The sequence below is a fragment of the Gallinula chloropus genome (assembly GCF_964237585.1).
Source record: "Gallinula chloropus genome assembly, chromosome: 24".
Taxonomy (NCBI): Eukaryota; Metazoa; Chordata; class Aves; order Gruiformes; family Rallidae; genus Gallinula; species Gallinula chloropus.
In genome coordinates, this window is record NC_140109.1 from 6,512,478 (window position 1) to 6,618,928 (window position 106,451).

Sequence of the window (106,451 nt, forward strand, 5' to 3'; positions counted from 1 at the left end):
GGAGAATAATACCGGAGCCATCTTGGTGTGTTTCGTGTGTGTGTCCCCCCCCCCCCCTCTTCCAGCACCGTGGGCGCCTCAGCTTCCCCCCCGCCGTTATTCGGGCGGCTCGCTCCCCTCGCCCCACGGTTAGAGCAGCTTCCCCAGCCCTCGCCTGACAGGGTGTCCCCTTCGCTCTTTCCTCGGCCTCCGGCCGCCGAACCCCCGTTCCCCCCCCCCCCCCCCAGGGCCGGAGTGGTTGGTGCTAACTGCCCGTGGGGCGCCCTGGCGGGGGGGCTGTTGGCGCCTCTCGCGGGGGGGGGGGGGGGATCGTGTGAGGCGGCGGGTTTCCACGCTGGGGAGCGGTGGCGGGAAGCGGGTGCGGGGGGGTGTGAGTGGGTGGGGGGACGGGCGGGCACCTGCGCCTCATGATTGGCCGCGTGCCTCGCGCCCCTGGTTGCTATTGGCCTAGTTAGGGGAGGGGGGCGTCATACCCCCTCCCCGGATTGGCTACTGCCGATGGCAGCGATGGGCGCGGGGGTATATAAAGGGGTGCGGGTGGGGCAGGCGCTCGCAGTCAGGCCTGAGAGGGGTCAGGGGGTTGATCTCTGCTGGCGGCTTCACCTACCCGAAAATGGCGCCTTGGCCCCCAGCAGGGAAAGGCTGCAGTTTGGGTGGTCCCGGGGGTCTGTGTCGAGGGCGGTCAGCCCTTTCCCCACCGCCTTGGGCTGCCGGGATGGCCCTTGGTGCAGATCAGTTCGTCCCAGGGCCCAGCGGGTGGGTTTGGGCCTTGTGCTGCCTCACGGGGTGTGAGGTGGTCCCGTCTGCTGAGCACCTGGAGGAATGGCCAAGGCCCACCCCTGAGCAGGAGCAGCTTGTGCAGGTGGAGAGCGCTGCCCTGGCTCTGCTGGGGTAGCGGGTTGCTGAAGGAACCCACTTGTCTTGAGAGATGGTTGTTTGGGAGTTCATGGGCCTGTTGCTATCTAGGTTTTGGGTTGGGTTGCTGTGCCCCACCTCCTGTGCCATGGCTCTGTTAGGAGGACACTAAATGGGAGCTTGTTAAATTGGGACACTGGAATGGAAAAAAAATGAGCTCCCAGTGCTCTCTCTTTCGTGCTTGTTCACCCTTCATAGGCTCTGTCTGCCTGTACAAGATACTCCATGGTAGTTTCTTACTTCAGTAGAGCTCTTGCCAGGGCTCTGTAGATCAGTTAAAAACTCAGCTTTAACCTGCTGAGCTTTGTAGTTCTGAGAGTAAAACGCTCAGTACTTGCTTTTTGGTATCTTATGCACCGGCCTGTCCAGTGTATTACTGTCCTGTGCTCCTTACAGGGCTTTGAAGAATGAACAAGCACAATGCTGTCTGTCATGGACTCACAGAACCATAAGGGTTGGAAGGGACCTCCAGAGATGATCGAGTCCAACTCCCTGCCAAAGTGGGTGTCTCTAAGATGCATATCAGTGTTTCCCTTCCAGAGTTTCAGTAGGGATAGAGACTGTATTGAACTTTGTCATTCTTCTGGTATTTGATGGCTAAAATTCTTCCCCCCCCCCCCCCCCCCCCCCCCCCCTGTTGGTTAAGTTAGAAGATGAAATGCTAATGAATCATCAGTTAATTTTTCAAGAGAGATGTTCTTGCTTTACTTTGTGGAAATAAAATAATTGACAGTCTGGAGCTTTGTCATGCCTTCGTTTCTGGGGAAGAAGATAAAATACAAGACGGTGTATTTCTTGAGTCAGTTCTTAAAGGGAGGACTTCTCTCCTGAATTGTTGAGTTTCTTGGCCCTTTGCTGGTGTGTTAAGCGTTTGAAATTAAGCCAGCTTAATTACCTTGGTTATAGGATGACATAGCCATGTAACCTGTTCTTATGTGATGGAATAAACTGACTGTGTTGCTGCTGGCTGTCCTAGCACCCTTACTAACCTGCTGAGAAAATCCCTGGGTGAGCTCTCTCTGGGTAATTCCCTCTGCAGTCAGCAGCTACTTCCAGTGTGTTTCTCACCACCTGCAGCTGCTGTCAGCTGTGTAAACTGAGTTTTAATTGACTTTCAAGCCTAGCTGATTGAGGGGGCTGGTTTAGTATTGTGAATTTCGTTTTGACTCAAACATGGGATCAGCCCTACTTGTCACTTTTATTTTGTGCTAGTAAAACACTCCAGAAATGGAAGCTGTGTTGTAGCTCTGAACTGGCTTTGTCTGTGGAGTCCCCAGCTGTTTTAATGTAAAAATAGCCATTTTTAATCTCCATTGTCTGGAATACATCAGAAGTGGCTGTTCTGGAAGACACAAGTTGGTTTTGGTTTGGTTTTTAACGTGCAGAAAGCAGATAGCTTTGTCTTTGGAATTTGAGGAGTAGAGGGGTGACTTGATTCAGATGAGAGATGCAAAGGTGTGGGAGCCCACAGGAAGGGGAGCAGCCTTGGCTTTGCTGAAGGAAGGGACAAGAGACCAAAAAAACCCAAAAGGCAAAATGAAACTGGAGGGGAACTGGGTGATGTGGTGGTTTTGGTCCAGTTCTGTGTTCTTCCAGTACAACCTGAGTGTGCTTTCTGGAAGGCTGCATACCCAGCAGTGCAGCACAGGTTTTGATACAGACCTTTTGAGTTTCCTTCTGTGTTGGGTTGTACTTTAAATGCCTGTTCTCCCCATTGTCTTGCTCAATTGTTCTTCTCCATCAACTATAAGCCAAATCAATCAAGTAGACAAGGGTCACTGCCTCAAGCAGCTGGAGCCTGAGCATTGTGGTGTGTGATAGTGACAGAGGATGGTACTGCAGGGACCTCTGAGAACGAGCCATGTGGAAGAAGATGCCATGAAGAACAAGGTGGCACGTTCAGGAAGGTGAGGATTGGGGGACAGACAGACAGATATTGGTTGCTGGAGTGGGGAGGTAGATGTTGACCAAGTGGGAAGAGAGGTGATTTAAGAAGAGCATGTGCAGGAGTGTAGAGAACCAGTCTTGTTGCCCATGTGGAGGGTGAAGGAGAGACCATGAGGAGCTCAGGACTAAACAGAGATGCCCTTAGAGCAGGAACTGCACCTCTGAGTAGGTGGCTGTCCAGCCCATGGCAGCATCATGTCAAGCTCTCCTTTTGGAGTGCTGGCTTATCTCCTGTGTTTTGTGGTAGAAACAGCTATACTTTCAACCCCTTCTCTGATACTTTGTGAGAGAATAGGTGCAACAGGCTGTCATGCTCTCCCTTTTAGTGCTTGGATGCTGTCCCTTTAGGAAAAGGGACACTGTGACACGGTGGACACGGTAGCAGAGGACCTACCAGCCTTGAAGATCTAAAAGAGCTCTTCCAGTTCCTTGTTGCTTTGATGGATATACCATAAGAATATAGATAGATCGATTCATTATGCATCATTTGAGTAAAGAGTGAGTTTGGATTTGGCTGAGCTGCTCTATTTATTATACACCTAAAGAAACTGAAGCCCATTTTCCTTTTGTGGAAGTAAATCATCTTTGCTGTCCCAGCCCTGTGTGTGACTTCCATTTCGAACTCACCAGTAAAACACCAATATTGTGGTTATATATTACCTGATTAGTAACATTCAGCCAAAAAATAAAAAGCCCTAGAGCCAGGGTTCCTTGAAACAATGTGTGCTTTTGATGGATGAGGATGCAGAGGAGGAGCCAGCAGTGGTGACTCAGTCCTCAGTGAGGTTAGAAACCTTCTTGCCGCAGTGAAAGCCTGTTCTTGCCAAGGGGTCTCAGGGAATGCACCGGCTCTGCCTTCTAGGCAAGCTGGGGTAATTAACTCCAGTGTGGGATAGAGCTTTTTTGCAGGTACATGCGATGTTCCTTTTGAGCATAATAAATCATCTTCGTCTTAAAAGCCGGAGGAAGAGCCCTAGCTGTAAAAAAAACAACCCACCCCTTTTGTAACACTTCTTGCTGGCCTTGTGTGTGGGGTTAGTGGCGCAGGAGTGGGTGGTGAGCTGGGTACTTAAAGGATTAAGCTAATAGCCCCTGCTGTTGCTGCAGGGAACCCCTACCTATATGCAAGCCTCTCTTACACTAGGGAGTAAATCACATTAGCTGTTTTATGCACCATTATAGTAAAGTGGATTCTCATTTGAGATACCGCAGTGGCTTTCTGGCTCCCTGAGCAGGGAGGTGGCCTTTCCTCCTCACCCAGCTCGAATGTTCCCCTGTTCCCGTTGTCTCAGAGAAGGGACAAAGAGGAATGTTTGGCAGCCCGGGTGCTTCCTCAGCACAATTGTCCTTAATTAGACTTGGAGAGGTGGCTGCAGATGAAGTCCCTGGAGTTTTTGTCTGTGTATCTTGTGTAGTCCCAGCATGGAAAGAAATTTCCATTCCTTGTTAGCAGGTATGCCAAGAAAATACTGTTCATTATCTTTTGTGGTGGTGTTTTCCTGTGAATTTCAGAGTGGAGCTTTCCTTTGAAGCACTCTGTGTGTCTTCACACTGGAGGCTCTCTCAAAGCACCCTTTGCTCCCACTCCCTGGGTGTTAGAGGTGACAGGCACACCTCCAAGGCAGTGTGGTGTGGGTGCTGCCATAGCTGAGGGTAGGATGTCTTCTACTGAGGTCAGCAAGGCCAACAAGCATGTTGCTGTAGGGTGCTGAGTGAGGCTTTTTGGCCCTGAGGGATGCTTTCTCATCCTCCAGAGCTGAACCCAGTGGCTGGGGAGAGCTGCTGATCTAATAATGTGGCTTCAGAAGGAACCACGTGCTGCTGGAACAGGAGAGAGGTGGCCAAAAGGAGCTTTCAAAACCCAGGAGCTGTTCAGACAGTGACACAAAGATGCTTTCCAGGCATCAGGGGCTGCACAGGAGAGCTTTGCCCTTAATGAGATTTTTTTGGATTGGATGTAAAGGGCAAGAACTAAAGAGGAAGGCTGTGGGTCTCTGCCTCCAGCAGGTCCCCAGAGGGTGTTGAGGAAAGGAAGGTAAATGCCAACAGCAAACTGAAACACACCTGGTAGGGCTTGAAGAGGTGGTGGATACACCTGATGAGGAGGACAGCTGGGTGTTATGGGTGTACAGACACCCTGCCCTGCACGTCTGCTGCCCGTGCTCCAGCTCTGAGTTGGCTGTTCCCTAGTTGTGACGAGCACCAGGTTGTTCTGGCACTGAGAAGCTTCCTACCTGTGCCAAACATGGGCACGTCACAGGGAGCTCCAGGGCAGCACCCATGGGTGCTGTTTCAGCCAGAGCTCTGGCAGGCACAGGTCAGAATGAGCTTATCTTCTTCTGGAGCCTGTATTTTGTGTGTCAGGATGTGCACTAGAATTTGGGTATGTCCAGGCTTTTATCAGTAGTATCTTTTAAAGCAGTGGGAGTTTGTTGCAGGCCCCTGATCCATGTTGCATAGCATGAGGGAAGGTATAAAATCATTGACATGCTGCATCCTGCCACTGATGTACTGGTGTGATACTGGGTTATTACCAGTGTGCACTGAGAGAAGCATGCCTTGCTGTTTTGGGGAGCAAAGGGCTGCCTTCCCAGTCTCTGTACCTGCCTTAGCATCCCCTGTGTGGGCACCGCTTCTTGCTCTTGTGTATACCCCTCATCAGGTTGTATGTGAACAGCAGGTTGGTGACAACTGAGGTTGTATATTAGGTGTTAGGCCTTAAAACACACGTGTGTGTGTGTGTGTGTGTGTGTGTGTGTGTGTGTGTCCCTCTCAGACATAGCAGGACCTCCCCCTGAGGGCCTTGCCTTGGTATTTAGCTTGCCTGATGTGCATGAGATAAAGCAACAATAGCAAAGGATAATCCCTTGTGTGGGGAGCAAGCAGAGAGCCTTCCCTTGCATGCCAGCTGTTTGGCAACCATTCTGCTCAAAGTTGTGCATTTCTTCCTGCTGGAAGAACTCCCACAGCTTCCATCTAGGCTCTCTGAGAAAATACTTGTCTTCTTTACCTCCATCTCCCCAGCTGCTGTTGCCAGCAGCCTTAGCATTGAGGCCTCGTGCCCTGGTGTACTCCTTGTGATCCTCCTGCAGCTCATTCATGAAGATACCAAGCTGGACCTCTGCTGCTTCCTTTGGAGTTATAGACATCTCTGCTGAGAGGAGACCACAGGGAAATCATGACAGTCTCCAGGAAGCCACGGCTGTTGGTGTCACAGCTGTGATGGATGGTGAGGAGGGGATTTGAAGAGGAAAGTTAAGATGATGCAGGGTTAATGAGGGGCAGCATCCTGCAGAGGACAAGTGAGCAAAACTATTTTGGTCTTTTCTGTGGTCAGGGTTGGAAAATTTACTCGGGTGTTTGTGTTTCCTGGCAGTTTTGTTGTTGGTGACTTTGGAGCAGCTCTTCCTTTCTAGTACCTGACCTTAACTGTGGGTCTGGTTTGGCTGTTCTTTCAGAGCAGCTCTTAGGAAGATGATGAAGGGCCTGGAGCATCTCCCCTGTGAGGAAAGGCTGAGTGAGCTGGGGCTGTTCAGCCTGGAGAGAAGACTAAGGGGGGATCTTATTAATGTTTATAGATACCTTAAGTATGGGATGCAGGGGGAAATGGGCAGCCCCTTTTCAGTGGCTGTGGGGACAGGACAAGGGGCAATAGCTGCAAGTTAGAGTATAGGAAGTTCTGCACCAAGATGTGGAAGAACTTTTACCCAGTGAGGGAGCCCTGGGACAGGCTGTCCAGGGGGTGTGGAGTCTCCTTCTCTGGAGAGATTCCAGCCCCGTCTGGACACCGCCCTGTGTGCCCTGTCCTAGGGACCCTGCTTTGGCAGGGGGTTGGACCCCATGGGCTCTGGAGGTCCCAACCCTTGTGATTCTGTGATTCTTGCTCCTGCCTGGGGCTCTCTTTGTTGCCTGGCCTTGAGACCTCTGTGGGACGTGGCCTGTCTGCTCTGGCACTGACTTCTCACATCCATGTTTCCAGGGATGTGCTTTTCTATGTGGTGTGGTGAGCAGTGCTGATTATTCAGAGAGCCCAAACACATTCCAGAGAGGCAGATCCAAGGATGTATTTTAAAGTACAGGAGTTGAAAACATCAGCAAATCCTGCAGCTCCTAACATTATCTGATTGTTATTGTCAAACAATTGGCTGGGCTGAGCAGTGTATTTTCTTTCATTTCTGTGAAGAGCAGCAATAACAGCACCATTTATAGAAACCAAATCACTGAGCTGCTGGATTTGGCTCAGCCTTGCTTTTTTTTTTCCCCCATGAGATTAGTGCTGACCTTTAGAACCATGGCAAAACTTGACATCACTGGCTTCTACCTCCTTTCACAACTTTTGGGTGCTTTGGGGTTTGTTTTTTGTCTTGCAGGTATGATTATTAATGCTCAGATTTGTCTGGTAAAGACCTCTCTGAACCCTTTAGTCTCCTTTCCACTCAAACTCTTAAGTTATTTGTGCCAAAATGAGTCTGCAGCAGTGAGTCAGGATCTTCCTTCAGTCCTTCAGGATCTGCTTGTAGGGAAGGGCAGCCAAAAATTCTGCCATTGGTTGTACTGTGTGGAATTAGCCAGAGCCATGCCTTTCTCTTAATTCAATCACTTGTTAATTTAATTGCATTATTGCTAACAGGGTGATTATTTCTAAAAAAAAGCAAAACCAAACCCCAAAACACCCAAACTTGAAACCTCTAGCATTTATTTTTATTTTTCTAAGCAATTAGGTAATTGATTAAACAACTGGCTGTTGTTAGTGCAATTACCTGAATTGGCTTGTGATGGATAATGACAGGCAAGAGAGAGGCATTTGGGGTAAACCAGCCAGAGAGCATCAGCTGGATAGGGATTTAATTTGATGTAAAACTTCTTGTTGTGCTTAGGTTACTGACACAGATGCTGTTGAGTTTCACACAAGCAGTTGTAGACCCCAAAGCAGGGTCCCTAGGACAGGGCACACAGGTTGGTGTCCAGACAGGGCTGGAATCTCTCCAGAGAAGGAGACTCCACACCCCCTGGGCAGCCTGTCCCAGGGCTCCCTCACCCTCACTGGGAAGAAGTTCTTCCCCACATTGGGGTGGAACTCCCTGTGCTCCAACTTGAGCCCATCGCCCCTTGTCCTGTCCCCACAGACACTGAGCAGAGGCTGCCCATGTCCCCCTGTGTCCCACCCTTCAGATCTTTATACCCATTGATCAGATCCCCTCTCAGGCTGCTTCTCTCCAGGCTGAACAGCCCCAGCTCCCTCAGCCTTTCCTCACAGGGGAGATGCTCCAGGCCCTTCATCCCCTTCGCAGCCTCCTCTGGACTCTCTCCAGGAGATCCCTGGCTGTTTGATCCCAGGGAGCCCAGAACTGGACACAATGCTCCAGGTGGAGCCTGACCAGGGCAGAGCAGAGGGGGAGGATCCCCTCCTGTCACCTGCTGGCCACACTCCTCTTGATGCCCCCAGGATCCCATTGTCCTTCTTGGCCCTGGGGCACACTGCTGGCTCATGGCCACCCTGTCACCCACCAGTACCCCCAGGTCCTTCTCCACAGAGCTCCTCTCCAGCAGGTCACCCCCAGCCTGTCCTGATTCCAGCAGTTATTCCTTCCCAGGTGCCAGACTCTCCACTTGCTTCTGTTAAAACCCATCTGGTTTCTTAAAAGACAGCTGAGTATAGGGGGCTATGTAGGGATGGATGGTCTGTATTTATATATTGGAGCTTGTGTGTGCTGTGAGATACCTGTGTGTGTGTATATATATCTATATCTATATATATATATAGATATATATAATATTTGTTAGTCAATGACCTGGCTGTCAACTCTTGGAGAACAAGGCTGGTGTTTATTGATCCAATCATTGTTTGCCTCACTTCATGTTTTCATAGCAGTGAAACCCCTTAGCTGAAACACTGTGTGCAGGTACACGTTTATTTGTTGGTTTTTTTCCTCCTCTGTGTTCTGTGGATGTTCTGTACCTCTCAGCATTCATACAGGTAGGATTCCTGTTCCTTTATCCCAGCCCCTCAGGATGTACATGGGACTGTGTGGCACACACGTGCTTTGTTGCTCAGCGTGAGACAGCAAGTGTTAGCCTCTAGTCACCAATAATAGCAGTGCTTAGTGTCTAGCAATGCCCCAAAATCTCTTGCCCAAAGTTTTTCTCCATACATGTGGAATTAATATGATTACATTTCTTTCCCCCATGCAGCTCAGGAGACATTTCCATACAGTTAATCATAGACTCACAGCCTGGTCTGGGTTGGAAGGAACTACAAGGATCACAGAGCTCCAACTCCCTGCCACAGACAGGGACACCAACCTCCAGGCCTGGAGCTACACAAGGTTGCCCAGGGCCTCATCCAACCTGGCCTGGAACACCCCCAGGGATGGGGCACCCACCCCCTCTCTGGGCAGCCCGTTCCAGGTTCCCAGTGGTGCAGTGGGTGCTTGGCTCTGCAGAGCTTATTCAGCGCTGGCAAAATCAGCAGAAGGCAGAAAGGACTTGCTGCTTCTTTTTCTTCCTGCCTTATCTTTTTTTAGGTTGGCAATGACAAGCCAACTGCTAGCATTTATGGGAATAAATTATGACTCAAATAATTTGCATTTTAAATGCAAATGAATGAAAGCATCAGCAAGGAGCCTTCTGCTTTCTTCCTGGTGCACAGACGGGGTCCTGGCGTTGGAGCAGCCCAGCGAGACACCCTGGTAGAAAATAAAGTTAATTGGACTGGCTGATAAATGAAATGGGCTCAGCCTCATGCTAATTCCCAGGCTATGTGATTTAATGTGACATTAGAGACGAAGGATTGGGAAGGTGCTGAACCACTGGCTAAACCAATCACCAGAGCTGTAAATTACACTGCTGAGCTTCCCAATGGCAGCTTGAGAGGCACCGATAAAATTGTGAGAGGTGACTAAAACCTGGCTCGGCAGCAGCGTGTCAGGATCTTTGGACTCACATGAATTAAGAGTTTAAGTTTCACTGTTCTTGTTTTAGGAGTTGTCTGTTGTAATGCTGCCTGGATCCCAACTGGGGCTGTGGTTTTGTCCGAGGTGAAAGCTGCCTGTAGATGTCAAACCAGGTAGTTCTCCAACCAAATGTATTTTGAATGAAATGAGTGGCAATGCTTCTCTGAACATAGAGTTTTCTCATTGGAATCATAGAATCACAGCCTGGGCTGGGTTGGAAGGGACCCCAAGGATCACAGAGCTCCAACCTCCCTGCCACAGGCAGGGACACCAACCTCCAGGCCTGGAGCTACACAAGGTTGCCCAGAGCCCCATCCAACCTGGCCTTGAACACCCCCAGGGATGGGGCACCCACCCCCTCTCTGGGCAGCCTGTTCCAACCCCTCACCACTCTCTGTAAAAAAGCTAAAAGTCAATTTTCTGCATCATTTATTGATTTCTGGGCCTGTAGGTGCCACAAGGACAATGTGAAGAATGTTTAGTGGACTGTCTGTGGCCAAGGAAAGAAGAGCAGGAGGAGTCCAGCATGATCTTTGAGGCATTCAGTACGGTCCTTTGATGCAATTGTAGCAATAGCTGACTAATACCTCATACCTCAGTACCATGTGTTGTGCTTGTTTTAATACCTCCATCCTCTTGTTGTTTTTTCTTTTATAGCCATGCCCCTGAAGATCACCTTCTCTTCTGGAGGTAGAGGCACAGTGAACAGGTGAACCTATTCAGCCAGACACTCCTCCAGTTGATCTCTCTCAGCATGGAGCACCACGGCAGGGAGGAGATGGACTCAAAAGAGGAAAGTCCTCGGGTGTGGGCTGACTCTGCTGAGCAGGAGCAGAACACTGCTCAGGTGACTAGTGCCTTCCAGAGCTCTGGGTTTCTGTGCAGACTGAACTGGGCTCCCTGTGGTGGCTCAGCAAGCAGGCATTCCCACTCGACTGGTTTTGATAGTCAGGGAACTCAGCTTTCATTTGAGGAGAAATACAAAAGTATCCTGGGTGATTTGGGATGAAAGCTTCACAAAGTGAGCTGTGAAAACCTGAAATGAGCTGAGTGGAGGCAGCTGGTGGCTGTAGATGTTGCAGGGTCCATATGTATGTGTATAACCATGGGGGAAAGTGAAAGGCTATTCAGATTAATGAATGTTAACAAAATCTGTGGAGGCCTATTTGATGGCATCAGTCAAATGGGTTGGAACTGTGGGTGAATAATGTCTTTCCAGTCAGATATTGGGAGGGGAGAAATGTTAATTGTTAGTGACTACCTCAGCTTCTGATGTACATGGCTAAGCCCTCTGTCTCTGAGACAATGCAGCTGAGAATTTCTAGAAGACTGTAAATTGATTTATTCTTTTGAATATATTACCACCGGGGTGCTGCCTGTCACCTGACCTGCAAGCTGAGAATTTCTCACTGTCTGGGTAATTTCCAGCTTTGAAATTTGCAGAGAAAGGCACTTCTCAGTGGCCTGTGCTGCATTATCTGTACGAGGGGATAACCGTGCTCTCCACAGCACGTGGCAGTTCTAAGGCTTAATTAGTATTTGCAGAGAGCTCTCCAAATGGGAAGCGCTGTGTGCATCCTTACTGGAGTGTGTGCAGGAGGATTTATTGTACAGAGTCAGCACTTAGCACCCCCAGGGGAAGTGTCTGCTGAAACACAAGCTAAAAGGTGAAACAAATATGTAACTGTGGCATTGGTTTATGGGAAAGGATTTGATGGGGATATGAATACAGATGCTAAAACTAGTTTTCATGTTAACTGCCTTGTTTTTCTCATGGGCTGAAAATGGTTTTCAGCTTGTAAAGGTTGTCAAAAGCTGTTCCTATTGCCACTGGAATTAAATGTTCTCACTTGTTTAAGGAAGGCTGCTAATCATCATTTCTCACAGCATCACCAGGTTGGAAAAGACCTTTAAGATCAAGTCCAGTCATTCCCATCCTAAGCTAAACCAGCTCCCTGAGCACCTCATCTCCCCTCTGTTAAACACACCCAGGGGCAGGGACTCAGCCCCCTCCCTGGGCAGCCTGGGCCAGGCCCTGACAACTCTGCCAGGGAAGAATTCTCTCCTCACAGCTGCTCTGACCCTGCCCTGGAGCAGCTTGAGCCCATTGCCCCTTGTCCCATCTCCTGGCCCCTGGCTGGAGAGACCAGCGCCCACCTCTCTGCACCCACCTCATTGATTGTAATGTCCTGTCAAAATCAGCTTGTTTGGATTTAAACTGCTGCCTTAGTCAGAACTTGTTCCAGTAGCCCTTGAAGTCATTGCTTAATGCTTTCAGTTATATGTTTCTCTGTTTAAGTAGTTGAATTTTTACTGATACCCCATGCAGGAAGTACAGAGAAGCAATCTAAGAGCTGATGTTGCTGCCTCATGGTCGGTGCGATTCTATTACTCGACGCAGTGTTGAAGGGAATAGATTCCCTTAGCTGTTTGGCTCACTGCAGAATGAGCTGGATGAAGTAATTATCATAAATCCAGAAAGGAATATGAGAATAAAGGGAAATGTATACCAATAAATCCCACAGATACACCAGTTCAAGTCTGACCTTCTCTTTCTCTTAGGAATTTTCAGAGCCACATGTAAGAGCTGAGTATGGGAAGGTGCCCTTTACACCGGATAGATCTTGAATTAAAACCCATTAAAACTTGAGTAAACCCATTTTATTTTAGTCCAGATTTCTCTGTTGCTGCCACAATTCAGGTGAGATTTTGGAATGTGTGCTAAACAACGAGTGTTTTACTGTTTTCAAAACAATTGGTGAGGTAGTTGGGACTCTGCTTTCCAAGACACCTGTGCCTTGTGTTGTTTCCCATAGGCAAAGGTTTCAATGCATGATCTGCTTTCCTTTCAGGTTCACTTTGTCCCAGAGGGGGGGACAGTGGCACAGATTGTGTACAGTGATGAGCAGGACCGTCCCTCCCAGCAGGTTGTCTACACAGCGGATGGCACCTCCTACACCTCCGTGGACACCTCGGAGCACACGCTCGTGTACATCCATCCCGTGGAAGCTACGCAGGCATGTGTGGTTCTGCACCCACCCCATTTTGGCACCTAGAAAACAGAACAGCCTTGTTTGAGATGAAAGCCAGCTACCAGCCAAGTGGTACGACTGGAAAATAGCAGGCAGTGTCTCTTAACGCATTTATCTGCCCATGGCTGAGCAGGGACTTCATGCTGCTCGTTTGTCTGGTGTGCAGACCTGGTAATCAAAGGATGTTGAGGCTGTGAATTATGGAATGCTGGTGGTTATGCTGAAGGTGGATGAGATTATAATTAAATCCAAGGTGTTTTCCAAAACACAGATAATCTCTCCAGAAATTCTGCCTCTGTTCTGTTCAGTAAAATGCAAAGAACAATCTCTCTGTTCTTGTTTTTTGCATCGTACAGTTCTCATAATTGATAGTTACAGTAACAGTCATGCCTGTTTTACAGAAGGATCTCAGTGTATTCAATCTAACTTTGTAGTCTCTCTTCAGAGGAGCTTTTGAATTTACAGACCTAGGTTCTTTCCCTTCATAATTCTATCCCATAGCTTTTATTCCCTGGCAGCCTGCGTTTCTGGAGAGCTAATACTGAATGCATCTGCACCTCTGTGTGGACAGATAAAAAGAGGAGCAGGCAGGCTTTGTGGAGAATATTTTGTGCTGTCTTTGCTGACAGGACAGATTAGTGATGCTACAAGAGTGCGTGGACGTGACACCCACGGCAACGCTGGCATAGCCTCACGCAGTGTGGTCTCTCTTAGGCAGCTCTTAGCTGTTACATAAAAGCAGTTCCTGCATGGTGGGATGCTCTGGAGGGGATTTTGAGAGACTGTTGGGAAGTTACTAATAGAGTCACTCCATACTGTCATTTTGTCAAGAGAGGTGTAGTATTAACACACGACCACAGGAGTGAGATGAAGTTAGCCAAGCACTAATGGAATTTGGGTTATGCCATGCTTTATTTGTTGGAGCCAGGCTGCTACAGGCAGCATATATATATTTCAAGTTTTTGGCAAAGTAAGCAGGGCCAACCTCAGTTGGTACTTAGTTTTTATCTTAGTCTTGCTTTTCCAGGAGGGAAAAGCTGTCCAGTTGGGACTGTTCTTGCTGGCTACTCTAAGAACAATGGAGTTGGCATGTATTCTGTGAAATGGGGGAGCAAAAACCCACCCCAGCAGCCTTGGCCATACCAGATTCACATGTAGGATAGGCCTGACATCTGCCTGCTTTCTTTTGAGGAACACTCTTGTGACTGTGCAGAAGGATGAATAGTTGTCTTCTGTCCTGCCCTCAGGTGTCACTTCGCCTTCCTACAGCTACTGAATTTCATTCTCTAGAAATTTGATCTAGAGAATGAAATGGAGCAGTTGACAGTGTTTTCTGTATTTAAAAAATACAGATCAGCAGTTGACAGTGGTTTTGTATTTAAATAAAATCCCATGAAGTGCTTTTAAGTATGTAGATAAGTGCCATGTGGACATATACACAATAATACCCTCTTTGGAGCAGCACATACCTTCAGTTCCATCTCTATGCATGTAGGTTCACGTGGGTAAGTCTGCTGTGGTACTAAGTACATTAGGAGTTAGCAAAGGCCTGACTGAGGATCACTTCTTGGTGGCAGGGTGACTTTTGTGTGTGTCAGGAGGACTCGACCCCGAGGCCGGTTTGATAAGCCTTTTTCACTTTGTCTAGACTCTGTTTACAGATCCGTCCCAAGTGGCTTACGTCCAACAGGATGCCACCACCCAGCAGGTAAGGAAGAAAATGTTCTTTTTCTTGGGCTTAAAACTGTAAGGAAACTGTTACTGAAGGGAAAGGAATGTTGTGGTGCTAGGGTGTAATAACCAACCTCAGCCTCTCTCCGTAGGGGAGCTGCTCCAGCCCTCTGATCATCTTTGTGGCCCTCAAGCAAGAAGGAAGTTTCTTTTCAGTGCACGTTCAACCCTCCCCTCTGCTCCAAGACTGTCAATAAACAGGCACTTTAATGATGGCATTAGTAATGATTCAGGTCCAACGTGTCAATTCCCACATGCCATTAAAGACTCACCCAGCATCAATGATTTTAAGTCTTGATGATAAGCAGAGAATTGAGAGAAGGAGATCTGAAAGCACCTATACCTGATTACCACAGCACAGTCCCTAAAGATACTGATAAAAACTTATGAACAGAATCTTCACATCCCAGATAGATGAAAAAAGGAAAGAATTATCAAAAGTTTGTATACATCATTTTGTTCTGTTCCTTGCCCACCTCATTGTGGCAGGCACATCAGACCTGGGATGCCCTGGTAGGGTAAGGGAGCCAGGAAATGAACTTCTTCAGATTTTTGCAGTTCATTTCCTGTGAAATTTCTGTTAAATCTGCAATTTGACCCAAAAAATTCTATCCCTTGAGAATCTTTTCTGAATTTAAAAGCATTTGGATCACAACCTGTACAAAGACCCAGTATTTTGGAATGACATTAGAAGAAAAGTCAGCCACATCAGCTTGCTGACTTACAGGGACACTGCTGAAAGATCTTCCATTGTACCTGGGGCAGGAAATTAGTATTTCTGTTGAATATGAACTAAAACCCAAAAGAAAACCTCACACTTTTAACTTGTTGTTGTCATTCATACACTAGCTTGACAAGATAATAGTGGCTTGCTGTGATAAGCTGGGGTGACACTACATGATGGGACTGCCATTTAACAAATTCATTGCAGCCTTCCAGTACATTCCAGACCCTGAAGGGAGCAGAGGAACAGGGGGGGAATCAACTTTTTAAAAGGGAAGACAATGGCAGGACAAGGGGGCTGGAGTGAAGCTGAAGGAGGGAAGGGTGAGAGGAGATATTAGGGGGAAGTTCTTTGCAGAGAGAGTGGTGAGGGGCTGGAAGGGGCTGCCCAGAGAGGGGGTGGGTGCCCCATCCCTGGGGGTGTTCAAGGCCAGGTTGGCTGGGGCCCTGGGCAACCTTGTGTAGCTCCAGGCCTGGAGGTTGGTGTCCCTGCCTGTGGCAGGGGGTTGAAACTCTCTGATCCTTGGGGTCCCTCCATCCCAGACCATTCTATGATTCTATAAAAGAAGACCTCAAAACTCTTGAGCTACAGGCAGGAAACAATGATTGACACAGTAAAGGTGTTACCTGTGTTCTTCCCGTTCTCTGGAGGCAGTCAGGGTGTCAGTTCTGAAAATCCTGTGTAATTGTCCTAATGAATACATGATGTAATTAAAAAGCAGAGAACACTTATATGTGCAGTGCAGGTGACACTTTGACAGCAGAGATGGTGTGCTGGAACTCTCCCACATGATCAAGGGCATCAGCACTTGTCTGTGTGTCCTCAGTCCATCCTCCCAACGCTGTCTGACAGCAGTCCCAGCAGAGATGTCTGCCTGTGAATAGTTAGTCCCTCAGTGGTACAGCTCCAGCTCCTGCAGGTGTTTCTGCATCAACATTTCACATGGGACATCCCTGAGCTGATAACAAATGTTGGAAATAATAATCAGAGCTCCTCTTGTCATTCAAAGGAAACTTTAATTTAAAAAGGAATTGGAAGGGTTTTTTAAATAACAATGCCTATATTCCTTGTGGGTGCCAAGTGAGGATATGCTTAAAGTGTGATTAGTGGTAGGAGATGCTAATATGAGGTGCAAATAGACACAAGCTTGTGTGAGCCTCTCCTTGCTGGCAGACCTAGAGGTGTGCCATTGAATAATGAGACCTTTTCTCTTGCCACTTGGCATCAGGAATGTCAATACCAGACAGCTCAGTTCAGCTGTCTCCTGGCTGTCACACAGTTCCCCAAAGTCTTTTTGCTGTGGTTTTTAAGCAGTTTCCTAAATTGCTCTTAATACTTCTTTAAAGAAAACAACTAGATTTGGAGCTTTAAGACTGTCTTATCTGCTTGTGTTATGGATTTCCTTGTCTGCTCCCTCACCATTGGTACAACTCACTGTTCCCAGCTTTATCTGCTGTTTATTAAACACTGTAGAGGAGCAGGGGATTTCATTCTGGTGTAAAAGCTGTTCAACAGGCAGAGGCACAAACCAGAAGCTGCAGGATATCATCTGTAAAGAAGGATGACAAAATGATGTGGGATATTGGTGCAAATCCCTGCCTAAATGAGCAAGAATCAAAGACAGGAAAGGTGATGCCTAGGATCTTAATTCTGCTTTGTTTTATTGCTGAGTGGTGGGAGCAGGATGGTAATAGGCATTTGTTTTCTTGTTACTACACCAAAAAATGAGCATGAAAATAACCAAAAATGTGTATTATGACCAACTGATGTAAAAGAAAAATAATAAGCATTGGAATCCTCTCATTTGAGTACAAGACTTTCAACAAGGTCAATAAAACCTCTTGTTTTTATAATTGATCTTGGTTGGCTTAAAGACAGGTGAAAAAGAGATGCTGCTTTTTCCTTCTTTATAGTTTCCCTTAAAAGAAAAGTAAGTTTGGAGATAGATGAGAAAAAGACCCCAAATCACTGTTTTTACCAAGAATTAGAGCTCCTTGTGGCTGTTCTTAGTGCAGGTTGAACCCTGACTTGTGAGAACTTTAAAGTGGGAGATGGGAACTTCAAAGGCTGCAACGTCTAGACTGAGTTTTGAAGCCTTCCCCTTTGTCCCTTGATCTGCAAGCCTTGTCCCAGTTCATCATCCCTACTAACAAAACAAAAACCAAACCCAAAAATGGTTGAAATGCTGCAGGTTTTGACCTGAGTGTAGGACTCCAGGGAGTTTTGCTTGCAGGGCACTGCCCGTGTGGAAGGTGACTGATGGAAAGATGATCAGAGGGCTGGAGCAGCTCCCCTACAGAGAGAGGCTGAGGGAGCTGGGCTGGCTCAGCCTGGAGAAGAGAAGGCTGTGGGGGGACCTCATTGCAGCCTCCCAGTCCCTGAAGGGAGCAGAGGAACAGGAGGGGAATCAGCTTGTTCAAGGGCAGAGACTGGCAGGACAAGGGGGCTGGAGTGAAGCTGGAGGAGGGAAGGGTGAGACAAGAGTTTAGGGGGAAGTTCTTTGCAGAGAGAGTGGTGAGGGGCTGGAAGGGGCTGCCCAGAGAGGGGGTGGGTGCCCCATCCCTGGGGGTGTTCAAGGCCAGGTTGGCTGGGGCCCTGGGCAACCTTGTGTAGCTCCAGGCCTGGAGGTTGGTGTCCCTGCCTGTGGCAGGGGGTTGGAGCTCTGTGACCCTTGGGGTCCCTTCCAACCCAGACCATCCTCTGATTCTATGATTCTGTGATTCTATGGAAATGACTTGGTGCTAAAATAAGTGCCTATGATTTTAGGTAACTGTGCTCTTGCCTGCTGCTGCTCAGACCATGAATCCCACCAACCTGTCCGTGCTCGGCAACGTTGCCGAATCCCCCCAGCAAATGGCTCTGGAGCAGGGTCCACAAGCAGATAGAGTAAGTTGCCAGACACCCTTGTCTTTTAACCATATGAGTACACTGATTTCATTGCTCCATTGTCTCAGGTGGTGGAATGTGTCTGGGTGATCTGGGAGGAGATGGGGGGAGAGCTGCAGCACAGATTTGTTCTGTCATTCATAGTCTCACCATTGAATGTGTGTGTGTGTGTGGGGTTCTTTCAGGGAGACATCATGTATTTAATGTACAGAGAAACCTCTTCTACAGATCAGTCTGTCTTGAGCAACCACCTTAAAATACTCTCCTCAGCGTTGCAAAGCAGAGTTACCAGAAGGTGTAATGCTGGCTGTCACATAGGACTAACATCCACTCAGTCTCTTTGCCAGACTTTAAAGACAGCTTTACTGTGTGGAGTTTTTCTTCTTCTCTACCTGAAAAGCTGGTGTGGGTGATGGAATATCCTGCACTGTGCACTTCAGTTAATTTTTGCCTTTTTTTCTTTCCCCTAGGGAAAGGAAGGGATAAACTTTGAAATTAGTGAGAGAATACGATGCCCTCGACTGTCTTCCATGTCCTGTAGTTTGTATTTAGTCCCTGTGTTGTCTCATTCTACATTGATCTCTACATGTGTGCTCTGAGGATTGTTTTTGTTTGATTGTACTATAGAGAGAAAAGATCATGTGCCAAAGTGTGGGGTTCTCTCTCCTGCACAGAAGAAGTTAAAATCCAGCCATAAGCTCTAGATAATTTCCACAGAGCCTGGACTTTGTTTCAGTCTTCCTGTGAGAGCCCAGAACTCTGATTTCAGCTTCCCCCCTGGAGAAGTCAGTCCCTGGCAGGGTATAGAGCCAGGTAGTGACACAGAGCTGTTGTCCTGAGTGAGGCTGGTGGCTGCAGCGATGTGCACCATCCCTCAGCAATTGTTTATCATGTCACTTCACTTCCCCTTGTCCTCCTTTCCCTCAGGAAGGAAGCAGGAAGGTTAGACTGGGAGGAACCTTTGTTGCTCATCTTTGTCAGAGTGTTTTACTTGGTGAACCCATTTTGATGTTGTGAATTCTCTCCTCAGGCATCATTACCGGTGCACAACCAGGTGTTACCTCCTATGGAGGCAGTGGATGGTTCTGACCCTTTAGCACCTCTGCAGAATCAAATGGAAACGAAAGAGGAAGACGACGAAGATGAAGATGAGGATGAAGAAGGGGAAGACACTGACATGGATGAATGGGATCCGGATCCACCTCGACCTTTTGATCCCAATGATTTGTGTAAGCATGTGATGTGGTATGGAGAGTATTAGCTGCCCTCCCTTTTTCTCTTTGCCCTCCATCATCCCTCTAGTAAATGGAGCTGAAAACCATTCAGATTTTAGCAGAGTCATAAGTAACCCCTTTATACCCAGAAACATCACAGAATCACGGGGTTGGAAAAGCCCTTTAAGCTCATTGAGTCCAACCATTCCCATCCTGAGCTAAACCAGCTCCCTGAGCACCTCATCTCCCCTCTGTTAAACACACCCAGGGGCAGGGACTCAGCCCCCTCCCTGGGCAGCCTGGGCCAGGCCCTGACAACTCTGCCAGGGAAGAATTCTCTCCTCACAGCTGCTCTGACCCTGCCCTGGCGCAGCTTGAGCCCATTGCCCCTTGTCCCAGCTCCTGGCCCATGGCTGAAGAGACCATTGCCCACCTCTCTACATAGACTCACATTGAGCTACTGTACTGAACAGACAAGGTTCTGTCTTAGCTGGAGTCTCCAAACACCTTTGTTCTTGATTTTGCAGGAGGTTGTGTGCTCTGATGCTTTAAAATGGAGTCAGATATGATTGGAATGAATGTCCCACCGAGGTGAAGATGTGTAGAGAGAGATCAGGCTGTCTCTTCTGAGCTGGTGTGTGAGTGTCTGCCTGACAGTCATGTCCTCTCCAACATTGTGTTGTAGGGTGTGAAGAGTGTAACAACGCTCATCCCTCGGTGTGTCCAAAACATGGGCCTCTGCATCCCATCCCCAACCGGCCTGTGCTGACCAGGGCCAGAGCCAGCCTCCCCTTGGTGCTCTATATAGACAGGTTTTTGGGAGGTGTGTTCTCCAAAAGGCGGATCCCCAAACGCACGCAGTTCGGACCTGTGGAGGGACCCCTGGTGAGACAAACTGAGCTCAAAGACTGCTACATCCATTTGAAGGTAAGGAGGTGTGTACCTGTGAGGGAAGAGGGATCAGTTGGTGCTAAAGCTCTTCATTTGCATGATGAGTTTGTCACTCCACCCTCATCAGTTACTTCACCAGCGAAGTTCTTTTGTTACTTCCATCTCTGAATATAACTCAGAAATGCCCAGATTGCTTTGGTTTGAAGCCTAGCCTGTTACTCAGGGAGACACAGTAACTGTGGTGAATATTCTGGCATTAGGATGTTATGATATATAAGACTTGTAACGTGGAACTCTGTGAGTCACTCTCACATGGGCTGAAGCAGCATCTGGACATAAAAATAGCAGCCCCATCTGAGGGTGTTTTGCAGGGATTATTCTGTGTCATGCTGTAACTTAAACTAAAAATATATTTCTTCCCCCACAAGATATAGGGGAAAGGAGAGATGATTTTTCTTCCTTTTCCCATGCCAAGTTGTTGATGTGAGGTACGATTTGACTCTTTCATCTGTTTATTTACTGGTTTTGTTACCAGAGTCGGTCCTTTATTGGCTGGAGATCAGACCCACAGTCTTAAGAGTGCTGATCTCTGAGGGAGAGTGTCTGTTAAGGAAGACTCACTAAGTCAGCAGAAGTTCTGCTTGATGTGGTGTCACGAGTTAGGAAACGAAAGGGGAAGTGGTTCTGCTAGTTAGAAACATCTGAGACCTTATGAAACATCTGACACCTCTAGCTCATGGACTACCAAAGCTGGAGCCTCCTTTGTAGCCCCACAGCAAGTACTGTGCCTGCCTGACCCTCTGAACAAATGCTTCTTGCCCTTGAAACCCACAGAAGGCTCTATTGTGTCCCCCTACTTAAATCTCTACCTGGTTTTAAGTGTTTTTCAAAGTATTGGCTGTTTCTGGGTCGCTGTGAGCAAACAAGGCTCCTGTTTCATTGCTTTCCAGGTGGGGAAAAATTGTTATGGGTGCAGCAATCCTTGATTTTAATCATTTCTCCTAGAAACTTCAGCTCATTTGAACCTGCTGCCGGGCACTTTCCAGTCACATGTAATTGGATTTTGCTACAGGTGTCTCTTGATAAGGGTGACAGAAAAGACAGAGATCTGCAAGAGGATCTGTGGTTTGAACTTTCTAGCGAGGCTCTTTGTAACTGGATGATGTTTGTGCGTCCAGCCCAGAACCATTTGGAGCAGAACCTGGTCGCGTATCAGTACGGCCACCACATTTATTACACAACCATCAAAAACGTGGAGCCCAAGCAGGAGCTCAAGGTATGGTATTGCTGGTGGTTTGGGGCAGGGTTTTCTCCTGAAGAAATCAAATCTGAAGGGTTGTGACCCAAGGAGTCCCATCTCCCAAGTGCCAGGAATGATGGCTGGAGAAATAGTTTTAGGGCTTCTCTTTTTGTTTTCTTCTCTCTGATAAAACACACCATGGCCTGGATTGAATGGCACTGAAGTCAGGAAGTAGTTAGCCACTGACTTGGGGATTTTCAATGAGCTTTGGCTCAGATCTAAAATGAGGAAGTTTAAAAGAGGAGTATGTAAATGCTGTGTCTGTCGCTGTCATGCTTTCCACTGCATGTATTTTGCTGATGCAATCTGACTTTTATTGCAGCAGCCTTATTCTTTTTAGTTCTGGATGCCCTTTCCAGTTAGCCCTGTGTGCCCTTGACTTGTTTTCTGGTGCCTTAAGTGAATCTGGTCTCTCACTTTACCTGGCTTTCCTGGAACTGTTGAAACTTTGCATGTGGAAAATGATAAAGGATATTGTGACTTCCCTGTGAGTTCCTTTTTGTTCCCTCTCAAAACATACTGATTACTTTGAGCTCAAAGCAGCCTGCCTGGTTGAGATGGCCTTCGTTTTCAACATCTTTTTGGGGATCTGGGGGTAACCAAAACACTTTGCTAGCAGGAAATGGGTTGTACTTCAAATTTTCTCCTGTAAATGTCAACAGTTTAACAAACCCCAGTTTAAATGCTCTTAACTAAACCAGGGTGTAAGTGCTGACGTGCTGTTGCTGATTAAGAGTAGGATTCTTTTTGGTGTCTCTGAAATCAGTCCTTAATTTGTTTAAGTTGAATCGCTAGAAACCTCGTTACTCCATTTTAAGAGGATCCAAACATCATTTTCTCAATCAATTTGAAATCAGACTTTAATTAAATCTGCACAGATCTGCCTGGAGAAGAACAAGTTTTCTTGCTTCATGTGTTAGGTCTTTTGGGGGGGGAATTGGTTTGATAATTGCAAGCTAATTACCTAGACCCCATGATGTGTTTTCCTCCCCAAATGGGGCATTTCTATCAATTTTGTCCAAAGCTCCAATCTAGGAGGATCAGGCAGTTAAAGCTGAGAAGTTCTCTTGCTTGACAGGTGAGTAGTAGTAGCCCAGGAGCTCCTGGCTTTGTTCTCTGTCCAGCCAGTGAGATGCCTGCAGAGTAACACCACCCACTAGTGAGTCTGATGGGGCTGGACGTGCCACTCGCTGCTGTGACAACACCCGACGGCCCGCTGCAAGTTCCAGCTTGCCCAGGTTTTTCATGCTGGAAGTCTCTTTGCACCTTCTTCCCCAAAAATCTCTCCTAAAATCGAAGCATTTGAACTTAAATAGTAAAATGAACTGGGGAAACGATGCAAGAATCGTTGGCTAAATGGGAGCATCTGATTTTAGGCTCTAATAAACTTTGTCTTTCTGCCTTCTGTGGTTCTCACTGCTGAAGGCTTCCTAAATGCCTCTTGTAAAGGGTCCAGCATGCTGCAGCCCTGGCAGTTCTTTGTCTTGGGCAGCAGGACCATACTGCTCCAGTCCTTGAGAGGTTCAGAAACGTCTTTAAATGATTCTCTGGACAGTGCTGCCTATTTTTCTATGTAAAGCAAGTGGGAAAGAACCAGGAAATCCCTCTGAGTCAAAAACTTCTCTTGGTACAAGTAACAGTGCTCTGCTGACATCCATCCTTTATAATCATACAAAGAGAGTAATCTTATTTCCTTCAGAGCTACTGGTAGCCATGTGTGAGATTAACATGTGTATTCAGAGGCTATACCTTAAAATTAAATGGATATGCTTTCTGAGCAAAGCTCTTTTATTCCTCAGTGGGGGCATATTGATCTCATGGGCTTTATTATTGAGGATGAAAGCAGCAATCACAGTTAGTGGTTGAGGCAAGTGAAGTAAATGTATTGCTTAACCATTTCCAAATGAATCCCCCCCTCCCCCTTCCTCCTTAGTTCTGGCTGCCATCTAAGGAAGTGTCCTGTTGCTTTGCATCCCTGCTGCAGGTGTGGTACGCTGCCTCTTACGCAGAGTTTGTCAACCAGAAGATCCATGACATATCTGAGGAGGAAAGGAAGGGTAACGTGGGCACAGCTTCTACAGCGTGGTGGTGGCTGGGTGTTGTACTTAGTGTCAGGTGTACAGCCTGTGTAGCGCTCCCAAGTTCCAGCTACGTTAGTATTTGACCCCAACAATCTAGATTGGATTATCAGGATTTATTTCTGCTGAGTTTTCTCACGCTGATGCTGCAGTAATTTCACCTTCTGCCTCAGTTTCTTGGGAAGCAGTAGGTTGCTGCTGGAAGGAGGTATGTCTCTGCCCTTGATGTCTAATGTTGAGTCTGTGTCATAAACCCCTTTAGATTGAGACATTTCTCTTGGCCTCCCCAAACTCCTGCCAGGGTTACAATCCTGTAGGTGCTTTTCCATACAGGGGGATATTTCCAAATCTCCCTGAATCTCACACAGCATGAACTGTCCCCAGCGACCTTGTTGTCTTTCTGCAGCGAGCTGTAGTCATGCCACTGTGCAGAGGGGATAAAAGCCAAGCTAAATGGAGCAGTGCTGGATATTCTGCAGTCTGCCTAACCTTCAGGGGAGAAATATGGCCCACAGAGGACAGAAAAGCTCAGGGGGGAAAAAAAAATGAGGCATTTAATTGATGGAGACTGAAATGCTGTTATTGACATTTCCAATTGAATGTAGTTCTCAGAGAGCAGGAGAAGAACTGGCCGTGTTACGAGTGCAGTCGTCGCTTCATGAGCTCAGAGCAGCTCCAGCAGCACCTCAACTCCCATGATGAGAAGCTGGACTTCTTCACCAGGTACTGAAAGCTTGAGTTTTGTCTTTGTATCGCTGTGGGGCTTCCCTAAGCTTTGCAGAAAGGAGGGGCTTTGCCCTCCAGCTCTTACTGACCCAACTTGGGTGCCCCTGAGAGAACAGCTCGGCACCAGGAAGCTGGTGGGTGTTAAGAAGCTTTGAGAAGGGAGTGACTTGAGGGAAACAAATCCCTTATTGAGACCAGGTGAGATTATTTGGGTTTGCTTTTGCTTTTTCACCAGTGACTTGAAAAATGGCAGCATTTCAGTACCCCAATACTGAAATACACCTCTCAGATATGTGCAGCTTGGAGAACAAAGCTTGTAGTGCTTTGGCTCCTCAGTGGGCTGGCAAGATATTTCATCCTGGCATAGTAAAAGCTGAACCTGCAAGCATCAGTCCAGGAGCAGAAGTCATCAGTGCCACCTTTCTCCAGCAATGGAGCAAGTGGCTGCATTTTTGTTGCCTTTACTTTTGACACAGAAAATGATTCCCTTCAGTTCAGTGCCTGACATCAATGGCTAACTGCCTTTTTGGGGAGGGATGTCATGGCTTTGGGGTTTAAATTGGTTTTCTTGTGTGCTCATTCCATCTAGCACACCATACACTGGGCTGTTGATGATAGGGGAGTTGCCATGGCAGAGGACTTGTTAGAATCTGGTAGTCCTCTCTCTCCCACCATTAGTGGAATAAATTTTAAAGTTTTCTGGACTTTGATTTCTCACAGAACACACTAAAAAAGAGGGTACCAACTAATGCCCTGGTTTTGTTCCTGGCAGAATTTCTTCAGGTTTTATTATTTACCATGGGGCATTGTTACATGAACTGTAACACCAAGAGAAGGTATAAAATCAGTAGAGATTCCAAATCCATCTCTTTTTTGTCTCTAACTTGGAGCACTGTGTAATCTGCAGAGCCAGAGGCCGAGGTCGTGGGCGAGGGAAGAGGAGGTTTGGACCAGGCAGGCGCCCGGGGCGCCCTCCCAAATTCATGAGGATGGAAGTAACCAGTGAAAACGGGGAGAAGTGTGAAGAAGGGACACAGGTATCATTCTGGGGGGATGGGGAGGAGGGAAAACAATAAATTACATGGGATGGAAACTCTTCACTAAAAGAATTCGGAGCATCAGTGCAAACTGAGGGTGTGCTTTAGGTTTATACCCAGGTAACTCTTGGGTTTCCAGCTGTGAGTCTCTGCTAGGGGAGCACAGTACTTTCCTTCTGTAAAAAACATCAAGCTACTTGCATTTCACAGAATCACAAGGTTGGAAAAGACCTTTAAGATCATCAAGTCCAACCATTCCTGGCCTGTGCTAAACCAGATCCCTGAGCACCTCATCTCCCCTCTGTTAAACACACATGGGCTGGGGACTTGGCCCTATTCTACTTGTGTTGGTTGTGTTCTGTAGGGATCTAATGTGATGCATTTATCTAGGTAAAATGGCAAATCCTCTGTGATGCTGACTATACTTACACAGAGTCATAGAATCACAGAAGGCTTTGGGTTGGAAGGGACCTCAAAGATCATCTAGTCCCACCCCCCTGCCATAGGCCACCAGACCAGGTTGCCCAAAGCCCCATCCAGCCTGGCCTTGAACACCTCCAGGGATCCAGGGGCTTCCACAGCCTCTCTGGGCACCCTGTGCCAGGGCCTCCCAACCCTCAGAGTGCAGAACTCCTTCCTAACGTCTCACCTAACCCTGCCCTCGTTCAGCTTGAAGCCATCGCCCCTTGTCCTGTCCCTGCCCTGCCTGGTGACAGCCCCTCTCCCACGTTCCTGTAGGACCCCTTTAAGTGTTGGAAGGCTGCAATGAGGTCCCCCCGAACCTTCTCTTCTCCAGGCTGAACCAGCCCAACTCGCAGCCTGGCTTCACAGGAGAGGTGCTCCAGCCCCTGATCATCTTTGTGGCCTCCTCTGGACATCTTTCCTGTCCTGGGGACCCCAGAGCTGGACACATCACTGCAGTTGGGGTCTTGGGAGAGCAGAGGGGCAGAATCCACCTGCTGGCCACACTGTTCTTGATGCAGCCCAGGACACAGTTGGCCTTTAGAGCTACTAACACACATTGTCAGCTCATGTTGAGCTTGTCATCGATCAGCACCCTGAGTCCTTCTCCTCAGGGCTGCTCTCCTTCCATTCTCCACCCAGCCTGTAGTTGTGCTTGGGATGGTGCTGACCCACATGCAGGACCTTGACTTGGCATGGTTGAACTTGGTTCTCTTCTGAAAGGTGCAGCTGGGGATCTGGGACTCTGGTCTGGGACTCTGCTGATAGCCAGAGTGGGAATTTCTCTGTGGCATCTCCCTGGGTCGTGGCTCAGAGCAACATATACATTGCTCATGGATTCTTGCCACTCATTTTCTGAGTGTGCTGCCCTGCCCTATATGTCACATGAAGGATGGACAGTGGTGAGATCACCCTCTCTGCAAGCTGACCTGACCATTCAGACAAGCAAGCATAATGCTGTTCCCAGGCTCTTTGCTCCAGAGAGACTGGGATTACTGGGTGCAGTCCCATCCTAGTGCATCTGAATGGCCTCTAGACTGGAGGTGACTCACCTCTTCTCCAGGCTGAGCCAGCCCAGCTCCCTCAGCCTCTCTCCGTAGGGGAGCTGCTCCAGCCCTCTGATCCCCTCCATGGCTCCTCTGACCCCTCTCCACCAGTCCCACATCTTTCTTGTACTGGGGACACAGGACTCCAGCTGGGGCCTCCCCAGGGCAGAGCAGAGAGGGACAATCCCTCTGATGGAGAAGACTTTAGGTGAAGCTGTAACAGGGTCAGAAGTGCATGAGAACTTGCTGGGTCATTGAAATTGTGTCTGATCAGGCAATGTGATAGCCAAGCAACGTGATAGCCAAGAGAGTTGCCTGCCTGCAGCACTTGGTCCCTGCTGACAACATCAACATGAACACAGTGTAAAAGCATTGACATAGGTGCCTTTTGTTTCCAGCTTGTGATTAACTATGTGGAAATGTTGTTGTTGTTGTTGTCGTCTGCTTGTTGTCACAGTGTTTCTCAGTGGGTGGGGGGAATAATCACCGGCTGTATGATTTGCGATTTCAGGACTTGCTGCATTTTTCCAGCAAGGGGCAGTTTGATGAGGCCAGCCAAGCCACACTGAATGGGTTGGAGCAGCAGGAGCAGACTCCAGTGCCCCCAGAGACCCAGTCAGCACTGGAGCAGCAATCCCAAACCCACCCACTGCAGCTGCAGCCGCAGCACGAGGAGAGCGCGGTGCCCACGCAGAGCACCATGACAGCAGATGACATGAGGCGAGCGAAGCGCATCAGGGTAAGCAGAGAGGAGGATGGATCACACCTTGTCTCACCCTTTTCACTTGCTGTAACTCACAGAATGCTGGACCTGCCTGCCAGGACCAGCTGCCTTTCTCCTGGTGCCATATCCATTGCCAAATCCTGACTGAAGTATCTCATTCCTTAGCAGGTTTTTTTTCCCTGAGAGGAGGACAAATCTCACATAAAGAATTAGTATGTCATGAGATGCTAGTGAGAACTGGTCACCACTTGGAGCTGATTCAATTCCAGCACAGTAATTCTTTGATAGAAGCACAGTCCCTCCAAGCTGGCAAGCAGGAGTGCTTCAAACAGCCAGCTGAATCATGGCACTGTGGCACACAGTAATGACTTCTTCACGGCACCATCTGTGGCTCTCAGAACTTGTCTTGCAAATAGTTGCCAAAGAGGAACCACTACCTCAGTTTACATCCACTTAGATGATGATGATATTTAGTGATAAAATCCTTTCTTGGGTTAGAAAAACCTGCCTGTCTTTGGGAGATGAAAACCTGTGCGAAGAACTTTGTGTACCAACAGCAAACACTCTGAGCCTGAGCTTTGTGTCAGCTGGGTGAGCTGTTTTTTCTCCAGTATGTGTGGGAGGGAAATGATTCAAGCAAATAATCCTTCAAGCCATGTAACTGTGAGATTGGTTTATTTAGCCTAAAATCTTTCTCTTTTTCTTTCCTTCCACGTGTAAAATTTTGATTACAGAAGGGAACAGCTGCAGTTGGGCTAAAGCTTCATTTTTTTAAGGCATGAGAAAGGATTAGCAAAGAGTTGAGTAACTCTTCCTTATGGGAGGATGTTGAGGCAAATCTTCCTCTCAGTTGATAGCAGTATGTATGTGAGACCCTGGTGGTGTTACCCCATAAATGCAGCAGCATACCTTGCAGGAGGAATTTGGCTGAACATGTTAAGCTTATGCCATGTAAAATGCTGGTGCTCTCTGAATGACAAGTTTCTACCAATAACTTGGTTTTCATACGTTAAAAGCTTGAGGGATTTTTACCTGAAGTATTGAAGGGTGGATAATGAGTATAGAGACAGATGCTGAGGTTTTGACAGTAAAGAGTGTGGGTATTTACTGTTTACAGTATGCCACAAGTTCCTCAAGAGAAAGTTGAGGCCTGAGTTGTGGTGGGAAGAGAAGGTATTGCCTGTTTCCCCAAGCTTTTGAACCCAAGATGTGAACTTAATATCATCTGAAATGGTAAATGTGGAAAGGAAGGGACAGAAATTGTGAATTTACTTCCTTGTCTTGTGACCTAGCTTTTCTTACCTGGAAATTCCTCACAAATGGATGACAACCACGAGGAATGCAGTGGTGGTTTAGTCCTTGGCATGACCTCTTCATGTCTCCAGATCTCCCAGGCTTCCCATGCATCTGGCAGCTGATGTTCAGCAGAGTCCTGGAGATGTTTCCAGACAGGGGCACTGGCAGAATGGCAGATGGCTGGTTGCAGAGCACTTCTCAATTTAATGTCAGACCATGAGCATTGAGAGCTGGAGATAAGAGTCAGCAAACCCCCAGCAAGCCCTAGCATCCCATGAACCCTCACTCAACTATTCACAGCACCTTCTTACCATCATGTGCATTTAACATGTTGCAAGCTTATAAGGTGTTTAGTACATCATGGACTTCCAAAGAACAGGTAGAAAGTCTTGACTCCTAATTAGGATCTGGGGACCTGTGGTAGCTCTGGCTCTGCCTTGTTACTCATGGAGAGTTTGATTTTCAAACCCAGTAGTTCTTTGTGAATTGCTTCAACTTTCAAAGGCTTAAGGCAGTGGTTCTGAGAGTGTTTTCATTCTAGCTGCAAGTCATGTTGTTGGTATTGAAGAGAGATAGACCTACCCTTCAAGAAACTCTTGCAATAAACAGGGGAAAGTTTGGTCCACAGCCAAACTGAGTTATTTGGTTTGAAACCAGTTCTGGGCAGTCTCCAGAGAGTCTATGGGCTGATCCCAGAAACATCTGCGTTTCCAAATAGGGGTGTGTTTCAATTTGCACACAGACCTGCTCCTAAACTGTCCTTTGTGTAGGTGACACTTTTACTCCAAGGATAGGGAGAGGTCTGGCAGGGATAGGGATATGGTTTGGAAAGCACAGTCACTTCCTTTGTGCCCAAAGAAATGCAACCAGTAGTACAATGAAGAGTATGAAGGTTAAAACCAAGTCCTTACTCCTTCACTTCTGCACTCTGGTCTTTGCCCTGTTGTCATCCTGCCCTAATTATTCCCTTCTAACAGCATTTCATTCTCCCTGTGGCTCTGTAGTACACGACATCATTGTTAACCAACTCTGTGAAAGCATGGAAGGTCATGAAACACCTTCAAGATTCTCTGTGGTTCCTGTCTTTTCCCTTTAACTCCTCTTGGGCAGTTAGTAACAGCAGTGTAAACCCTGAAGATCTGCTTAGTGTTTCCCCAGGCAAAAACCTTAAAGGAGTTTTGCCAAACCAGAGACTAAACTGTCACTAGAAGAGCTGGTCCCCACAGTGCCCTGCAGAAGTCAAGGCTTCTGTGTTCAACTCCATTGCATAACACAAGTATTTTTCTCTCCCTCAATGCTGCCTGCTCAGCTGGAGCTGCAGGTAGGTTTGGGTTTTTTTTGTTTTGTTGGCTTTTTGCTGTTATCTAATTGAACAACATCACCTTCCTGGGTGTTTTGTCCAACTTGTTTAGTGTTTCCTGATTGACACCCCCCCCACCACCACCATCCTAAGCTGTTGCGTTACGAAGTGTTACCTGAATAACCCTTTGCATTCTTCTGGTTCTTTTCCTACTAGTTAATTGCAAATTTAAGGTGAATATTATAGGAGTAAACTGCTTGGATGAAATACTATAATATCCATCTTAAAGTGTCAGAGGATGTGTTTAGGGGCAATTATTTGTGCTGGAGCAATGAGATCACACTTAGTTCTGGCTTTATGGTCGATAGTTTCTCTACCCAAAAGGTCAGTCTTTGGGGTAGCAATAGGGCTACACTGATCATGGAATCCCAGACTGGTCTGGGTTGGAAGGGACCCCAAGGGTCACAGAGCTCCAACCCCCCTGCCTCAGGCAGGGACACCAACCTCCAGGCCTGGAGCTACACAAGGTTGCCCAGGGCCCCATCCAACCTGGCCTTGAACACCCCCAGGGATGGGGCACCCACCCCCTCTCTGGGCAGCCCCTTCCAGCCCCTCACCACTCTCTCTGCAAAGAACTTCCCCCTAATCTCTCCTCTCACCCTTCCCTCCTCCAGCTTCACTCCAGCCCCCTTGTCCTGCCAGTCTCTGTCCGGATGGACATGGCCAACCAGTCAGATTGGTGGGGATTCCACACAGTGAAGGACACTGATACTGGAGTTAAGAACTTGAAGTGCATCTCTTCAACTAATTGGTTGATGAGTGTTTCTTTGTAGTTAAGGGGGAAACAATCCACTTCTGACTCCAAGTGACATGTTAATTTGCACAGCACGTGGCTGTGTTCCAGCTCACGGTATGACTTGCAGCTTCCCTTTGTCTCCCCTTCTGCAGTTGTAAAATGTCAAGTGGAGATGATGTTAATTCATAGGAGGGCTCGTTTGGGGCTCCTCTATGAAGCTGTTAGGGTTTTTTAAGAGCAGAACAGTTGCTCTTTGATCCTTTTGCTGGAATGAAAGCATAGGTTTCCCTCTGCAGTTCAGATGGTGAAGAGGATTGGTCAGCTTGGCTAGTTTAGCACAGCATTTCACAGTATTCCCAAGCTGTTCCCTCATTCCAGCAGAAGAGCTCTCTGCTTTCTCAGTGTCAGCTGTTGACACACACTTAAGTGACAAGCAAATGTCAGCCCAGACTTTCCCCCAAGAAAAGGAGAGAGGAAACAAGGGAAATCTGTTTGCAGAAGACTTGAACGTATCTCACAGAGAGATGAGACTGAACATGTGTCAGCATAGGTGCCAGTAGTGTTTCTGGCACTATTTCTCTTCTCTATCATGATGGAGATTCTGTCTGTAACATCTGAAAAGAGAAGACAGCAATAAATGCTGGTCTTAGTTTGGAGAAGAGTAAATACTCCTTGGATGACTTGGAGAGAAATGGCAATCCTGTGCTTGGAGCACAGCCTGGGTGGTGGTGTGCCTCGGGGCTTGGTGTGTGCAGAGGTACCACTGACTTACAGTGTCCCTGCTAACTGTTGTAAAGCTTCTTCCCAGTGTTGAGTTGGGGACACAGGGCACACCTGCCTCTTTTCTCCAGGCAACGTGTAGAAACATCTACAACAACCCTGCAGCATCTGTTCCTTCAGCAGACAGAGCTGGTATCTGTACTGGGATGGGTCTGAACATCCTTTGGAAGGGGAGAAAGGGAAGAGGTAACACTGGTGAAATGACACAGCAGAGAGAGACTGAAGGAAGGCACACACCAAAAGAAAGAGAAACTACAGCAGGAGCAGAGAAAAAGAGGAGAGCAGCCCAGTAAATTCCATTTTAAAATGCACATCAGCACAAATTGCACCGTGCTCAGTTCATGATACTTGATACTGCTTCTTGTGCTACCAAAGCAAAGCAATTCCAAGTTGACTCTGTACCATCAGCTCCCCTTTGAGTAGACAGCAGAATCTGTCAGCCATCCTCTTGATTTAGCACCAGTGTGTTCTGCCTTTCTCTGCTGTTTTCAGGCTTTCACACATGATAGATAGTAAGTGGCAGCTAGAAAAATTGCTCACAAGGTCTCACCTGTTGCTTGTAAACCTGCCATTCTGCCCTTGCTACCATGTTTTGAAACTCTCTTCTGCTTTTTTTTTGATCATAGCAAAAAGGTTTAGGTCACCACCTCTTGAACCTTCCCCCAGAAGCTTGCCAGGCAATGCTAAACCACTGCTGCAGGTCTCTCTGGTGATCTTTGATGCAGAAGCTGACATTGTTCAGGGCTGTGGAATTTAATAAGCCCTGCTCCTGAGGGAAAGCCAGGGCACTACCTCACCCCTTCTTTGTATGGTGGCCCAATTTGTGAGCCAGTCCCCCAAAACCAGCTGGGATTGCAGCTTTTCTCAGGCCTGGGTATGTACTTCAGAGAGGATTCAGTTTTATTTTGCAGAAAAATGCCCCATTTAAAGACAAAAGTCAGCTCAGTCAGCAAAGACAGGGAAACCCCTCGTGTTGGGCTCTCCTAGCTGGGGAGTAACTGCAGGCACATCCCTTCTGGCTGTCACAGCCTCCTGTACAACACAGGCAGTATCTGTAACACAGGAGTGGTTTTTGAAGTGTAGGTTCTCTGGTGATCTGGTATGTTTCATACTGGCAATGTTTGGGTGTGGAATCCAGACATAAAAGCTTAGGGTCTCCTTGTTCCTTTCAGAACGCAGCTCTCCAGCACCTGTTCATCCGGAAATCCTTCCGCCCCTTCAAATGCCTGCAGTGTGGGAAAGCCTTCAGGGAGAAGGACAAACTGGATCAGCACCTGCGCTTCCACGGGAGGGAAGGGAACTGCCCTTTGACTTGTGACATCTGCAACAAGGGCTTCATCAACAGTGGGGCTCTGGAGAGCCACATGAAGTTCCACATGGACCAGAAAACATACTCCTGCATCTTCTGTCCCGAGTCCTTTGACCGCTTGGATCTCCTGAAAGATCACGTAGCCATCCATGTCAATGATGGGTATTTCACCTGCCCCACCTGCAAAAAACGCTTCCCAGATTTTATCCAGGTGAGATGCTGTACTGATCTGAAGGGCTGTCAGGCAGAGAAGGACCTGGGGGTGTTGGGTGACTGTGGCTGAACATGAGCCAGCAGTGTGCCCGGGGGGCCAGGAAGGCCAAGGGCATCCTGGCTTGTGTCAGCCCCAGCACAGCCAGCAGTCTTGAGGAAATCAAGTCATCTTCCAGATGCATAATAAAGATGAAACTATTTAATCTTTCTTTATAGAAAATATTGTCAAGATACTAGAATCATAGGATGGTCTGGGTTAGAAGGGACCCCAAGGGTCATACAGTTCCATCCCCCCTGCCACAGGCAGGGACACCAACCTCCAGGCCTGGAGCTACACAAGGTTGCCCAGGGCCCCATCCAACCTGGCCTTGAACACCCCCAGGATGGAGTAACCACCCCCTCTCTGGGCAGCCCCTTCCAGCCCCTCATCACTAAAACTTCCCCCTAATATCTCATTTAAACCTCCCTTGCTTAAGCTTTAAGGTAAAGCTCTAAAGTACTTTCTAAACCAGACCAGATCAGAGAACCCTTAACACTTTTTTTTTCCTTTCTCTTTACCTTTTGCCAGGAGTTTCCTACTCTTCTTTTGAGTCAATCCCTCTTTCCTGTGCTCTCTGCAATTCCAGGTGAAGAAACACGTCCGCAGTTTCCATTCGGAAAAGATTTACCAGTGCACAGAGTGTGACAAGGCTTTCTGCCGCCCCGACAAGCTGCGGCTCCACATGCTGCGCCACTCAGACCGCAAAGACTTCCTCTGCTCCACCTGTGGCAAGCAGTTCAAGGTAAGATGACCTTGGACCTTGCTGGTACCAATGGATTACTGTGGAGTCCTGGGGCCCCAGTACAAGGAAGATGTGGGACTGGTGGAGAGGGGTCAGAGGAGCCACGGAGGGGATCAGAGGGCTGGAGCAGCTCCCCTACGGAGAGAGGCTGAGGAAGCTGGGCTGGCTCAGCCTGGAGAAGAGAAGGCTGTGGGGGGACCTCATTGCAGCCTTCCAGTCCCTGAAGGGAGCAGAGGAACAGGAGGGGAATCAGCTTGTTCAAGGGCAGAGACTGGCAGGACAAGGGGGCTGGAGTGAAGCTGGAGGAGGGAAGGGTGAGAGGAGAGATTAGGGGGAAGTTCTTTGCAGAGAGAGTGGTGAGGGGCTGGAAGGGGCTGCCCAGAGAGGGGGTGGGTGCCCCATCCCTGGGGGTGTTCAAGGCCAGGTTGGATGGGGCCCTGTGCACCCTTGTGTAGCTCCAGGCCTGGAGGTTGGTGTCCCTGCCTGTGGCAGGGGGTTGGAGCTCTGTGACCCTTGGGGTCCCTCCCAACCCAGACCAGTCTGTGACTCTGTGATTAATGTCCATGGATGCATCTTGGCAGCGCATCACATCCAGATACTTTTCCAGATGTCTCCAGAATGGGTGGAGCAGATCAAGCCAGCTGAACTGTGGTGGCAGCAGCCTGCTCCTCATCACTTAGGAGATACTGAGGGACTGGATATTTGGGGGTGAAGTGGTACATTCTAGACAGTGTGCATCCAGAGCAGCTGGGTTGCATCTGGACAGTAGGTTCAGTGCTGCAGTATTTTGACTCAAATATTGTTTGATGCACATTTCCAGCCATACCACATTAAACAGGAATATTTTAGATAAATTTAAGAAAAGCCAGTGTGGAGGGGCTTGTCCTCACAGAAGCTCCTGCTTTTGTGGGTGAGCAACCTCAGCTTGGTGAGAAGGACAAACTGAAGCCTGAAGGGCTCCTGCTGAGCTGTCCAACACATGCAACTGTGTCTGGAGGCAGCGCTGGAGGCGAGAGGCCAGAGAGATCTCTGAATAACTTGTGCTGTGGCTCTTTGGTTGTGGCAGTAAAGTGATGCTGATGGGGGTTTCTTTCCCTAGAGGAAAGACAAACTGCGGGAGCACATGCAGAGGATGCACAACCCAGAGAGAGAGGCCAAGAAAGCCGATCGAATCAGCCGCTCGAAAACCTTCAAGCCCCGGATTGCTTCTACTGACTATGAAAGCTTCATGTTCAAGTGCCGCCTCTGCATGATGGGTTTCCGCAGGAGGGGGATGCTGGTGAGTGTCTGTGTGCTCTTAACTTCTCCTGGCTCAGTTTTAGTGAGTGCTGAAGGAATGAAGGTGGAATTCTAGTGACTGGAAACCAAAGGGTGCTGGGAAACTGGAAGAGTTTTGTAGCTGAGGTGAGATTATGTATTGTTATTGTTGGGTGGCTGCAGGCTGAACACGAGCCAGCAGTGTGGCCAGGAAGGCCAAGGGCATCCTGGCTTGTGTCAGCCCCAGCGTGGCCAGCAGGCCCAGAGAGGGGATTGTGCCCCTGTGCTGGGCACTGGGGAGGCTGCAGCTGGAGTGCTGGGTCCAGTTCTGGGCTCCTCAGCATCAGAAGGACAGGGAGGTCCTGGAGCGTGTCCAGAGAAGGGCAACCAGGCTGGGGAAGGGGCTGGAGGGCAAATCCTCTGAGGAGCAGCTGAGGGAGCTGGGGGTGTTGAGCCTGGAGAAGAGGAGGCTGAGGGGAGCCCTTCTCCCCACCTCCCCTGCCCTGCCAGGAGGGTGCAGAGAGGTGGGCGCTGGTCTCTTCAGCCAGGGGCCAGGAGCTGGGACAAGGGGCAATGGGCTCAAGCTGCGCCAGGGCAGGGTCAGAGCAGCTGTGAGGAGAGAATTCTTCCCTGGCAGAGTTGTCAGGGCCTGGCCCAGGCTGCCCAGGGAGGGGGCTGAGTCCCTGCCCCTGGGTGTGTTTAACAGAGGGGAGATGAGGTGCTCAGGGAGCTGGTTTAGCACAGGACAGAAATGGTTGGACTCGATGAGCTTAAGGGGCTTTTCCTACCTGGTGATGCTGTGACCTCTCTTGTCTCATCAGCAGGTATGTGCCTTTTTCGTTGCCTCTGGTGGGTGTTTAGTTGTCTCTACCGTATCTCACCGGCAACGCTGATTGATGTGTAACCTGTTTAGAGATCTGTACAGCGTCTGGTTCAGCTGCACTTACCTGTTACCCTGGCTGCCTCCTATTTCTTTCTCTCCGTGCCTGGAGGGGCCTCTCCTGGCCGTGCCCTGTAACTGCCGCCGTGTAAATGTAACGCGGCGGGAGATCTTCACTGCAAATGTTGGGTGAGGGCTGTCATCTCTGCTAGCAGGGGCCTCTCTGGGCAGAGGCCCTTTCCATGACCTCACTCTCAGCTGCAAGAGAGTTCTGGCAAGCTATTTTACCCCTTCCCATCGTATTTTGATGAGAGAAACTGTAAATGAAATCAGCTAAGACCATGTTTACCTTTGGCAGCTGACTCTGAATGCACAATAACCCCTGGAGTGCTGCTGGGTAGTGTTGTTACAGTTCTGGTTTGGCTGTCATCTACATCTAGGAGAAGCAGCAATTGCTTGGCTTCCATCTGTAATATGCTGTCTCATTCTCCTTTCTCTCTCCTAAGGTGAATCATTTATCAAAGAGACATCCAGACATGAAAATAGAGGAGGTGCCAGAGCTCACATTGCCCATCATCAAACCCAACAGAGATTACTTCTGTCAGTACTGTGATAAGGTATGGAAGGAAGTCACCTCTTGGAGGGTGGACCTGCATGCAACCAATTTGTCTCTGCAGAGCAACATCTGGCAGGGCTTGGAGCTTGTGTTGAGGTTCTTGCCAGCAACCTTTCTATAGCAGTATCCAAAAGAAATGAAGATGAAACACACTTAGGCCAAGGTGGCTGAATGCTAATTGAAAACTTTGGTTCTCCTTTTCTGCTGCCTTTGGAGTTTGTAGAACTTTAATACTGTGACCCAACAGGCTGTTGCCCACCCTGAGTCCTGTATAGATCACTTCTTGCCACCCAGGATCAAGTACCCAATCTGTCTGTAATTCCTGAGCTGATTTTGGTTTCTGTATGGCTTCTAGAAGTCAGTCTCCAGCTCCTTTTATTTGAAGCTGTTTACTTAGTCACATGCCAGTAATTCTCAGTGTTCAGTGGAGCCTGACACTGCCTTGGGGTTCCTGTTCTTTCTCCCTGGCTTTGGCTTGTTATCCATGTAGACCTTTATTTGCCAGGCAGTGTGTTTTGACTGTTCTTGATCATCCCTACGTTCTTCTGTGATGCCTCTTTCCTGCTCTTTAAAGAGTTAAAGTGGGTAGTTTTAAATAATCCTACAGAATATTTGTTTGATGTGCCTAAAAAAGTGAAAGAATTTGTTGATTGTTATTTGTTGACAGTAAAGGCTACTAGAGCAGTTTTCACCCTTTGTGCCAGAGTGGAGGCATCACCCTCACAATAGATGAACCTGGGACAAGTTACAGCTTTGGTGATTGGTGCCTTCTCTGATGTTTGACCTTCAAGTATCTGGCAAAAAAGCTTCTCTTCTCACCTTTCTGTCCTCCTCTGTTCTGTTGTGGCATCATGTTCTCAAATGTGACATGAGGACTTGCCTGATTAATTGATGGAAAGCGTTTGCCTGTTCATGTGTTAAGCTGTAACTGGGGATCTGAGGCCCCAGCTGGAGTCCTGTGTCCAGAGCTGGGGCCCCAGGACAAGGAAGATGTGGGACTGGTGGAGAGGGGTCAGAGGAGCCACGGAGGGGATCAGAGGGCTGGAGCAGCTCCCCTACGGAGAGAGGCTGAGGGAGCTGGTCTGGCTCAGCCTGGAGAAGAGAAGGCTGTGGGGGGACCTCATTGCAGCCTCCCAGTCCCTAAAGGGAGTAGAGGAACAGGAGGGGAATCAGCTTGTTCAAGGGCAGAGACTGGCAGGACAAGGGGGCTGGAGTGAAGCTGGAGGAGGGAAGGGGGAGAGGAGAGATTAGGGGGAAGTTCTTTGCAGAGAGAGTGGTGAGGGGCTGGAAGGGGCTGCCCAGAGAGGGGGTGGGTGCCCCATCCCTGGGGGTGTTCAAGGCCAGGTTGGCTGGGGCCCTGGGCAACCTTGTGTAGCTCCAGGCCTGGAGGTTGGTGTCCCTGCCTGTGGCAGGGGGTTGGAGCTCTGTGATCCTTGGGGTCCCTTCCAACCCAGACCATCATCCTGTGATTCTCTGCTTTCACTAACCATAGTGTGTAAAGCCATGTGCAGGCTTTCCAGGAAAATGTACCTGGTGCCTGTTTTCTGCACTGACATCAGGATCTTTACCCCATTTTCATTCCCAATCTTGACCCTGCAGGTGTACAAGAGCGCCAGCAAGCGCAAAGCACACATCCTGAAGAACCATCCTGGTGCTGAGCTACCTCCCAGCATCCGGAAGCTGCGCCCTGCGGGTCCAGGCGAGCCAGATCCCATGCTGAGCACCCACACCCAGCTGACGGGCACCATAGCCACCCCTCCAGTCTGCTGCCCTCACTGCTCCAAGCAGTACAGCAGTAAGGTACAGGGCTTGTCTCATCACCTCAGAAGACAGCAGCTATCTGGTGATGCTCTTTCACCTCAGGCTCTGTCACCTGTCAGTCTGCAAGCCAGGGCTCTCCTATTCTCTGATGGTTTCATCCTGACAATACAGGCACAGCCTGCTGGTTTTATGGGAGCACAGCTCCCTGGTGATAGAGGGAGAGCTTGGAAGGAGAGGCAGAAGCATTAGCAGAGCGTGGTCACAAATGGAAAAGCTTGGAAAGCTCTCAGTGCAGAAAAGGTCCCCAAAAAATTTGGGCTGGGTTGGGGTTTATGGGCTGTGACTCTTGGGGCTGTGTTTCACTATGGGATAGCTCCAGTGAGCAGCAACTTGGAATGATCCTTGTTTTCTTCTGGCTACCAGAGCATCCCATAGTGTGAATCTCAATGCTGCTTTACCAAAGGAAACTTACAGAATGTAATCAAGGAGCTGTTTGGTTTCAGGTGGCCCCAAGCAGAGCTGCTGTGTGTGTGTCTCTAATGCTCTTTTGCATCTCTCTGCAGACAAAGATGGTGCAGCACATCCGCAAGAAGCACCCGGAGTTCGCTCAGATGCCCAACACCATCCACACCCCCCTGGCAGCCGCTGTCATCAGCTCTGCTCCCGCTGTTCTAACCACCGACAGCGCGACCGGAGAGACTGTTGTGGTAAGGCTTTGAGTTGGGGGTCTGTTAGTGACACTGGGAGGCTGTGTGGCTTTAAAACTCAGTTAAAAACATCCTGTTTGAAGAGGGAAACTGGATAAAAGAGTGTTTTGCTGGGAAATGGGCAGATTCAACCAGGATGCTGTTGGCTTCACAAGCCTGGTGTGTTAAGCACAGTGTAGTAATCACAGAATCACAGGGGTGGGAGGGACCTCCAGAGCTCATGGGGTCCCACCCCCTGCCCAAGCAGGGTCCCTAGGACAGGGCACACAGGGCGGTGTCCAGATGGGGCTGGAATCTCTCCAGAGAAGGAGACTCCACACTGGGAAGAAGTTCTTCCCCATATTGGTGGGGAACTCCCTGTGCTCCAACTTGAGGCCATTGCCCCTTGTCCTGTCCCCACAGACACTGAGCAGAGGCTGCCCATGTCCCCCTGTGTCCCACCCTTCAGATCTTTATACCCATTGATCAGATCCCCTCTCAGGCTGCTTCTCTCCAGGCTGAACAGCCCCAGCTCACTCAGCCTTTCCTCACAGGGGAGATGCTTCAGTCCTTTAATCACTTTCGTAGCCCTAATAGAGTTGTCAAGAGAAGTATCACTCTGGCAGGTGAGGGGGATGGGTTGAATATGTCCAAGCAGCACTTTTTGACTTGGAAACTAAGTTAGCTTTTCACAAATGCATGGCTTTTTTTACCTAATAGAATGCTGGTAAGCCAGAAGATGAAAACAGTGGAGTTTTCATGATTGTGAGTTAAGTTAACCCTTAATGGTGCTGACTGGCATTTAGGTGGAAGAGAGCAATCCTTGGGGATGATCCCTGGTGATCGCTGATGACCCCATCCTCTGTGTTCATTAAGCTCTTGTAAATTAATCATAGCATTATTGAATGCACTAGGTGGGAAGGGACCTTCAAAGCCCATCTAGTCCCACCCCCTGCAGTGAGCAGGGACATCTTCACTAGAGCAGGTCGCTCAGAGCCCCATCCAGCCTGACCTTGAATGTCTCCAGGGATGGGGCCTCCATCACCTCTCTGGGCACCCTGTGCCAGTGACCCACCACCCTCAGAGGGAAGAACTTCCTCCTAATACCCAACCTGAAACTCCCCTTTTCCAGTTTAAAACCATCACCACTCATCCTATCACTCCATGCCCTGGGGACCAGCTTTCTTATAGGCACCTTTCAGGGACTGAAACGTGCCTCTATAAGGTCCTCCCACAGCCTTCTCTTCTCCAGGCTGAACAAGCCCAACTCTCTCAGTCTGGCTTCACAGGAGAGGTGCTCCAGCCCTCTGATCATTTTTGGGGCCTCCTCTGGATGTGCTCCAACAGCTCCATGTCCTTCTTGTGCTGAGGGCTCCAGAGCTGGATGCAGTATCCAGGTGAGGTCTCCCCAGAGCAGAGCAGAGGGGCAGAATCCCCTCTCTCCATCTGCTGCCCACACTCCTGGGGATGCAGCCCAGGATGGGATTGGCCTTGTGGGCTGCAGATGCACGTTGGTGGCTCATGTCGAGATGTCATGACCCAGCCTTACAGTGTATATGTAGATTCAGTGTAATGAAAGAACTAAAACCCTACAGAAATACTCAGTCTGGTAGGCAATGTGTGCTGATGAGCCATGTCTCTCTCTCTCCACCTGCTCAGACAACAGATTTACTGACACAGGCAATGACAGAGATATCCCAGACCCTGACGACAGACTATCGAACTCCCCAGGGCGATTACCAGCGAATCCAGTACATCCCTGTGTCTCAGGCCACAACTGGTTTGCAGCAGCCTCAGCACATACAGCTGCAGGTTGTTCAAGTGGCCCAGGTGAGTAACTTTTGGGGGGCTTCATGGCAAACCCGTGCTTCCTTGGGACTGTAGTACTGGGAATTTTGCTAAGGAGCACTTGAAAAAAGTGGTGTAGGCTGTTTTTTACAGATACACTGGTTGATAATGCATCCTGTTTCTAATGTAAGCATCATGTCCTGGGCATAAATAGTCCTGCTTGTCTTGGTCAGCTTGCTGGAGGTGTAGCAACACAGTCCAAACTTAGTTCTACTCAGTGGGTCACCTTTGCTTGAGTCTGCTCTAGGAAGGTTTTCCAGCAACTGGAAAAGCAGGTCAGTGGGTGACCCATTTTTGCAGTTGAGAAGACTGATTTGTACTTGTTCTCAGTGAGCCAGAGCCAGAATTTGGAAGTACTGAAAGCAGTTGCTTTTTCCCTTCATATCATCTATTAGAATATTCATTCTCTGTGATGCTCAACAGCTTTCTGAAAGTAAAACCAGAGTGTAACCAGAGCAACAGAGCTGAGAAAAGTAAGAGATTGCTGAAGCCTTCAAACCTGTTACTCACTGGGTGATGCTGAAACTACCATGTGCTTGTCTCTTAGTCTGAAACTCCATGTTCTCTCTATCCCCCCCCCATTACAAATGAAGTTATGGATTTGGTTAATAAGGCCTAATCAGTGGCCCCAATTAATATTGACTGTGACTGCTCTAGCAATCCAAGACCACAAATACTGATTCCTGCAGCTAAACAATAATCTGATTACAGGTCTCAGATGTTGATAAAACGAGCTGATGCACACCAGTTTCATTAGTTGTTGTGGCTCAAAAAAAGCCTTCAATCAGAAAGACTTTGAGCACTTTTCAGTGCTGGGTCTGTGGCTCTGGAGTGTCTCTGCATTTCATAGCAAGGTGCTTCCAAAGAGCAGTGGCTGATGATGCTAATCCTGTTTTTCAGACCCTCCGAGCCCACAGGCAGCTTGTGTGACCTTAGGCAAGTCCTTCCCCCCGACATCAGAGCTGTAACCACACCTCATAGCTGCAGACCTTTGTATCAGTGAAGAGATTTACCTGGCTGCTTCTGCAAAGAATTTGAAGTATACTCTGCTTTGCTTTGCTTCTTTTTCTTTTAAATTTGACTTCATTTTCCCAGGCTACCTCACCTCACCAGTCACAGCACTCCACGGTGGACGTTGGGCAGCTCCACGACCCCCAGACCTACACCCAGCACGCCATCCAGGTGCAGCACATCCAGGTCACAGAGCCATCGCCAGCAACTCAGCCAGCATCACAGGTACCTGGCTCTTCTCTTGCAGGAAGTGTTCTGCCCTCCCAGTCTCCTCAACTGGCAGGCAGTGTTTTCTCTGTCCTTTAAAGGACCACACATGAAGTGACTGTCATATGAACATCTCTGAGGTCATCAAGTGGTTCCCAGTTGTTAGTAGGGTGTATGGGAAGGGCTGTTTTGTTGTGGGTTGGTTTGTTTTCCTAACAGCATACACAAGGTAGAAGGAAGTGCCTGGGAACAGACAAATTAGGAGCTTAAATTTAGCTGACTGAGAGACATCCATGGAAACTGGCATTGCTGAAATAGCTGAAGTTCAGTCCTTTGTGCAGCTGCGTAACATTCAGCTTCTCATCTCAGTTCTCTGCTGCACACTTGCTATGTAACCTTTGGAAAACATCTCTATTCCAGCTTCCCAACCTCTGCTTACTAACCACAGAGCCAAGCAAGCTGTGGGGAGAGGGAGGAGAGCTTTGCAGTTCTTGTGCTGGACATGCTAGAGAAAGTCTGGATGTTTTCCTTTAATGAGAAGCCATGTTTGCAACAGCAGAGATACATACACCCCTTAGTACACTGAGAAAGCTTACTGTGTTGGGCTTGGGTTTTTTCTAGGTTGGGGGTCAGCCTTTGAGTCCCTCCTCTCAACAATCACAGCAAGAGCTCAGTCCCTCACAGATGCAGACTACTACATCTACACCAAACCAGGCCCTCCAGCAGCAGCAAGGGTCCTCAGTCCAGCACACGTATCTTCCCAGCACGTGGAACTCATTCCGGAGCTATTGTAAGTGCCAGGAGTAGTCTGGTAGTGTGTGGGACTAGTAGTATGTGCTCTGTTTCTTCAGCTACCACATGTATAGTATTTCTAGAGCTCGTTAAGCTTCATGGTTAATAGTTGTAGAAGATAAAGGGGTTTAGACATATGGAAGTGGTTGTTCTAGCTCTTCTGCTGTAGGTCTGTAATTATCTGATAGGTGGTTTGGGCAGGGAGACTGGGCTCCTTTGTTCCATGGAACTTGCATTCCACAAGGACAAGAGGAAACTGTCTCAAGCTGCATCAGGGGAGGCTTAGGTTGGGTGTTGGGGAAAAAAATCTTCCCTGGAAGAGTGGTCAGGCATTGGGCCAGGCTGCCCAGAGAGGTGGAGGAGTCACTAACCCTGGAGGTGTTCAAGACATGTGTAGGTGTGACACTCCAGAACATGGTTTAGTTGACACGATGATGATCTTAAGAGGCCTTTCCCAACGTTAAGGATTCCATGGTTCTGTGATCCCCATGTTGGATAGCAGCTTCTTCCCATGGGGTTGGATGCCTGAAGGAATCCTACAGTATAGAAAATGAGGGTGCCCTGAAACCATTTGTCACGTCCATGTGGCCCTGGATGGTCATTCAGGATTCTGTGGGTGAGAACAGGATGTGTTGTTGAGGTGTGAACTGCCACATCTGCAGCTGATGCTGGCTGCCAGGGTTCTGCAGAGGCCTGGGGAGTTTTGCAAGGCTTTATGCTACCTGAATTTTGTATTCAACAGCCACAGCTTCAGGCTTGAAATCTTACTGAGGTAGGACACTGTCTTTGGGTTTGACTGAAGGTCTTGATTCTCTGATTTCCATTTTGTAGCATCTGAGATTCAGATGATGGCCATTCCCCAAGGCCAGTACGTGATCACAGAGACTGCTGTAGGGACACCAGTCACCACTGTCAACACAGGGCAAGTGAAGGCAGTTACTCAGGTAAGACAAAAGAATTGTGACCCTTTTTTTTAATCAACAAGTCACAGCTATTTGTGAGACTAAGCTGTATCTGTTAAACCAGACTTCCAGCAGTTCTGCTAGCTTTCTGTTATCCATAGGATTACAAAATACGAATTCCTGCTGTCTTACAAGGTAAACAATCCCATGTAAGACAGGTCGTTGCATTTTCTGCCCTGATACCAGATGCAGGAAATGCAAGTTCTGCCAGAACACCTGGGAAACAGAAAACCTTCAGAACAGTTGTGTTAAAAAGTGCTGTTTGAACTTGGAATTGGTTGAACCATCAGGAAGTGAACCAAATGCCAAGTAGCTCAACATAGTTGAGTCTTTTGTCCAGAGCTGGGGCCAGCAATACAAGAAAGATGTGGGACTGGTGGAGAGGGGTCAGAGGAGCCACGGAGGGGATCAGAGGGCTGGAGCAGCTCCCCTACGGAGGGAGGCTGAGGGAGCTGGGCTGGCTCAGCCTGGAGAAGAGAAGGCTGTGGGGGGACCTCATTGCAGCCTTCCAGTCCCTGAAGGGAGCAGAGGAACAGGAGGGGAATCAGCTTTTTAAAAGGGCAGAGACTGGCAGGACAAGGGGGCTGGAGTGAAGCTGGAGGAGGGAAGGGGGAGAGGAGAGATTAGGGGGAAGTTCTTTGCAGAGAGAGTGGTGAGGGGCTGGAAGGGGCTGCCCAGAGAGGGGGTGGGTGCCCCATCCCTGGGGGTGTCCCAAGGCCAGGTTGGCTGGGGCCCTGGGCAACCTTGTGTAGCTCCAGGCCTGGAGGTTGGTGTCCCTGCCTGTGGCAGGGGGGTTGGAACTGTGTGACCCTTGGGGTCCCTTCCAACCCAGACCAGTCTATGGTTCTGTAATAGCTGAGAACAAAGGGCAAGCATTACTTTGCTGTGATTTCACTCAGTGAAGTCGAACTCACTTTCAGAATTCCTTGTTCCTACCAAAATATCCTCTAGCACAGCAACAGAGAAGCCACAGACTCTTAGAAAAGCCAGAGAAGGTGAACCAATCACTACTCTTTTCACACCTTCCCCCTGCAGACTCACTATGTGATATCTGAAGGTCAGCCCGACCTGGACGTCAAACAAAGCTCATCCCTCTCCGGCGAGGTGCAGGTCGGCGTTTCCCAGCCGCCAGCCCACACGGACCCTTTGGAATCACAACCCAGCAGCCAGCAGCAGACCACCCAGTACATCATCACTGCGAGCACCAACGGGGGCCAGGGCAGCGAAGTGCACATCGCTAAGCCCAGGACTTTCTCAGCAGAACACGAGTGAAGAAGCCTCATGGTGGTCCTTGCTTGTACTAGTCACCTTCCCTGAAAGCCTGTGGGTATCCTGGAGCTCAGTATGTTTTAATTACACATCACTTCAAATAAAATCTTGGAGCTCTTCTTAATGCTTTAAGAGGGTTTTAAGTCCCCAGTGACTGTGAAGAAGTACCCTCCAAATCCTTCTGGGATGCCATTTCGTGCAGCTTTTAACAAAAAGGACAAGAGAAGTGAAACCTCTGCTTGCTCTGGACTTTATTTTTGGCATGCTGCTGACCCTTATTCTTTCCTTTTTGGAAGTGTCTCCAGTAAACACCTCTGTTTCAATTGTACAGGAAGAAGCTTGCCTTAACTTGAAGGCAAGCTGGCAGATGGCGATGTCTTTTCACTGTCAAACAGGAGGACACCGTGGGAGTTGGAAGAACGTGGCAGAACTGATTCCTGTGTCTTTGTTTCAGCAGCCAAGGTGAAAGGGAATATACCAGCTCAACGCTCACAGACTGCCTGGAGAATAAAGAGCAACAGCAGGGAAATGGTGGTTCCTTGCCTATGTGTGCAGGGATGGGTGTAACAATGAAGCTGTGAAGATGTACTGAAGCAGTCTATTAAGTTATTACTTTTTCCAACCCTGGAAGTGTTTACACGCTGCCTGCCCTGCCCTGCCCTGTTTTATCAAGTGGTTCCAGAAAGAAGGGGAAGTGTGGTGGTCTTAAACCTGTGTTTGGGACAACCTGATGGAAACCATAGCAGCACATCACAGTAGTACAGAGCCACCGTTGTCTCTTCTTTCCCTCCAGCCTTTACAGGGAAAGTCGCCCTTTTGCCTGTAAAACCAAAAGAAAAAGGCTCAGCTCAACCTGCTGGGATCTAAAGATAGTTGGGCCAGGAGAAAATGAGGCTGCAGGAGCAGCCTTGGAAGATGTGGGGTAGCTCTCTCTTGCCACCTCAGAGCAAACATCTTTTTCCCCCTTGAAGACTGGATGGCGAGTTGGTTATTCTGGTATTTTTCCAAATACCTTCTTAACAATGCACTGTAATTCCTTCTGGACACTTCTGTAAAATGACCGGCCCTGGACTCAGGAAACACCCCAAATAACTGTGTTAGTGGACCAGAAAGCCATCTGTGAGGGTTACCTGCTTTGCTAGACCAGGTCTGTGTACAGAATTCATGTTATGTTGAGGGACCAGGACAAAGGGAAAGAGACAGTTCCTCTCTTAAGGCAGTGTATATTTTTTTTTTTCTTACATAATTCTCTGCAGGTCTTGCTGGATGGTTATTTAATTCATTCTGGTATTTGCAAGAATATGACTAGAACTCATTGTCTCCTGATGGGATATACTGTGTATGTCTAAGCCTTCCTTCACTCTGCTTGAAACCTCATCCTGGAATGTCTGTGCATAATAGGATACACTTATTTATAAAACCAGAAGGATGTTTTTGTCTCAACAGCCCTTGAGACTGAAGAACCCAGAGAGGTTTTGGGTTGGTTTTTTGATTTCGGTTTTCCTCTTGTGCCACGCTGAGTGTGACCACAGGACACTTTTACCACCCCCCCCACCCCCCATAAGTATTCCCACAGATTTACACAAGGATTTACCCCTATGAGTAAGCACTACAGGTTGTGGTATCGAGCCTTGCACAGTTAAAGCTCCTAAGATGTGAGAGAACTTCACGCTCAGCCTGGGCGAGAGGAAGTCTGGTTCCTTGTGGGCAAAGCCTAGCAGCAGATATTTGGTAATGATAATCACCAGATCTGGCAGTTTGGTGTGGAAATAGTAAATCAGATTGAAGATACTGGCCAGTTCTGAAGTGTTCTGAGGCAGCTTTGAAGCGACTTGCCAAAACCATGGGCAAATTTCTTCCTGGGACTTAGTTTTTCTCGCTGTACTGATGTCCTGTGGTGTTACTCAGGTGAGTAAAATGAATGAGGAACCAGCACTCCCATTCAGTCCCATGCTGTGATGGATGTCTTCTCACTGGGTGGATTTAGGAGCCCACACCTGCCAAGCAGCTGCAGTTCCCACTAATCCCCCTGAAGTTCCATTGCCAAGGGCTTCTGAATTCTGACGTTGGGCATCATGATGGTGCAGGAGAAGGGGGATTTCAGCTCTGCTTCTGCCTGCCTGATGATTTAATACCAAATTAAAAATGTTACGAGTGGTACAGAAATTAGGAAGCTTGGAGATGGGATATTGAAAGTCTGTGGGTTTCACAGGTGAACATCACACTGGAATTGCAAATCAGGAGGGGGATTGAAAATATTTTGTTGGAAAATGATCCCAGAATGTGAGAACACTTGTACCCAATTAAATTTAAAACTGAAAACCACAAGTTGTTCCAGAAAACAACTCTAATTTAGTCCCTTTTGGACTCAAATCTTCCTTATCTACCTTCTCAAAGCTTCTACTCTGTCCGACAGCATCCTCTGCACCGGCGGTAAGTGCTTCACCCAGGGAAGCTAATGCCTTGTTGTGCAAGAAGCATCCCCACCATGAATTCTCCTTCCCCTCTGAGGCACCACAGCCAGTTTTTAGGGAGACCACCACCATCAAAACCGAAGCCAACCTTGCATGTTTCTTCCCCCATTTCCACGGTGTGGAAGGCACAGGAATGATTATTTTTAAACCAGCGGCTTCTCCCAGGCCTCTCTCTCCTCCTTGGAGGTGGTTTTTGGGGCCTGTGCTGTGTTTTCCTGGCTTGGGGAGGGAAGAACCGTTCCCCGGGCCCTTTGGCTTTGCCCCCCAGCCCTGTGTGGTGTCGTACGCTCGGTGCCTGTGACTGTGTTCATGGTCTTGTGTAAAGGTAAAACCACCCCCAACCTTGAAATAAATACAGGTTTTTCGGGGTTTTTTAACAACATTAGCCTTGACCCTTCTGTTCGCTCTGCCTGTCTGGTCAGAAACGGCTCTTATCGCGACCGGCTCGGTCGCGACTGGCCCAGCCTTCGCCTGAGGGAGGGAGGAGAGGCGGAGGGTAGACCTGGCGCGCAGGCGCGGCGGCCCGGAACGCGCCTGCGCGCCGAGAGGCTTCCGCCTTCCGCTGCGGGTGGCGTGCGGGCTCTTCCCGCCGCTCCCCTCCCCGCTCCCCGGCCTACCGCCAGCCGGGGCTGTGGGGAGCGGCCGGGCCGGAGGCGCTGGGAGGGGGTGGGTGTGCTTCTCCCCGGTCTCCAGCGCTTCAGGGAGGCCTGGCCTGGCCGGGGGAGGTGGCGGAGGGGGGGGGGACGGGGAGGGAGGGAGCGGGGAAGCGCTGCCGCGCCGAGCCGCCGGTGTGACGCCCGGAGCCAGCGTGAGCGGGTACGGACCGGGGCTGCCTGTCGCTTCCAAGGCCCGTCCCTGCTCCCAGGGCTCGGGGTAAGTTACCCGCGGTGGGGAGGGGGGAGTTGAGCCCAGAGCTGCGCGTTCCCAGGCTCCGGCAGAGGGGAGCGGGGGGCTGAGGGGAGCTGTCCCGGTCACAGGGCTCTCTGCTCCTGAACGGCTTTGGGGGGCGGCTCATGGGGTTGGACAGGTGGGATGCGAAGCGAAATGAGTCTGCGGTGGTGTTTTCCAGCCTGGAAAAGCGTTTCTCTGCACTTGTGGTGCGGTTAAAGCAGTAAAATCAGCGCTGTGCTGCCTTGTTTAGCTCAGGGCCTGGGGGTGAAGCCTTCAAACTGGTGCTCCACTGAAGGAGCATCTCTCCTGAGCTCAGCTAGGGGAGGTGCATCCATAGCTTGGGGCTTTCCCCTGGTTTGAAGGGTTTTCCTGTCCGTGGTTCAGCAAAGGGTGAAGAATGGACTCTCTGGATCACATGTTGACGGACCCGCTGGAGCTGGGACCCTGCGGAGAGGGAAATGGCACGCGCATCATGGAGGACTGCATGCTGGGCAGCACCAGGGTCAGCCTGCCCGAGGACCTTCTGGAGGACGTGAGTGCCTTTTCCCAGCTGGGAGGGTGTGCTGAGCTCACAGAGCAAACTGAAGAGGGGGCAGATGTTTCTGACTCTTCCTGGAGAAGGTGTCAAAAAGGGAATGGTTTTAAAAAGAGGGTTTTGAAGACACCACGCTGTCTGGTGCCTTGTGTTATTTTGCCCCAGAAAGCCTTAAGGGCTGGAAAACCATCAAGGATGCTGGTACGTTCTCTTCACCCTTAGGGGGGTATTTTTGTTTGTTTGTTTGTTTGTTTTCTTTAGCCTGACATATTCTTTGAAGTTGTCAGCTTATCCACCTGGCAGGAGGTGCTGACAGACGCCCAGCAAGACCACCTAAAAAAATTCCTGCCTCACTTCCCTGAAAACAACCGAGAGCATCAGAACAAACTCATCTCTGCCTTGTTCAGCGGCGAAAACTTCCGCTTTGGGAACCCTCTTCACATCGCCCAGAAACTCTTCCGGGGTCCGTGAGCATCATCATGAACTTTGGGTGTATTTTGGGGGGGGGTTAACGGGGTTAAAGTTCTCAACCAGCAGTTGGTGAAACCTTGGGAGTGTTTCACCCCTCTCTTACAGACGGGCACTTCAACCCTGAAGTTGTGAAGTACCGGCAGCTCTGCTTCAAGTCCCAGTACAAGCGGTACCTGAGCTCGCAGCAGCAGTACTTCTACCGACTGCTCAAGCAGATCCTTGCCTCCCGAAATGTGAGTGTCTTCAGGGTGGGGATGTCCTTTTCTTGTCTTCTCTCTTTAAACAGGAGGGTCTTGGTATCTATTTTCACGTTCATAATTCTCTGAGGTCTTTCCTTTCGTGGGTGCTGCGTTTCAGGTTTCCCGGCAGCCCCTACAGTAACACAGCAGCTTTGTTATCGTGGCAAATGTCAGGTTTTGAAGCTCTCACAGCTCTCACATCTTCTTCTCCATACCCACCTCGTCCCCCACTTCCTACTTTTGCCCCTTTACACCTTCCTGTGCTGTTAAGTCATTCTGCTTTCCTTTCCTGCCATTTCTGTCACTGTGAAACAAGAAAGGCTGCTAAATACAGAATCACAAGGTTAGAAAAGACCTTTAAGATCATAAAGTCCAACTGTTCCTATCATGGGCCAAACCATTTCCCTGAGCACCTCATCTACCCTATACCTTCAGGCAGAGAAGGACCTGGGGGTGTTGGGTGACTGTGACTGAACATGAGCCAGCAGTGTGCCTGGGGGGCCAGGAAGGCCAAGGGCATCCTGGCTTGTGTCAGCCCCAGCGTGGCCAGCAGGCCCAGGGAGGGGATTGTGCCCCTGTGCTGGGCACTGGGGAGGCTGCAGCTGGAGTGCTGGGTCCAGTTCTGGGCTCCTCAGCATCAGAAGGACATGGAGGTCCTGGAGCGTGTCCAGAGAAGGGCAGCCAGGCTGGGGAAGGGGCTGGAGGGCAAATCCTCTGAGGAGCGGCTGAGGGAGCTGGGGGTGTTGAGCCTGGAGAAGAGGAGGCTGAGGGGAGCCCTTCTCCCCACCTCCCCTGCCCTGCCAGGAGGGTGCAGAGAGGTGGGCGCTGGTCTCTTCAGCCAGGGGCCAGGAGCTGGGACAAGGGGCAATGGGCTCAAGCTGCGCCAGGGCAGGGTCAGAGCAGCTGTGAGGAGAGAATTCTTCCCTGGCAGAGTTGTCAGGGCCCAGGCTGCCCAGGGAGGGGGCTGAGTCCCTGCCCCTGGGTGTGTTTAACAGAGGGGAGATGAGGTGCTCAGGGAGCTGGTTCAGCTTAGGATGGGAATGGTTGGATTTGATGATCTTAAAGGTCTTTTCCAGCCTGGTGATGCTGGGAAAGATCCGAGGTGGTTACCGCACCAGCTCCAGGTACTAAACTTGCTGAAACAACACGACTTGAGCTTCTCTGCTCTAGCTCATGGTGCTGCAGATAGCTAATGTGACGTGTCTCTTCTCTTCCAGCACCTGCTGGAATTAGCTAGGAAAGGAGGCCCTGACATGACCCTGAGGAGAAGGCATTTGCCACCCACCTACGAAACAGAAGAACGAGACAGACGGACACACCGGCGCTACTTGAAGATTCTGCGGGAGGTGAAGGAGGAGTGTGGAGATACCACCTTGTCTTCTGATGAGGAAGGTAATGCCCCACACAGAGCTAAAGACTCAAGCTGTGAATGGAGGAAGACAAATTTTTGATATGAAAGCAAGGGGGTTTTGTGTAGAAGAATAGAAACTGGGCTCTGATGGTGTCAGCTGGGTTTTAATGGGGATGGTGGGGGGATAGAGATATGGAGATTAGCACCAGGCCTTGCAGAAATCAATTGATTTCTTCATTTTAGATCTAAACTCCTGGCCTCCAAGTTCTCCAGCACGTTGTTCGAGTCCACCAGTCCCCCTGAGAGTGATCCCCACATTGTCAACCTTGGACATGAAAACAGCAGGTGAGAAGTGAACCAGGGGTTGCTGTGGATTTAGGGGTGAGAATGACTTTGCAACCCTGCAAGAAATCCATTTGAAAAGTAGTTGTTTCTGGGAAAACCATGCAATGTTTCCTTTTTCTGCAGTCTCCACAAGAGTGGCTCTTCTCCTGGTTCATTTAGACTTTTTCTCCTTGGAAGGGGGAGCATTTTAACACAAGGGTCTGCAGCTTGTGTAATGCTGCTGGTTTCTCTGTTGGATTTTGTTTCTAAAGCAGCAGTCTGGTTCAAAACACTGTGGTGTGTGTGCTGAGGGAATCCTCCCTACTGCTGCTGCTCTCATCCAGACTGCAAACCCTGTGGGCAGCACAGCTGTTCCCTGCTTCTTTTCTATTCCACCCTTACAACAGCAATCAAATCTGATGATGCAAGGTAGGAAGGGCTGAAATAAATAGCTAGGTTGGAAGAATGAAGCTCAAAGAAGGGAAATCTAGTGAAGTTTGGAGATGGGAATGGATAGCAAACAGGACTGTAAGCAGTCTGTAATTAACACTAATGGAGTGAATAATCTCTGACTGTTTTTCTGTTGCAGACAAGATAGAACTTGGGGAAAGGGATTTGAAGATGATGTTGAGGAAGCACCATGAGAAACGAAAACGTCAGCCTGTAAGATGTCAGCGTGTCTTGGGGTTGGTGGGACTGGGGTTTATCTGTTACCTGTACAGCACAGGCTGCTTCTGCTGAGAAAAGGATTGCTCCCTGTCTGTGTGACTGCCCTTCAAGCCTTGTCATAACCAGTATTGAATTGTCAGCACATTCATGCAGCTCCTGTTCAGGCTTCTCAGCTTAGAAGGGTTTTGTCACTTTAGTGATGTGTTTTGGAGTGACAACATGTTGGATTTTGGGATTAGAAGACTTCCCTACTGTTAGTGCAGTAAATAACTTCCTGAACTGATCCTGGATAAGTTTTGGGTGCTTAGGCATCTTCTGTACCCTTGTTGCTCTCTAAGCACTCTCTCCTTGCCCAATTTTAATTTCTATCCCCATGTCCTGTGCAGGATCACCCTGATCTAGTGACAACAGACGTGACTCTTGAGGACATCATGACTCGGGTGAACGCTGGCAGGAAAGGGTCCTTAGCAGGTCAGTGGCTTGGGCATGCTGCTTGTGCCCTGTGTGAATCCCAAGGAGTATCCCATGGGTGGGGAAAGCTGAGGAGGGGAAAGCTGAGGAAGAAGGTGGTCTCGAGTGATTGCTGCATCCTTGTGCTCTTCAACAGAGCTGACTGACCTCTCTGGGCTTGAGAGTTGTTCTGTTGCCACTGCTCTCAGTGGACTGGTGGTGAATGAACTGGGGCTGGGCAGTGAGGAAACAGATGAGATTTAACAGAAGCAAGTGGAGAGTCTGGCACCTGGGAAGGAATAACTGCTGGAATCAGGACAGGCTGGGGGTGACCTGCTGGAGAGGAGCTCTGTGGAGAAGGACCTGGGGGTCCTGGTGGGTATCAGGGTGGCCATGAGCCAGCAGTGTGCCCCGGGGCCAAGAAGGACAATGGGATCCTGGGGGCAGCAAGAGGAGTGTGGGCAGCAGGTGACAGGAGGGGATCCTCCCCCTCTGCTCTGCCCTGGTCAGGCCCCACCTGGAGCATTGTGTCCAGTTCTGGGCTCCCTGGGATAAACCAGCCAGGGATCTCCTGGAGAGAGTCCAGAGGAGGCTATGAAGGGGATGAAGGGCCTGGAGCATCTCCCCTGTGAGGAAAGGCTGAGTGAGCTGGGGCTGTTCAGCCTGGAGAGAAGCAGCCTGAGAGGGGATCTGATCAATGGGTATAAAGATCTGAAGGGTGGGACACAGGGGGACATGGGCAGCCTCAGTGTCTGTGGGGACAGGACAAGGGGTGATGGGCTCAAGTTGGAGCACAGGGAGTTCCACACCAATCTGGGGAAGCACATTTCCCCAGTGAGGGTGAGGGAGCCCTGGGACAGGCTGCCCAGGGGGTGTGGAGTCTCCTTCTCTGGAGAGATTCCAGCCCTGTCTGGACACCAACCTGTGTGCCCTGTCCTAGGGACCCTGCTTTGGCAGGGGGTTGGACCCCATGAGCTCTGGAGTCCCTTCCACCCCCTGTGGTTCTGTGAATCTGTGAACGATCACCCAGTACCCACATTTCTGAAGGTATATTTCAGTATGTAGTTAATGATTTTTCTCATTCTTCTCACCCTTTATGGTATCTGAAGCCTTATTTGACCTTGCAACCCTGAGGAAAAAGGTGAAGGAGAAGGAGGATAAGAAGAAAAAAAAGCTCAAGTTAATTAAATCTGAGGTGGAAGATTTGGCTGACTCTCTTGCAGATGGAATGCCACCAATGTCTCAGGGTCATTCCCCCATCCCTCTGTCTTCTGTCAAAGAGGAGTAAGTGCTTCAGAGGGCCCTGGACACCTTGTGGGGGTGGAAAGAGCAAGAGATGTTGGAGCCCAGGTTCCTGTGGGACTTTTTCAGCCTTTGGGTTTGTGGTGGCTCAGGGCCTGTGAAATGTGTGGTGTTTGTATGTGGAGGTGAATGTTTGCTCAGGGAAACTTACTTTGCTTGTGTTCTCCTTCATTTGAAGACCTCTTGAAGACATGAAGCCATGCCTTGGAATAAATGAAATATCTTCCAGCTTCTTTTTCCTTCTTCTGGAGATACTGTTTCTGGAAGGACCTGCTACTCTCTCTGTGGTAAGGAACCACTTGCTTATCTAGGAAGCAAAATGAGGAGATTGAGGGGTTTTATAGCCTATTATTAATACATATATATACTGAGTAGTGATTTTTCTCCAGAGTTGCCTGGCTGTAAGTTACACTAAGATGTAGATTACATTCTGAAGAGCTATAAATCCCTTTGGGATTCCACACCACACTCTGTTTTTAACATGTTTCTTAAGTTTGGTCAGTTGAATCTCTTCAGTCTTCCCATAGCAGCTCTTTAGCCCCCAGTTAGATATATACTTTACATGAAGGGCAGAGATGGTGGGGAAGTTTCTTCCCCTTGTTGGTGCCTGCTGTCTGAAATACAGTGTTCTGGTTACTCAAAATCAGGTTGTTTGGGGTTTTTTTATATACATAATAAAATCTCTTGAGTCCCCTGGGTACATGTAGCTAGTTTATTTTCCATTAAAACAGGTGAAAGAGTGAGATCTTTAATAGAATATTTCTTTTCTCTCTTCAGCTTGAAGATAAAGTTCTAGATTGGCAATCCTCTCCTGCCAGCGCTCTAAATAACTGGTTCTCCTTTGCCTCTAACTGGTCTGAACTGGTTTTACCTGCCTTGCAGTACTTGACAGGTGACAGCAGAGGTAAGAATGGCCAGTAGGAATACTAATGATGCTCGTGCCTCAGTTTTCATCAGCTCTGGTTTATATTGTAGCACAAATCAACTTTTAATTCATTGCTGTGATAACCCATTGGGTTGTTGACAGGGTTTCTGTGCTGGGCTTTATGGCTTAATGTTCTGTGGTTGTGGTAGGCTTGTTCTGTGTGTGGATAGCAGATAAGACCCAGTGTGTGGAAATTTGTGTGAAACCAGCCTCTAGGCAGGCAGTTTCTCCTGTTGTGATCATGCTTCAGGCAGGATGTTTGAAGGGGGAAGAAATTAGTCCCTTCCTGGTGTGAAGACGTGGTTGTCTTGGGAGATGCTAAACAATAAACTAGATGATGCCCTGGCCATTCCCCCAGAAGCATGAAGTTGGGCCAGCTTTGACCTGAGGCTTGGGCCAGCTAAGCTTCAGACCTTCACAGAACCACAGACTGGGCTGGGAGGGACCCCAAGGGTCACAGAGCTCCAACCCCCCTGCCACAGGCAGGGCCACCAACCTCCAGGCCTGGAGCTACACAAGGTTGCCCAGGGCCCCATCCAACCTGGCCTGGAACACCCCCAGGGATGGGGCACCCACCCCCTCTCTGGGCAGTTCCTCTCAGACTAAACTACTCTGTGGCTCTCCTTTGCCTGTTGGGAAGCTTCAAGGGGAGGGATGGTGTAGAGTGTAGTGGCCTGTGCAGCTTGGCTACTTAATGTTCTCTGTAGCTGTGGTGAGTACTATAAATGCCAAGTTGACTTTCCCTGAGCACAGGAACAGTCACAGTACAGGAAGAGTTCCTGGTGCCTCCCAGCTCAGACAGGATCTCATCTGACAGCTTGGGGATGAAAGATTCCTTTCCCTGCCCCATTCTTCTCTAGTGCTTGTGGTGTTACCTTCCCTTTGGGCAAGTATAAATTTAGAGATGCACTTACATAATCATATTAAACACTTTATCTGTCACTCTGAGTCTAACTCAGCAGCCCACGTTCCAACAGTAGGATTTGGGGGCTTGGATGGTTGTACCAGTGTCTCTGACACACGTGGTTTTCACTCTAGGTGTTCCCTCCAGCTTCTCCCCTTTTGTTGAATTCAAGGAAAAAACTCAGCAGTGGAAATTGCTTGGTGAGTATCTTGTGCTCTTCTGTCCTCTCTGCTTTAGCAACAGTGAATTGTTTTCCCCAGGACTTGACCTTTTAGATTGCTGTAGGCTGGAGAGGAAGACAAGCCTTGGCTTGGCCAGGCCTTTTCTTTTAGCTGAGCAGAGATGTGTTTCACATTCTGGGGTTTCACAGGACCTTCTGGTATCACCAGCACGTAGAGAACAGCTGAGCAAAGACACAGAGCTTTATTTCTTCACACTGAAGACCTCACTGTGTTCACGTCATGCTTCACATCTGAAGTGTGATTTATCCCTTCTCTAGAGCATAGAATCAGAATCCCAGACTGGTCTGGGTTGGAAGGGACCCCAAGGGTCACAGAGCTCCAACCCCCCTGCCACAGGCAGGGACACCAACCTCCAGACCTGGAGCTACACAAGGGTGCACAGGGCCCCATCCAACCTGGCCCTGAACACCCCCAGGGATGGGGCACCCACCCCCTCTCTGGGCAGCCCCTTCCAGCCCCTCACCACTCTTTCTGCAAAGAACTTCCCCCTAATCTCTCCTCTCCCCCTTCCCTCCTCCAGCTTCACTCCAGCCCCCTTGTCCTGCCAGTCTCTGCCCTTGAACAAGCTGATTCCCCTCCTGTTCCTCTGCTCCCTTCAGGGACTGGGAGGCTGCAGTGAGGTCCCCCCACAGCCTTCTCTTCTCCAGGCTGAGCCAGCCCAGCTCCCTCAGCCTCTCTCCGTAGGGGAGCTGCTCCAGCCCTCTGATCCCCTCCGTGGTTCCTCTGACCCCTCTCCACCAGTCCCACATCTTTCTTGTCCTGGGGCCCCAGCTCTGGACACAGGACTCCAGCTGGGGCCTCCCCAGGGCAGAGCAGAGAGGGACAGTCCCTTCCCTGTCTCTGCATACCTTCTAATTACTGAGAGTAATTAAATTAAAAGTGGGAACCAAAGAGCAAATTAGCAGTAAACGTTCCCTTGCTTATACTGAGCCAACAACAGAATTCTTGTGTTCATGTTCATTCCTTTAGCTGCTGGGCAGATCTTTCCATTTTTAACTACAGTGATTCTAGTGATCATGTTGACAGACTGAAACCAGCAGTGATTTGGAGTCAAGAGCCCTTTCCTCCAGTCCCTTTCATGGTCTTTGGGGGAGGTTATGTAGGCACAAGCAGAAGCTGGGGGACTGGAATTACTTTGGAGAATAGGAATATCCACCTATCCAGTGGCTGTATGACCAACAGTCTCTTGCCTGCTGTGCCTTTATACCAGTGCAGGGGAATAACTAGGTTTTAGCACTTTTCTAATGCTGGATGTGTTCAGGTATTGAAACCAGAGCAGCTTTGAAGTGTGGGAAACACCTTGTGACTGGCGATGCTAAAGGGTGGGGAACAGGGTTAGGAGATGACTGGGAAGTAGAAGCAGCCAGCTTCATGACAAATGAAGGACTTCTTTCTTATTTCTCCTGATTTTTTGGACTAGGTTCTTGCCAAGATCATGAGAAGGAATTGGCAGCACTGTTTCAGCTCTGGTTGGAGACCAAAGACCAGAGTTTTTTCAAAGTGAGTCAGAAAAACCCCCACCTTCCAGCAGCACGAAACCTGACCTGACCTGTTGAGTTACACCCAACATTGACACTTCTCTGGTTTTTGATAGGAAAATGAAGACTCAGATGCCACAACACCAGTTCCCAGAGTGTAAGTTTAGAATACTGCTTGAAAGCTTCTGCAGTGCATGCTGGAGCTGTGGAGTTTGGTCCTTGCACCTCTGGATCTGAATGGCTGGTTGCTTAACACATCCACCTTCCCTGGATGTGTTTACAACAAGGGGAGATGAGGTGCTCAGGGATCTGGTTTAGCTTAGGTTGGGAATGGTTGGACTTGATGATCTTAAAGGTCTCTTCCAACCTTGTGATTCTGTGAAAACAAACAGGTTTTGTATCCTGGGGCAGGAGAGAGTTTGATAGACAAAGCAAAGTGATCTTTCCCCAAGTTATGCCCCGATAGCTGGATTGTTTCACAGTCCTTGCTGTCCTTCAGGTAGTGTGAATTGCATATTGTAGGGTATTTACAGGACTGCACTGTGTTATTAAATGCTTTGGGGATATGTTCAGAAGGATTTGCAGAAAGGGTGAGGCAGAAATCCTGTGGGATATTCCTTGGGGCTGCTGTGGGCTCTGGAACTGATGGGCACCTTTGTTTCAGAAGGACCGACTACGTAGTCCGACCTAGCACTGGGGAGGAGAAACGTGTGTTTCAGGAGCAGGTAAGAGGAGAATCATCTGAGCTTTAAATGGGCTTGTGGGCCACTAAAACAAGAGCATGTGGGGGTGCTGACAGTCCTGTGCTCTGCTCAGGCTCAGGTGATGTGAAGAATCGACATGTTTCTTCTGCCTTGAGGTAGATACCTTGGACCTAAATAACATTTGCTTACAATATAGCCTAGCCACCTGTATTCCCATGGGATATTGGACAATATTAACTGGATATTAACTCAAACACAGCAGTATTTGAGCCTTTCACATAAAAAAAACCCATACCTGTGCTGCCATCCAGCGAGACTTGGACAGGCTGGAGGGCTGGGCAGGGAGAGACCAGATGGGGTTTAACAGAAGCAAGTGGAGAGTCCGGCACCTGGGAGGGAATAACTGCTGGAATCAGGACAGGCTGGGGGTGACCTGCTGGAGAGGAGCTCTGTGGAGAAGGACCTGGGGGTGCTGGTGGGTGACAGGGTGGCCATGAGCCAGCAGTGTGCCCCGGGGCCAAGAAGGACAATGGGATCCTGGGGGCAGCAAGAGGAGTGTGGGCAGCAGGTGACAGGAGGGGATCCTCCCCCTCTGCTCTGCCCTGGTCAGGCCCCACCTGGAGCATTGTGTCCAGTTCTGGGCTCCCTGGGATAAACCAGCCAGGGATCTCCTGGAGAGAGTCCAGAGGAGGCTGTGAAGGGGATGAAGGGCCTGGAGCATCTCCCCTGTGAGGAAAGGCTGAGGGAGCTGGGGCTGTTCAGCCTGGAGAGAAGCAGCCTGAGAGGGGATCTGATCAATGGGTATAAAGATCTGAAGGGTGGGACACAGGGGGACATGGGCAGCCTCTGCTCAGTGTCTGTGGGGACAGGACAAGGGGCAATGGGCTCAAGTTGGAGCACAGGGAGTTCCACACCAATGTGGGGAAGAACTTCTTCCCAGTGAGGGTGAGGGAGCCCTGGGACAGGCTGCCCAGGGGGTGTGGAGTCTCCTTCTCTGGAGAGATTCCAGCCCCGTCTGGACACCGACCTGTGTGCCCTGTCCTAGGGACCCTGCTTTGGCAGGGGGTTGGACCCCATGTGCTCTGGAGGGCCCTTCCAACCCCTACAATTCTGTGATCTGTCTTTAGATAATGGAAACAGCTTATAATACACACATGCTTTGCTTTGGTCTGGATGTTTCCTGCTAAATTCAATCCTCCTCTTTCCCACTGCAGGAGCGTTACCGCTACAGCCAGCCTCACAAGGCGTTCACGTTCCGCATGCACGGCTTCGAGTCGGTTGTTGGTCCTGTCAAGGGGGTTTTTGACAAGGAAACCTCATTAAACAAAGCCAGAGAGCATTCCCTGCTGCGCTCAGACAGGCCAGCCTACGTCACCATCCTGTCCCTGGGTAAGGTGATGGCCAAAAAAAACCTGCTTTTAAATAAGAAATAGGCTCCCACCACCCCCCACCCCCCCCACACACACACCCCCCTTCAAGCAATGACTTTAGGAATCTACATTTTAATGGGAAAAGGTAGGCAGGCTGGAATGATGTAAGTATGGACTTGATGATCTTAAAGGTCTTCTCCACCCTTGTGATTCTGTATCTCTTCATAAATGTATGTACATAAGTTGCATGAACTAAAGGTGCTGAAATGCTGGGAGCAGGAATAACTAGAAGTTTCTAGAAGAACTAGAAAAGAAGGCAGCAGTGAGTAGATTCTGCTGAGCAGAGGCACTAGGAGTGAGCAATACTGAGGTGTGTCTGCTGAAGTGCATGAGTACAGCTGGAGGTTTAAGCTCTCATTGTTTGGGTTCCAGTCCGCGATGCCGCCGCTCGCCTTCCGAACGGGGAAGGAACTCGTGCTGAGATCTGTGAGCTGCTGAAAGATTCCCAGTTCCTAGCTCCTGATGTCACCAGTGCTCAGGTAGGTTGGATCATAGAATCATAGAATGGTCTGGGTTGGAAGGATCATAGAGTTCCAGCCCCCCCTGGATGTTGTGCCTGGCCTCAAACAGCTTCTACAAATACACTGTGCAGACCCAGGAAGCATTCAGTGGCTACAACCCAGTAATGTCTCTTCTGCTTTGATTAGCAAAAAGGAGCTATGGGTTACTCTGTTGCAAATTTGCCTCCATCTCTGGATGATGAAAAAACATCTAGAAATGCCACAGAATTAGCAGGGTCATGGAGCTGCTCACGTTTTAGGTTCAAAACCAGTTGATTTTCAGAGCTTTCAGCTTCGGTGGAAGCTCCGTTTAACCTGAGGTGGCAAACAGCATCATTCAGTGTCTGCCCTCCATGAGTTCTTACTCCAAGATTACTAGCAGCTCTATCCCCCTTGTCCTGCCAGTGTCTGCACTTCAACAAGCCCATTCCCCTCCTGTTCCTCTGCTCCCTTCAGGGACTGGAAGGCTGCAATGAGGTCCCCTCACAGCCTTCTCTTCTCCAGGCAGACCCAGCCCAGCTCCCTCAGCCTCTCTTCACAGGGGAGAAGATTAACTTAATCTGGTTTTATGCCAGATAGGATTACTTTTCTATGAACAGCCAGCCAACCCAGGGACATCTTGTAATTCTGTGAATTCTGAACTTTTCAGGTTAACACTGTTGTTAGTGGTGCTTTGGATCGATTACACTATGAGAAAGACCCCTGTGTGAAATACGACATCGGATGCAAGTTGTGGATCTACCTGCACCGGGACAGGAGTGAGGAAGAGTTTGGTAAGCCTGTCTTGGGGATACCTTAAGAACTGAACCTGCTTCTGCATCTGTTGAGCTGCTTCAGTCTGGCTTTTATTCTCTTGCTGGTGTTAGCCATCAGCATTGAAATCCAAGTCGTGCAGCGCAGCGTGTCTGTGTGAAGTATCTGTTTGATAAACAGCATCCTGCATACAAGAGCTGCAGATATGTGTGCATTCACAGCTGCTTCTGTGCCTTGTTTTCAGCATTTGGGAGCCTTTTACTTGATCATAACAGAACCATAGGGGTCAGAAGGGACCACCAGAGCCCATGGGGTCCAACCCCCTGCCAAAGCAGGGTCCCTAGGACAGGGCACACAGGTCGGTGTCCAGAGGGGGCTGGAATCTCTCCAGAGAAGGAGACTCCACACCCCCTGGGCAGCCTGTCCCAGGGCTCCCTCACCCTCACTGGGTAAAAGTTCTTCTGCATATTGGTGTGGAACTTCCTATGCTCCAACTTGAGGCCATCGCCCCTTGTCCTGTCCCCACAGACACTGAGAAGGGGCTGCCCATGTCCCCCTGCATCCCATACTTAAGATATTTATAAATAGATACTTTGTGTTGTTACATGACAATGTTATGTTGGATTTCTTGTCTGAAGATGAACTTGCAGTTCTGAATTGGCCTCTTGTTAAATGGATTGGCTCATGTTCAGGAGCTCTAACCATTCATTTCTCTTTGCAGAACGGATCCACCAGGCTCAAGCTGCTGCAGCAAAGGCCAAGAAAGCTCTTCAGCAGAAGCCAAAACCTACAGCTAAAATGGTAAATGTCTTTACTCAGGTGCTTTTGGGACTGGGACAGAGGTACAGACTTAACTTATCATAGAACTGTAGGATAGTCTGGGTTGGAAGGGACCCCAAGGGTCACAGAGCTCAACCCCCCCTGCCACAGACAGGGACACCAACCTCCAGGCCTGGAGCTACACAAGGGTGCACAGGGCCCCTCCAACCTGGCCTTGAACACCCCCAGGGATGGGGCACCCACCCCCTCTCTGGGCAGCCCCTTCCAGCCCCTCACCACTCTCTCTGCAAAGAACTTCCCCCTAATCTCTCCTCTCACCCTTCCCTCCTCCAGCTTCACTCCAGCCCCCTTGTCCTGCCAGTCTCTGCCCTTGAACAAGCTGATTCCCCTCCTGTTCCTCTGCTCCCTTCAGGGACTGGGAGGCTGCAATGAGGTACCCCCACAGCCTTCTCTTCTCCAGGCTGAGCCAGCCCAGCTCCCTCAGCCTCTCTTGGTAGGGAAGAAGATGATCTTAATCTGTAAATTCTGCATCCCTAGCGAGTGGTGAAAATTCCCACCTGTTTGAGTTAACAGTTCATTATCTGTATGAATGTTGGTGTCTGGCACAAAACGAAGAGGGGAAAGAGGGAACTTTTGCTCCTCCCAGCTTCCCCTGTTAACCTTGTTGATCACAACAGGAAGGTGAATGGAATTCTCTCTATTGTAAGGATGCTCTTTGAGATCCAGTTTTGAGGTTAACCTGCAGCAGAGCGTGTGGAATACGCCTGCTCTCTGCCCTTGCTCTGCTGAAGCTGTCAGGGTTTTGGGTGTCTTAATGGTCACTGATACTGATCAGGGTGGGAATCTGCAGGTTATCACAGCTGAGACAGGCTTCTCCCTGAGAATTGGAGCCAGTCATCTGGATTTAGCACTGGAACATCACTCAGAACCACGCTGAACTCCGCTTCAGCCCGCTGCCTCGAGCACAGTCTCTGTACAGACCTTCATGCTTGCTGTGGTTCCTTTGCAGAAGTCTAGCAGCAAGGAGAGCTCTGCCAAAGCGCTCCCCAGCAGCACCTCAGAGCCCAGCCAGCTGAGCCTTAGTGACTCCAGCATGCCACCCACTCCTGTGACTCCTGTGACACCAACTGCGCCGGCGTTACCGACGACGCCGATTTCGCCCCCGCCGGTGTCTGTGGGTAGCAAGAGCGTGTCTAGCGCTGGGTCAGAGCCAGCCAAACCCAACCAGAGGTGGGACTTCATCACCTGTGAATGGTGCAGGTTGTTTTTCAGTCAGTTCCTGCACCTTTGCTGACCTGCTGCTGGCTTTATCTTTTCCACAGTGTTCTTCTGGTGTCATCCCCCACCATGCCCCAGCTCGGGACGTTGCTGTCCACATCCCAGAGCTCGCAGACGCAGCCGGGGCCGCAGCCGCCTCCCACCCGGGTGGTCAGTCACACCACCTCCTCAGGGCTGCCGCAGGTACGGGTGGTCACAGCCCAGTCCAGCCTCCCAGCTGTGTCCCAGCAAGCCCCAGCTGTAACTCAGCAGCAGCCACAGCAGCAGCAGCAGCAGCAGCCACCACCAGCACCAGTGCCTCAGATCCGCGTTCCAGCTACAGCCACGCCAACCAAAGTGCTCCCTCAGGTGAGTTTGGCTGCGTGGAGATGGTGGAGTTACTTCTGATCTGACAGCTCCTGGTGTTCTGGTGTGGTGCATGGGGACTGTTTCCTGACTTGGAGCATGTAGTAACACCAGAGTAAGCCCCACAGAAACAGTTGTGTATAAGGAGTGGTGTTCTGTGCTCCTTTTTTCACCCCATTCTTTGGGTGGCCCCGTTAAATTGTGCATTGTGGCAGGAAGCCTGCAGAACTCTCAAGCTAAGCTAAGGCACAAGGCAAAGAGTAGTCATTTGGCTGTTTAATGTTGTGTGAGTTCTGCTCATAGGCTGCCTCTGTGTCTTGCTGCAGGCTGTGATGACTCTGCCAGTAAAAACTCAAACCAGCCCAGTGCAGGTGCAAAGACCAGGAGGCTCCGTGACAGGACAGACGGGCATCACTGTGACAGGACTGTCCACAGCTCCCAGTCCTGCTGTGAAGCCAGTAACCAGCTCTCCAGGCAGTTCTGCTCCAACCACCTCCTCCACCACTGTCATCCAGAATGTAGCTGGTCAGAACATCATCAAGCAGGTGAGAGAGAAGGAGAGCTGAGGAACTGGGCTTCACAACCCAGTCAGTTCCTGCTGCTTGTGACAGATGTGATGTGCAGATGTGAAAAGAGAGTGAGAACCGTAATGCTGCATGAGTTACTGACTGCATGGATTTAGGCAGCTGCTGGTTTGGTGTATTTTGAGCTCCTTTTTTTAAAAGAAGTGTTTGTGTAGATTCTTTAATTAACTGTCTTCAGGTATTGATCTCATTTTGGAGGGTTGGACCCAATGATCTCTCGAGGTCCCTTCCATCCCCTCTGATTCTATGATTTTCATTCCTCTTGTTTGACAGAGCAGCTCTGCTGTATTTCCTATTTTATATAGTATGTGTATGTACATTCCTGTTTTATATGGTGGTGGGAATGCCATCTGATGTGTAACCAGAGCTGCTTTTGGTAGGGTGCCATGGCACATCAGTTCTGAGGGGCATCCCATCCTGTTGGGAAGCTTTCCTTTGACTCTGCCTTGGGCTGCAGCCTGGTTTGATCCAGCCCTTTCCCCGGTCTCTCCCAGGTGGCTATTACAGGACAGCTTGGCATGAAGACCCAACCTGGAAGCGGGATCCCCCTCACAGCCACCAATTTTCGGATCCAGGGAAAGGATGTGTTGCGCCTACCCCCGTCCTCCATCACCACAGATGCCAAGGGACAGACTGTGCTGCGTATCACCCCGGACATGATGGCCACCCTGGCCAAATCTCAAGTCACTACTGTCAAACTGACTCAGGACCTCTTCTCGGCCGCTGCGGGCAGCAGTGCTGGAGGGAAAGGCATCTCTGCCACTTTGCACGTGACCTCCAATCCTGTCCAGACCGCTGATTCTCCAGCCAAGACCAGCACCACCACTTCTGCTTCCTCCAGCCCGGCTGGGAGCACGGTGGTGAAAGTAACACCTGACTTAAAGACCGCGGAGCCAACGAGCTCTGCATTCCGACTGATGCCTGCTCTGGGAATGACTGTGGCCGATCAGAAGAGCAAAGCCATAACGACAGTGGCATCCACTGAGGCCAAGCCAGCTGCTACTATCAGAATCGTGCAGGGGCTGGGGGTGATGCCCCCCAAAGCTGGGCAGACCATTACAGTCGCTACTCACGCTAAGCAAGCTCCCTCTTCCTCGGCGGCGAGCGTGCCTGGCACTGCCCACACCTCATCCGTCTCCTTACCAACCATGAGCGCCGCCGTGTCCAAAGCGGTTGCCGTGGCCTCGGGAGCTGCTGGGACTCCCATAACTATAGGCACAGGAGCCACTGCTGTGCGGCAGGTACCCGTCAGCACCACAGTAGTGTCCACATCCCAGACAGTAAGTAAGGCTCAACTTGTTCTGGAGGTGGGTGAGAGAGGGCAGTGCTGAGATGGCTTTACATCCAGACAGGCTCAAGCTCAACTTCAGTAGGGTAGAACGTGGCTCTGCACCTCAAATCACGCTGTTGGAGTTGTGGCTGAGTGCTGGCTAAGCAGAAGACAGTCAGATAAACGTCTTCCCTCCCCCCTCCTGGTGTCATTGAGTGAAATAAACTTTGCTTTCCCAAAGTCCTGCCTTGTGCAGCTCAGCATCGTGCCCCACACCTCTGAAGTCATTTCCCTGGGAATGGTGGCGGATCTAGGAGCGCTTGTTACGTGTTGACTTTTCCCCCTTCAAGGCAGTTTTAATGCCCAGCACAGCTTTCTAAGGGTAAAAATCATGGGGAGATGGAATAATCCTTCCTGGAGAAGTGCCATGGTGCAATGGTGATTTTCTGGGGCGGGGGGAGGGAGCTGCAAAGTGAATGAAGTGGAGGCAAATTTTAATGAGCCTGCAACAGTGCACAGGGTTCATCAGCAAAGCTGCTCCCAGGGCTCCTAAAAACCAAGCTGAGGGGTAATTGCATGTTGTGGAGCAGTTTCTCTGCTGAGCTCCCCACAGCTCCTCATGTCATCTTCATCCTCTCTAGGGCAAACTCCCAACACGAATAACGGTGCCTCTGTCAGTGATCAGCCAGCCAGTGAAAGGCAAGAGCGTGGTGACTGCCCCCATCATCAAGGGCAACCTGGGGGCCAAGTGAGTACTGTGTGTCTGGTAGTTTTGCTTTAGAAACAGGCTGAGGAAGGTCTGTGTTCAGGAGGCTCCCAGCAAGCTGAGGGTGGAACAGGTTTGTGGTCCCTGAGCTGAGTGAATACGATGCCTGGCAATGAGAATGCAGTTTTTGTTTAGGTGCCCCAAGAGATAGCAAAAACCCTGAAGAAAAACCATTCTTTGCCCCAAAAACAGCTGTTAGATCAGTCCTGTGTGTTTGAGCAAGAATCAGCCTGCTGACATACCTAAAACTGTGCCATCTGAGGCCATGTCTCTGTTAAAGAAACTAGGGAAGTGCCAGTCTCAGTGCAGATCCCTCCATCCACTGAGATCTCTTTTTGTTCATTCTTCCACAGATTCTCCTAGTGTCTCCCTTAGTTAATCATTCAGGGCAGAACACTCTGCACTCAGCTATTTTCTGTGTTCCTTGAGAAGTGTTTGGCCTGATCAGATTAACCTGGTGATGTGCACAGCCCAGAATTAGAAGGTTTTGGGGTTTGGTTGAGGTTTTTTTTAATCTGTGTGATAAAATAATTCTTGATCATAGTGATAAATGTTGATGTAAACTCTGTGTGTGTGTGTGTGCTGGTTGTGGGGGGGTAAAAAACCACCCTGCTGCTTAAAATGGTTAGCAAATGAGATAAGTAACTTGTCTCCTAGCAACACAAGAACAATTTGTGAGTCTGAAAAGAAGACCTGACCTGCTGGGCTGTGTAGTCCCTGGGCACTAACCCCTCAACCATTCTCCTCCCTCAGCATCAGCGGATTGGGTAGAAACATCATCCTGACGACGATGCCCGCGGGGACTAAACTGATCGCGGGGAACAAGCCAGTGAGTTTCCTGACTGCTCAGCAACTGCAGCAGCTGCAGCAGCAAGGCCAGGCCACGCAGGTAACAGCCCCTGGAACCCTGTGGTTATTGGCTTTTGCCATGCCTTAATGTCTCTGTGAAGTCTTCATGCTTGATGGGTGGGGTTCTGTGAAAGGGTGTGTGGCTTGGCTGTGGTGTCTGCTTTAAGCATCCCAGCACATCACCTCCTGTACCCACCCTCCATCCAGATATGGCTTTTTAATGGTTTTGAAGCACTGGCTGTGTAACAGATGGAACCCCAAAAGTCCTGTCAGGAAATGCTCCCAACTGCCTAAAGGATGATTTCCACACACTTGGGTTGTTTGGGTTTCTTTTAGGGGGGGGAGTTGTAGTGCTTTGTACCTTATCTTCTGTGGGTCACTTTTTCTTGAAGAAGCTGTGTGGCTTCTTTGCATATCCATCTTTGTGCCTGGAGGCTGAGTGTGCTGTGGCTGGAGAGCTGTCAGGCAGAGAAGGACCTGGGGGTGTTGGGTGACTGAACACGAGCCAGCAGTGTGCCCGGGGGGCCAGGAAGGCCAAGGGCATCCTGGCTTGTATCAAAAACAGTGTGGCCAGTAGGCCCAGGGAGGGGATTGTGCCCCTGTGCTGGGCACTGGGGAGGCTGCACCTGGAGTGCTGGGTCCAGTTCTGGGCTCCTCAGCATCAGAAGGACAGGGAGGTCCTGGAGCGTGTCCAGAGAAGGGCAACCAGGCTGGGGAAGGGGCTGGAGGGCAAATCCTCTGAGGAGCGGCTGAGGGAGCTGGGGGTGTTGAGCCTGGAGAAGAGGAGGCTGAGGGGAGCCCTTCTCCCCACCTCCCCTGCCCTGCCAGGAGGGTGCAGAGAGGTGGGCGCTGGTCTCTTCAGCCAGGGGCCAGGAGCTGGGACAAGGGGCAATGGGCTCAAGCTGCGCCAGGGCAGGGTCAGAGCAGCTGTGAGGAGAGAATTCTTCCCTGGCAGAGTTGTCAGGGCCTGGCCCAGGCTGCCCAGGGAGGGGGCTGAGTCCCTGCCCCTGGGTGTGTTTAACAGAGGGGAGATGAGGTGCTCAGGGAGCTGGTTGAGCACAGGATGGGATTGGTTGGACTCTGAGCTTAAAGGTCTTTTCCAACCCTGTGATTCTGTGGTTCCCATTCTGTGCTGGGAGCTGCTGGTGACAATTCCATGGAAGTGAAGTACCCAGCAGATCCTCATCCTGCTGAAAACTCATCAGTTGGATTGATCATGTCACAGACTCCATTCTCAGTGTGTTTTGCTGCTCATGTCTTGTTCCTCTAACTGATGGGCAGCATCCTTTTGGTGGCAGCAGAAACAGACGATGTACCGGTGCTTCAGAGTACACCTGTCAGGTTGGTGTTGACATGAGCTTGAGGTGGTTTTCCTTTTCCTTTCCAACAGGTGCGAATTCAGACTGTACCAGCCTCCCACCTCCAGCAGGGAACAGTCTCTGGCTCTACAAAAGCAGTTTCCACCGTGGTTGTGACAACAGCTCCATCTCCAAAGCAGACCCAAGATCAGCTCTGAACACCGCTTTGAAAGCAGCTCGCTTTCCAAGAGCTTCCCTGAGCCCCTGGTCATCCTCCAGCCAACCACCCGACTCCTTAGGGATGAGAGTGGATTTTGGAGTCAGCATTGTGCTGTCTAGCTAGAAATTCCACAGCAAAACCACCTCCAAAACCACGTTTCAGGCCCAGATATGTAAAGCCACGTCCTGCGGCGCTGATCCCTTTTGAGAAGTGTCTTCCTTTCTCCTTGGTCTCTTCCCATCCAAAGGGCTTTTTGTGAATATCATTTCTCTGCATTTTGGGATGAAGCAGTTGATCTTGGGGCTTCCATAGGTGGGGGAAGCTTGCTTGGAAAGGGGGTAATTCAGTGGCTTTTCAAAGTCATGGAGGAGATGCCTCATTTTCTGGAGTCGAGCTGTCCCTCCTGTTACATGGGTGACTTAACCCAGCAGCTCGGGCACTGGAGTGTTGGCAGCATAGCCTGGAAGTAGATCCCTAACACAGTCAGTGTGCTATTTATAGACTTTTTAAATACCTCTTCCCCCATCCCTGAGCTCAGGCTTGTTCTGAACAGACAGCAGCCTCCAGGTCAGGTCTCTGGCAGGACAGTTTTGGCTGTAAAAAGAGCTGGTAGCCAGGAGGGAGAGGGGGGAAGTGGAGGCGGTTTGGAAAGGTGCAGTGTGAACAGCTCTGTCAGCAGACAGGAGCACAGCAGAAAGGCATGTGTTCACCAGAAGGATCCTCCTTTAGTTTTCCCTCAATAAAGAAACTTCTTATCAATCAAAAAAAAAAGGAGCTTGGTTTAAACATGTGGAATGTCTTTTCAGTTACACCCAAACTGGAGTCTCTTGGACTGGGAAATACTCTTAACTCCCCATCCTGGCCTTTGGTTGTGTTTTACCCTCCTGTTTTACCAGTTTTATCTCTTTATGTAGATTTGTTTGGATTTTACACATACCAGCAGGGAATTTGTGGCTCTTCTGACATGACCTTGAAGCTTTCAGAAGGCATGGTGGAGACCAGGAGAAGAAAATCAGGGCAGAAAGCCTTACAAAACCTCACACCGTCTCCTTTTGCTTTCATACAGCTTGTTTCACCTTCATCTGGCTTGCTGAGGTCTAGCAGACTGTGTCTTTGTAAGATGGTTCTTTTAAACCCAGTTTCTCTTGTAGCCTGTTTGTTTGAGGGTTATTTTTTCTTTAAAGGACTCTGTTTTCTCCTGAGTCACGTTATTGAACATGCTTAAAGCTCTGAGTTGTACATCTTGACTCTCCAGTGTGTGTGGCTGCTCAGAACCACAGCAGCTGAGCATTTGAACCTGATGAGGTTCAACACTGCCAAGTGTCAGGTGTTGCACTTGGGCTGGAGGAATCCCAGCCACAGATACAGCCTGGGAGAAGAGCTCCTGGAGAGCAGCCCTGCTGAGAAGGACCTGGGTGTCAGGGTGGGTGAGGAGCTTCCCCTGAGCCAGCAGTGGCTCTGGCAGCTGGGAAGGGCGATGGGATCCTGGGCTCCATCAGCAGAGGGGTGGCAGCAGGGACAGGGAGGGGATTGTCCCTCTCTGCTCTGCCCTCGGGAGGCCCCAGCTGGAGTCCTGTGTCCAGAGCTGGGGCCCCAGGACAAGAAAGATGTGGGACTGGTGGAGAGGGGTCAGAGGAGCCCCGGAGGGGATCAGAGGGCTGGAGCAGCTCCCCTACGGAGAGAGGCTGAGGGAGCTGGGCTGGCTCAGCCTGGAGAAGAGAAGGCTGTGGGGGGACCTCATTGCAGCCTCCCAGTCCCTGAAGGGAGCAGAGGAACAGGAGGGGAATCAGCTTGTTCAAGGGCAGAGACTGGCAGGACAAGGGGGCTGGAGTGAAGCTGGAGGAGGGAAGGGTGAGAGGAGAGATGAGGGGGAAGTTCTTTGCAGAGAGAGTGGTGAGGGGCTGGAAGGGGCTGCCCAGAGAGGGGGTGGGTGCCCCATCCCTGGGGGTGTTCAAGGCCAGGTTGGCTGGGGCCCTGGGCACCCTTGTGTAGCTCCAGGCCTGGAGGTTGGTGTCCCTGCCTGTGGCAGGGGGGTTGGAGCTCTGTGACCCTTGGGGTCCCTCCCAACCCAGACCATCCTCTGATTCTATGATGCTATGATATGATTATTTTCTCAGCTCTTGGGTGTCCATCTCTCCCTGATCCACTTCAGGGGTGGGTTGGAGGAAATCAGGGTATTTCTGTAAAACCCCCCCTAGCAGTGGGTAGCTGCAAGGGCACAGCCATACCCTGGTTTACAGGAGGTGCTTGATTCATGCTGTATGTGCCTCAGGAGCAGGGTTAGGTGGGGAAAGGTTCTCCCAGCACTGTTCCTACCTTGCCAACTCATCATACCTTTCTTTAAATGCATTGAGGTACCAACAGAGGAGGCAGCAGGGAGGCTGTGGTGTGGGAGGGAGGTGAGGACATCGCCCAGGCTGCTCAGTTGCCAAGTTAAAGAGATGACAAGAAGCTGCCTAGTGTTGCTCCCATGGAGGAGTCCCTGAAGTGGAGACAGAACCAAGGTAACCCTGCAGTGTTAGTTCTGCTTGTAACTAACAGAGCTCTTCAGGCTCAGAATGTACATCAAGTGCTGAAAGCTGCTCACAGCGTGAAGCCCTTTACGCTTCCCTGAGTCCCCTTGTGAGTAACTACATGGTGTAGTTACTGGAGTCACTGGGTGCTGGAGGCTTTGGCAGGGGTAAGAGCAAGGAACCTACTCTGCTTTGCCCTGGTCAGGCCCCACCTGGAGCATTGTGTCCAGTGCTGGGCCCCCTGGGATAAACCAGCCAGGGATCTCCTGGAGAGAGTCCAGAGGAGGCTACGAAGGGGATGAAGGGCCTGGAGCATCTCCCCTGTGAGGAAAGGCTGAGTGAGCTGGGGCTGTTCAGCCTGGAGAGAAGCAGCCTGAGAGGGGATCTGATCAATGGGTATAAAGATCTGAAGGGTGGGACACAGGGGGACATGGGCAGCCTCTGCTCAGTGTCTGTGGGGAGAGGACAAGGGGTGATGGCCTCAAGTTGGAGCACAGGGAGTTCCCCACCAATGTGGGGAAGAACTTCTTCCCAGTGAGGGTGAGGGAGCCCTGGGACAGGCTGCCCAGGGGGTGTGGAGTCTCCTTCTCTGGAGAGATTCCAGCCCCATCTGGACACCGCCCTGTGTGCCCTGTCCTAGGGACCCTGCTTTGGCAGGGGGTTGGACCCCATGAGCTCTGGAGGTCCCTCCCAACCCTGTGATTCTGTGAGTTGAGCAGGTTGTGGTTGCTCAGTTTTCCAAGTCTTGCTGGGTTCAGGTGGATGTCATCCCCTTTTCATCCAAAACTCTCTGGTCACTAACTGTGAGCAACCTGTGTGTTTCTTGCTGCTTCACCCAAGCCTGTCCTGTTTGCTGTTGAAGCCTCTGGTCTCTGGGGAGAGAGCATCAGTCACTGCACAGGCTTTCTCATTTTGAAGGATTTAGCAGGCTCTGTTGGCTCCTGGTTTCCAAGAACAAAGTACAGTGTGGTTTATGGTTCACAGTTCTGGGGAGTTACTTCCACTCTGGTTGAAAAATAACCCTGAAGCTACTGTGAGTAAAGAGCCCTTGTTTATAGTGAGCAATCCTGAACTTCCATGCAGTGGGCTGGAGGGGCTGGAGTTCCTTTCTCAGTGTGTGCTGGGACTGGAGGAGGGGATGTATTTAAGGCTGACAGCGTGTTCCAGGTGGTGTTTGCTCCTGTGTCCTCATGCTGGGGCAACTGAAAGCTGTTGGGCACAAACACGACAGTGGGAGCTGCACAGGGGAGCACAGGCCCAGAGGAGGATGGCTTGGGGAAGTCAGGCACTGACACTACCCACTGCCATCTGTCCTGCCTGAAAGCAGAGGGGCTTTCAGCCCCTGGCACCTTTGCTGTGATGTTTCTTCATTAGGAAACGGGTGCAGCCTGGTTGTATCCCAGGGAGATGCTCACCAGGGTTATCTGAGACCTGGGATTGCTTCTCAAAAACCCTGGGACACAGATGTTCCTCTCCTCTGAGAGGAGACAGTGCAGCCCTGGCTCACAGGCATAGAATCAGAGATGTGTGAGGTGGGAAGGGACCTTCAAAGCCCATCTAGTCCTGCAGTGAGCAGGGACATCTTCACTACAGCAGGTCGCTCAGAGCCCCATCCAGCCTGACCTTGAATGTCTCCAGGGATGGGGCCTCCACCACCTCCCTGGGCACCCTGTGCCAGTGACCCACCACCCTCAGAGGGAAGAACTTCTTCCTAATACCCAACCTGAAACTCCCTTTTCCAGTTTAAAAGCATCACCCCTCATCCTCTCCCTCCATGCCCTCAGGAACAGCTTTCCTGTAGGCACCTTGCAGGGACTGGAAGGGCACTATAAGGTCTCCCTTCTCTTCTCCAGGCTGAACCAGCCCAACTCTCTCAGCCTGGCTTCACAGGAGAGGTGCTCCAGCCCCCTGATCAGTTTTGGGGCCTCCTCTGGATGTGCTCCAACAGCTCCATGTCCTTCTTGTGCTGAGGGCTCCAGAGCTGGATGCAGTATCCAGGTGAGGTCTCCCCAGAGCAGAGGGGCAGAATCCCCTCTCTCCACCTGCTGCCCACACTCCTGGGGATGCAGCCCAGGATGGGGTTGCCCCTGTGGGCTGCAGATGCACGTTGGTGGCTCACGTCCAGCTGCTGATCCACAGGTTCCCCCCAAGTCCTTTTCCTCAGGGCTGCTCTCCAGCCCATCATCTCCAAACCTGTGTGGATAACAGGGATTGTCCTGTGTTCCTTTTTAAAAGCAGAGCATTACCTACACCCTCCCCTCCATCCTGTTAACAGTTGATCCTTCCCCAATCCCTCCAAGTCGCTGGCACAGCTTTTAGGGGGAATACAGGAGCTTGTTTCACGTGGCAAACCTGAGCCAGAGGAACTGGAACCGGGTTGTGATGGACTCGGCTCTGGGACATAACATCTTCCCTGAGCACAGACAGCACAGGCCCTTCTGGCCTAGCACTGTGCAGGCCAAAATTGAAGCCTTTTGCCCCACAGCTTTGAACAGGCTGACCAGTTGCAGACTGGGGAGAGCTGGGGCAGGGGGAAGGGAGGATGTGCTGCTGCATCCGAGGTGGAAACCAGCTCAAACAAAACCCAGTTTAAGCCCCCCCCCGTGTCAACAGATTTATCTGAGCCTGAGATTTACTCAGCTCACAGTTCCAGGGGTAGTTTTGGGACTGTGCTTGAACCTGGGACAGTTTTCACAGGTGAAGCATTTCTGGCTCCTCCCCTCTGGCTGTCCAGCCCTGCTCCCTGCCAGCGATCACACAGTCACAGCATCACCAGGCTGGAGAAGACCTTTAAGATCATCAAGTCCAACCATTCCCATCCTGTGCTAAAGCAGCTCCCTGAGCACCTCATCTCCCCTCTGTTAAACACACCCAGGGGCAGGGACTCAGCCCCCTCCCTGGGCAGCCTGGGCCAGGCCCTGACAACTCTGCCAGGGAAGAATTCTCTCCTCACAGCTGCTCTGACCCTGCCCTGGCGCAGCTTGAGCCCATTGCCCCTTGTCCCAGCTCCTGGCCCCTGGCTGAAGAGACCAGCGCCCACCTCTCTGCACCCTCCTGGCAGGGCAGGGCAGGTGGGGAGAAGGGCTCCCCTCAGCCTCCTCTTCTCCAGGCTCAACACCCCCAGCTCCCTCAGCCGCTCCTCAGAGGATTTGCCCTCCAGCCCCTTCCCCAGCCTGGTTGCCCTTCTCTGGACACGCTCCAGGACCTCCATGTCCTTCTGATGCTGAGGAGCCCAGAACTGGACCCAGCACTCCAGCTGCAGCCTCCCCAGTGCCCAGCACGGGGGCACAATCCCCTCCCTGGGCCTGCTGCCCACGCTGGGGCTGACACAAGCCAGGATGCCCTTGGCCTTCCTGGCCCCCCGGGCACACTGCTGGCTCCTGTTCAGTCGCAGCCACCCAACACCCCCACGTCCTTCTCTGCCTGACAGCTCTCCAGCCAGTCTCAGTGATGGCAGAGCTCAGCAGAGAGCAGAACCACCCTATGGTGTGTGGAAGGGAAACGAGGGCTTTGTCTGTCTTAACTCCTGTGTTGAACTTGGGACAGTGAATTCCCAGTTCCACACCGTAGGCCGATACCTCGGGAAGGCAACTCACCCGGCCTCCCTCGGGATCTTCTCGGAGGGTGACTCACTCTCTGGATAGAACCATTTCTTTCTGGGCACTATCCAAAGAATTCCAGATGAGTAGCTCAATTTGGGGCTTTTAATGATTTCATTGGGGGATGACACAGCTTACGTAAAGCGGCCCATTCGACGGGGATTAATCCCTTTGAGCCCCAATTCCTCTGGTCTGGGGCATCCTGCGCTGAGGCCTACGGGCTGCTGCCTCACAGGGAAATATTCTCAGAACCAGTTTCTCACCTCCTGTCTAGAAGGAATCACCAAACCCATTTGGCAAGGGGTAGCACCTCTCCCTGCTAACGTTTACAACTTCTCCCTGTCCTACAGCTTGTGAGACCCGCGGCAAAATGATTCACCTGCCAGAACCAAGATCCTTCAATCAGAGAATCATAGGATGGTCTGGGTTGGGAGGGACCCCAAGGGTCACAGAGCTCCAACCCCCCTGCCACAGGCAGGGACACCAACCTCCAGACCTGGAGCTACACAAGGTTGCCCAGGGCCCCATCCAACCTGGCCTTGAACACCCCCAGGGATGGGGCACTCACCCCCTCTCTGGGCAGCCCCTTCCAGCCCCTCACCACTCTCTCTGCAAAGAACTTCCCCCTAATATCTAATTTAAACCTTCCTTCCTTTAGTTTTAATCCATCCCCCTTGTCCTGCCAGTCTCTGCCCTTTTAACAAGCTGATTCCCCTCCTGTTCCTCTGCTCCCTTCAGGGACTGGGAGGCTGCAGGATCAGGCAGTTTCACAACACCCTTCCAAAAAAAAAAAACCCAACAAGCCAACCAAAGAGCAGAAGGCGCCGTCCAAGTGCAGGAGGGAGCATCAATAAGTGGATGTGCTGACCCAGAGCGGGGCTGTCACGGCCTGGAGAACACAAGAGCGCTCCTGCTGAAGGTCACGCTGCTTCACCTGTCCTGCTTGATGCTGCTTGATATGGTAAGGAGGACCTGGAAACCAGGACCCTGTGTTGTTTGAAACTCAGTGAGTGAGTGACTAACGTGGAGATGTGTCATTCTGAAGGAATTTTTGGCAAGGGGGGGGGCAGGAGGGGGAATTTCTTCTTCTGTTGGTGCTGGAGGGAACGAGGGTTGCGTGGCATTCGTGAGACGTGCTGCTGTGAGCAGAGAAAATATGCTGGTTACTCAAAAGAAAGAGATGGATTTGCACTGGAGTCTTCTCAGGTGCTGAAGCCGGTTGCTTCTGAGTCAGCCTGTGGTGAGAATTGTGTTCCTGTGTTCTGGGTTACACGGGGAAGTGATGGGTGTGGGCAGTGGGAAGCCCTGGAGCTCACACAACCCCAGAGCGTTAGGAGATGGAAGGGACCTCCAAAGATCATCCAGTCCAACCTCCCACTGCCAGAGCAGGATCACCCAGACTAAACCCCACAGGAACACGTCCAGGAGGGTGTGAATGTCTGCAGAGAAGGAGACTCCACAGCCTCTCTGGGCAGCCTGTCCCAGGGCTCTGCCACCCTCACAGGGACAAAGTTCCTCCTCCTATTCCCATGGAGCTTCCTCTGCTCCAGCTGCACCCGCTGCCCCTTGTCCTGTCGCTGCCATCGCTGAGCAGAGCCTGGCTCTGGCCTCCTGACTCTGCCCTTTACATATTGATGGACATTAATGAGGTCACCCCTCAGTCTGCTCTTCTCCAGGCTGAAGAGGCCCAGCTCACTCAGCCTCTCCTCACAAGGAAGGGGTTCCACTCCCTCCATCACCTTGGTGTCCCTGTGCTGGGCTCTTCCAAGGAGTTCTGTGTCCTTCCTGACCTGAGGGGCCCAGAACTGGCCACAATATTCCAGGTGGGGTCTCACCAGGGCAGAGCAGAAGGACCTCTCTTGACCTACTAACCACCCCCCTTCTAACACACCCCAGGATGCCATCAGCCTTCTTAGCCACAGGGGCACAGAGCTGGTCATGGGCATCCTGCTGTCCCCCAGGACCCCCAGGTCCCTCTCCCCTACGCTGCTCTGCAACAGGCCAGTCCCCAACCTATACCAGTACCCAGGGTTGTTCTTCCCCAGATGCCAGACCCTCCCCTTGCCCTTGTCCAATCTCATGACACTTCTCCCTGCCCAGCTCTCCAGCTGAATGGCAGCAGCTGGATGAATCACTCCCCTCCCTTTGCACCATCTAAGTTGGGTTTCCCAGCTGACATGGCCCCAAGTACCTGAAATGATGAACAACAGCTGGGTGCACCATTGTATTGAGGTTTGTTGGGAATGGTGGGCTTCCAGCTCCTCACAGTGCTCTGGAGGGGTCTTAAAGCTGGTGCCCACTGGAGGGGGGAGGCTGTAATCTTGTTTCATCGATGTTTTATTGTTGAGGTCTTGTGTGGGACAACAAATTGTGACCCTGTTCCTTTGAAGGGCAATGGGAAAGCTTGATCCTGTGGCTTTAGACAGCTGTGACCAAGAGAGAAAGCCCCTGGTCAGAGGGATGAGTTCTTTGTCATTAGAAAGCTGAGTTTATATCTCTGTTTGACAGGGATTTAGTATCCTTCTAGAGAAAAGGTGTCCAAGGCCAGGTTGGCTGGGGCCCTGGGCAACCTTGTGTAGCTCCAGGCCTGGAGGTTGGTGTCCCTGCCTGTGGCAGGGGGGTTGGAGCTCTGTGATCCTTGGGGTCCCTTCCAACCCAGACCAGTCTGGGATTCTATGAAAAGGCAAGTCAAAGGGACATGGGCAGGGGTAAGGTATCAGTTCAGACTTAACAAACCCAGGACCTCCTTCCAGCAGGAAAGAAGCTTGCACTGGCTGACATCCCTGTGCCTGGGTGCTGGCAAGAAGGATCAGAGTTTGCATTAGGACTGGATTTAATCCCAGTTTATGTTTTTCCTGCTTTTTTTAAATGATGACAAACAGCAGCAGCTAACTGGCCAGGAACTGCTATTCCCACCTCATTGATTCCTCTTCAAGAGAAGTTTTCTCTCAATAAATGAGAGCTGCTGCAAGGTGAGGGAAGTTTCCCAACAGATCCCTGCCATCCCTGGAGCATCTCCCCTGTGAGGAAAGGCTGAGTGAGCTGGGGCTGTTCAGCCTGGAGAGAAGCAGCCTGAGAGGGGATCTGATCAATGGGTATAAAGATCTGAAGGGTGGGACACAGGGGGACACGGGCAGCCTCTGCTCAGTGTCTGTGGGGACAGGACAAGGGGCGATGGCCTCAAGTTGGAGCACAGGGAGTTCCCCACCAATGTGGGGAAGAACTTCTTCCCAGTGAGGGTGAGGGAGCCCTGGGACAGGCTGCCCAGGGGGTGTGGAGTCTCCTTCTCTGGAGAGATTCCAGCCCCGTCTGGACACCGCCCTGTGTGCCCTGTCCTAGGGACCCTGCTTGGGCAGGGGGTTGGACCCCATGAGCTCTGGAGGTCCCTTCTGACCCCTGTGATGCTGTGACTCTGTGATCCCACAGAAGGAATCTGAGGCTTCTCCTTCAGCCTTTTCCTGACAGCTGCTTGTGAGGCAGCAACAAATGTCTGAGCTTCGGAGAGCTGGTATCAGGGTCATGGGAAAGTACCTCAGAGGCAGGTCTGGGCTGGATGTTGCAAAAAAATCACAGAAAGTAAAGGACACCTTAATGCTAAATTAGTTTATCTTGGGTGGAGAGGAGTTTCCAGACATTCTACATGGAGATCCTGAGCCTGTCAGCAGGGTGTCCCACGCAGCCTGCTGCCTCATCCCAGAGACGACTGGCATCATCTAGGTGAGCACCACGTGTTGCTGCTTCACCTCTGACAGACTGAACTCTGCAGGGTGAGTTCACAGCCAGTTTTCCTGCTTTTGGGTGGGCAGGTCAGGAACATGTGCTGTCACACTGTCCCCCACCCCAGGAACATTGGGCAGAGTATTGGTCTGAAAGACACCAGGAGATCACAGAGTCACAGAGTCACAGGGCATGGGGTCCAACCCCCTGCCAAAGCAGGGTCCCTAGGACAGGGCACACAGGTCGGTGTCCAGACGGGGCTGGAATCTCTCCAGAGAAGGAGACTCCACACCCCCTGGGCAGCCTGTCCCAGGGCTCCCTCACCCTCACTGGGAAGAACTTCTTCCCCATGTATTGCTGTGGAACTCCCTGTGCTCCAACTTGAGCCCATCGCCCCTTGTCCTGTCCCCACAGACACTGAGCAGAGGCTGCCCATGTCCCCCTGTGTCCCACCCTTCAGATCTTTATACCCATTGATCAGATCCCCTCTCAGGCTGCTTCTCTCCAGGCTGAACAGCCCCAGCTCCCTCAGCCTTTCCTCACAGGGGAGATGCTCCAGGCCCTTCATCCCCTTCGTAGCCTCCTCTGGACTCTCTCCAGGAGATCCCTGGCTGGTTTATCCCAGGGAGCCCAGAACTGGACACAATGCTCCAGGTGGGGCCTGACCAGGGCAGAGCAGAGGGGGAGGATCCCCTCCTGTGACCTGCTGCCCACACTCCTCTTGCTGCCCCCAGGATCCCATTGTCCTTCTTGGCCCCGGGGCACACTGCTGGCTCATGGCCACCCTGTCACCCACCAGCACCCCCAGGTCCTTCTCCACAGAGCTCCTCTCCAGCAGGTCCCCCCCAGCCTGTCCTGATTCCAGCAGTTCTTCCTCCCCAGGTGCCAGACTCTCCACTTGCTTCTGTTAAACCCCATCTGGTCTGTCCCTGCCCAGCTCTCCAGCCTGGCCAGGTCTCTCTGGATGGCAGCGCCGTGTCCTGTGTGTCAGCCACCCCTCCCAGCTCTGTATGCACCATAAACCAGCAAAAAAATCCAACCCCACCCCATACCCCCTACCCCAGCAAAGTGAGGGAAGTAAGAGGAATAAAGGGGAAGTCAAAGCTGTGTGCCTTGATTTCTGTGGGGCTGTAAGCAGCTGGGGTAACACCAACACCAAATCCGGGCTTGGATTTTCCAGGGGGGAAACAGGGTGGCAGGGCAGGTGAGCATGGGGGTCAGCTCTGCTTGTCTGTGAGGAACCAAAGAGAAATGGGCTATTGTGGTGTGTTGTCTGTGTCCCTGTCCCCAGCCCCAGCCTCAGCTGATTGCTGCAGTGTTGTGGCAGAGGGGACCTTAACCAGCTTTGAATCTTGGGCGTGCCTGAGGGTGCAGCCAGGTTTCAAAACACACCGGGCCAGAAACCAGGCAGTCAAGCCTGTCTGCTCTGCTGCTGTGCTGGCAACCACTGCTGGGGCTGATTCAGGGCTCCCAAAAGAGGTTCTGCTTTCACAAGCCACGGAAGAGCACAGGAAGGAGCCCCAGCTAATGGTACAGTCCCAGGAACGAGCTTACATCCTGCAGTGCTACTTCCTAGAGCTCCGGATTTCCCTTTGGGGACTCCACTGGCACCAGTAGCCACAAGAACCGACCCCCTTTAGTTCTGAGCGTGTCTCAGAGCTGCCTGGGAGGCGTGGGAGGGCTGAGGATGGGCTTTCTCACTGCCAGCTCCTTGCACACCGTGGCATCCTCAGCTTCGCTGCTCCTGCTGGTACCTTCCACGGGCTGGAGCTGGGTGCTTGTGCCCTTTATTCCAGCCAGCTTCCCTGAGCTCAGGAGGCCACAGCGACTCGTGATCCCTACCAAAGTCATGGCTTGCAAGGCAGGAGGACTCTGGCTCCAGAGCTCTTGAGAGAAGCTGTTGGGACTCAAGGCTGAATTCCCATCCAAACGATGCGGCAGGCTGGAGGAGTGGCTCTGCCTCAAAGCAGCTCCCCCCTGCATCTCCACAGCTCCCATTCCCCACAATCCCTAATTATTCTCCTTGCTTTCCAGCCGGAGAGCCTGGATCACCCTCGGAAGAGCTGTCCCTGCTCAGATGCTCAGTGGAGCAGTACCCAAAAGTTCACTTTGTGAGACCCAGGGGGAGGGAGGAGAGAGGAGAGGGGTGGGGGGGGGAGCTGCAAGGTTCAGCTGGAAACCTCATGACGTTCCCCGCTCCTCCCACTGAATCAGCCTTGTGTTTACTCTTTGGAATGCGAAGTAACAGGACACCCTGTGGGGTTTAATCTCTCTCCCCAATCTTTCGCTCTGGAAGTTGCCCAACCGGCTCGAAGGGCTTTACCCGCAGCCGTGGGGTGGTTTCAGGGTTGTCCGGCAGGAATTTGGGTGGGAGGGCACTGGGAAATTTGAATTTTAGGAGTCGCACATCCCATAAGACACCCCGAGGAGGAGGAAAGGAGGGAGGGAGGGAGGAAAAGCCTTTGTTACCCTCTTGCTTATGCGCCGTGCTGAGGGAGCTGCCCCCACCCAAGGCAGGAGGTTCCCTGCGGGCATCCTGCCCTCGCTCCCTGTGCGAGCAGCTCCCTCTTTCCCCTCCTTTCGCAGGGTTGGCGTTCCCGAGGCTGGGAGCTGCTCCCTGTCTCCGGGTCGAGCTCAGAGGGGAGTGTGTTTGGGCTCCTGTAGCTGAAGCGAGCGCTCCTCTTCCTCCCGCAGGAGCCGCCTGCTCTGTGGGGATGCTGCCGCAGCCCCGCTGATGCCAAGGGAGGTGAGGAGGAGGAAGAGGAGGAGGAAGAGGAGGTGACAGCCTGTATCGGATGAGCTGGGACAAGTGGGGGGACACCAGAGGCCGCCTCGCTGCCCGCGGCCATTGCGTGTGGGTGAGTCGATCGTCCTTGATGCTCCGGTGCCGTCTCTGCCGGGCTCAGCATCCTTCGGTCGGGCTGGAGAGACACGTGTTAGTGTCTCACCCGGAAAGAGCGATGCAGGCGGCTGGTTTGAGGCTTTGGGGCTGGACGGTGCCCGGAGAGAATGGGAGGAGAGGCTGGAGAGGGGGGTGGGGGGGAGGAATTGGGGTTCATCTTCCCTAGTGACGTAGCCCCGAAATAAATCACTGCAGCAGGGACACGGGAGTCCCATCACTCAGGGCTCTGAACCAGCTGCCTCCCAGCTATATTGTGGTTTAGATTTAGCACGTGTGTTGCTTCCCCATCCCCCCCTCCCTTCCCCTCCCCACCCACCCCCCCCACCCCCCCCGGTGATTCCATCCCTTTGTTCGTGAATTAGCGGTGGCTTTGAGAGGCGGATGGGAAACGCTGGGCGAAACCAGGAGCTGCGGATCTCTGCAAGAGACCCCTGAGACCACAAAGAGAGGGTCTGCCTCTCGTCCCAGAGCAGGGGGTGTTTGCCTGGCACCGGCCCCGCGGGGGGGGGGGGGGGGGGGGGGATGAGTTGAAATACTAAAGAGGAGAAATTGAAGTTTAACATGGCCAAGGGCAGAGTGCTGCACATGGGACAGAACAACCCCAAGCAGTGCTACAGGCTTGGGGGAGACTGGCTGGAGAGCTGTCAGGCAGAGAAGGACCAGGGGGTGTTGGGTGACTGCGACTGAACACGAGCCAGCAGTGTGCCCGGGGGGCCAGGAAGGCCAAGGGCATCCTGGCTTGTGTCAGCCCCAGCGTGGCCAGCAGGCCCAGGGAGGGGATTGTGCCCCTGTGCTGGGCACTGGGGAGGCTGCAGCTGGAGTGCTGGGTCCAGTTCTGGGCTCCTCAGCATCAGAAGGACAGGGAGGTCCTGGAGCGTGTCCAGAGAAGGGCAACCAGGCTGGGGAAGGGGCTGGAGGGCAAATCCTCTGAGGAGCGGCTGAGGGAGCTGGGGGTGTTGAGCCTGGAGAAGAGGAGGCTGAGGGGAGCCCTTCTCCCCACCTCCCCTGCCCTGCCAGGAGGGTGCAGAGAGGTGGGCGCTGGTCTCTCCAGCCAGGGGCCAGGAGCTGGGACAAGGGGCAATGGGCTCAAGCTGCGCCAGGGCAGGTTTAGATCGGATATTAGAAAAAAAATTGTTACTGAAAGAGTTGTCAGGACTGGAACAGGCTGCCCAGGGAGGGGCTGAGTCACCTTCCCTGGATGTGTTCAAAAAAAGGGTTGATGAGGTGCTCAGGGATCTGTTTTAGCACAGGATGGGAATGGTTGGACTTGATGATCTTCAAAGGTCTCTTCCAACCTGGTGATTCTGTGATTCTGTGAAATTTGCCGAAGGAAGGGGAGCAGCTTTGTACCTAAAACCACGCCGCTGAACGGGGTGGTAGGTCAGGCTGGAGCGCCTGCAGCCAGCCAGGTAAGGGAGTGGCTGTAAAAGCAGAGCTCTGGGCAGGGCTGGGCATCAGCAGCAGAGCCAGAGCAGCTCCTGACATCAGCCAACCGGGCGGTTTCAGCAGGCTGACTAAGGAAGCCACCTTGCAAAGGGGAATGCCTTAAATCCAGAGATACTTCCTGCTGCGTGGGGTTCTGGTGCCTGCTGAGGGAGCAGGGGAGGGCTGGAGCCAGATGTGTTTCTCTAAGAGCCCAGAAGAGGTTTATGATGGGTTAGCAGAGGACAGGAACGGTTGGACTCGGTCTTAAAGGGCTTTTCCCACCTGCTGGTGCTGTGAAGTTACAGTCTGGTTTTCCCCCCCGAAGAGAAGACGGTGGGATCAGAGACCTGACCCAGGATCAGAGACCTGACCCAGGATCAGAGACCTTGACACGGTCTCTATCCCCCCCTCCCCAAAAGAAACCCTCACCAAAGGCATTTCAGAGCAAAGGGGAAACACAGGTAACCCAGCAAGCACCACCCTGAATTGGGGGTGTGTGTGGGGTGTGACTTCTGCAACAGCAAACCCAGCCCTCTGGGAAATGTGAATCCTCTGAGGTGGCGGGGGGGGGAAAACCCATCCCGGTTTCAGGGCTGGGTGTAATCGGTGTGAAGGGGTTGGGATCAGCCCTGGGATGGTCAGTTCGCTCTCTGGAGAGATGGACAGGCGTATGGGATGTATGTGTAGGCTGTCACGTGTAAGAGGGAAAAGGGAAGGTCCTCTCCAAGAGGGAACAACTATCTTTAATCCCCACTTACTCTTGAACATGAAGCAATCTGGCCATGGGAGGGTGGGGGCAGTCAGCTTTCTGACAAGGGGGAAATGATGGGGGAAGAGCGTGTCGTGGATGGGGGGGTCTCAGTGTCCACAGCCCTCTCCCAGACCTGCACCAGAACTCTGCCAGTGCCTGGGGCTTTGCTGCTGGGCCCTGCTTCTCTTCAGTCCCTGGGGAGGTGTTGCACTCCCAGCGCCGCATTTGGGTACAGGCGTGATTCCTGCCGCAGCCCTGCGTGGCTCGTTGTTTTGCATCCTGGCTCCACTGCCTGGCTCACCCCTGAAGTGCTGGAGCCTAGCTGAGAGCCAGCTTCAGGCTCAGATCAAGGGAATATTTTGCTTTGGAGGCCTCTCAGCGTAACCAGATGTTTTGGGGAGCGGGGAAGAGCGTCGGAGAGTTCCCCCCTTTGCAGCAGGCCTTGGGTACATAAAGCTTTGCCCTAGAAACTGTTGTGTTAGGTGAGTGCTAGGGCAGCCTTCCTGCTGGCTGCGGGGCGGCTCCTTGCTGGTGTGAGACAGATGTTTTTGGTTTCGTTTGCCAAAGCCCAGCAGCTGGCAGAAGGCTCCCTCTGGATGATGCAGAGCTTGCGTGGGGCTTTTGGCCGTGACGTTGCCCTTGATTTTCCCACGAACGCCTCCAGATTGGGAGAGAGGCGGGAGCTACGGGCCGGACACGGCATCACCAGGGGGACCTGTAGGGTGTTTCCGGGTTCCCACACCTGCCAGGAGCACGGAGAAGAGGAGGAGCCAGGCACCGTGCCGAGCCGTGCCGAGCCAAGGAGCGACCGCGCCATGGCGGCCTGAGCCGGCGCGGCAGCCGCCCTCGCCATGGAGCGAGGCTCCACGGCCTCCGGGGCCGGCATGAGGTACAGCGCCCAGCTGCAGGTGAGATTGGCACCCACTGTGAGGGGTGGGAGGGGGATCCCAAAAGCCCCTCAGCCTTTTGCCGAGCTGCCTCGTCCTCCCCTCGCTCCGGTTCCGTTGAGCCTCGCGGGTCGGGACTGAGCGGGGTGGCTCCAGGGTGTCCGGGAGCTCCTGCTCCCTCTCCGTTCTCAGGCAAGGTCAGGAGCGGTCAGCTGGGGGAAAGCAGAGCAGGAAAAAGAGAAACCAGCTTTGGGAAAGTGGAACTTCCCCCTCCAACCCCCCCTTGCCCTGTGGCAGTGCAGCAGTCTGTGCCGGCGGTACATCGACTCGATGGCAGCGCTGACATCGCTGGGGGGTGGGGGGGGGGGGTGGGGGTTCGATTTGGGCTTCAGCTCGGTGCTGGGGATGTGAACGCAAGGTGAACTCTTGGCAGCCTGTGGGTTTGGGTTGTTTAGCAACAGGTCTAACTAAACCTGTTCAAGCTGTCGGAAGGTCTGGCTTTAACCGCGGGCTTTGGGGCTTCGTTAACTAACCCGTGTGTTATCAGTGTGCTTTGAAACTCCAGTGAGCTGAAACCACAGCCTTGGCTTTTCATGTAGGTTTTCCCAGCTGAGGGTCGGGCAGGGACTGGCGGGTTTGGGTCGCACCTCCAGAGCCTGTTGTGTGCTGCAGAGCTGGTTGCAAACTGGGCTTGTAGGTTAAAGCCTGATAAGGCTTTCCAGCTCGCTTGGTCTCCAAGACCTGGCTTTAGTGGTTGTTATCTGGCAGCAGGAAAGGAGTCAGCAGCCCCAGTGCCCATCAGAAAGCTGGCCTACAGCGAGGGAAAGTTTCCCTTGCCTCCAGCCCCACTGCCCTGCGTGTGTCAGGGCCGGGGCGACTGCCAGGAGTGGGAAAGAGATGCTGTTGCTGATACCGCTCAGCTCGAGCTCCTTGTTCCCTGCCCAGGGTCGGGGTGACACCGTTGGGTGCAGTGTGATCTCGTTCCCCTGGTAGGTTTGCGCTCTGGTGTGTGTTTTACGGCGGGGCTGAGTGCTCAAGCGAGTCCCTTCACGCCAGGGCACTGACGTGCCAGGTCCTTTCCCCTGGGTCTGGACCAGTTTTTCCCCTGCATCAGTTCAAGAGGAGCCGATCTGATCCAGGAGGACTTCCCCAAAGAGGGTACCTGCCTCCCTGGTAGCAAACACCCCGAGGAATTTGTCCCTTGTAGAGCCCAGGTGTCGTTGGACTTGGCTCCCTACGGAGACGATGGCAGAGCGAACGTGAGTTGTTTTGCAACGACCGCGGCTCCTCGCGCAGCGGCCGGAGCTGCGACAGGTCTTGGGCACGGCGAGGAGAAGCTGCTCCTCTTCTTCAGAAAGGGGCAGAGCTTTTCTCTGGGGTGGTGGCTGGTGGGTGAGCTGCTGCTCAGGCCAGTTTCACCGCTGCCGGTGCCAAAGGGGATGAGGAAGGCACGGCGAGGAAAGGGCTGGGGCCGATCGAGAGCGTGCAGACCTTTGCTCAGCAAACAAAAGATCACTTTGTAAAACCATCGAGGAGGGAGCAGCGAGAGGTTTTTTGAGGGCCTGGCTTTGGGAAGGTATCAGACCAAAGGTCTCAGGGTAGAATAGACCGTTTCCATCCAAAGGCCACGCTGGCTCGCCTCGCAAATACCGCGCTGCGATACCCGGGCGATAGGCTGGGCTGGAGGAGGGAGCAGCTAATAGGGATGGGTTTGCCAGACAAGGGCTTTGCCCAGTCAGAGATGCTTCATGTTTCCCCTGCTCCCGGCTCTGAAGGTTCACATATCCAGGGGCCAGACCCACCTCAAAGATGGGGCAAGAGCGTGGGCGCCGCGTAATCATGTTTGGTTGAGGTCTGGGGCGCAGCTGGTTTTGGTAAGCTGCTGGAGGGTGTTTTTGTTGCTCAGACGGTACTTTCTGTACCAGGAAAGACAGAAATGTGCTTTAAATAAGCTGTTGGGCCTCTCTAGCACGTTTCTTTCCTGGTCTTGGGACATGAGTGTGTCGTAGGGAGGAATTTCATGGCTCGTAGCTATGTCTCCCAGGCCCGTGGTAGCTTTGTTTCCCCTCTTCTCCCCACGAATCGCTCTGTCTGACGGGTGGAAGTCTCTGCTGGGAGAAGAAACCCGGTTGGAAAAGCGCGGCAGCGGCGGCGTTTCCCGAGCTGCTGCGCTCCGTGGCCCTGCTGCGGGCTGATAAGCCCGTGCCATCCTGTGCAAACATTAACTTCAGTTTCTCCTGTACCAGAGCTACAGGAATTTGGTTTCTCGTATGACTCAGGATGGTCACAAGACGATTATTGAGCGCTGGGGGAGGACTGTGCTCGAAATTGGCGTGTGAAATAGGGGTGTGGGAGTTGTACCTTCTCGCTATTGCCCTTGCCCTCTGTGCCTGGAAGGCAGACGGTCTGGAGGACGCTGTGCCCTTTGTTTCCCGCTCTAGATTCCCTCCTTAGCCCTGGTGCCATCATTTTATAGCGTCATTGCCCTTAATAAGGAACCTCCAGACGAAAAATAACACGCTGGCACAGTTTCCTTTACTGCCCAGATTGGGGCAACAGAGCAGGACTGCGCCTTACGGAAACCGACCTCCTCTGCGTGCTGGTTTCATGTGTTTCTTATCAAGAGTAAGGGGTAAGAAGATTATTCTTATCAGATTTCTTGCCAGGGGAGTATTGGGGTTTGGAGCATGAGTATACCTGCTCTTCCCTTCTGTGGTCTGTATGGCTTTGGCCCTGAGCTGTCCTGCAGCAGAGCAGCTGAGCCTGGAGTGTGCTGGAGGTCAAGGGAAGCAGCTGAATCTCCCGTGCTGGACACACAAATTGACCACCCTTGATAAGGGGTGGGTGAAACTGACGGCCAGCAGCCCGGTCCTTCTGCGGGTCAGGGACCAGTGAACCAGGAGCAGACACGGGGTGAGAGGTGGAACAGCTGGTTTGGAGGAGAGGGGAGCAGATGAGGGCCTGTGGTGCCTGGGACACATCAGGTTGTCGCGCTGGAACCACCAAATGCTCCCGAAATCATCCTGTGGGAGATGTTGATCCCAGATGGACCTGGAGGCATCCCAGACATCCATCATCTTGCCGGAGAGCCGTACCCTGTGGGCCGTCCTAGCCTTTCCACGATCCCCCTTCGCGGGAGGACATCTCTGCTTTCTGGTGAGGGTCTCCAGTCGGCCGTGGCAGTTCCCACCATCCCCATGGCCCTGCTGAATTTCCTGCTGACAGAATTAGTCATTTCTGCATCTGGTTTGTCCAGTCTGGCAGAGCATGGTGGTTGCTGGCTAAAAATACATCGCACAACTGGCTTACAAGGAAGAGTGGGAAGGTTTTTTTTCTTACCCACAGGACTTCTCTCTGAGCTCTCTGCACGCAGGAGTTGGGCGCCAGAGATTTCCAAGCCCTGTAGAAACCTCTCTATGCACGTTCCTCTGCCAGGATTCCTCACGGAGACTACCCCAGGGTGTAGACATGAGCCAATGTCTTTCTGACCCTTTCACTTGATTGGCATGTGGCTTTCCTGCCAGGGTGCCACGTGCCCAGGCTGACACCATGACGAGAAACCTCCGATCCTGCCGTGGGGAGCCCCGACGTGACAACTGCACGAGGAGGAGAAAGAGGAAGTAACAGAACCCATGACTAAGGCGGGGAGGGTATCAAGGAAGGTTTTTTTCTGCTAATAGTATTTATTGGAGTAGTTTCCTTGAGAAGGGCGAGAGAGGCAAAGCTTGAGTCACTTTGGGCTGGAGGCTCTTTCCCGGTGAACCATGGGCAAGGTGAGAGCAGGACATGGGGTGGAAAGAGCCGATTGCTCAGCACACGCACAGCAGCCGTTAGCTAAAGGAGATGAAACCCGTGGTCTTCTGCTTGGTTTACCTATGGTCTTTCAAGCCTGTCTTGCTTTCGATTCCACCTGGTTTCTGCCTGGCTTAGAGGACGGTGGGCAGCACGGCCGGAGTGGTGGCGGCGAAGGGGATGTTCAGCACGGTGAGTGAGTGAGCAGAGGCTGAGCCTGCTTAAGCCTGGGACTAAAGTTAAGTGGGCGCTTTGTGTGCTTCGGCCTCTTACTCAGAGGTCTGGATGTGGGGGTCTCACCTGAAACCCCATCTGGCATTCCTGTAGTCCTCAGGGGATGCTTTTAAAAGAGCAGATAATGGCAGGACAAGGGGGAATGGACTAAAACTAAAGGAGGGAAGGTTTAGATTAGATATTAGGGGGAAGTTTTTTACAGAAAGAGTGGTGAAGTGCTGGAACAGGCAGCCCAGAGAGGTAGTTGATTCCCCGTCCCTGGAGGTGTTCAAGCCCAGGTTGGCTGGGGCCCTGGGCAGCCTTGTGTTGCTCCAGGCCTGGAGGTTGGTGTCCCTGCCTGTGGCAGGGGGGTTGGAGCTCTATGATCCTTGGGGTCCCTTCCAACCCAGAACATACTATGATTCTATGATTCTTCAGACCCTTTGCCTTGCTAGAGAAGAGAGTCAGCAGGAATCACTGTTGCTTGCCCAGGCTGCGACGTGCAACGGCTCTTCCAAGCAGCTTCATGCAGGCGGCAGAGTTGGCTGGGGAATATAAGGTGTGAGGATGGGGAAGGGTGAGATTGATACTGTAAAACAGAGAGCAGGGAGGGAAACCTCTTTGGATCTGGCCTCCTCTCTGCCTCTGATCACTGGGGGACTTCTGGTTGCAGCAATAACAGAGAGAACATCCCAGGGAGTCCCTGCACGCCTTTAGCTGCTCTTGGTGCTGCAAGTGGACACGGTGACAAAGGCATGCTGTCAACTCTGGCGGGTTTAAGACCTGGCATCCTTCTTTCCACCCTACCCCCCCAAGAAAAGCAGAGAAAATGTCTAAAGAAGGATCAAGTGATGACTTTCCTCACCCAACATCCTTCTATCCCGGTGTGGCGTGTGTGTGTGTTAGTGGGGCACCTACAAGGTGGGTGGGGGGGTGGATGAGGGCTGTGTTTTCCTCTTGATTGAATCACACTGATTAGTTCCTCTGTCTAGAGAGTTTTCTCTCTGTAAAGTCAGCACCTTTTGCCTGAAGACAGGGTTAAAATGCATCAGCCACAGCCTTGCGGCCTGGCCTCAGGCTGCAGCGGCTCTGGCTTGCAGCCAGGCCCCGTTTCATCCCAGCCGTTTGATGAATCCTGGGAACTTTGTGGGAGGGATTTCTTTGCTCTCCTGGCAGCCAGAGAAGACCTGATCTCCTCATGTGTTATTAAGGCCGAGATTTAATGGCTTCTGCCCAAAATTGACTACTCAGAACACGTAGGGATGGCCATCTTCCTTTCCACTGGGGGCACAGGGCAGGTAGTCCCTCCTCACTGGCCCCAGGCAGCCCTGGGGAAGCCGATGCTGCATGAATATGTAAGCCCCCACCCCCGAGGTTCCTAAAGGTGTTAAAAAGAGAATTAAATACTTTTCTTTCCCTTAAGGCTGGAAAGGAAGTACTGGGAAGTCCACAAGCAGCCCAGGGGTGGGACAAGAGGGGGATTTGTGGCTGGTTTCTTCTCTTCACCTGGTATTTCTTGCTTGATTTGGAAACTGATGGCAGCTGCTTCGTGGATGGTGCATCAAACCCCAGGCAGTTGTGACACTGCTTGGAGAGTGCCTTGGTTTCGGGGTGTCTGTATGTCTCCAAGCTTTATTTTCCACGTCTTCTGCTTTGAGGTTTCCTCAGGTTACCTTGACAAGCTTTTCCTTGTGTGATCACAGGAGAATATCCCCACCACGGGATCATCCTCCGTGGCCCTGCCTTTTGTTTCATCTGCTGCTGGCTGTGTTGGGGGGTGATAGAAAGCAAGCTCAGCACCTCAGAGACAGCACTGTCCTTTCTGCCTGGCCTTAGGTGATAAATCTCATGAGTAAAAGAAAGCTTCCTTCCCCAGGCTGTAGTGAAGGGCTGTCAGATGATAAACTCAGGTTATTCTCAGAGCAGTAGTAGTAGGTTGCTCCTGGTCGTGGTGGCTTCCTAGTAGTCTTTGCAGAGGTTTAAATTTGCAGAGTTCTTTACAAAAAAAGTGGGGTAGGCGCCAGCCAAGGCCCTTTTTTTTTCTAAAGGGCCTCAGGTGTGGGGAGGAGAGGTTTTGGGGAGATGCAGAGGGTGTGAGGAAGGGATGGACTGGGTGGAGGATAGGATGAAAGGAGAGCGGGGAAGCAGTGCAAGTGGGAGCTGGGCTTCCCTGCAGAGCCTGGGAAAAAGAAGATGGTGAAGGCTTCAAGTCAGAGAGGGGAGCACAGTCAGGATGGCTGAGGATGGTGACAGGTGATTGGTGACAGGAGGTGGGGCAACTGGCAATGGGCTCAAGCTGCGCCAGGGCAGAGGTCAGGTCAGATGTTAGGGAAAAGTTCTTCCCTGGCAGAGTTGTCAGGGCTGCCCAGGGAGGGGGCTGAGTCCCTGCCCCTGGGTGTGTTTATCAGAGGGGGAGATGAGGTGCTCAGGGATCTGGTTTAGCTTAGGATGGGAACGGTTGGACTTGATGAGCTTAAAGGGCTTTTCCAACCCTGTGATTCTGTGGGTCCACAAGGGAGGGCTTGGAGGTCCCTGTGTCGACAGGATGCCCTTTGCTTTTCATTTCCCTGACTTTCAGGGTCTCGGTGATGTTAGCCTGAGCCATTGGTGTATGTCTGTGTCTGCCCCAGGAGGACAGACAGGGCTGACCCCAGGGGCAGCGTTACCCCTTCCGGGGGCACAGTGATGCCTTTGAACAGGGCTGATGAGTGCTGCTCTGCGCTATGGAGTTGTGGTGTCTCTGCCATCATCCAGAGCCCTGCGCTGCTGCCCCGGGGAAGCTGCCAGACACCCGGGGAAGCTTGAGAGAGGGGGAAATGGAAAGGTGGTTGGCTGGGCAGGCGAGGCATCCTCGTGGTTTGGGCGGTTTTCAGCAGGCAGAGAGCCCTTCCTACCTGGGGGAGGCACAAGAAGAAAGCAGAAGATCTGATCGCTCTCCCAGCGCCTGTGAGCCAGCTCTGGGCAGGAGAGGAAGTGCTGGGGGGTAGTGCCTGTGGATCCGGAGCATCCGGCATCTGTCCCTTCTGAGGATCCTCTGGGCTGTGCAGCATCCTCTGACAACATCTGGGTTCCGATTCCCACCCGGGGCTGGAGGTACAGGTACGCAAGCAGGGCAAGGATGGAGGGCAGGGAAGCCGAAGGAGCAAGATGATGCCCTGATGTGGGGCTCTGCGCTGCGATGGAGACCTTCCTCTTCCTCACCCAGTCCAGTGAGAGCTGCACGTTGTGTCTGGCATTCCTCATTCCTGGGTGGCTTGTCCAGAGTGTCTGGTTGGACATGATGTCTTGTGTGTTCAGAGCTTGTTGTGTTTTGATTAACTCCTTTGAATGGATTTTGGCACTGAACAGGGAACCCCCAGCAGAAACAGGGGAGTGCAGAGGTGGCCAGGGAGATGCAGAGAGGGTTGTGTGCTGATGCAAAGGGAGGAAGTAACTTGGTTTCTTCTTTGTACAGTGATGCTATTTACAGCATACTGTGCCCAGCAAGCTGTGGGCGACGCTCCTGCGGCATCACAAGCGCTTCACAGGGCCAGAGTTCTGTCTGTGCCAGCAGGCAGAGAGCTCAGAGGCCGCGGGCTTGTGTCCTGCCATGCTCACAGCAGGGTGTGTGGGCTCACCCCTGAGTTTTTGAGCTGTGATCGCCGTGTGTTAGGTCTGAGAAGGAATGAGGTGTGTGAGGAAAAGCAAAGCGAAAGCTGTCAGGGTTTGTTTTGCTGTGAGGTGGCTGTGGAGCTGAGGAATGCTGCGGGCTCAGCTCTGGGGAGCTGCTGCAGGTTGGGGAGCTCTGCCCTGCTGTGCTGCTTCGTGGTTGGACCTCTCCAGACCAGGCTTTGGGAATGGCTTTTCCATCGTTCTGCCTTCTCTCCTCTCCTAGGACATGAACAACCTGGAGGAAGGGGTGGAGTTCCTCCCCGCCATGAACTCCAAGAAGGTGGAGAAGCGCGGCCCAAAGCGGCGGGTGGTCGCCGCTGCCGTGATCGTGGTTTCCCTGCTCGTCTCCCTAGTCACTGGCCTCCTGGTTTGGCACTTCATATGTGAGTATGACCTCTGGTGGGTGGTGGGCCCAGACACCTGGGAGCATCTCTACATGGGAAAGCTTCGTTGTCCGGTGTTGCTCCCCCACGTCCTCTCTGGGAAGGCTCTGGGAAGTGGGGGAATGCCATTTCCACCCCCCTGCCCTGACTTCTGTCCCTGGGCTGTGCCCTTTCTGACTGAACCATTGCCCTGCAGACAGGAACGCCCCCGTCCAGAAGGTTTTCAACGGCCACTTACGGGTTCTGAACTGGGACTTCCTTGACGTTTACGAGAACTCCAGCTCACCCGAATTCATTCTTCTGGCCAAGAAAGTGAAGAGCACGGTAAGAGGTTTCTCCCATCCTCCTGCAAGCCAGACTTTCTCCTCTTGCCCTGGGGATCTTGTGCACAGGACTGCTTGGAGCTTTCTCGCTCCTCTCAGCTCTCCCCGCTCGCCGTGACGCACTTGGGCTGGGTGCAGGGTGGCTGCCTTTAAGCTTGGGACCTGCCATCACAGCTCCAGTCTGGCTGCTGTGGCATTCACAACCCAGCATGTGCCATAAGAGGCCTCCTGGGTAAATCCTGGGGTCGGTGGATGAGACAGGGCTGGGAGCTGAGGTTGGAGGGTGGCTGCCCTCTGTGCTGGAGCCATGGCTGGTCTTGCCTTTCCCCCCAGACTCGGGTATTTGTTGTGCTTCCCCCGGGGAAGAGCGGGGTGAGGTGAGTCAGAGCAAGCTGTGGTGTGAAGGTCTGGGCACTTCTGGGACTCTCAGCTCTCCTTCTTCCTCTCTTTTCCTCTGCAGATTCCTGCAGCCAGGAATGCCGGGTATGTGCTCTGATTTTCTCTAGCAGGCTTGAAGCTCTGTCTGTGTTTAGCCTTTCCCCTCTCCTCTGGAAGTATGTTCTGGAAGTATGTGCTGAACACCCTTCTTTAAACCTTTCAGGTGGAGGAGATCTACATGAATCACGATGATATTGGCCCTTATCACAAAGAGACAGTGATAACTGCGTTCAGGTGAGTGTTAGGGGCTGTCTGAGCCCCATCCCAGGGTGGAGGGGGGCGATGCTGGGACGCCAAGTAGCCTGGACCCTTCTTCTACTGATACTTAAGCCTTCCTGTGTCTGTCCTTGCTCTCACCCCATAAATCTCCCTGTTCCCTTGCAGTGAAGGCAGCGTCATTGCCTATTACTGGTCTGAGTTCCAAGTCCCCAAGTACCGGGAGCAGAGCCTGGACAGGGCGATGGCAGACAAGCAGAGCCTGGTCCAGCAGTGGAACCCCCGCCTGCGGAACCCCATGCTGAAGGTGGAATCGGTCATCGCTTTCCGTGAGTGCTGCCTCTGCTGTCCCAGAGCCTCTGCGTGGGTCTGGGGTGGGGAGGATGTGCAGGTTGCTGGAGGGGGAAGCTGCAGGTCGCAGCCCTTCCCCCCCGGGGTGCCTTCGGCAGTGGGGACCCCTCTGTGGGTGAGCATGAGGACCTGGCTCTCAGGGCGCTGCTGTGATGGGCCACGCAGCCGCTGAGGGGCTGCACGGACCACTGCCCTTTGCTTGTGTGCTCTGTGTTGTCCTCTGAGCCCATCTGGAGAGGGATCAGGGATGGTTCCTCCCTCCTGCAGAGGAACAGCTCAATCACTTGGCTCCTCAGAGCCCAGGCAGGGAGAGACCCCACAAGCCAAGGCCGTAGTGACATGGGTCCCGGGTCCCAGTCCCAAGACTCAGGTCCCAGTCCCATGATTCAGGTCCCAGTCCCAGGACTCAAGTCCCAGTCCCTTCAGCTTTGCACCCAGAGAATTTGCACAGTCCAAAGGATGACAACACTTCTGTTTCCTCCCACAGCTGCCGACCCCAGCATAGCTAACTCCGCTCGGGACAGTAAGTAGAGTTCTTCAGTCTCATAACCACCTCTGTGCAACCTCAGACCTTTTTTTGGGGGGGCAATTTCCTTTGCAGGGTGTGGAAGGGCCTGAACCTCCCCATTTGCTTCATTAACTCTTCCCTGCTCTCCTGGGCAGATAGCTGCATGTTTACCCTCCATGCCAAGGAAGGAGAGGTGACCAGTTTCACCACGCCGGGCTTTCCCAACAGCCCGTACCCCAACAACGCGCACTGCTACTGGGCGCTGAGGGCGGATGCCAACTCCATCATCAGCTTGACCTTCAAGACACTGGTCCTGGAGCAGTGCACAGATGATGGTGACTACATCAAGGTGTACAACTCTCTGAGCCCCGTGGAGCCCCATGCGTTGGTCAGGTGAGTGTCCCCATTAGGTCCTTGAGTGTCCTGGCATGGGGGTGGCAGGGTGACACCAAGAGGTCCTGCTGGTGCAGGTGATCCGTGCTGCTGGAGGCTCTCTGTGTCATTGCATCTCATGGATTTTGCCCTTTACTTCACAGGCTCTGTGGGAGTTACGCCCCTTCCTACAACCTGACCTTCCTGTCCTCCCAGAACGTCCTGCTCGTCACCTTGGTTACCAACAAGGAAGGGAGATTCCCTGGATTTAAGGCCGAGTTCTTCCAGCTCCCAAGGATGAAGGGTGAGCAGAGGCCTTGGCCTGGTTCGTCCCTTGCTGTGGCTGTGGTCAGTGTCCCAGGGATGTGTCCAGGGCCAGGGGATCTGGGTGCAGGTCACATCTTGGAGCTCGCCTTGCCCATGGTGCTTTTGGCTGCTGTAACAACGCCCCCTGAGAAGGGCAGAGTAAGAATGATGTTGGAGTAGATGGATGCAGGAAGCACCTAATTGGTCTCCTGGGTTCTCTCCAAGCTTTGGAGCAGAGCTGCTCTCTCTGGAGATGGGTTTAACTGTGTTAGAGACTGTTGGCACCCACCTCAGGCGACAGCTAGCTCAGGCTTGGGAAAACCATGTCTCTCCAGACCTCTAACACACTTCCACCTTCCTCCTTATCTCCTAGGCTGTGGTGGGACCCTGAAAGGATGGAGTGGCACCTTCACCACTCCCTACTACCCAGCACACTACCCCCCAGGCGTGGACTGTGTCTGGAACATCGAGGTAAGACGGGGTCCCCTCTTCGCCTTAATTAGTCTGTCAGATGAACTTGCAGTGTGTGGGCTTTGGGACAGGCTGGTCACTTGCTGGCCAAACTGGTGGGGGAACCCTCTGCCCTGGGAGAGCAGGCTGTGTGGGCAAGAGGTCTGGGTTCAACCCCCCTGCTGCGGGCTTGTTCGGGCTGGGATGCCAGCGCAGGAAGCCGAGCTTTACCAGCTTCTTGGGAAGCTTCTTTCTTCTTCTCACTCATCTTCTGTCCTCCCCACAGCCCATCTTCTGTCCTCCCCACAACCCTTTGCCCCATTTCCCCTGCTGACCCTGTTTCCTTGGGCAGGTTCCCCCTGAGAAGAACGTGAAGGTGCGTTTCAACATGTTCTTCGTGCTGGAGCCCGGGATCCCCGTCAGCTCCTGCACCAAGGACTACGTGCAGATCAACGGCACGAGGTAAGCGTGGGGTGCTCCCCACCTTGCCCTTCATTCTATGGGGTGCTTTTTGGGATGGGATGGGGCCAGGAGGGGGCTGACCTGGGTGCCCTGTGGTCACGCACTCGTGCCTGGGATTAGACCCCCACCCTGGGTTTGTTGCTTGCTGCAGCTCAGCCCCCACCCACACCCCCCCAAATGCTGTGGTGCAGCTGGTCTCACACCCCAGGCATGGAAAGTTCTGGCCTGGTTTTGCTTGAAAGAGCAAATCCCCGTTGTCAGGGGCGGTCGCGTCGCGCTCTGTCGTGTGGTTCCTGTTACGTTTACGGCTCCCTGTTGCCCAGCCTTGGCTAAGCTGGGCTGAAAAGGCTGTGCAGGGGAAGTGAGCAGTGCTGTTTCACAACAATTTGGGCAAGGGAACTTGAGCCATCCTGGAAGAGGGAAGGGGGGAGGTTCCCAGTCAGCACCGGCACCTCTGGCTGGTTGCTGGAGTGGTGGCTGCGTGATTCCTGCCCGCACAGTGGGATGGGATCCAGAGGCAGCACCGATGGGGAGGCTGGGGACAGAAGGAGGGTTCACCCTTGCTTGCTCCCTGGCAGGTACTGTGGGGAGCGTTCCCAGTTTGTGGTGGCCAGTACCACCAACAAAATAGAGGTCCAGTTCCACTCCGACCAGTCCTACACAGACACCGGTTTCTCTGCCGAGTACCTGTCCTACGACTCCAGTGACCGTGAGTTGAAACCCTCAGGCTGCTGGGGGAGGTGGGAATTCCTGCCTGCAGCCTGCCTTGTGAATTGGGGAAGCACCCTTTTCCTTTTCCCTGGCAAACCCCATCCTATTCCTGCTCCGTCCCACGGGAAGAGGTGCTGTTAGCACTGGGTGCTGCAAGCTGGGCACAGGGAGCGGTGTGTGGGGTGGGGGGAGAGACAGAGGGGATGGCTGCAAGGCTCATGTCTCATTTGATCCCCTCCTTGCCCCCCTCCCCATCTCAGCCTGCCCTGGCAAGTTCACCTGCAACACCGGCCGCTGCATCGACAGGAGCATGCGCTGCGACGGCTGGCTCGACTGCGTCGACGGCAGCGACGAGAGAGCCTGCAGTAAGTCTGGCCTTCCCCTGCCTTCAGCTCCTGCCACCCCTGGGGTGGCTGCTGGAGCCAGAGAGCCACTCGGCCTGGCGATCCACTTGGGATCCTTTCCCAGCGCAGGAGCCCAGGGTTCCTGCTCATCCCTCTCCCAGTGGCTGTCTCTCCCTTTCCAGTCCATCCCAGTTGGTTTTTCCATTTGATCCTTGAGGTCGCTGTGGGTTGGGCTGAGCATCAGTGATGTGTTTTGTTACTGAACCAGGCTGGTCTCACAGTGTGATCCATGTGGATATCCCTGTGATAACACAGGGATGAGTTTTCCTCTTGGAAAACATCTGGATATATGGAGATATATCTATCCCACAGATAGATATATCCATGTGTGTATTTATCTATAGCTCAGAGTTATTGTCCTCTTAATTAGGGAGGAGGGGACCCTCTGGTTTGGGATCCCATTAGCAGGCACAGGGCTACATTCCCAGGACGAGCGTGCTGCCGGCCTGGGCGCCGTGACCTGGGCATCTCGGGTGCTTTCCCACTGTGATTTGAGTTGTAGCCTCTGACTGTGCTGCTGCCCTGTGAGCTCCAGCCCTACCTGCCAGAGAGGGGGCAGCTCCCCAGGCGCTGTTGTGTTACCGCGTTCCCGTCGCGGTGTTTCCTGGGGCGCTGCCCGTGTTTCCCCGCGGTGCCACGGGAGAGGCCACAGCAGACGTGTCCCTGGTGGGGCCCCACATGTGCCTTGGTGGGTCTCTCCCCTGATTTCTGCCTCTCCCTTTGCAGCCTGTACCGAGCAGCAGTTCAAGTGCCAGAACGGCTGGTGCAAGCCCAAGTTCTGGCTCTGCGACAACGTCAACGACTGCGGCGACAACAGCGACGAGCTGCAGTGCAGTAAGTGACAGGGGCCCCAGGCAGGAGCCCTGAGTGAGAGCTCAGAGGTGGGGAAGGAGGAGGAGCAGAGGTGTAGGAAACAGAGGGTTTTGGGGAGAATCATAGAATCATGGAATGTATAAGGTTGGGAGGTGCCTTTGGAGGGCATCTTGTCCTGCAGTGAGCAGGGACATCTTCACTAGAGCACGTCGCTCAGAGCCTGACCTTGGATGTCTCCAGGGATGGGGCCTCCACCACCTCTCTGGGCACCCTGTGCCAGTGACCCACCACCCTCAGAGGGAAGAACTTTTTCCTAATACCCAACCCGAATCTCCCCTTTTCCAGTTTAAAACCATCACCCCTCATCCTCTCACTCCATGCCCTCGGGAACAGCTTTCCTATAGGCACCTTTCAGGGACTGGAAGGGTGCTATAAGGTCCTTCTGGAACCTTCTCTTCCCCAGGCTGAACAAGGCCAGCTCAGCCTAAAAAAGGGCTGATTCAGTTGCTGCTGGTGTGGGCTTAAGGGCAGAAAGGAGCAGGGCTGCAGGAGATGGGTGCTTGTACACCGTAGCCACTGAGGCTCGGCTCAGGGAGAAGGGAGACAGCTGCAGCCCTGTGCCAGAGGTGCTGAGGGGGGTTGTGCTCTGCTCTTTCCCCAGGCTGTGCAGCTGACAGCTTCAAGTGCAACAATGGGAAGTGCATCCCCAATGCACAGGTGTGTGACAGCAAGGATGACTGCGGAGACGGGAGCGACGAGGGCACCTGCAGCAGCGGTGAGGATCATAGAATCCCAGGCTGGTCTGGGTTGGGAGGGACCCCAAGGGTCACAGAGCTCCAACCCCCCTGCCACAGGCAGGGACACCAACCTCCAGGCCTGGAGCTACACAAGGTTGCCCAGGGCCCCAGCCAACCTGGCCTTGAACACCCCCAGGGATGGGGCACCCACCCCCTCTCTGGGCAGCCCCTTCCAGCCCCTCACCACTCTCTCTGCAAAGAACTTCCCCCTAATCTCTCCTCTCACCCTTCCCTCCTCCAGCTTCACTCCATCCCCCTTCTCCTGCCATTGTCTACCCTTTCAAAAAGTTGATTCCCCTCCTGTTTACAAGCTCCCTTCAGGCACTGGAAGGCTGCAGAGGGGACCCACCCTCAAATGCAGCTTCTTTATGAATTTTCTTGGGGGACAGGGCAGTGTGGATGGGCTGAAGAGGTGAGTGCCATCCCCAAAACTGGGCCTAACCCTTCTGCTTCCACTCTGCCAGCAGCAGCCCGTGCAACAGTCCCCTGCAAGGAATACACCTACAAATGCCAGAGCGGGAGCTGCATCAGCAAACAGAACCCTGAGTGCGACGGGGAGCAGGACTGTGAAGACAACTCCGACGAGCAGAACTGCAGTGAGTGCCCTGGGGAGCTGGGGACATGGGTCTGCTGGGCCAGGCCTCCTAGAGAAATGCTTCAGTGTGGTGGGGAGAGCACCTGGGCTGGGGGGAGAAACAGCCACAGGCAGGGCAGCTGGGTGGCTCAAGGGCTACAGGAGCTTGGCTGTGCATTTCCACAGTCACAGAATCACAGGGGTTGAGAGGGACCTCCAGAGCCCATGGGGTCCAACCCCCTGCCAAAGCAGGGTCCCTAGGACAGGGCACACAGGTCGGTGGCCAGACGGGGCTGGAATCTCTCCAGAGAAGGAGACTCCACACCCCCTGGGCAGCCTGTCCCAGGGCTCCCTCACCCTCACTGGGGAAAAGTTCTTCCCCAGATTGGTGTGGAACTCCCTGTGCTCCAACTTGAGGCCATCACCCCTTGTCCTGTCCCCACAGACCCTGAGCAGAGGCTGCCCATGTCCCCCTGTGTCCCACCCTTCAGATCTTTATACCCATTGATCAGATCCCCTCTCAGGCTGCTTCTCCCCAGGCTGAACAGCCCCAGCTCACTCAGCCTTTCCTCACAGGGGAGATGCTCCAGGCCCTTCATCCCCTTCGTAGCCTCCTCTGGACTCTCTCCAGGAGATCCCTGGCTGGTTTATCCCAGGGAGCCCAGAACTGGACACAATGCTCCAGGTGGGGCCTGACCAGGGCAGAGCAGAGGGGGAGGATCCCCTCCTGTGACCTGCTGCCCACACTCCTCTTGCTGCCCCCAGGATCCCATTGTCCTTCTTGGCCCCGGGGCACACTGCTGGCTCATGGCCACCCTGTCACCCCCCAGCACCCCCAGGTCCTTCTCCACAGAGCTCCTCCCCAGCAGGTCACCCCCCAGCCAGACTTAGCCAGTAGATGTTTTAGCACATGATGAGGGTAACGGGGCACCTGCACCCCAGGAGGTGTCCTAGAGGAGCAAAAGGGGAAAGTATTGGATGGGGACAGGGATAACCCAGCGTCCCTTCCCCACCCCAGACTGCGGCATCCGCTCCTACATAAGAAAGTCGCGGATCGTCGGCGGGCAGAACTCGGATGTGGGAGAGTGGCCGTGGCAGGTCAGCCTGCACGTGGAGGGCCAGGGCCACATCTGCGGGGCCTCCCTGATCTCGGACAGATGGCTGGTGTCGGCGGCGCACTGCTTCCTGCAGCTGCAGGGCATCAGGTGGGTGGGAGGACGTTCCCATGCTCCCCCAGCAGGGGAAATCTTTTAAGAGAGCTTGGTGAGGCACATCTAAGAGGCTTCACCCTGCCCCATGACTCGCCCAGGTACTCCAATCCCAAGCTGTGGACAGCGTACCTCGGCCTCACCGACCAAGGCAACCGCAACGACGCCAACGTGCAGGCACGCAAGGTCAAGAGCATCATCTCCCACCCCTTCTTCAATGACTACACCTACGACTATGACATTGCCTTGATGGAGCTGGAGAGCCCTGTCACCTTCTCCTCTGTCGTCCAGCCCATCTGCCTGCCCGATGCCACCCACCAATTCCCCGTGGGCAAGGACCTGTGGGTGACCGGGTGGGGGGCGACCGCAGAAGGAGGTATGTGGAGTGGTGCTTCTTCATGAATTTGGGGCTGTGGTGATGTGTTTTCCAGTGTGGCTTCAGGGAAGGGGGATGGGCTGGGACATGGTTGAATAGGATTAGAGGAGATTCTGGACAAGGGGAAGGCTGTGGATGTGTCTACCTGGACTTCAGTAAAGCCTTTGACACGGTTTCTCACAGCGCTCTGACTGAGAAACTGGCTGCCACTGGCCTTGACAGGTGGGTTAAAAACTGGCTGGATGGACAAGCCCAAAGGGTGGTGGTGAATGGAGCCAAAGCCAGCTGGAGGCCGGTCACGAGTGGCGTCCCCCAGGGCTCAGTCCTGGGTCCAGTCTTGTTCAACATCTTTATCAATGACCTGGATGAAGGGATTGAATGTTCCCTCAGTGAGTTTGCAGATGACACTAAACTGGGAGGAAGTGTTGATCTGCCTGAGGGTGGGGAGGCTCTTCTGAGGGACCTGAACAGGCTGGAGTGATGGGCTGAGACCAACGGGATAAAGTTTACCATGGCCAAGTGCAGAGTGCTGCACATGGGACAGAACAACCCCAGGCAGCGCTACAGGCTGGGGGGAGACTGGCTGGAGAGCTGTCAGGAAGAGAAGGACCTGGGGGTGTTGGTTGACTGCAGGCTGAATATGAGCCAGCAGTGTGCCCGGGCAGCCAAGAAGGCCAATGGCACCCTGGCTTGTATCAAAAACAGCGTGGCCAGTAGGTCTGGGGAAGTAATTGTGCCCCTGTACCCAGCATTGGTGAGGCCACACCTTGAGTACTGGGTCCAGTTCTGGGCTCCTTAGCATCAGAAGGACATGGAGGTCCTGGAGCGTGTCCAGAGAAGGGCAACCAGGCTGGGGAAGGGGCTGGAGGGCAAATCCTCTGAGGAGCGGCTGAGGGAGCTGGGGGTGTTGAACCTGGAGAAGAGGAGGCTGAGGGGAGCCCTTCTCCCCACCTCCCCTGCCCTGCCAGGAGGGTGCAGAGAGGTGGGCGCTGGTCTCTCCAGCCAGGGGCCAGGAGCTGGGACAAGGGGCAATGGGCTCAAGCTGCGCCAGGGCAGGGTCAGAGCAGCTGTGAGGAGAGAATTCTTCCCTGGCAGAGTTGTCAGGGCCTGGCCCAGGCTGCCCAGGGAGGGGGCTGAGTCCCTGCCCCTGGGTGTGTTTAACAGAGGGGAGATGAGGTGCTCAGGGAGCTGGTTTAGCACAGGATGGGAATGGTTGGACTTGATGATCTTCAAAGCTCTCTTCCAACCTGGTGATTCTTGATTCTTGTGATCTCTGGGGAGCACCCAAAGTTGACCTCTTTCCCGAACAGGGGTTCACCTGGCAGTGAGCTGGTGGTTCAGAGCACCAAGGTAGCAAAACCCCCCTGTGTGCTTTCCCTTAGCATCTGCCCTTTGCTCCTGGCAGGCAGCGGCGCCTCCATCCTGCAGAAGGCAGAAATCCGCCTCATCAACCAGACTGTCTGCAACCAGCTGCTGTCCGACCAGCTGACGCCGCGCATGATGTGTGTGGGGATCCTGACCGGCGGCGTGGACGCCTGCCAGGTAAAGCAGCGCTGGGCTTGCTGGCTGTTAGGGACTGTTGTGGTTTTACCCTGGCTGAGAGCCCAGATCCAGGCAGCTGCCTGCTCCTTAAAGGAAAAGAGCAGGGGGAGAAGAGGGTAGGGGGGGGTGAGGGAAGGGAAGGGAAAAGGAAGGGGTAAATAGCAACCACAAAAGCAAGAAACCCAAAGCCTGTGGGTTGGGATAAAAGGATAGTTTACTAGAATAGCAGAGAGATCAAATATAACAATGCTGACAGGACTGTAGATCTGTGAAACTGTTGATACACAAGGCAGTTTGTCACCCAACCACACAACGCAGGCCCTGCCACCCAGGGCCGTCCCGGAACCCGACCGTCCCCCAAAAACCTGGAGCTGCCCCCTCCTCCTTCCATCACCCCCCCTTTATACTGAGCAGGATGGAATTGGCATGGAATACTTCTCTTTGGCCCGTTTGGGTCACCTGTCCTGGCTTCATCCCCTCCTTTCTCATGAATAGAGAAATATGAAGAGCTGAGAAAGTCCTTGACTGTCTGACAGCAACTAAAACCATCAGGGTGTTATCAGCACTGCTTTCATTTTAACTCTCAAACACAGCATCCCATCTGCTGCTACAAATGAAGTTAACCCCATCCTGACCCAAACCAGGACACCTCCTCCTCCCATCAGCCCCCCATTGTACTGAGCATGACATAATTGGCATGGAATACTCTCTTTGGCCCGTTTGGGTCACCTGTCCTGGCTTCATCCCCTCCCTTCTCATGAATAGAGAAATATGAAGAGCTGAGAAAGTCCTTGACTGCTTGACCACCACTAAAACCATCAGGGTGTTATCAGCACTGCTTTCATTTTAACTCTCAAACACAGCATCCCATCCGCTGCTACAAATGAAGTTAACCCCATCCTGACCCAAACCAGGACACCTCCTCCTCCCATCAGCCCCCTGTTGTACTGAGCATGACATAATTGGCATGGAATACTCTCTTTGGCCCATTTGGGTCACCTGTCCTGGCTTCATCCCTTCCCTTCTCATGAATAGAGAAATATGAAGAGCTGAGAAAGTCCTTGACTGCTTGACCACCACTAAAACCATCAGGGTGTTACCAGCACTGCTTTCATTTTAACTCCCAAACACAGCATCCCATCTGCTGCTACAGAAGGAGTTAACTCCATCCTGACCCAAAACCAGGACAGGGACACAGGCCCTTTGCCCAGCCCTTTACCCTCAGCCCTTTATTCTACTCTGGCACTCGTGCACCTATTGCCCCACTCCACCCTCAGCAAATCTGCCCGGCTCCCCCTTGATGTGGAGGAATCCGAATGGGCTGGAGCAGCCAAACAGGTGCCTTTAGTCTCAAAACCTGCACCCCCCAGTAACTCAGGGCGGTGTGACCCTCACCTTACAGACCTGGGGCCCCGTTTGCCCCCACAGCCAGCTGACTCTGTGTGTTTTTAGGGCTGGTTCCTTGGGGTTGGTGCTCATGCTCCTGTCTGTGTTGGTGCAGGGAGACTCGGGCGGGCCGCTGGTCAGCGTGGAGCCCAACAACCGCATGTTCCTGGCCGGCGTGGTGAGCTGGGGCGACGGCTGCGCGCAGCGGAACAAGCCCGGGGTGTACAGCCGCCTCACCAGCCTGAGGCAGTGGATCAAAGAGCAGACAAAGCTGTAGGGCCAGGCTCAGCCCTCCAGGGACACAGACAACCTCTTGTACAGCACAGGCTGGAGCCTCACCCAGACCTGGCGCTGCCTTGGGGGCAGCACCCAGCCTCTACTGTGAACTTGAACCCTCCCTCTACCTCGAACTCTGCCTGGCCCCCTCCCCAAAAGCTGAGGGCTGTGTGTGTGTGTGGAGGGGGGTGGGTTTAGCCCTTTGTGTTTTAGGAATCAAGGTTTGGAGGAGAAGAAATTTCCTGCTGTGGTAAGTTATTGATTTTGAGAGCTGTGCCAACTTGAGTGACCCAATCATTCAAGATCCAGATAAGTTTATTCTTCCACTTAATTGAGATAATAAAAATAAGATTTTTACAAGAAAAAAAAAAAGAAGAAAGCCAAAAAAAAAAATGACAGACCCCTTTGTGCACCCCAGCTTTACTGGGACAGGTCCCAAGCTGTGCTTTCAGGGTAGGGACTTGAGCCATGGGTTTGTTTTCCAACTGCCGTCCGCAACCCCTTTCTCTGGTCTTGAGTCATGGGAGGTGGGGGGGGGGAAAGGAGTTCTTGCCAAGATTTTGGGGGAATCCCCCCCCCTTAGAATCCCTGCCTGGGGTGGGGGCTCCTCTGTGGTCCCCTCTGGCTGAGCAGAGAGGTGGGTCTACAAGAGAGAAGGGGAGAGAGGGTCTTACTCCCCCTGTGCCTTAACACTCCTCCATCATCGAGCTGATGGGTCATCTTCAGCTCTCCTGCTGCTGGGAGGGTGCTGCCCTCAGCTCCTTCCCCTTCCTTGCTGAAACAAGGGGAAGGGGTTAACAAAACCCCTCCTTGGAGCTGGGTCCTGGCCGTGCCAGACCCGGGGCACAGCCCTTTCCTTCCTTGTGTAACCACCGTGTGCAGCTCTGTGACTTCAGGAACATGTGCTGGGGGGTGGGGGGGGGTGGGGGGTGTGGGGGGGTCCCTTTTGTTCCTTTGCACTCCAACCCTCCTCACCTGTAAATGAATTGTTTTGTAAACCCACTCTGAAGTGGAAATGCTCTAATAAACAGGGATATTTTCTAATGCTCTGCCTGTGCTGTTCTTCAGGAGGTTCTGTGCAACTTTTCCCTCACCCTGGGAGAGACCTGGGCCAAGGGCAGGACTGAAGCTGGGAAGGGGATTTGTGCAGCATCCATCCCCTCTCCTGCTGCCAAGAGCTTTATATGGTCTCCCCCCACCCTCAAGCTTCAGAGGCTGATGCAGCACCCAGGGTGCAGCACAAGGTGGAGAGAGACCCAAAGGATGGAGAGGGTCAGGGACCAGTGTGGTGTCTGCACTACACACAAAGCTACAGCAGCAGGACCAGCAGCTTTCACTGCTGGGATGGGAAAAAAACCTCCTTGTTCCAGTCCCAGCCCCCTGCACCCATCTGGGAGATGAGCTGGGGAAGGGGTCGGTGCTTGGGGGGCACCAACTCGGCTCCCCAGGGCCAGGGGGGTTGGAGGCTGGAGGGTGACACTGGGGGGCTGTTGTCCCAGCAGAACCAGCAAGGTGCAGTACACAGGCTGCTTCCCTGGCCAAACTCCTCCTGCCAGGGGTTGTCAGGGGGGGGTTGATGTCCCCCCTCCCCACCCAAAGGGACCTGGGGTCTAGGGGGTCCTGAGGGGGTTGGGGGGGTCTGTGTTGTCATCCCCCCTGAAGGGACATGGGGGCTGGAGGTGTCAGGGGGGGCCAGGTCCACCCCCACCCCAGAAGTGACTCAGGGTCTGGGGGTGTCAGGGGGATCTGGGGGTGTTTGAGGGGGTCCATGTCCCCCCCCACCCCAAAGGACCCAAGGTCTAGGGGAGGGTCAGGGGTGTCTGGGGGAGAGTCTGTGTCCCCCCTCTCTGAAAAAGGACCTGGGGTCTGGGGGGTCCTGGGAGGGTCACAGGGGCTAGGGGGGTCATGGGGGGCACAGGGAGGGGCCCTGCTGCAAGGGGGGGACACAGGGGGGCATGGGGGGCCCTGCTCCAAGGTGGTGGTGGGTGCAGGGGCTGGGGGGGGGCTATGGGGGGATCATTGGGGTGCCCCCCCCCCACCCCCTTAAATAAACCTCTTGTGCTCCTTGGACCGAGTGTGCTGGGGGGGGGGGGGGGGGAGGGGCAGCCTCTGGACACCCCCTCCCCTTCCCCCCCCCTCCCCTTTCCTTCCCCTCCCCCCCCGGGATCCGGCCGGCGCGTGGCGGAGCCTCACCCCCCTCCCCCCCTAATCCCCCCCCATCCCGTTCCCCTCCCCCCCCTTTCCTGCCCCGTTTCCGACGGCGTCGCCCATCCCCCACCCGGGGGGGGGGCACCCGAGGGGGGGGGAGGGGAATGGGAATGGGGGAACCCCCCCAATGGGGGAGGGGAAGGGGGGAGGGCAGGGTCTGGGTGGGGGAGGGGAAGGGAGTCTGTGAGCTGGGGGGGGGGGGGAGGGGGCACCCGAAGGGGGGGGAGGGGAATGGGAATGGGGAGGGGAAGGGTTGGGGGGGTCAGGGTGTGGGTGGGGGAGGGGAAGGGGGGGTCTGGGGGTGCTGTGACCCTGGTGGGGGATGGGCCGCCCCCCTCCCCCCCCCCAAGTGGCGTCAGCAGCGGGGGGGGGGGGAGGGGTCAGTGGGGGGGGTGGGGGGGGGCAGGAAGGGGGTTGGGCGCGCCGGACACCTG

The 106,451-nt window shown here is 52.3% G+C and overlaps 3 protein-coding genes across 11 annotated transcripts; all 3 read left to right on the forward strand.

Annotated features, from left to right (window-relative positions):
* Positions 1-10,569: 10,569 nt before the first annotated feature.
* Positions 10,570-45,683, forward strand: PRDM10 (PR/SET domain 10; the record flags this gene model as incomplete). Of its 9 annotated transcripts, none has more annotated exons than XM_084274865.1 (22): positions 10,570-10,662; positions 12,668-12,832; positions 14,496-14,555; positions 18,069-18,188; positions 19,219-19,417; positions 20,088-20,329; positions 21,366-21,569; positions 23,578-23,650; positions 24,277-24,394; positions 25,305-25,434; positions 27,454-27,681; positions 33,011-33,358; positions 33,987-34,142; positions 35,242-35,421; positions 36,786-36,896; positions 38,495-38,695; positions 39,220-39,363; positions 41,002-41,172; positions 42,286-42,426; positions 43,030-43,198; positions 44,032-44,144; positions 45,198-45,683. In XM_084274865.1, 22 exons carry the CDS (start codon positions 10,570-10,572, stop codon positions 45,432-45,434), a joined length of 3,603 nt encoding a protein of 1,200 aa, XP_084130991.1. In that variant the 3' UTR covers positions 45,435-45,683. The 9 variants fall into 9 exon arrangements, with proteins under 9 accessions (XP_084130991.1, XP_084130992.1, XP_084130993.1 ...); XM_084274867.1 differs by lacking the exon at positions 18,069-18,188 and adding an exon at positions 30,272-30,283 and having other exon boundaries at positions 10,594-10,662; XM_084274869.1 differs by lacking the exon at positions 18,069-18,188 and adding an exon at positions 30,272-30,283 and having other exon boundaries at positions 10,594-10,662; positions 42,286-42,387.
* Positions 45,684-48,716: 3,033 nt separating this feature from the next.
* Positions 48,717-69,691, forward strand: NFRKB (nuclear factor related to kappaB binding protein). The gene is made up of 26 exons (XM_084275026.1): positions 48,717-48,778; positions 49,181-49,328; positions 49,593-49,794; positions 49,908-50,035; positions 51,259-51,433; positions 51,636-51,737; positions 52,306-52,379; positions 52,772-52,856; positions 53,945-54,119; positions 54,316-54,424; positions 54,915-55,041; positions 56,101-56,166; positions 57,629-57,708; positions 57,803-57,843; positions 58,351-58,411; positions 59,605-59,779; positions 60,193-60,299; positions 60,970-61,093; positions 61,795-61,874; positions 62,863-63,083; positions 63,176-63,479; positions 63,803-64,021; positions 64,555-65,340; positions 65,972-66,078; positions 66,850-66,985; positions 68,336-69,691. Exons 2-26 carry the CDS (start codon positions 49,194-49,196, stop codon positions 68,459-68,461), a joined length of 3,945 nt encoding a protein of 1,314 aa, XP_084131152.1. The 5' UTR covers positions 48,717-48,778; positions 49,181-49,193; the 3' UTR covers positions 68,462-69,691.
* Positions 69,692-84,221: 14,530 nt separating this feature from the next.
* Positions 84,222-104,701, forward strand: ST14 (ST14 transmembrane serine protease matriptase; the record flags this gene model as incomplete). Its single annotated transcript, XM_084274874.1, has 19 exons — positions 84,222-84,278; positions 92,137-92,296; positions 92,493-92,620; positions 93,221-93,291; positions 93,442-93,602; positions 94,112-94,147; positions 94,288-94,525; positions 94,669-94,808; positions 95,184-95,281; positions 95,613-95,722; positions 96,301-96,431; positions 96,694-96,798; positions 97,564-97,671; positions 98,312-98,425; positions 98,915-99,043; positions 100,040-100,226; positions 100,331-100,609; positions 102,015-102,147; positions 103,649-104,701. 19 exons carry the CDS (start codon positions 84,222-84,224, stop codon positions 103,808-103,810), a joined length of 2,547 nt encoding a protein of 848 aa, XP_084131000.1. The 3' UTR covers positions 103,811-104,701.
* Positions 104,702-106,451: the final 1,750 nt, after the last annotated feature.

Excerpts from the sequence above, each read along its gene's own strand:
- NFRKB (XM_084275026.1), top strand. The coding sequence starts at position 49,194 with ATGGACTCTCTGGATCACATGTTGACGGACCCGCTGGAGCTGGGACCC. Across the intron at positions 54,425-54,914 it reads GACCTGCTACTCTCTCTGTG|CTTGAAGATAAAGTTCTAGA; the intron begins GTAAGGAACCAC and ends TTCTCTCTTCAG. Across the intron at positions 55,042-56,100 it reads CTTGACAGGTGACAGCAGAG|GTGTTCCCTCCAGCTTCTCC; the intron begins GTAAGAATGGCC and ends TTTTCACTCTAG.